At 48.2% G+C, this 144179-nt stretch overlaps 1 protein-coding gene and 1 long non-coding RNA gene across 2 annotated transcripts; both read right to left on the bottom strand.

The window, feature by feature from the left end:
- Positions 1-40344: 40344 nt before the first annotated feature.
- LOC142803451 (uncharacterized) lies at positions 40345-44495 on the bottom strand. The gene is made up of 3 exons (XR_012894126.1): positions 44452-44495; positions 41966-42006; positions 40345-40476 (listed from the first exon to the last, which is right to left on the bottom strand). It is a non-coding gene; the product is annotated as an uncharacterized LOC142803451 (long non-coding RNA).
- A 7920-nt stretch (positions 44496-52415) lies between these two features.
- On the bottom strand, positions 52416-132015 carry LOC119176186 (DAZ interacting zinc finger protein 1). Its single transcript, XM_075888186.1, has 17 exons — positions 131884-132015; positions 128384-128513; positions 121605-121702; positions 119448-119519; positions 115503-115712; positions 112880-113110; positions 111647-111943; positions 93106-93312; positions 91216-91312; positions 88728-88788; positions 86834-86984; positions 84604-84681; positions 59585-59705; positions 57052-57124; positions 56061-56270; positions 54281-54527; positions 52416-52487 (listed from the first exon to the last, which is right to left on the bottom strand). The coding sequence occupies exons 1-17, from the start codon at positions 132013-132015 to the stop codon at positions 52416-52418; spliced, it is 2487 nt and encodes an 828-aa protein (XP_075744301.1).
- Between the last annotated feature and the right edge of the window lie 12164 nt (positions 132016-144179).

The following is a 144179-nucleotide window of genomic DNA, read 5'->3' as shown; positions in this document are numbered from 1 at the left end:
GTGTCTTGGACGCCGCCGACGAGTACCTGCTGCTGGTGGCGCAGGTCGGTGTTCGCTGCCGGCTACCCATGATGCAGTCGTCATCGTCGCTGCTGCCAGGCAATGACGTAACACATTTTAAAAGTCTACAGTCAAAACATGGCATTCTTCGGGCAACGTATCACCACGTGATTTACAGCTTCAACACATCCTGTGTACGGAAGATTGGACGATTAAGAGTGCACAAGTGCTTTATTCAGACGACATAGGTCGTCGATTCAAATAGTATAGATTTATTTTATTCTTCTATGTAACTATCCTTACCCCTATATGTGCATATACATCAATTACAGTCATCTAGAATACCTCACGCAGCAACGTGAAGTGCACTCGCAAAATTTGGATATGTCCAGGCTACAAGCGTACTACACACCGGGCCTCTATATTGTAACCCGACCATCTTTTATCTCCGAATACCTTAACACGTTCTATAAAACACCGCTTTAAAGTATATACAACACAGACTTTACGAAACACATACTAAACGCATATACACAGTAAGAACTGTACCTAAAATAACAGTCTTTATCGCAATACAAATCAGAAAGCCTTATGGTTTGGTGATTCGACACACGTACGCCATGCTAGCAGCAACAGAAATCATTATCTGTACCTAAAATAACAGTCTTTATCGCAATACAAATCAGAAAGCCTTATAGTTTGGTGATTCGACACACATACGCCATGCTAGCAGCAACAGAAATCATTATCATTTGATTGAGTGATATGAAAATATCGTCGGCTTTAGTAACTCAACGAGTGCTATGCTGTGTTAGAGCGTACCCGCATCGTTTACCGCAAGACGAGGCAGTGCGCGCTGATGGTGTTCTAAGTAATTCTTACTTGTGTCCTTGTCTTTTCAGGCAGTTTAATTACGTTTAATGACCGGGATCAAAAAGTTTTGCAGGAGTCGTTTAAGGTTACGGTATTACTGCATGAGCATTAAAGAAGAAAAAAAGAATTTTTGCGCATTAGTAAAGCAGAATTCCGTAATTTCAAACCTGCCCCTCCTACCGCTAGACGGCTCTTTGTAAGCGAGCAAACGCACGAAAACTAAATGTGGATAGAGGCGGCACCTTGAGATCCCCACCAAACATCGAGATGACATAGATTTCAAAAGCGTTTACTGGGTCCCACGTAGTTCGTTATCGGTGAAAATGAAGTACTTTGTCATCCGTGGAGACCATAGGCCTGATGTACCACGTTTCGTTGAATTTAATCCCACCAATGTCGAGAAATTACGAAAAATAAATGTTGAAATAGTGACGTCACGTGCGGAGATGTCGGCGCGAAATTTAAGATTGAAAGTTGAACCTTCATTTTCTCCTCCAATAATGAGCAAATGACGACAAAAACTACGACATCAGAGTTACCAGGGTAAAGCTTAGCAGGGTAAACCAAGTCATTCTTTCTCTTCAGTCTCCTGTTAAAGGTGCTCAGAAGTTAGGCTGTTAAACACGATTCCTACTACGTGAGATGGGTTTTGCGTGTTAGGGCTGTTCCATGCGCTAGCCACACAGCGGCGACGCACGTGCCGGCACACCTGCCGCCCCCAAGCGGAGGGTGAAAGATCGTCGCCAATTGGCAGGGGTCCCGGCACGTGCGTTGCGGCTGTGCGGCTAGCACGTGGAATGGCCCTTACGCGTGTTGTTAAAGACTCCTGTCCCGATGCCGCACCTGGAGATGAGAGGCTTGATCAGATCGCGCGACGTGGCGATCGAAGAAGGCTGACGAGAGCGTACTGCGCATGCCAGGAAGCGGCGGGGCCTGTGCTGTCCGCTGCTGCAGCTGCTGAGAAGAGCTGGCGTAGCGCTGAAGCGGCCGCTGCTCACAGGTCCCTCGCCCTTACTTGGAGAGGCCGCCGAGCTGGCCGGTGTCTCACACCTACTGCGGACAAAGTTGCAGCAAATGCAGAAGTAGTAAACTGAAGCGGAAATGTCTAGCTATCAAGAGCATTCAGTCAGTCGATCTGGCCTGCCTTTGCTTTGACGTTTCAGCGGGGAACAACACAGGCTGTAGTTGCACAGCCTGTGGTCTAGCTAAATCTGCTGAGTGACCATTAATTGAGCCAGTCGTTCGCTCGAAGCGCACAACAGACGGCTCAGCCGGTGCGCTATTCACGGCCGGGCATAGCAATCAAGCTCTGTCGAAACAACCGCCAAAGAGCCTCTGAGGCATAAAGAGGTCGAAATTTAGTGGCGGCATTGTAGTTTTGGACAAGTCTACAGCAAACGCTAGCGGTGTTACACGGCGAGTAATAGCAATGAAGAACAGGGGATCAAAGCAGCAGTTCAAGCCCCTTTAAAGGCCGACTAGCATTCTCATACATCATGCTCATAAATACCAAATGACGTGACTACCACTGCAGGCCTGCTGGTAAGAGCATAGGGCGGACAGTCCAAAGGATGCAGCTTCGATCCCTGCCAGGTCAATGTTGTCTTTTCTTGCGATTGACTTTCTTCACATATATATTGCAATTTCGCAATACACTTCAAACAGGACAAATAACCTCCCCAATGCCATCCTTGGCATCAGTATCCACAGGCTTTCATTATTTTGTGTAAAACAAAGAAATGAGCCCTCAAAATTTTCTACCTTATTCAGAGAGCGAGAGCCACTCATGCTACCAACAGGAACACATGAAAACATCCCAATGACCACTCACTTGAAGGCAAAGCCCTCCTTAGGAGTGTCCGTGTTCGGAATGCTTGACGGCGGTATGGCCACCTTGGAGCTACCTGCAAAAGAGACAGACGACCGCAGAAACAATTGGGGCTGTCTCAGACTCAAACATAGCAAGCGTCATTTCACATACTGTGCTCTGCATTTATTTACGTGGCCGTGCAAGTGTAACAGTAACATGGCAGCATCCCAGAGCCGCGGGCTTAATTTCTTTTCATGTTATCCCATCGTTATCATCCTTGGTGCAGAGAGGAGGATCCTGTGCTGTCGTGTGTGCTCCTTTTTCGTGCTTTGCCGTTACGTTCGCGCATCATAAGAGCTACTGGCACTGTATACATCGGGGTGTCCGTCTAAAAGGTATTAACGGCGATTTTTCCATAACATGTTTTTGAAAATGCGCACGTTTTGCTCATCTTTTCTTTTAAGCACATACCTTTTAATTGTATCTTCCTGTATATATCTTCCCTTTCTGTTTACTTCAATATTGAGCTTTTAACAGACTTTGAACTTTACCTAGACGATGTACAGGATGGCGGGGGTCCAAAGTTCCCAGGCCCCGCCGCGCCAAAGGAATACGTGCATGGGAACTTTTGACGAGCCCCGTAGATTTATTATTCATTAGGTTCACAACCATGTGGCATATTTCTTTTGTTTTGATATATATAAACTTTCCGCAAATGAGCATCCTATATCTTCAATTATGATTCCTTTTAATGTTTCATGAACACAGAGGTGCCTCTGTGTTCATAAAAAAAGAAGAGTAAGCCTAGTTAGAGCTGTACATACTGAATTGTGGGAAATCGTTATAAATTCACATTGACGTGATCGCAGCGGTGCGAAACAGCACGGGAGAGCAGAAAGAGATAAGGGGTAAAACAACCTATGAGCGCCAAGTGGGAGAGCTTAAACAGCTGCAAGCACATTTCTGAATATTCAAGTGAGGCACACATTGCCTCACAAGTGCAGTCTGTGCAGTTGGCGTGACCAAACATAAGAAAAAGAAAAGAAAAAGAAAAGCGTAAATGAGTGCGGACCTCGAAGGTACGTCGTTCGCATTGGTATTTACATGTGCCGTTTTCCCGATAACTCTCTCTATCGCTAGCTTGTTGGCGATCAGCATTTCCTGAAGCAGCAATATAATTTTATATCGAGTTTATGGAAGTGACTTATCACTTTAGGTCACCACAATACACCGTTGCCTTGATATGAACGCACAGTAGTCATTGCTGCCTGTAGCAACGGAGGTGCTGCGTTACTAGGCCTGTCAGTGAAAGTCCGACATGGAGGTTGGGAGGGAGAATCTTGTTGTGTGACAGAAAGAAGTACGCCTTTTACAGGCACGCGTCCCGATGCCGCACCTGGAGATGAGAAGCTTGATCAGATCGCGCGACGTGGCGATCGAAGAAGGCTGACGGGGTGTCCGTCTAAAAGGAATTAACGGCGATTTTTCCATAACATCGATCTGATTGTTTTTTTTTATCAACTCTCGGCTCTGACTCGTTCTTTGGGCCACAGCAGGTGTGCGCTGGCGCGCCAAATAGGACCACTTCTAAATTGTCCGTGCTTTCATGGGGCAGTTCGGGGCGCCGGTACTCCGGCCCTTGGAATGAGCCCGGTACTCGGCCCTTGGAATGAGCCCGGTACTCGGCCCTTGGAATTAGCCCGGCAATCGCCTCGCTAATTAACGGGACCTTCTACAGGTGACAGGGCCTTCTACAGGTGTTCGTCCCAGACAGGCCAGGGTCCCGATAGTGACTGCTGCAGAACCTGTCAATTCATCATCCACATGTCAACGTGGAAAGTTGTATTCTGGATAATCTGGCCGCATCATATCTACCGTTCCCAGCATTCCTGTCGTCGTCCTGCGCCTGCGTGGATCTTCAGTCTAGGCATCAAAAGCAGTGACAGGAGGCACGCCCGCGTCAAAGCAGTGGTGGTTACGGATGCGAACACTCGTCTAATTGCTGTTCCTGCCTTCTACAGGGGTTCATCCTAGACAGGCCAGGGTCCCGATAGTGACTGCTGAACACCTGTCATTTCATCATCCACATGTCAACATGGAACGTTGTATTCTGGATAATCTGGCCGCATCATATCTACCGTTCCCAGCATTCCTGTCGTCGTCCTGCGCCTGCGTGGATCTTCAGTCTAGGCATCAAAAGCAGTGACAGGAGGCACGCCCGCGTCAAAGCAGTGGTGGTTGCGGATGCGAACACTCGTCTAATTGCTGTTCCTGCCTTCTACAGGGGTTCATCCTAGACAGGCCAGGGTCCCGATAGTGACTGCTGCAGCACCTGTCATTTCATCATCCACGTGTTAACGTGGAACGTTGTATTCTGGATAATCTGGCCGCATCATATCTACCATTCCCAGCATTCCTGTCGTCGTCCTGCGCCTGCCTGGATCTTCAGTCTAGGCATCAAAAGCAGTGACAGGAAGCACGCCCGCGTCAAAGCAGTGGTGGTTGCGAATGCAAACACTCGTCTAATTGCTGTGCCTGCCTTCTACAGGTGTTCGTCCTAGACAGGCCAGGGTCCCGATAGTGACTGCAGCAGCACCTGTCATTTCATCATCCACGTGTCAACGTGTAACGTTGTATTCTGGATAATCTGGCCGCATCATATCTACCGTTCCCAGCATTCCTGTCGTCGTCCTGCGCCTGCGTGGATCTTCAGTCTAGGCATCAAAAGCAGTGACAGGAGACACGCCCGCGTCAAAGCAGTGGTGGTTGCGGATGCGAACACTCGTCTAATTGCTGTTCCTGCCTTCTACAGGGGTTCATCCTAAACAGGCCAGGGTCTCGATAGTGACTGCTGCAGCACCTCTCATTTCATCATCCACGTGTTAACGTGGAACGTTGCATCCTGGATAATCAGGCCGCATCATATCTACCGTTCCCAGCATTCCTGTCGTCGTCCTGCGCCTGCGTGGATCTTCAGTCTAGGCATCAAAAACAGTGACAGGAGGCACGCCCGCGTCAAAGCAGTGGTGGTTGCGGATGCGAACACTCGTCTAATTGCTGTTCCTGCCTTCTACAGGGGTTCTTCCTAGACAGGCCAGGGTCCCGATAGTGACTGCTGCAGCACCTGTCATTTCATCATCCACGTGTCAACGTGGAACGTTGTATTCTGGATAATCTGGCCGCATCATATCTACCGTTCCCAGCATTCCTGTCGTCGTCCTGCGCCTGCGTGGATCTTCAGTGTAGGCATCAAAATCAGTGACAGGGGGCACGCCCGCTTCAAAGCAGTGGTGGTTGCGGATGCGAACACTCGTCTAATTGCTGTTCCTGCCTTCTACAGGGGTTCATCCTAGACAGGCCAGGGTCCCGATAGTGACTGGTGCAGAACCTGTCAATTCATCATCCACGTGTCAACGTGGAAAGTAGTTATCTGGATAATCTGGCCACATCATATCTACCAATCCCAGCATTCCTGTCGTCGTCCTGCGCCTGCGTGGATCTTCAGTGTAGGCATCAAAAGCAGTGACAGGAGGCACGCCCGCGTCAAAGCAGTGGTGGTTGCGGATGTGAACACTCGTCTAATTGCTGATCCTGCCTTCTACAGGGGTTCATCCTAGACAGGCCAGGGTCTCGATAGTGACTGCTGCAGCACCTGTCATTTCATCATCCACATGTCAACATGGAACGTTGTATTCTGGATAATCTGGCCGCATCATATCTACCGTTCCCAGCATTCCTGTCGTCGTCCTGCGCCTGCGTGGATCTTCAGTGTAGGCATCAAAAGCAGTGACAAGGGGCACGCCCGCGTCAAAGCAGTGGTGGTTGCGGATGCGAATACTCGTCTAATTGCTGTTCCTTCCTTCTACAGGGGGTCATCCTAGACAAGCCAGGGTCCCGATAGTGACTGCTGCAGAACCTGTCAATTCATCATTCACGTGTCAACGTGGAATGTTGCATCCTGGATAATCTGGCCGCATCATATCTACCATTCCCAGCATTCCTGTCGTCGTCCTGCGCCTGCGTGGATCTTCAGTCTATGCATCAAAAGCAGTGACAGGAGGCACGCCTGCGTCAAAGCAGTGGTGGTTGCGGATGCGAACACTCGTCTAATTGCTGTTCCTGCCTTCTACAGGTGTTCGTCCTTGACAGGCCAGGGTCCCGATAGTGACTGCTGCAGCACCTGTCAATTCATCATCCACGTGTTAATATGGAACGTTGTATTCTGGATAATCTGGCCGCATCATATCTACCGTTCCCAGCATTCCTGTCGTCGTCCTGCGCCTGCGTGGATCTTCAGTGTAGGCATCAAAAGCAGTGACAGGGGGCACGCCCGCGTCAAAGCAGTGGTGGTTGCGGATGCGAACACTCGTCTAATTGCTGTTCCTGCCTTCTACAGGGGTTCATCCTAGACAGGCCAGGGTCTCGATAGTGACTGCTGCAGCACCTGTCATTTCATCATCCACATGTCAACATGGAACGTTGTATTCTGGATAATCTGGCCGCATCATATCTACCGTTCCCAGCATTCCTGTCGTCGTCCTGCGCCTGCGTGGATCTTCAGTGTAGGCATCAAAAGCAGTGACAGAGGCACGCCCGCGTCAAAGCAGTGGTGGTTGCGGATGCGAACACTCGTCTAATTGCTGTTCCTGCCTTCTACAGGGGTTCATCCTAGACAGGCCAGGATCCCGATAGTGACTGCTGCAGAACCTGTCAATTCATCATCCACGTGTCAACGTGGAAAGTTATCTGGATAATCTGGCTACATCATATCTACCATTCCCAGCATTCCTGTCGTCGTCCTGCGCCTGCGTGGATCTTCAGTCTAGGCATCAAACGCAGTGACAGAAGGCACGCCCGCGTCAAAGCATTGGTAGTTGCGGATGCGAACACTCGTCTAATTGCTGTTCCTGCCTTCTACAGGGGTTCGTCCTAGACAGGCCAGGGTCCCGATAGTGACTGCTGCAGCACCTGTTATTTCATCATGAACGTTGTATTCTGGATAATCTGGCCGCATCATATCTACCATTCCCCGCATTCTTGTCGTCGTCCTGCGCCTGCGTGGATCTTCAGTCTAGGCATCAAAAGAAGTGACAGGAGGCACGCCCGTGTCAAAGCAGTGGTGGTTGCGGATGCGAACACTCGTCTAATTGCTGTTCCTGCCTTCTACAGGTGTTCGTCCTTGGCAGGCCAGGGTCCCGATAGTGACTGCTGCAGCACCTGTCATTTCATCATCCACGTGTTAATGTGGAACGTTGTATTCTGGATAATCTGGCCGCATCATATCTACCGTTCCCAGCATTCCTGTCGTCGTCTTGCGCCTGCGTGGATCTTCAGTCTAGGCATCAAAAGCAGTGACAGGAGGCACGCCCGCGTCAAAGCAGTGGTGGTTGCGGATGCGAACACTCGTCTAATTGCTGTTCCTGCCTTCTACAGGGGTTCATCCAAGACAGGCCAGGGTCCCGATAGTGACTGCTGCAGCACCTGTCATTTCATCATCCACGTGTCAACGTGGAACGTTGCATCATGGATAATTTGGCCGCATCATATCTACCGTTCCCTGCATTCCTGTCGTCGTCCTGCGCCTGCGTGGATCTTCAGTCTAGGCATCAAAAGCAGCGACAGGAGGCACGCCCGCGTCAAAGCAGTGGTGGTTGCGGATGCGAACACTCGTCTAATTGCTGCTCCTGCCTTCTACAGGGGTTCGTCCTAGACAAGCCAGGGTCCCGATAGTGACTGCTGCAGCACCTGTCATTTCATCATCCACGTGTCAACGTGGAACGTTGTATTCTGGATAATCTGGCCGCATCATATCGACCGTTCCCAGCATTCCTGTCGTCGTCCTGCGCCTGCGTGGATCTTCAGTCTAGGCATCAAAAGCAGTGACAGGAGGCACGCCTGCGTCAAAGCAGTGGTGGTTGCGGATGCGAACACTCGTCTAATTGCTGTTCCTGCCTTCTACAGGGGTTCGTCCTAGACAGGCCAGGGTCCCGATAGTGACTGCTGCAGAACCTGTCAATTCATCATCCACGTGTCAACGTGGAAAGTTGTATTCTGGATAATCTGGCCACATCATATCTACCATTCCCAGCATTCCTGTCGTCGTCCTGCGCCTGCGTGGATCTTCAGTCTAGGTATCAAAAGCAGTGACAGGAGGCACGCCCGCGTTAAAGCAGTGGTGGTTGCGGATGCGAACACTCGTCTAATTGCTGTTTCTGCCTTCTACAGGTGTTCATCCTAGACAGGCCAGGGTCCCGATAGTAACTGCGGCAGAACCTGTCAATTCATCATCCACGTGTCAACGTGGAAAGTTTTATTCTGGATAATTTGGCCACATCATATCTACCATTCCCAGAATTCCTGTCGTCGTCCTGCGCATGCGTGGATCTTCAGTCTAGGCATCAAAAGCAGTGACAGGAGGCACGCCCACGTCAAAGCAGTGGTGGTTGCGGATGCGAACACTCGTCTAATTGCTGTTCCTGCCGTCTGCAGGGGTTCATTCTAGACAGGCCAGGGTCCCGATAGTGACTGCTGCAGAACCTGTCAATTCATCATTCACATGTCAACGTGGAAAGTTGTATTCTGGATAATCTGGCCACATCATATCTACCATTCCCAGCATTCCTGTCGTCGTCCTGCGCCTGCGTGGATCTTCAGTCTAGGCATCAAAGGCAGTGACAGGAGGCACGCCCGCGTCAAAGCAGTGGTTGTTGCGGATGCGAACACTCGTCTAATTGCTGTTCCTGCCTTCTACAGGTGTTCGTCCTTGACAGGCCAGGGTCCCGATAGTGACTGCTGCAGCACCTGTCATTTCATCATCCACGTGTTAATGTGGAACGTTGTATTCTGGATAATCTGGCCGCATCATAACTACCGTTCCCAGCATTCCTGTCGTCGTCTTGCGCCTGCGTGGATCTTCAGTCTAGGCATCAAAAGCAGTGACAGGAGGCACGCCCGCGTCAAAGCAGTGGTGGTTGCGGATGCGAACACTCGTCTAATTGCTGTTCCTGCCTTCTACAGGGGTTCATCCTAGACAGGCCAGGGTCCCGATAGTGACTGCTGCAGCACCTGTCATTTCGTCATCCACGTGTCAACGTGGAACGTTGCATCCTGGATAATCTGGCCGCATCATATCTACCGTTCCCTGCATTCCTGTCGTCGTCCTGCGCCTGCGTGGATCTTCAGTCTAGGCATCAAAAGCAGCGACAGGAGGCACGCCCGCGTCAAAGCAGTGGTGGTTGCGGATGCGAACACTCGTCTAATTGCTGTTCCTGCCTTCTACAGGGGTTCGTCCTAGACAGGCCAGGGTACCGATAGTGACTGCTACAGCACCTGTCATATCATTATCCACGTGTCAACGTGGAACGTTGTATTCTGGATAATCTGGCCGCATCATATCTACCATTCTCAGCATTCCTGTCGTCGTCCTGCGCCTGCGTGGATCTTCAGTCTAGGCATCAAAAGCAGTGACAGGAGGCACGCCCGCGTCAAAGCAGTGGTGGTTGCGGATGCGAACACTCGTCTAATTGCTGTTCCTGCCTTCTACAGGGGTTCATCCTAGACAGGCCAGGGTCCCGATAGTGACTGCTGCAGCACCTGTCATTTCGTCATCCACGTGTCAACGTGGAACGTTGCATCCTGGATAATCTGGCCGCATCATATCTACCATTCCCAGCATTCCTGTCGTCGTCCTGCGCCTGCGTGGATCTTCAGTCTAGGCATCAAAAGCAGTGACAGGAGGCACGCCCGCGTCAAAGCAGTGGTGGTTGCGGATGCGAACACTCGTCTAATTGCTGTTCCTGCCTTCTACAGGGGTTCGTCCTAGACAGGCCAGGGTACCGATAGTGACTGCTACAGCACCTGACATATCATTATCCACGTGTCAACGTGGAACGTTGTATTCTGGATAATCTGGCCGCATCATATCTACCATTCTCAGCATTCCTGTCGTCGTCCTGCGCCTGCGTGGATCTTCAGTCTAGGCATCAAAAGCAGTGACAGGAGGCACGCCCGCGTCAAAGCAGTGGTGGTTGCGGATGCGAACACTCGTCTAATTGCTGTTCCTGCCTTCTACAGGGGTTCGTCCTAGACAGGCCAGGTCCCGATAGTGACTGCTGCAGAACCTGTCAATTCATCATCCACGTGTCAACGTGGAAAGTTGTATTCTGGATAATCTGGCCGCATCATATCTACCATTCTCAGCATTCCTGTCGTCGTCCTGCGCCTGCGTGGATCTTCAGTCTAGGCATCAAAAGCAGTGACAGGAGGCACGCCCGCGTCAAAGCAGTGGTGGTTGCGGATGCGAACACTCGTCTAATTGCTGTTCCTGCCTTCTACAGGTGTTCGTCCCAGACAGGCCAGGGTCCCGATAGTGACTGCTGAAGAACCTGTCAATTCATCATCCACGTGTCAACGTGGAAAGTTGTATTCTGGATAATCTGGCCACATCATATCTACCATTCCCAGCATTCCTGTCGTCGTCCTGCGCCTGCGTGGATCTTCAGTCTAGGGATCAAAAGCAGTGACAGGAGGCACGCCCGCGTCAAAGCAGTGGTGGTTGCGGATGCGAACACTCGTCTAATTGCTGTTCCTGCCTTTTACAGGTGTTCATCCCACACAGGCCAGGGTCCCAATAGTGACTGCTGCAGAACCTGTCGATTCATCATCCACGTGTCAACGTGGAAAGTTGTATTCTGGATAATCTGGCCACATCATATCTACCATTCCCAGCATTCCTGTCGTCGTCCTGCGCCTGCGTGAATCTTCAGTCTAGGCATCAAAACCAGTGACAGGAGGCACACCCGCGTCAAAGCAGTGGTGGTTGCGGATGCGAACACTCGTCTAATTGCTGTTCCTGCCTTCTACAGGGGTTCGTCCTAGACAGGCCAGGGTCCCGATAGTGACTGCTGCAGCACCTGTCATTTCATTATCCACGTGTCAACGTGGAACGTTGTATTCTGGATAATCTGGCCGCATCATATCTACCATTCCCAGCATTCCTGTCGTCGTCCTGCGCCTGCGTGGATCTTCAGTCTAGGCATCAAAAGCAGTGACAGGAGGCACGCCCGCGTCAAAGCAGTGGTGGTTGCGGATGCGAACACTCGTCTAATTGCTGTTCCTGCCGTCTGCAGGGGTTCATCCTAGACAGGCCAGGGTCCCGATAGTGACTGCTGCAGCACCTGTCATTTCATCATCCACGTGTCAACGTGGAACGTTGTATTCTGGATAATCTGGCCGCATCATATCGACCGTTCCCAGCATTCCTGTCGTCGTCCTGCGCCTGCGTGGATCTTCAGTCTAGGCATCAAAAGCAGTGACAGGAGGCACGCCTGCGTCAAAGCAGTGGTGGTTGCGGATGCGAACACTCGTCTAATTGCTGTTCCTGCCTTCTACAGGGGTTCGTCCTAGACAGGCCAGGGTCTCGATAGTGACTGCTGCAGAACCTGTCAATTCATCATCCACGTGTCAACGTGGAAAGTTGTATTTTGGATAATCTGGCCACATCATATCTACCATTCCCAGCATTCCTGTCGTCGTCCTGCGCCTGCGTGGATCTTCAGTCTAGGTATCAAAAGCAGTGACAGGAGGCACGCCCGCGTTAAAGCAGTGGTGGTTGCGGATGCGAACACTCGTCTAATTGCTGTTTCTGCCTTCTACAGGTGTTCATCCCAGACAGGCCAGGGTCCCGATAGTAACTGCGGCAGAACCTGTCAATTCATCATCCACGTGTCAACGTGGAAAGTTTTATTCTGGATAATTTGGCCACATCATATCTACCATTCCCAGAATTGCTGTCGTCGTCCTGCGCATGCGTGGATCTTCAGTCTAGGCATCAAAAGCAGTGACAGGAGGCACGCCCGCGTCAAAGCAGTGGTGGTTGCGGATGCGAACACTCGTCTAATTGCTGTTCCTGCCGTCTGCAGGGGTTCATTCTAGACAGGCCAGGGTCCCGATAGTGACTGCTGCAGAACCTGTCAATTCATCATCCACATGTCAACGTGGAAAGTTGTATTCTGGATAATCTGGCCACATCATATCTACCATTCCCAGCATTCCTGTCGTCGTCCTGCGCCTGCGTGGATCTTCAGTCTAGGCATCAAAGGCAGTGACAGGAGGCACGCCCGCGTCAAAGCAGTGGTGGTTGCGGATGCGAACACTCGTCTAATTGCTGTTCCTGCCTTCTACAGGTGTTCGTCCTTGACAGGCCAGGGTCCCGATAGTGACTGCTGCAGCACCTGTCATTTCATCATCCACGTGTTAATGTGGAACGTTGTATTCTGGATAATCTGGCCGCATCATATCTACCGTTCCCAGCATTCCTGTCGTCGTCTTGCGCCTGCGTGGATCTTCAGTCTAGGCATCAAAAGCAGTGACAGGAGGCACGCCCGCGTCAAAGCAGTGGTGGTTGCGGATGCGAACACTCGTCTAATTGCTGTTCCTGCCTTCTACAGGGGTTCATCCTAGACAGGCCAGGGTCCCGATAGTGACTGCTGCAGCACCTGTCATTTCGTCATCCACGTGTCAACGTGGAACGTTGCATCCTGGATAATCTGGCCGCATCATATCTACCGTTCCCTGCATTCCTGTCGTCGTCCTGCGCCTGCGTGGATCTTCAGTCTAGGCATCAAAAGCAGCGACAGGAGGCACGCCCGCGTCAAAGCAGTGGTGGTTGCGGATGCGAACACTCGTCTAATTGCTGTTCCTGCCTTTTACAGGGGTTCGTCCTAGACAGGCCAGGGTCCCGATAGTGACTGCTACAGCACCTGTCATTTCATTATCCACGTGTCAACGTGGAACGTTGTATTCTGGATAATCTGGCCGCATCATATCTACCATTCCCAGCATTCCTGTCGTCGTCCTGCGCCTGCGTGGATCTTCAGTCTAGGCATCAAAAGCAGTGACAGGAGGCACGCCCGCGTCAAAGCAGTGGTGGTTGCGGATGCGAACACTCGTCTAATTGCTGTTCCTGCCTTCTACAGGGGTTCGTCCTAGACAGGCCAGGTCCCGGTAGTGACTGCTGCAGAACCTGTCAATTCATCATCCACGTGTCAACGTGGAAAGTTGTATTCTGGATAATCTGGCCGCATCATATCTACCATTCCCAGCATTCCTGTCGTCGTCCTGCGCCTGCGTGGATCTTCAGTCTAGGCATCAAAAGCAGTGACAGGAGGCACGCCCGCGTCAAAGCAGTGGTGGTTGCGGATGCGAACACTCGTCTAATTGCTGTTCCTGCCTTCTACAGGTGTTCGTCCCAGACAGGCCAGGGTCCCGACAGTGACTGCTGAAGAACCTGTCAATTCATCATCCACGTGTCAACGTGGAAAGTTGTATTCTGGATAATCTGGCCACATCATATCTACCATTCCCAGCATTCCTGTCGTCGTCCTGCGCCTGCGTGGATCTTCAGTCTAGGGATCAAAAGCAGTGACAGGAGGCACGCCCGCGTCAAAGCAGTGGTGGTTGCGGATGCGAACACTCGTCTAATTGCTGTTCCTGCCTTCTACAGGTGTTCATCCCACACAGGCCAGGGTCCCGATAGTGACTGCTGCAGAACCTTTCGATTCATCATCCACGTGTCAACGTGGAAAGTTGTATTCTGGATAATCTGGCCACATCATATCTATCATTCCCAGCATTCCTGTCGTCGTCCTGCGCCTGCGTGAATCTTCAGTCTAGGCATCAAAAGCAGTGACAGGAGGCACACCCGCGTCAAAGCAGTGGTGGTTGCGGATGCGAACACTCGTCTAATTGCTGTTCCTGCCTTCTACAGGGGTTCGTCCTAGACAGGCCAGGGTCCCGATAGTGACTGCTGCAGCACCTGTCATTTCATTATCCACGTGTCAACGTGGAACGTTGTATTCTGGATAATCTGGCCGCATCATATCTACCATTCCCAGCATTCCTGTCGTCGTCCTGCGCCTGCGTGGATCTTCAGTCTAGGCATCAAAAGCAGTGACAGGAGGCACGCCCGCGTCAAAGCAGTGGTGGTTGCGGATGCGAACACTCGTCTAATTGCTGTTCCTGCCTTCTACAGGGGTTCGTCCTAGACAGGCCAGGTCCCGATAGTGACTGCTGCAGAACCTGTCAATTCATCATCCACGTGTGAACGTGGAAAGTTGTATTCTGATAATCTGGCCACATCATATCTACCAATCCCAGCATTCCTGTCGTCGTCCTGCGCCTGCGTGGATCTTCAGTCTAGGCATCAAAAGCAGTGACAGGAGGCACGCCCGCGTCAAAGCAGTGGTGGTTGCGGATGCGAACACTCGTCTAATTGCTGTTCCTGCCGTCTGCAGGGGTTCATCCTAGACAGGCCAGGGTCCCGATAGCGAATGCTGCAGAACCTGTCAATTCATCATCCACGTGTCAACGTGGAAAGTTGTATTCTGGATAATCTGGCCACATCATATCTACCATTCCCAGCATTCCTGTCGTCGTCCTGCGCCTGCGTGGATCTTCAGTCTAGGGATCAAAAGCAGTGACAAGAGGCACGCCCGCGTCAAAGCAGTGGTGGTTGCGGATGCGAACACTCGTCTAATTGCTGTTCCTGCCTTCTACAGGTGTTCATCCCAGACAGGCCAGGGTCCCGATAGTGACTGCTGCAGAACCTGTCAATTCATCATCCACATGTCAACTTGGAAAGTTGTATTCTGGATAATCTGGCCACATAATATCTACCATTCCCAGCATTCCTGTCGTCGTCCTGCGCATGCGTGGATCTTCAGTCTAGGCATCAAAAGCAGTGACAGGGGGCACGCCCGCGTCAAAGCAGTGGTGGTTGCGGATGCGAACACTCGTCTAATTGCTGTTCCTGCCATCTGCAGGGGTTCATCCTAGACAGGCCAGGGTCCCGATAGTGACTGCTGCAGAACCTGTCAATTCATCATCCACGTGTCAACGTGGAAAGTTGTATTCTGGATCATCTGGCCACATCATATCTACCATTCCCAGCATTCATGTCGTCGTCTTGCGCCTGCGTGGATCTTCAGTCTAGGAATCAAAAGCAGTGACAGGAGGCACGCCCGCGTCAAAGCAGTGGTGGTTGCGGATGCGAACACTCGTCTAATTGCTGTTCCTGCCTTCTACAGGGGTTCATCCTAGACAGGCCAGGGTCCCGATAGTGACTGCTGCAGCACCTGTCATTTCATCATCCACGTGTCAACGTGGAACGTTGCATCCTGGATAATTTGGCCGCATCATATCTACCGTTCCCTGCATTCCTGTCGTCGTCCTGCGCCTGCGTGGATCTTCAGTCTAGGCATCAAAAGCAGCGACAGGAGGCACGCCCGCGTCAAAGCAGTGGTGGTTGCGGATGCGAACACTCGTCTAATTGCTGCTCCTGCCTTCTACAGGGGTTCGTCCTAGACAAGCCAGGGACCCGATAGTGACTGCTGCAGCACCTGTCATTTCATCATCCACGTGTCAACGTGGAACGTTGCATCCTGGATAATCTGGCCACATCATATCTACCATTCTCAGCATTCCTCTCGTCGTCCTGCGCCTGCGTGGATCTTCAGTCTAGGTATCGAAAGCAGTGACAGGAGGCACGCCCGCGTTAAAGCAGTGGTGGTTGCGGATGCGAACACTCGTCTAATTGCTGTTTCTGCTTTCTACAGGTGTTCATCCCAGACAGGCCAGGGTCCCGATAGTGACTGCGGCAGAACCTGTCAATTCATCATCCACGTGTCAACGTGGAAAGTTTTATTCTGGATAATTTGGCCACATCATATCTACCATTCCCAGAATTCCTGTCGTCGTCCTGCGCATGCGTGGATCTTCAGTCTAGGCATCAAAAGCAGTGACAGGAGGCACGCCCGCGTCAAAGCAGTGGTGGTTGCGGATGCGAACACTCGTCTAATTGCTGTTCCTGCCGTCTGCAGGGGTTCATTCTAGACAGGCCAGGGTCCCGATAGTGACTGCTGCAGAACCTGTCAATTCATCATCCACATGTCAACGTGGAAAGTTGTATTCTGGATAATCTGGCCACATCATATCTACCATTCCCAGCATTCCTGTCGTCGTCCTGCGCCTGCGTGGATCTTCAGTCTAGGCATCAAAGGCAGTGACAGGAGGCACGCCCGCGTCAAAGCAGTGGTGGTTGCGGATGCGAACACTCGTCTAATTGCTGTTCCTGCCTTCTACAGGTGTTCGTCCTTGACAGGCCAGGGTCCCGATAGTGACTGCTGCAGCACCTGTCATTTCATCATCCACGTGTTAATGTGGAACGTTGTATTCTGGATAATCTGGCCGCATCATATCTACCGTTCCCAGCATTCCTGTCGTCGTCTTGCGCCTGCGTGGATCTTCAGTCTAGGCATCAAAAGCAGTGACAGGAGGCACGCCCGCGTCAAAGCAGTGGTGGTTGCGGATGCGAACACTCGTCTAATTGCTGTTCCTGCCTTCTACAGGGGTTCATCATAGACAGGCCAGGGTCCCGATAGTGACTACTGCAGCACCTGTCATTTCGTCATCCACGTGTCAACGTGGAACGTTGCATCCTGGATAATCTGGCCGCATCATATCTACCGTTCCCTGCATTCCTGTCGTCGTCCTGCGCCTGCGTGGATCTTCAGTCTAGGCATCAATAGCAGCGACAGGAGGCACGCCCGCGTCAAAGCAGTGGTGGTTGCGGATGCGAACACTCGTCTAATTGCTGTTCCTGCCTTCTACAGGGGTTCGTCCTAGACAGGCCAGGGTCCCGATAGTGACTGCTACAGCACCTGTCATTTCATTATCCACGTGTCAACGTGGAACGTTGTATTCTGGATAATCTGGCCGCATCATATCTACCATTCCCAGCATTCCTGTCGTCGTCCTGCGCCTGCGTGGATCTTCAGTCTAGGCATCAAAAGCAGTGACAGGAGGCACGCCCGCGTCAAAGCAGTGGTGGTTGCGGATGCGAACACTCGTCTATTGCTGTTCCTGCCTTCTACAGGGGTTCGTCCTAGACAGGCCAGGTCCCGATAGTGACTGCTGCAGAACCTGTCAATTCATCATCCACGTGTCAACGTGGAAAGTTGTATTCTGGATAATCTGGCCGCATCATATCTACCATTCCCAGCATTCCTGTCGTCGTCCTGCGCCTGCGTGGATCTTCAGTCTAGGCATCAAAAGCAGTGACAGGAGGCACGCCCGCGTCAAAGCAGTGGTGGTTGCGGATGCGAACACTCGTCTAATTGCTGTTCCTGCCTTCTACAGGTGTTCGTCCCAGACAGGCCAGGGTCCCGATAGTGACTGCTGAAGAACCTGTCAATTCATCATCCACGTGTCAACGTGGAAAGTTGTATTCTGGATAATCTGGCCACATCATATCTACCATTCCCAGCATTCCTGTCGTCGTCCTGCGCCTGCGTGGATCTTCAGTCTAGGGATCAAAAGCAGTGACAGGAGGCACGCCCGCGTCAAAGCAGTGGTGGTTGCGGATGCGAACACTCGTCTAATTGCTGTTCCTGCCTTCTACAGGTGTTCATCCCACACAGGCCAGGGTCCCGATAGTGACTGCTGCAGAACCTGTCGATTCATCATCCACGTGTCAACGTGGAAAGTTGTATTCTGGATAATCTGGCCACATCATATCTACCATTCCCAGCATTCCTGTCGTCGTCCTGCGCCTGCGTGAATCTTCAATCTAGGCATCAAAAGCAGTGACAGGAGGCACACCCGCGTCAAAGCAGTGGTGGTTGCGGATGCGAACACTCGTCTAATTGCTGTTCCTACCTTCTACAGGGGTTCGTCCTAGACAGGCCAGGGTCCCGATAGTGACTGCTGCAGCACCTGTCATTTCATTATCCACGTGTCAACGTGGAACGTTGTATTCTGGATAATCTGGCCGCATCATATCTACCATTCCCAGCATTCCTGTCGTAGTCCTGCGCCTGCGTGGATCTTCAGTCTAGGCATCAAAAGCAGTGACAGGAGGCACGCCCGCGTCAAAGCAGTGGTGGTTGCGGATGCGAACACTCGTCTAATTGCTGTTCCTGCCTTCTACAGGGGTTCGTCCTAGACAGGCCAGGTCCCGATAGTGACTGCTGCAGAACCTGTCAATTCATCATCCACGTGTCAACGTGGAAAGTTGTATTCTGATAATCTGGCCACATCATATCTACCATTCCCAGCATTCCTGTCGTCGTCCTGCGCCTGCGTGGATCTTCAGTCTAGGCATCAAAAGCAGTGACAGGAGGCACGCCCGCGTCAAAGCAGTGGTGGTTGCGGATGCGAACACTCGTCTAATTGCTGTTCCTGCCGTCTGCAGGGGTTCATCCTAGACAGGCCAGGGTCCCGATAGTGACTGCTGCAGAACCTGTCAATTCATCATCCACGTGTCAACGTGGAAAGTTGTATTCTGGATAATCTGGCCACATCATATCTACCATTCCCAGCATTCCTGTCGTCGTCCTGCGCCTGCGTGGATCTTCAGTCTAGGGATCAAAAGCAGTGACAAGAGGCACGCCCGCGTCAAAGCAGTGGTGGTTGCGGATGCGAACACTCGTCTAATTGCTGTTCCTGCCTTCTACAGGTGTTCATCCCAGACAGGCCAGGGTCCCGATAGTGACTGCTGCAGAACCTGTCAATTCATCATCCACATGTCAACGTGGAAAGTTGTATTCTGGATAATCTGGCCACATCATATCTACCATTCCCAGCATTCCTGTCGTCGTCCTGCGCATGCGTGGATCTTCAGTCTAGGCATCAAAAGCAGTGACAGGGGGCACGCCCGCGTCAAAGCAGTGGTGGTTGCGGATGCGAACACTCGTCTAATTGCTGTTCCTGCCATCTGCAGGGGCCCCGCCGCGGTGGTCTAGTGGCTAAGGTACTCGGCTGCTGACCCGCAGGTCGCGGGTTCGATTCCCGGCTGCGGCGGCTGCATTTCCGATGTAGGCGGAAATGTTGTAGGCCCGTGTACTCAGATTTGGGTGCACGTTAAAGAACCCCAGGTGGTCAAAATTTCCGGAGCCCTCCACTACGGCGTCTCTCATAATCATATGGTGGTTTTGGGACGTTAAACCCCACAAATCAAATCAATCATCTGCAGGGGTTCATCCTAGACAGGCCAGGGTCCCGATAGTGACTGCTGCAGAACCTGTCAATTCATCATCCACGTGTCAACGAGGAAAGTTGTATTCTGGATCATCTGGCCACATCATATCTACCATTCCCAGCATTCCTGTCGTCGTCCTGCGCCTGCGTGTATCTTAAGTCTAGGCATCAAAAGCAGTGACAGGAGGCACGCCCGCGTCAAAGCAGTGGTGGTTGCGGATGCGAACACTCGTCTAATTGCTGTTCCTGCCTTCTGCAGGGGTTCGTCCAAGACAGGCCAGGGTCCCGATAGTGACTGCTGCAGCACCTGTCATTTCATCATCCACGTGTCAACGTGGAACGTTGTATTCTGGATAATCTGGCCGCATCATATCTACCGTTGCCAGCATTTCTGTCGTCGTCTTGCGCCTGCGTGGATCTTCAGTCTAGGCATCAAAAGCAGTGACAGGAGGCACGCCCGCGTCAAAGCAGTGGTGGTTGCGGATGCGAACACTCGTCTAATTGCTGTTCCTGCCTTCTACAGGTGTTCGTCCCAGACAGGCCAGGGTCCCGATAGTGACTGCTGCAGAACCTGTCAATTCATAATCCACGTGTTAACGTGGAAAGTTGTATTCTGGATAATCTGGCCACATCACATCTACCATTCCCAGCATTCCTGTCGTCGTCCTGCGCCTGCGTGGATCTTCAGTCTAGGGATCAAAAGCAGTGACAGGAGGCACGCCCGCGTCAAAGCAGTGGTGGTTGCGGATGCGAACACTCGTCTAATTGCTGTTCCTGCCTTCTACAGGTGTTCATCCCACACAGGCCAGGGTCCCGATAGTGACTGCTGCAGAACCTGTCGATTCATCATCCACGTGTCAACGTGGAAAGTTGTATTCTGGATAATCTGGCCACATCATATCTACCATTCCCAGCATTCCTGTCGTCGTCCTGCGCCTGCGTGGATCTTCAGTCTAGGCATCAAAAGCAGTGACAGGAGGCACACCCGCGTCAGAGCAGTGGTGGTTGCGGATGCGAACACTCGTCTAATTGCTGTTCCTGCCTTCTACAGGGGTTCGTCCTAGACAGGCCAGGGTCCCGATAGTGACTGCTGCAGCACCTGTCATTTTATTATCCACGTGTCAACGTGGAACGTTGTATTCTGGATAATCTGGCCGCATCATATCTACCATTCCCAGCATTCCTGTCGTCGTCCTGCGCCTGCGTGGATCTTCAGTCTAGGCATCAAAAGCAGTGACAGGAGGCACGCCCGCGTCAAAGCAGTGGTGGTTGCGGATGCGAACACTCGTCTAATTGCTGTTCCTGCCTTCTACAGGGGTTCGTCCTAGACAGGCCAGGGTCCCGATAGTGACTGCTGCAGAACCTGTCAATTCATCATCCACGTGTCAACGTGGAAAGTTGTATTCTGGATAATCTGGCCACATCATATCTACCATTCCCAGCATTCCTGTCGTCGTCCTGCGGCTGCGTGGATCTTCAGTCTAGGTATCAAAAGCAGTGACAGGAGGCACGCCCGCGTCAAAGCAGTGGTGGTTGCGGATGCGAACACTCGTCTAATTGCTGTTCCTGCCATCTGCAGGGGTTCATCCTAGACAGGCCAGGGTCCCGATAGTGACTGCTGCAGAACCTGTCAATTCATCATCCACGTGTCAACGTGGAAAGTTGTATTCTGGATCACCTGGCCACATCATATCTACCATTCCCAGCATTCCTGTCGTCGTCCTGCGCCTGCGTGTATCTTAAGTCCAGGCATCAAAAGCAGTGACAGGAGGCACGCCCGCGTCAAAGCAGTGGTGGTTGCGGGTGCGAACACTCGTCTAATTGCTGTTCCTGCCTTCTGCAGGGGTTCGTCCAAGACAGGCCAGGGTCCCGATAGTGAGTGCTGCAGCACCTGTCATTTCATCATCCACGTGTCAACGTGGAACGTTGTATTCTGGATAAGCTGGCCGCATCATATCTACCGTTCCCAGCATTTCTGTCGTCGTCTTGCGCCTGCATGGATCTTCAGTCTAGGCATCAAAAGCAGTGACAGGAGGCACGCCCGCGTCAAAGCAGTGGTGGTTGCGGATGCGAACACTCGTCTAATTGCTGTTCCTGCCTTCTACAGGTGTTCGTCCCAGACAGGCCAGGGTCCCGATACTGACTGCTGCAGAACCTGTCAATTCATCATCCACGTGTCAACGTGGAAAGTTGTATTCTGGATAATCTGGCCACATCATATCTACCATTCCCAGCATTCCTGTCGTCGTCCTGCGCCTGCGTGGATCTTCAGTCTAGGGATCAAAAGCAGTGACAGGAGGCACGCCCGCGTCAAAGCAGTGGTGGTTGCGGATGCGAACACTCGTCTAATTGCTGTTCCTGCCTTCTACAGGTGTTCATCCCACACAGGCCAGGGTCCCGATAGTGACTGCTGCAGAACCTGTCGATTCATCATCCACGTGTCAACGTGGAAAGTTGTATTCTGGATAATCTGGCCACAACATATCTACCATTCCCAGCATTCCTGTCGTCGTCCTGCGCCTGCGTGAATCTTCAGTCTAGGCATCAAAAGCAGTGACAGGAGGCACACCCGCGTCAAAGCAGTGGTGGTTGCGGATGCGAACACTCGTCTAATTGCTGTTCCTGCCTTCTACAGGGGTTCGTCCTAGACAGGCCAGGGTCCCGATAGTGACTGCTGCAGCACCTGTCATTTCATTATCCACGTGTCAACGTGGAACGTTGTATTCTGGATAATCTGGCCGCATCATATCTACCATTCCCAGCATTCCTGTCGTCGTCCTGCACCTGCGTGGATCTTCAGTCTAGGCATCAAAAGCAGTGACAGGAGGCACGCCCGCGTCAAAGCAGTGGTGGTTGCGGATGCGAACACTCGTCTAATTGCTGTTCCTGCCTTCTACAGGGGTTCGTCCTAGACAGGCCAGGGTCCCGATAGTGACTGCTGCAGAACCTGTCAATTCATCATCCACGTGTCAACGTGGAAAGTTGTATTCTGGATAATCTGGCCACATCATATCTACCATTCCCAGCATTCCTGTCGTCGTCCTGCGCCTGCGTGGATCTTCAGTCTAGGGATCAAAAGCAGTGACAAGAGGCACGCCCGCGTCAAAGCAGTGGTGGTTGCGGATGCGAACACTCGTCTAATTGCTGTTCCTGCCTTCTACAGGTGTTCATCCCAGACAGGCCAGGGTCCCGATAGTGACTGCTGCAGAACCTGTCAATTCATCATCCACATGTCAACGTGGAAAGTTGTATTCTGGATAATCTGGCCACATCCTATCTACCATTCCCAGCATTCCTGTCGTCATCCTGCGCATGCGTGGATCTTCAGTCTAGGCATCAAAAGCAGTGACAGGGGGCACGCCCGCGTCTAAGCAGTGGTGGTTGCGGATGCGAACACTCGTCTAATTGCTGTTCCTGCCATCTGCAGGGGCCCCGCCGCGGTGGTCTAGTGGCTAAGGTACTCGGCTGCTGACCCGCAGGTCGCGGGTTCGATTCCCGGCTGCGGCGGCTGCATTTCCGATGGAGGCGGAAATGTTGTAGGCCCGTGTACTCAGATTTGGGTGCACGTTAAAGAACCCCAGGTGGTCAAAATTTCCGGAGCCCTCCACTACGGCGTCTCTCATAATCATATGGTGGTTTTGGGACGTTAAACCCCACAAATCAAATGAATCATCTGCAGGGGTTCATCCTAGACAGGCCAGGGTCCCGATAGTGACTGCTGCAGAACCTGTCAATTCATCATCCACGTGTCAACGTGGAAAGTTGTATTCTGGATCATCTGGCCACATCATATCTACCATTCCCAGCATTCCTGTCGTCGTCCTGCGCCTGCGTGTACCTTAAGTCTAGGCATCAAAAGCAGTGACAGGAGGCACGCCCGCGTCAAAGCAGTGGTGGTTGCGGATGCGAACACTCGTCTAATTGCTGTTCCTGCCTTCTGCAGGGGTTCGTCCAAGACAGGCCAGGGTCCCGATAGTGACTGCTGCAGCACCTGTCATTTCATCATCCACGTGTCAACGTGGAACGTTGTATTCTGGATAATCTGGCCGCATCATATCTACCGTTGCCAGCATTTCTGTCGTCGTCTTGCGCCTGCGTGGATCTTCAGTCTAGGCATCAAAAGCAGTGACAGGAGGCACGCCCGCGTCAAAGCAGTGGTGGTTGCGGATGCGAACACTCGTCTAATTGCTGTTCCTGCCTTCTACAGGTGTTCGTCCCAGACAGGCCAGGGTCCCGATAGTGACTGCTGCAGAACCTGTCAATTCATAATCCACGTGTCAACGTGGAAAGTTGTATTCTGGATAATCTGGCCACATCACATCTACCATTCCCAGCATTCCTGTCGTCGTCCTGCGCCTGCGTGGATCTTCAGTCTAGGGATCAAAAGCAGTGACAGGAGGCACGCCCGCGTCAAAGCAGTGGTGGTTGCGGATGCGAACACTCGTCTAATTGCTGTTCCTGCCTTCTACAGGTGTTCATCCCACACAGGCCAGGGTCCCGATAGTGACTGCTGCAGAACCTGTCGATTCATCATCCACGTGTCAACGTGGAAAGTTGTATTCTGGATAATCTGGCCACATCATATCTACCATTCCCAGCATTCCTGTCGTCGTCCTGCGCCTGCGTGGATCTTCAGTCTAGGCATCAAAAGCAGTGACAGGAGGCACACCCGCGTCAGAGCAGTGGTGGTTGCGGATGCGAACACTCGTCTAATTGCTGTTCCTGCCTTCTACAGGGGTTCGTCCTAGACAGGCCAGGGTCCCGATAGTGACTGCTGCAGCACCTGTCATTTCATTATCCACGTGTCAACGTGGAACGTTGTATTCTGGATAATCTGGCCGCATCATATCTACCATTCCCAGCATTCCTGTCGTCGTCCTGCGCCTGCGTGGATCTTCAGTCTAGGCATCAAAAGCAGTGACAGGAGGCACGCCCGCGTCAAAGCAGTGGTGGTTGCGGATGCGAACACTCGTCTAATTGCTGTTCCTGCCTTCTACAGGGGTTCGTCCTAGACAGGCCAGGGTCCCGATAGTGACTGCTGCAGAACCTGTCAATTCATCATCCACGTGTCAACGTGGAAAGTTGTATTCTGGATAATCTGGCCACATCATATCTACCATTCCCAGCATTCCTGTCGTCGTCCTGCGGCTGCGTGGATCTTCAGTCTAGGTATCAAAAGCAGTGACAGGAGGCACGCCCGCGTCAAAGCAGTGGTGGTTGCGGATGCGAACACTCGTCTAATTGCTGTTCCTGCCATCTGCAGGGGTTCATCCTAGACAGGCCAGGGTCCCGATAGTGACTGCTGCAGAACCTGTCAATTCATCATCCACGTGTCAACGTGGAAAGTTGTATTCTGGATCACCTGGCCACATCATATCTACCATTCCCAGCATTCCTGTCGTCGTCCTGCGCCTGCGTGTATCTTAATTCTAGGCATCAAAAGCAGTGACAGGAGGCACGCCCGCGTCAAAGCAGTGGTGGTTGCGGGTGCGAACACTCGTCTAATTGCTGTTCCTGCCTTCTGCAGGGGTTCGTCCAAGACAGGCCAGGGTCCCGATAGTGAGTGCTGCAGCACCTGTCATTTCATCATCCACGTGTCAACGTGGAACGTTGTATTCTGGATAATCTGGCCGCATCATATCTACCGTTCCCAGCATTTCTGTCGTCGTCTTGCGCCTGCATGGATCTTCAGTCTAGGCATCAAAAGCAGTGACAGGAGGCACGCCCGCGTCAAAGCAGTGGTGGTTGCGGATGCGAACACTCGTCTAATTGCTGTTCCTGCCTTCTACAGGTGTTCGTCCCAGACAGGCCAGGGTCCCGATAGTGACTGCTGCAGAACCTGTCAATTCATCATCCACGTGTCAACGTGGAAAGTTGTATTCTGGATAATCTGGCCACATCATATCTACCATTCCCAGCATTCCTGTCGTCGTCCTGCGCCTGAGTGGATCTTCAGTCTAGGGATCAAAAGCAGTGACAGGAGGCACGCCCGCGTCAAAGCAGTGGTGGTTGCGGATGCGAACACTCGTCTAATTGCTGTTCCTGCCTTCTATAGGTGTTCATCCCACACAGGCCAGGGTCCCGATAGTGACTGCTGCAGAACCTGTCGATTCATCATCCACGTGTCAACGTGGAAAGTTGTATTCTGGATAATCTGGCCACAACATATCTACCATTCCCAGCATTCCTGTCGTCGTCCTGCGCCTGCGTGAATCTTCAGTCTAGGCATCAAAAGCAGTGACAGGAGGCACACCCGCGTCAAAGCAGTGGTGGTTGCGGATGCGAACACTCGTCTAATTGCTGTTCCTGCCTTCTACAGGTGTTCGTCCCAGACAGGCCAGGGTCCCGATAGTGACTGCTGAAAAACCTGTCAATTCATCATCCACGTGTCAACGTGGAAAGTTGTATTCTGGATAATCTGGCCACATCATATCTACCATTCCCAGCATTCCTGTCGTCGTCCTGCGCCTGAGTGGATCTTCAGTCTAGGGATCAAAAGCAGTGACAGGAGGCACGCCCGCGTCAAAGCAGTGGTGGTTGCGGATGCGAACACTCGTCTAATTGCTGTTCCTGCCTTCTACAGGTGTTCATCCCACACAGGCCAGGGTCCCGAAAGTGACTGCTGCAGAACCTGTCGATTCATCATCCACGTGTCAACGTGGAAAGTTGTATTCTGGATAATCTGGCCACAACATATCTACCATTCCCAGCATTCCTGTCGTCGTCCTGCGCCTGCGTGAATCTTCAGTCTAGGCATCAAAAGCAGTGACAGGAGGCACACCCGCGTCAAAGCAGTGGTGGTTGCGGATGCGAACACTCGTCTAATTGCTGTTCCTGCCTTCTACAGGGGTTCGTCCTAGACAGGCCAGGGTCCCGATAGTGACTGCTGCAGCACCTGTCATTTCATTATCCACGTGTCAACGTGGAACGTTGTATTCTAGATAATCTGGCCGCATCATATCTACCATTCCCAGCATTCCTGTCGTTGTCCTGCACCTGCGTGGATCTTCAGTCTAGGCATCAAAAGCAGTGACAGGAGGCACGCCCGCGTCAAAGCAGTGGTGGTTGCGGATGCGAACACTCGTCTAATTGCTGTTCCTGCCTTCTACAGGGGTTCGTCCTAGACAGGCCAGGGTCCCGATAGTGACTGCTGCAGCACCTGTCATTTCATTATCCACGTGTCAACGTGGAACGTTGTATTCTGGATAATCTGGCCGCATCATATCTACCATTCCCAGCATTCCTGTCGTCGTCCTGCACCTGCGTGGATCTTCAGTCTAGGCATCAAAAGCAGTGACAGGAGGCACGCCCGCGTCAAAGCAGTGGTGGTTGCGGATGCGAACACTCGTCTAATTGCTGTTCCTGCCTTCTACAGGGGTTCGTCCTAGACAGTCCAGGTCTCGATAGTGACTGCTGCAGAACCTGTCAATTCATCATCCACGAGTCAACGTGGAAAGTTTTATTCTGATAATCTGGCCACATCATATCTACCATTCCCAGCATTCCTGTCGTCGTCCTGCGCCTGCGTGGATCTTCAGTCTAGGCATCAAAAGCAGTGACAGGAGGCACGCTCGCGTCAAAGCAGTGGTGGTTGCGGATGCGAACACTCGTCTAATTGCTGTTCCTGCCTTCTACAAGGGTTCATCCTAGACAGGCCAGGGTCCCGATAGTGACTGCTGCAGAACCTGTCAATTCATCATCCACGTGTCAACGTGGAAAGTTGTATTCTGGATAATCTGGCCGCATCATATCTACCATTCCCAGCATTTCTGTCGTCGTCCTGCGCCTGCGTGGATCTTCAGTCTAGGCATCAAAAGCAGTGACAGGAGGCACGCCCGCGTCAGAGCAGTGGTGGTTGCGGATGCGAACACTCGTCTAATTGCTGTTCCTGCCTTCTACAGGGGTTCGTCCTAGACACGCCAGGTCCCGATAGTGACTGCTGCAGAACCTGTCAATTCATCATCCACGTGTCAACGTGGAAAGTTGTATTCTGGATAATCTGGCCACATCATATCTACCATTCCCAGCATTCCTGTCGTCGTCCTGCGCCTGCGTGGATCTTCAGTCAAGGCATCAAAAGCAGTGACAGGAGGCACGCCTGCGTCAAAGCAGTGGTGGTTGCGGATGCGAACACTCGTATAATTGCTGTTTCTGCCTTCTACAGGTGTTCATCCCAGACAGGCCAGGGTCCCGATAGTGACTGCTGCAGAACCTGTCAATTCATCATCCACGTGTCAACGTGGAAAGTTTTATTCTGGATAATCTGGCCACATCATATCTACCATTCCCAGAATTCCTGTCGTCGTCCTGCGCCTGCGTGGATCTTCAGTCTAGGCATCAAAAGCAGTGACAGGAGGCACGCCCGCGTCAAAGCAGTGGTGGTTGCGGATGCGAACACTCGTCTAATTACTGTTCCTGCCTTCTACAGGTGTTCATCCCACCCAGGCCAGGGTCCCGATAGTGACTGCTGCAGAACCTGTCGATTCATCATCCACGTGTCAACGTGGAAAGTTGTATTCTGGATAATCTGGCCACAACATATCTACCATTCCCAGCATTCCTGTCGTCGTCCTGCGCCTGCGTGAATCTTCAGTCTAGGCATCAAAAGCAGTGACAGGAGGCACACCCGCGTCAAAGCAGTGGTGGTTGCGGATGCGAACACTCGTCTAATTGCTGTTCCTGCCTTCTACAGGGGTTCGTCCTAGACAGGCCAGGGTCCCGATAGTGACTGCTGCAGCACCTGTCATTTCATTATCCACGTGTCAACGTGGAACGTTGTATTCTGGATAATCTGGCCGCATCATATCTACCATTCCCAGCATTCCTGTCGTCGTCCTGCACCTGCGTGGATCTTCAGTCTAGGCATCAAAAGCAGTGACAAGAGGCACGCCCGCGTCAAAGCAGTGGTGGTTGCGGATGCGAACACTCGTCTAATTGCTGTTCCTGCCTTCTACAGGTGTTCATCCCAGACAGGCCAGGGTCCCGATAGTGACTGCTGCAGAACCTGTCAATTCATCATCCACATGTCAACGTGGAAAGTTGTATTCTGGATAATCTGGCCACATCATATCTACCATTCCCAGCATTCCTGTCGTCGTCCTGCGCATGCGTGGATCTTCAGTCTAGGCATCAAAAGCAGTGACAGGGGGCACGCCCGCGTCTAAGCAGTGGTGGTTGCGGATGCGAACACTCGTCTAATTGCTGTTCCTGCCATCTGCAGGGGCCCCGCCGCGGTGGTCTAGTGGCTAAGGTACTCGGCTGCTGACCCGCAGGTCGCGGGTTCGATTCCCGGCTGCGGCGGCTGCATTTCCGATGGAGGCGGAAATGTTGTAGGCCCGTGTACTCAGATTTGGGTGCACGTTAAAGAACCCCAGGTGGTCAAAATTTCCGGAGCCCTCCACTACGGCGTCTCTCATAATCATATGGTGGTTTTGGGACGTTAAACCCCACAAATCAAATGAATCATCTGCAGGGGTTCATCCTAGACAGGCCAGGGTCCCGATAGTGACTGCTGCAGAACCTGTCAATTCATCATCCACGTGTCAACGTGGAAAGTTGTATTCTGGATCATCTGGCCACATCATATCTACCATTCCCAGCATTCCTGTCGTCGTCCTGCGCCTGCGTGTACCTTAAGTCTAGGCATCAAAAGCAGTGACAGGAGGCACGCCCGCGTCAAAGCAGTGGTGGTTGCGGATGCGAACACTCGTCTAATTGCTGTTCCTGCCTTCTGCAGGGGTTCGTCCAAGACAGGCCAGGGTCCCGATAGTGACTGCTGCAGCACCTGTCATTTCATCATCCACGTGTCAACGTGGAACGTTGTATTCTGGATAATCTGGCCGCATCATATCTACCGTTGCCAGCATTTCTGTCGTCGTCTTGCGCCTGCGTGGATCTTCAGTCTAGGCATCAAAAGCAGTGACAGGAGGCACGCCCGCGTCAAAGCAGTGGTGGTTGCGGATGCGAACACTCGTCTAATTGCTGTTCCTGCCTTCTACAGGTGTTCGTCCCAGACAGGCCAGGGTCCCGATAGTGACTGCTGCAGAACCTGTCAATTCATAATCCACGTGTCAACGTGGAAAGTTGTATTCTGGATAATCTGGCCACATCACATCTACCATTCCCAGCATTCCTGTCGTCGTCCTGCGCCTGCGTGGATCTTCAGTCTAGGGATCAAAAGCAGTGACAGGAGGCACGCCCGCGTCAAAGCAGTGGTGGTTGCGGATGCGAACACTCGTCTAATTGCTGTTCCTGCCTTCTACAGGTGTTCATCCCACACAGGCCAGGGTCCCGATAGTAACTGCTGCAGAACCTGTCGATTCATCATCCACGTGTCAACGTGGAAAGTTGTATTCTGGATAATCTGGCCACATCATATCTACCATTCCCAGCATTCCTGTCGTCGTCCTGCGCCTGCGTGGATCTTCAGTCTAGGCATCAAAAGCAGTGACAGGAGGCACACCCGCGTCAGAGCAGTGGTGGTTGCGGATGCGAACACTCGTCTAATTGCTGTTCCTGCCTTCTACAGGGGTTCGTCCTAGACAGGCCAGGGTCCCGATAGTGACTGCTGCAGCACCTGTCATTTCATTATCCACGTGTCAACGTGGAACGTTGTATTCTGGATAATCTGGCCGCATCATATCTACCATTCCCAGCATTCCTGTCGTCGTCCTGCGCCTGCGTGGATCTTCAGTCTAGGCATCAAAAGCAGTGACAGGAGGCACGCCCGCGTCAAAGCAGTGGTGGTTGCGGATGCGAACACTCGTCTAATTGCTGTTCCTGCCTTCTACAGGGGTTCGTCCTAGACAGGCCAGGGTCCCGATAGTGACTGCTGCAGAACCTGTCAATTCATCATCCACGTGTCAACGTGGAAAGTTGTATTCTGGATAATCTGGCCACATCATATCTACCATTCCCAGCATTCCTGTCGTCGTCCTGCGGCTGCGTGGATCTTCAGTCTAGGTATCAAAAGCAGTGACAGGAGGCACGCCCGCGTCAAAGCAGTGGTGGTTGCGGATGCGAACACTCGTCTAATTGCTGTTCCTGCCATCTGCAGGGGTTCATCCTAGACAGGCCAGGGTCCCGATAGTGACTGCTGCAGAACCTGTCAATTCATCATCCACGTGTCAACGTGGAAAGTTGTATTCTGGATCACCTGGCCACATCATATCTACCATTCCCAGCATTCCTGTCGTCGTCCTGCGCCTGCGTGTATCTTAATTCTAGGCATCAAAAGCAGTGACAGGAGGCACGCCCGCGTCAAAGCAGTGGTGGTTGCGGGTGCGAACACTCGTCTAATTGCTGTTCTTGCCTTCTGCAGGGGTTCGTCCAAGACAGGCCAGGGTCCCGATAGTGAGTGCTGCAGCACCTGTCATTTCATCATCCACGTGTCAACGTGGAACGTTGTATTCTGGATAATCTGGCCGCATCATATCTACCGTTCCCAGCATTTCTGTCGTCGTCTTGCGCCTGCATGGATCTTCAGTCTAGGCATCAAAAGCAGTGACAGGAGGCACGCCCGCGTCAAAGCAGTGGTGGTTGCGGATGCGAACACTCGTCTAATTGCTGTTCCTGCCTTCTACAGGTGTTCGTCCCAGACAGGCCAGGGTCCCGATAGTGACTGCTGCAGAACCTGTCAATTCATCATCCACGTGTCAACGTGGAAAGTTGTATTCTGGATAATCTGGCCACATCATATCTACCATTCCCAGCATTCCTGTCGTCGTCCTGCGCCTGAGTGGATCTTCAGTCTAGGGATCAAAAGCAGTGACAGGAGGCACGCCCGCGTCAAAGCAGTGGTGGTTGCGGATGCGAACACTCGTCTAATTGCTGTTCCTGCCTTCTATAGGTGTTCATCCCACACAGGCCAGGGTCCCGATAGTGACTGCTGCAGAACCTGTCGATTCATCATCCACGTGTCAACGTGGAAAGTTGTATTCTGGATAATCTGGCCACAACATATCTACCATTCCCAGCATTCCTGTCGTCGTCCTGCGCCTGCGTGAATCTTCAGTCTAGGCATCAAAAGCAGTGACAGGAGGCACACCCGCGTCAAAGCAGTGGTGGTTGCGGATGCGAACACTCGTCTAATTGCTGTTCCTGCCTTCTACAGGTGTTCGTCCCAGACAGGCCAGGGTCCCGATAGTGACTGCTGAAAAACCTGTCAATTCATCATCCACGTGTCAACGTGGAAAGTTGTATTCTGGATAATCTGGCCACATCATATCTACCATTCCCAGCATTCCTGTCGTCGTCCTGCGCCTGAGTGGATCTTCAGTCTAGGGATCAAAAGCAGTGACAGGAGGCACGCCCGCGTCAAAGCAGTGGTGGTTGCGGATGCGAACACTCGTCTAATTGCTGTTCCTGCCTTCTACAGGTGTTCATCCCACACAGGCCAGGGTCCCGATAGTGACTGCTGCAGAACCTGTCGATTCATCATCCACGTGTCAACGTGGAAAGTTGTATTCTGGATAATCTGGCCACAACATATCTACCATTCCCAGCATTCCTGTCGTCGTCCTGCGCCTGCGTGAATCTTCAGTCTAGGCATCAAAAGCAGTGACAGGAGGCACACCCGCGTCAAAGCAGTGGTGGTTGCGGATGCGAACACTCGTCTAATTGCTGTTCCTGCCTTCTACAGGGGTTCGTCCTAGACAGGCCAGGGTCCCGATAGTGACTGCTGCAGCACCTGTCATTTCATTATCCACGTGTCAACGTGGAACGTTGTATTCTAGATAATCTGGCCGCATCATATCTACCATTCCCAGCATTCCTGTCGTTGTCCTGCACCTGCGTGGATCTTCAGTCTAGGCATCAAAAGCAGTGACAGGAGGCACGCCCGCGTCAAAGCAGTGGTGGTTGCGGATGCGAACACTCGTCTAATTGCTGTTCCTGCCTTCTACAGGGGTTCGTCCTAGACAGGCCAGGGTCCCGATAGTGACTGCTGCAGCACCTGTCATTTCATTATCCACGTGTCAACGTGGAACGTTGTATTCTGGATAATCTGGCCGCATCATATCTACCATTCCCAGCATTCCTGTCGTCGTCCTGCACCTGCGTGGATCTTCAGTCTAGGCATCAAAAGCAGTGACAGGAGGCACGCCCGCGTCAAAGCAGTGGTGGTTGCGGATGCGAACACTCGTCTAATTGCTGTTCCTGCCTTCTACAGGGGTTCGTCCTAGACAGTCCAGGTCTCGATAGTTACTGCTGCAGAACCTGTCAATTCATCATCCACGAGTCAACGTGGAAAGTTGTATTCTGATAATCTGGCCACATCATATCTACCATTCCCAGCATTCCTGTCGTCGTCCTGCGCCTGCGTGGATCTTCAGTCTAGGCATCAAAAGCAGTGACAGGAGGCACGCTCGCGTCAAAGCAGTGGTGGTTGCGGATGCGAACACTCGTCTAATTGCTGTTCCTGCCTTCTACAAGGGTTCATCCTAGACAGGCCAGGGTCCCGATAGTGACTGCTGCAGAACCTGTCAATTCATCATCCACGTGTCAACGTGGAAAGTTGTATTCTGGATAATCTGGCCGCATCATATCTACCATTCCCAGCATTTCTGTCGTCGTCCTGCGCCTGCGTGGATCTTCAGTCTAGGCATCAAATGCAGTGACAGGAGGCACGCCCGCGTCAGAGCAGTGGTGGTTGCGGATGCGAACACTCGTCTAATTGCTGTTCCTGCCTTCTACAGGGGTTCGTCCTAGACACGCCAGGTCCCGATAGTGACTGCTGCAGAACCTGTCAATTCATCATCCACGTGTCAACGTGGAAAGTTGTATTCTGGATAATCTGGCCACATCATATCTACCATTCCCAGCATTCCTGTCGTCGTCCTGCGCCTGCGTGGATCTTCAGTCAAGGCATCAAAAGCAGTGACAGGAGGCACGCCTGCGTCAAAGCAGTGGTGGTTGCGGATGCGAACACTCGTATAATTGCTGTTTCTGCCTTCTACAGGTGTTCATCCCAGACAGGCCAGGGTCCCGATAGTGACTGCTGCAGAACCTGTCAATTCATCATCCACGTGTCAACGTGGAAAGTTTTATTCTGGATAATCTGGCCACATCATATCTACCATTCCCAGAATTCCTGTCGTCGTCCTGCGCCTGCGTGGATCTTCAGTCTAGGCATCAAAAGCAGTGACAGGAGGCACGCCCGCGTCAAAGCAGTGGTGGTTGCGGATGCGAACACTCGTCTAATTACTGTTCCTGCCTTCTACAGGTGTTCATCCCACCCAGGCCAGGGTCCCGATAGTGACTGCTGCAGAACCTGTCGATTCATCATCCACGTGTCAACGTGGAAAGTTGTATTCTGGATAATCTGGCCACATCATATCTACCATTCCCAGCATTCCTGTCGTCGTCCTGCGCCTGCGTGAATCTTCAGTCTAGGCATCAAAAGCAGTGACAGGAGGCACACCCGCGTCAAAGCAGTGGTGGTTGCGGATGCGAACACTCGTCTAATTGCTGTTCCTGCCTTCTACAGGGGTTCGTCCTAGACAGGCCAGGGTCCCGATAGTGACCTCTGCAGCACCTGTCAATTCATTATCCACGTGTCAACGTGGAACGTTGTATTCTGGATAATCTGGCCGCATCATATCTACCATTCCCAGCATTCCTGTCGTCGTCCTGCTCCTGCGTGGATCTTCAGTCTAGGCATCAAAAGCAGTGACAGGAGGCACGCCCGCGTCAAAGCAGTGGTGGTTGCGGATGCGAACACTCGTCTAATTGCTGTTCCTGCCTTCTACAGGGGTTCGTCCTAGACAGGCCAGGTCCCGATAGTGACTGCTGCAGAACCTGTCAATTCATCATCCACGAGTCAACGTGGAAAATTGTATTCTGATAATCTGGCCACATCATATCTACCATTCCCAGCATTCCTGTCGTCGTCCTGCGCCTGCGTGGATCTTCAGTCTAGGCATCAAAAGCAGTGACAGGAGGCACGCTCGCGTCAAAGCAGTGGTGGTTGCGGATGCGAACACTCGTCTAATTGCTGTTCCTGCCTTCTACAAGGGTTCATCCTAGACAGGCCAGGGTCCCGATAGTGACTGCTGCAGAACCTGTCAATTCATCATCCACGTGCCAACGTGGAAAGTTGCATTCTGGATAATCTGGCCACATCATATCTACCACTCCCAGCATTCCTGTCGTCGTCCTGCGCATGCGTGGATCTTCAGTCTAGGCATCAAAAGCAGTGACAGGAGGCACGCCCACGTCAAAGCAGTGGTGGTTGCGGATGCGAACACTCGTCTAATTGCTGTTCCTGCCATCTGCAGGGATTCATCCTAGACAGGCCAGGGTCCCGATAGTGACTGCTGCAGAACCTGTCAATTCATCATCCACGTGTCAACGTGGAAAGTTGTATTCTGGATCATCTGGCCACATCATATCTACCATTCCCAGCATTCCTGTCGTCGTCCTGCGCCTGCGTGTATCTTAAGTCTAGGCATCAAAAGCAGTGACAGGAGGCACGCCCGCGTCAAAGCAGTGGTGGTTGCGGATGCGAACACTCGTCTAATTGCTGTTCCTGCCTTCTGCAGGGGTTCGTCCAAGACAGGCCAGGGTCCCGATAGTGACTGCTGCAGAGCCTGTCAATTCATCATCCACGTGTCAACGTGGAAAGTTGTATTCTGGATAATCTGGCCACATCATATCTACCATTCCCAGCATTCCTGTCGTCGTCCTGCGCCTGCGTGGATCTTCAGTCTAGGGATCAAAAGCAGTGACAGGAGGCACGCCCGCGTCAAAGCAGTGGTGGTTGCGGATGCGAACACTCGTCTAATTGCTGTTCCTGCCTTCTACAGGTCAGTTGGCTTTACGCAACCCTTGGTATTGAGCTCTGTCTTATACCGCAACCACTGTTGCTGCTGCTGCTGCTCTTTGTATTATTCGCACGCTCGTGTGTTCACTTGTGTTCTTGAATAAGTTTCCTGCTTGTGGTATCACGATGCCTACGAATGCCGAACTAGTTAAGAGAATCGAGGACCTTGAGGCAAAATTTCACAGCCGCTTGACAAAGCTCGTGGACAGAATTGTGGGTGACGTTATGACGAAGCTTGGAGAGACGGGATTTGATCTCGGTGCTCTAAATTCCGAGGTTAAAGGTATGAATGCTGGCCTGGAAATGCTTAACGACATTGTAGAGACTGTCTGTACTCAACAACAAGAGCTTTGTTCTACTACCATGGCTTTGAAAAATGAGAACGAGACTTTAAAGAAGAAGGTGGCGGACCTGGAGCAGTGCACTCGGATGAACAACGTCGAGATCAAGGGCGTTCGTTCTTCCCAAGTGTAGACTGTGTTGCCATAGTGCAGTCGATTGGTAACAAAATCGACTGTCCTGTATCAGGCACTCATCTTGACGTTGTTCACAGAGTGCCAGCTAAGTCTGGACAACAGAATATCGTGGCCCGTTTCTGTTCACGAGAGCAAAAGAATGAGTTTGTTAGGAAGGCACGTAAAGCTCGCCTGAATACACGTGCTCTTGGTTTTTCTGGAGAGGGAACCTATGCTGTCTTTGTTAATGATCACCTCTCGCCGGATACCAAGAAGCTTTTTGCTAAAGCACTTGTTCTCAAAAAAGAGAAACAGTGTACGTTTCTTTGGACTGATAACTGTCAGATAAAAGCAAGGAAATCTACTGACACCAGGGTATTTCGCATGAAAGCGGAGATCGACCTGTCTATTATCTCCTAGTTATATCACACATTAGCAATTGTAGCGTCTATCCAATTGCAGGATGGCGTATATTTCACCGTCTGAACTCTCATCACGGATGTCTCAACCATGTAGGGCGTTAATTCACTTTAACGTTCGAAGTATAAGAAAATACTATGATAATTTTACCTCATTGCTGTCGGCCATTGGTCACCAGTTCTCTATCATCTGCATTAGTGAAACGTGGCTATGTGAATATGACAGGGACCTGTTTAAGTTTCTTTCCTATTCTTCTGAATACTGTCACCGAATCGACGCTGCACATGGTGGAGCAGCTATTTTTATATCTTCATGCTTTCACTATCATAGGCGACTGGACTTGGCACTAAGTATTCCTGGTTGCGAATCCGTGTGGATCGAACTTCATGAACCACATTTTTCGCAAGATAGTAAGAATTTAGTTGTTTCCTGCATATATCGCTCTCCGTCGTCATCTGTCGTGGAGTTCTGCCTAGCTTTAGGAGAGGCGTTGAAAACTCTGTCATTAAAAGGGAAACGGTTGATTATTTTAGGAGATATGAATATCAATCTTCTTGATGACTCCAACGCAAATGTTTCTGAATACATTTCCTGCTTCCAGAGTAGTGGGTATGGCTACGAGTGCCTCATAACTGCACCAACTCGTGTTCCACTTCATGGCAATGGCACTATTATAGGTCACATTTTGTCTAACCTTATTAGTCCTACTGAAGCAGGTGTCATCGAGGTGCCTGTCACAGATCATTATCCTATTTGTGCAAGCATACGCATCTCCAATAATAATAAATTAAGTCGATGCTTCAAGAATATCTTAAATACTGCATCATTCATTAACATCATAGAGAAATGTGATTGGTCGGCAGTTAAGAAATGCAATAATGCTAGAATAGCCTAGCAACAATTTTCCTCTATCATTTCAAATGCAGTCACGGGCGCTTCAACATTAGTAGTAAGCAGAAAAAAGTACCTTGTCCTAATTAATCCGTGGTTGACACCTAACCTGTTAAAATGTGTGCGGAAAAAGGAGAACTTATACAAAAAGACGAAAAAGTGCCCTTTCAATGTTCACCTTCAAAAGCACTATAAAGAATATTCAAACACATCAGGAAAGTTACTTAAAGCCGCTAAATTAATGTATTTCGAAGATAAAATAAAGTGAACCGGACATGACGTTAAGCAGTAGTGGAAAACTGTAAACAATTTTCTTGGCAGGACTACGGTACATTCAGATATAACCTTCATTCACTCAGAAAAACGTGTGATCGATAACCCATCTGATATCGCGAACTCTTTCAATGACTCATTCGGCATTGATATTCCTCAGTCGACAGCATCCCTCGAACACACTTGTTCACGATTACCACATTCATTCTTCCTTTATCCGACGTCACCCGGGGAAGTGTTCACCGTTATCAATAGTATTAGGAATACAAGCGCTGGTCTCAATAAGTTCTTTGCTGCCGACATGAAACTGATAGCTCATTTAATCTGTGAAGCATCATGTCATATTATAAATCTTGTATTTGGAACTGGGTTCTTCCCTACATCTCTGAAAAAAAGCAAAAATTATTCCCGTTTTTAAAAAAGGCGACAAGCGTTTATTCTCCAATTACCGGCCTATAGCAATTATTTCATTCTTCAGTAAGGTCATAGAAAAGCTTTTTGCGGGACGTTTACGGTGTTATCTAGTCAAGTTTCACATTCTTTCTAACAGACAGTTCGGTTTAGGCCCGGTTACTCAACTGAACTCGCCATGATATCGCTAACAGAGGAAATTAGGTATGCTTTGACAGCGGTAGTGTAGTTGGAGGCGTTTTTCTTGACCTTTCAAAAGCATTTGATTCTATTTCGCACATTTTATTTCAGAAACTAGAATCAATTTGTGTATCTGGCGTCCCACTAGAACTAATTCGTAACTATCTGCGTGATCGAGAACAGGTGGTATATGTGTCCGCTACTTTTTCCAACCCTAAAACCATAAACATCGGTATTCCACAGGGTTTCATTTTGCGCCCGCTTTCATTTTTAATTTATATAAACTATCTCCCTCAATGTCTAGCACATTCGTCCTGTATACTCTATGCGGACAATACCACTATATTAACTACAGATAAACACGTTGACTCGATGTCGTTTAAACTAAATACCGACCTGATAAATATTGTTAAGTGGTTCAATAAGAATAAATTAAACATAAATGCTAAAAAGTCAAACTTCGTTGTATTTCCGTCACCTCATCGTAGTATACCTAGGAACCCCTCTGTCTTCGTAAGCAATGCTCAAATTCATTCTACCTCTAGTACAATGTTTCTCGGGGTCAAATTAGATGAACATTTAAAGTTTAATTCACATGTTTTAGAGCTTACGCGGAAAGCCGCATATGCCATTCGAATATTTCTAAAAGGTCGCCCGTTCTTTCGTTTTGAAATACTGTTGTCACTTTACTACGCTTTCTTTCACAGCAACATAATCTATTGCATTTCATCAGGGGGAAATATGTATGCCACTCATTTATCAGCCATCCAACATCTTCAAAACCAAGCATTGAGAATAATAACGTTCAGTGGCTTCATGTCCAATGCATCATCCTTACTCTGTTCGCATGGAACTTTATCAGTTCAGAAGCTGGCTGAATATTTTCTCGACATTCTTATTTACAAATATGGGAATGGAAAACTTTCGATTCCTTTACTACACTCAAGTCAGTTTCCTCAGGCGTCATCGACTCGTTTTGCAAAGGCTAATAAATTCTTTTTACCCAAACCTAGGATTAATTATGGCAAGTTTACCGCAAAATTTTCATCTGTTTCCCTGTGGAATTCTTTACCTTTGGAGATCAGAAATATATCCCTCGAAATGTTTAAAAAAGGCTTGCGTTCGAACTTATTAAAACTTTAATGCACAATATTATATGTATTGAATGTTATTGCATCTTTCTGTTAGTTTTTGTGCTCATCGGTACACCTTCTATAACTTATGTTCGCTATTTCTTGTTTATCTGTACATTTTGTATATCTTAATTTTTCTTACCTCACCGTAATAATGCTTGATATTATACAGAGTGAATTTTATTGCATTTCCGTGCTAGTTTTGCATGCTTAGCTATACATTTTTTATAACTTACGTTCGCTATTTTGTGCTTATCTGTACATTTTGTATACCTTAAATTTTCTTTCCTTACCACTCTTTACTATTGCGTTGTATCTCTCATGTATGATTTTATAGGAGGTCTCACTCACAGTCTCGCGACTTTGAGACCTCCTTCTGTATTTGTACATAACACATGCACTTGTATCACTTGTATTTCAATTCTGAATAAATTAATAAAATATACATGCATGCATGCATGCATGCATGTATAATAATATACATACATACATGCATGCATACATACATGCATACATACATACATGCATACATACATACATACATACGCACCCACGCATGCACGAACGCACGCCGAACTAGTCAGAAGTGAGGGTGAATCGGTTTAAAGCTAGTCCACTGGTTAAAATCTCACTAAACAAACCAATGCACGCGGGGTCCTTTTTTTTCAATGCATGGCGGCGTCATGCAATAGCATGTTTTGTTTGTTTGTTTGTTTGTTTGTTTGTTTGTTTGTTTGTTTGTTTGTTTGTTTGTTTGTTTGTTTGTTTGTTTGTTTGTTTGTTTGTTTGTTTGTTTGTTACTGTCGTGGGTGCATCCAGTTAGGCGAGCGTTAGTTTCCGAGTGCTGTGGGGCCCTTTAGGCAGCCAACAGGCAGGCGAGGACGGAGAACTCTTGTAGCAAGGCAGCCCGAGTATGTACCTTGGGGCATTACATTATTCAGCCCCTCATAGGGGGCTTCTTGGTTGTCATCGGACTTCATAATCACTGCAGGAATTGCTCAAACATTGCCGTATGAGGCACAGGATTAGGTTCAAAAAGCGTGATCAAAAAACAACGGTCAATTTTAATGGCGGTCGCACGAGAAAAAATTTGTCTCTTCTAGCTGACTTCCTCCAAGCTCCCGTCATCATCCGCGCAATCCCTGAACAGGCGTGGCCATCCTTTTTTCTCTGCGCCTGCGCGAAAAGGGGAAAAAAGAGAAAAGAATCTATAGAAGAAAAGAAGACTATAGCGAACTAGAACGATTGGTGTTGACTATAGTGCACTAGTGGTGAACTAGAATTGATTGATACGTGGGTTTTAACGTCCCAAAACCACCATATCATTATGAGAGTCGCCGTAGTGGAGTGCTCTGGAAATTTCGACCACCTGGGGTTCTTTAACGTGCACCCAAATCTGAGCACACGGGCCTACAGCATTTCCAACTCCATCAGAAATGCAGCCGACGCAGCTGGGATTCGATCCCGCGACCTGCGGGTCAGCAGCCGATGTAGTGAACTCTAACTTCTTGTTCACTACAGTGGTGACCAAAATGTGCTCGTATACAGACAAGCCTTTTTGCAGTGATAAACCTGAGAGGGAGATGGAAACGTACATATATTAGGAATCCGTAGGTATTGATGTGATTTCAAGTTAGGCAACTACATTGAAACAACGAGCTGGGTGAATTGGTACTTAAACATACTTCTGGTAATGAAACGTTCGAAGCAAAGCCACATTCCTATGAATCTGTGCAAAGGGGAGTGCAATTTTTACTGATGTAATCAAATGACACCCTATGTGACATGCGCGTGCTATGGGATCATTTTAAAGCAATGGCGTTAAAGAGCTCGTTTCGCAGAAATGCCGGCGTCGGCGGCGGTATCATGTGTTGTGAGCGAAAAATCATCATCTTGTGCGGGACCGAAAAATTGAGAAAGATGCAAATGAAGTAAATATTAAAATATTCTGGGCGGGGATCGAGCCCACGTTGTTTTCGTGGCAAGCGGATGTTATACCACAGAGCCACACGTCAGCTCGGAAACACACTATGCAGTGAATGTAACTTGCAGGCTTTACAAACGGATGCCTTTTGTACACATGCTACACTCGGCCGTCAGAACATGTGACTATATATCATGACTTCGTGGTTTAAAGCGGGCCACCAATATGAACACACGTTACTGCGCCTTTTCCCTTAAGGCCATGTTGTGCGTGCATAGCAAGCTCGAAACATTTCACACGCACAATCGCGCGCGGTTTGAAACATGCTACCCATTACACATAACGCAGCCGTATGCGAAAGCTTGACTGACCTACGCAATTTTCAACTCGGTACGCAGCAGGGACAGAATGTCGCTATTGCGTTCAACTCTTAAAGGCGTAGTTCTAGAATCCCCCCAACTTTTTCGTGCTTAATAACCACACGTGTGAAAGAAACGAAAATAGTAGTCGGTGAACTTATGCGCATAGTCCTTTCCTCATAGTCCGAGTCGCATAGCCCACACAGCAAAAAAATATGTTAGGCGACTACTCTGACGCCTGCTTCCGAGATGCTAACGTCTTGAATAACATTATTTGGTAGCTGCAGGCGGTAACTTGATTTGCCAACACCTCCATTTCTACTCCTCTGTCGGCGACACACGTTAGCGCGAGAGCATTCCAGACAGGTAGCCATTCCGATACCTGTTGACGATGCTCCAGTTCGTGGTGTGCCAACAACGTTCCTGAAAAAAGCAGAGCAACACACCAGAGCCTTTTATACCTGAAGACATATGCAATCGCTAAAATTCACCATCATCCCTGCCCTACTAAATCGAACGCTTCAAAGCGATCCTAGAAAAAACGACTCTAGGTAAAAGCAACTATTAGAATAAATCAGCCTCCTCTGTCTTGTACAAACCTGCTCGTGGCCTAATATGTCCCCTACGTATACGTGCACGCAGTGAAACAGTCTATTGTAGCTAACCGCACCGCATCAAGTATGAGCATGATATTACTCGTGCTTTTTAAAGGCAAAGCTCCTTCAGGCATTGGCTGAGCATCCCGTCGTAATCGTATGTAGCCACTTCTCGTTAGTTCTTGAACCAGCCATATAGAGGGCGGTACTTGTACATATAACAAAATGCACGTACGCTGAAAAATGCAAATAATACGTTACTTAGCATATCCATTAGCGCTACAGCATATCCATGGAGTGAAGGATGATCAGAGGGGCGAAACGTCTGTCAGTCCGTCCGTACTTCCGTCCATCTGTCCATCCGTCCGCACGTCCATCGGCTCACACGTGCGTCCGTCTATTCGTACATTCGTCCATTTGTGTGTCCGTCCTCTCGTGCGTTTATCTGTGCGTCCACCTGTGCCTCTGTCCATCCGTCCGTGCGTCCGTCCCTGTGTTCGTCCCTGCGTCTATTCTTACATCCGTCCATGCATCCGTCCGAGTGTCCATCCTGCGTTCGCCCATGCGTCCGTCCCTGCGTTCATCCGTGCACCTGTCAGTCCGTCCGTGCGTCAAACAGCCAGACAGACGACGGATGTACGTGGCCAGCGGATGATGCACGGTTTTCAAATAAAAAGTATGATACACGCAAAGCCTCAGCGGTTCGCGCTCGAAGACCGAACTTCGATGTGCGAGCGCGCGAGAGAATGACGTCACACAAAAACGTTAGCGATCACGTCTTCATCGGTGGCGTGGCGTAGTGAAATAAAAGCCGTTCTGGCACGCGCACGCATTCAGAAGGTCAGTGGATGGACAAGGCTGCAGAGCAGCGTGCGCGCAAGGCGGCGGCGGCGGCTCGCACTCGAACACGCAACCCCGATATGCGAGCGCGCGAGGCAGAAGCGTGCCGTGAAACTGCGCGGCGGCGCCGACAAGATCCTAGCGTACGAGAACGGGAGGACGAAGCGGCGTGCGGACCCAGCTTCGCCCCGCTCTCCATCATTCACCGCGTGGATATGCTATGGCGCGTCTAAACAGCGTAATTGTTGCCGATAACATGTTCCTGGCCCTGAATCTGCAACAGCAGTAAACTGCAGAACACAATTGTGGTGGAATACTTGAGGCACTTTAATGCAACGCGATATAAAAGTGCCCGCGTTTTCTTGATTAGCTGGGCCGGCACAGACTTGCTTTGCTGCAAGGCACTTTGCTAATCAGCACTTTCTTAGAATTCAATTAACCGATTAACATACACCTAAGTCGTTACACATTGCATCTCAGTAGCACTTCGTTACTCGATCTCTACTTCGTTACTCGATCTCTAAAGTGTTTAGATGGTCGTGTTTGTTTCGTGTGCGTTACATGCGTTTGTATTTCCTACGGGCAGTTTCAACTATAGAACTGCATCATTCTAGTACTACAACTGACTCTTCAATACAACGGTTTTTACGCATCATTTTCCTTGACTACCCTGAATTTCCGAAGCCTATCAACCAGATGTATCTCGTTAATTGACTGCGTGATCTTTTCTATATCAGTTCTCAACTCGAACACTCTCTGTATGCCAATGTTGATGTATAGTGCGCTTGTCCGTGCGGTCTACCACGTAGTACACTTAAATCATGTGTCACCAACTGACCCAATCGTCCACTTTGATTGTGCAGAACAATCATCACGAATCTATCATCACAAGTGCGCTTTATACGGCGTTATTCCATAAGCCATCATGCACTAACAACAAGAGATATCAAGAGTTAGTATGACGCACCAATTACAAGCATGTGGGGTGCAGCGCAATTAATGCGGCTGATGTAGAGCGCGTAGCCAGTTCCCGACCCGTCAACTAAGGAAGCTGATCGGTTCCGCGAAGGCGAACGCGGAAGACCCGAGCGCGGAGGTTCGGGCTTGTACTCGGGCAGTAGCCTGAGGCCGCAATAAAGCGTCTCTTCACCGGACTACGGCTCTTCCTTCGCGCTGCCACCGTGCACTCGAGTCATCGAGGGAACCATTCCGAACCTCAAACATCTTCCCTCTTTAGCTAGTGTTGAAGCTAGTTGAGGAGAAGGAAATTAACTTCAAGATTCAGCATTAAAATGTGGTTGTCCAAACAATCGTTTTGACAGTGCGTTCTAGGCACGTTTTCGAGTGAGCAACCGTCCCGGCGTTCCTAGACTTTTCTTTGTTTAGTTTAAAGTTTTCTTGTCGTTTAGGGCAAGAGGTAAAATCTGCTCACGTGGCAAGTCTTTGGTCGCCAGCGTTGAAAACTGAAGCCTCGACTTTCTCCTGAAAAGGATGTAAAGAAACAAACAATATCTCACTTTATTGTCATACCTGCCACGGCAGGGCTCACCATAAGTTTAGAACCTCTGTTATATGGCGTATATAATAAATAACAATACATATTATACTTCTATCAATGCAACGTTCATGCAGGGGAGCGAGCAAGAAACCAGCTTGAGAGCCATGTCACCCACGCTTGTGCTATTATACATCAGGCGTAGGAGGCAGTTGCAATAGAACATATACAAGAATTGATTACTATAATCGTTATAACAAATATGAAATAGGCATATAAGCAGGCTACATAGTACTTAGCGCGCATGCATATACGTAATTGGGGTAATACGTATATACAAAGAAAGTGGGCACCAATAAAACTTGGAGAAAGGTTTCAATAAAAGTTCTTTGTGCTCATAGAAAAGTAAAGTGCTATTGAGCTCTTCTATGAATGTCTTGCACCCTGTTTCTTTGCAATAACTTAAACATTTGGCACATTGTTGCAAGACCTATGGATCCCGGCCATGTGCTGTTCCGGCGGACGCGCAGAAGTATTTCTGCCCGAAGGACTGCCGTGAATCAATGCAGCAGCGTTCAGGATCCTCTCCTCTGAAAATATGCTGAGGCCGGCGGCGTCAGTCGACTGCCATTATATGACGAAAAAGCAGAGTTCAGTTATTTTTCTACGATACCGCTTACGGATCCTGCGACTATGTAAAGTTTTAATGAAGTTAATGGCTAGATTTGAGTTTTAATGGCATTTTTTGTCCCATTCATAAATTCACCGGAGACCAACTTCTTATTTATTACATTTATATTGTGATCAAAGGGCGCCTCTAATATATTGCACGTTATTTTTTCTTAATTTTTAGAGCACTACTAGCCCTAAGAAAGCTGTAGGCAAGAGTAGGTGGCCATACGAAATTAAAGGAATACGTATAGACGCGTCCACCGTTAAAGGGAACAGCTGCATGCACAGCGTGTTTAAGTTTATCTACTTTACAGATGAATAGTGGCTTTTATTTGCATAAAACTGGAAGTGGAGGAAAGTTCTGACTCTTCTTGACAGATTAGTGACGCGAATGAAAATTGTTCCCTTATCCACTCGCTGTGAGAGGGAGAGCAATATTGATAGAGTTCATTTGAGTGTTCTCTTTAACAGTGAAGCGTACAATAAATACTACGCAAAGCAATAACGGCACATATGCTACGCACTGGGAGTACTTTTGTACAGCAATAATGCCAACATTTACAACAATAACAACAATAGTACACAACTAAACTTCAGTACTATTTCATATATGCTACAAATACTTATGATAAACAGGATAAAAGAAAATATTGCTATATGACATTTATTGTTAAAAGAACAAGAACGTCATGGCATATCCACGACGTGAATGATGATGAGTGGGCAAAGCAGTGAGATCGTCCTGTGTTACCTTAAATCACCCGTGACATGAACCACTAATGCATGTACATGAGTGACAAAGTGGTGTACAGTTAGTTATACGCAATGTTTATTGGCCGTAAATAGTACGTTGTATTGAACTGTGAATTTCGTTTCGCCTTCGTTGTTACTGCTTTGTAGTATCGGACCCGGCCTGACATTGGCACAGACAGGGTCTGCGAACGTTCCCCTGGTGCCTGTTGCTCCTTTCCAGTCATACGAAATGCATCGTACAGTTTATATTTGACGCATACGAATGAACATTGACGAAAAAAATCAATATATCCTCACTCATACATACAACCAATGAACGTTAAGGGCCCGAAGGGAATATTCTGCAGTCATGTGTTACACGACGTTGATTGGGAGCTCATTTCCTTACATTGCTGCTCACGGGAAACATGTATTATGAAATGTTGGACAGCAATAGTATCGAAGTTTTTTAATAGCGAAGCTGTTACTCTATAGTCGACATGTCCGGAGTGTTTCGTATTGTAGGGATGGGGTTATGCTTGGTAGGAACATGCTCGCTGTGTCGTGGTGAGAGAGGCGAGGGTGGAAGTTGTCGAGGTGTGGTTCTTTGAAGGACAGTAGGAGAGAAAGACTTTATTGGGGAGTGAGTTTGGGTCTTTTACGGACCCTCGGTCACAGCACGATCATCACACACCGAGTGTTTGTCCAGACCACGCAGAGCCAGTGGCCTGGCTCTGTGTGGTGTTAAGAATTGCTGTTCTGGAATCCCTAAGTACGTAAGTGACGTTGGTTTTGGCGATCACTACGCTATAGTGGCTTCCTCAGCTTCCTCCAAGGTACAGGAGGGTCGAAGGAGTGGGTGAGGGGAGGGAGCTGCAGGATGATAAGCTACAACTACAGAACTGTCTAGACCACACGCGGTGTCTACCTAGCGCGCACAACCACTGAAGTGCCATATCCCTTAAGAAGAATTGCTGCACACGCTGCGTGGCGGGATTTGTGGTATTCTGGGTGGACGTTTGTCGCCAACGAGCCCTCGAAAAAATGGGCGCGCCAGCGACCAAGCGCCAGAGAGGCGCCTCAAGGTCAACGATAAAGAAAAAAACAAGCATCCAAAGACTCCCGGGGCGCGCCGTCTCTCTCCCACCTCGGAAGCGTAGTTTCGCTGACCAACCTGCTCACATCGACGGCTGAGCAAGCCCTGGAAGTTTCTCGAAGGAAAGGGGCATAATGATGCAGTGTTGCGTCACATGTCGCGGACGGCCCTCGAAACATCTCGCTCTTTTCCCCGGCCTTGGCTGTGCATTGCGTCGACGAAACGATTAGAATTTTCCGGAATCTGGTGGTGGTTGTGGTTGTAAGGAAGACGAAAAAGGCACCTAATTTCTGTCTGCCAGAGCGGCGACACGGCGCAGTGCCTTATAGGGGTGGGGGGGAAGGAGCGATAAAAAGAATAGAAGGAAATAGATGAAGATATAGAGAGGCAAGCGACGGAAAAAGAAGGAGATGGGAAAGTGGGGATCTGGTCGAAGCATTCCAAGGGCGGGGCACTACAATGCGAGAGCTGCACGGCGTCAGGAGACCGCGGAGGGCGAACCAGTCGGCGGGAGCTACGCTGGGTTCGAAGATCACGAGGGCACGATCATCCTGCTTGAAATCGAATCTTTCTAGAATCTAGCACGGAATGTATTTAAGCAAGCAGCGGAGAAGGGAGATGAGGAGAAGAAGAAAGTTTGCGCCCGTGTGCATAGGCAGGAGATGAAAGTTTTGCGCAAGTGTGCGTAGGGTCTTTCCGCGGTATCGTATCGGCGAAGGCTTGGTCCTTAATGACAAGGCAGGTGATGAAGAGGGTTTCTACCTGAAGGGTGAATGCTGGTGCTACCAGCAGAAGAATAGTTAGAGACTACCGCCAGAGAGCGAAGACGCATTCTGTAATCACAACGCGTGGGAAGCCGACGTGTTACCGGCGAGGAAGTTTAGTGCTTGGAGAGCGGCCAGTTGAAGACGCGAGGTTTCCTGGAAGTGAGACTTCGAGGGCAGCGGAACGACAACAGCGCTGGACTTTGAGTGAATGATTTTTGTTGAGACTCACACCGCGCTGGAATTAAACACACAAATAAAAGACACACTGAAGCACAGGTAGGACACACTGAATGATTTTTGGAAGAGGAGTATCATTCAGACTTTGTTCTAAGGACTTTGGACTGAATAAGTTTTCGAACTCTTTAGTCTTTAAGTGTCTTGGTTGTTCGATACAGGTGATTGCATTGTAGCGCGTATTGTTTTTTGAGTCCATTGTTTCAAGTGTAGCTGATCGTACTGTGTAGCACGTTGTTTAATTGTTGACATATCATATTCAACTATTGTCGAGTGTGCATATTTATGTATTGTTTGCTCTGCCATATTCGAGAATATAATTTTGTTTTCTTTATCAACTCTCGGCTTTGACTCGTTCTTTGGGCCACAGCCGGTGTGCCCAAATAGGACCACTTCTAAATTGTCCGTGCTTTCATGGGGCAGTTCAGGGTGCCGGTACTCCGGCCCTCGGAATTAGCCCGGCAATCGCCTCCCTAATTAACGGGACCTGTGACAACATTCTTGGGGAGAAGTTTGACAATAAGTGCGGCCCACGTATCACGAAGGAGCGAGGCTAATTTTCTTGTATGTGCAGGTATACGAATGCCAAGTGAATCTCGTAATATTGTTCTTTTCGAACGTGAAACGAAGTTGTCACAGAGAACAGCCCCTGCTTCAAGCTCTATGAGTTTCCTAATTCTTTTGCCAAGATTTTTCAATAATCGACACACCTCGAAGGGGCGTTCCCCCTTAGAATGGGGGATCAAAACCCCATCCAGCAACCGGGACCGGGCCGACCACATCATAGTGCGTCTGACGCAAGTTCTCACCCCGGCCCAAGCGTGGCCCACGTTGACAATTCTGATGACTCCTCCGTGGAAGATATGGCTTCGGACAGCGACTACGTGGTCGTACCAAGCCGACGTCTGAAGAGGAAAATCAGCCGGACATCGCCCACTAGCCGGCAAGCACAGACAAATGCGAGTAGCATGCGGTCGTACACCATTCCGTATGTGCCGACATCGAAGACAGACATCTTGAACTCTCTAAATAGGCAGAGCCTGACAGAGGACTTTGAGCTCATCGCTCCAGGGAAAGTCGTAGAAATACGCATAAATACCCGAAAGAAGATACTGTCCGTGGAGGTCACTACGAAGGCCTTATTGGACACGCTGAAAGCGATTGTTCGATTAGGAAATATTCCGGTTCACGCATTCTCCGCGTACGACGAAGAAACGACAACAGGAGTTATATACGATGTGGATGAGGAGATGACAGACTCAAGTCTCGAGAAACTGCTGTCATCGTCGGCTCCCGTGCTTGGCTTCCACCGCTTTGGACAAACGCGATGTGTTAAAGTAGTGTTTCAGTCGAAGACGTTACCCACACATGTAAAAGTTGAGTACGTGAGGCACTCGGTACGTCCTTACGTAACAAAACCTCTGCAATGTCATAAATGCATGAAATTTGGGCACGTTAGTGCAGTTTGCAAGGGTGCAGTAACCTGCAAGCATTGCGGTGGCCCTCATGATGGTGATAACTGCAATGCTGTGGCCAAATGCCCAAACTGCTCAGGCGTCCACGACGCAACATCAAAGGAATGTCCCAAAATGAGGAATGAAATTAGTATCCTGATGAAGATGGTTCGAGACCACTCCACTCACAGAGAAGCTGCAAGGGCTGTACGGCGCCGTAAACATCGTTCGCGACATCGACGCAAGCGAAGCAGCAGTGCTCATAGCTTATCAAATTGGACCCACAAAACCGTGCCCTCACCACCTCCTAGCCTACTTTTGTCGGCCAGAAAGGAGGATACAGATGCTCAAATGCCAATACAGTCCACGCAAGTACAATGTAACCAGTCATTGGCTCTCCCCACGTCGGAGACTCAGTGGCCTTCACTACCGTCAAGAGCTACGGTAGCGCCATCATCACATAGTGCTCCTACCCCCAATGAAGAAAACAAGAAGATGGACAACACAGAAATCAAGGCTACGCTTAAAAAATTGATGGGTTCGATGCGTAAGAATCTCAGCAGCCTAAACACTCCCGCTGCTAAGGCGGCTGTGCAGCTACTTGAAGTTTTGGAGCCTCTTCTACTGGTTCTTCAGTAAGTGAACATGGAACTGATGTTCGAAGAACGCATGCGCCAGTCGCTTGTTATGCAATGGAATGCTCGTGGCCTACGTGGCCGTCTGTCAAAATTCAGACAATGAGTTTTTAAATATCAATTTCCTGTTATCGTTATATATGAACCGAATATGGTTTCACCTTTTCGTATATCTGGATATATCTAGATTTGGTCACGCTGTGATCAACGTACGAGTAAATTCTCGTTTGTATACGCCGTGATTTGACGTTCTTGAGACATGAAGTCGCATCGCATACCAGCAATGATTACGTGAGCCTGACTATAACACATAAAAAGCGAACATTCTCCGTAATAGGAGGATACATACACCCAAGTGCACAGATGGACTGCTTCCACCTGGGGACCATTCTTCAAGCAGCACAAAGGCCACGCATTGTGATCGGCGATTTTAATGCACATCATCCTCTCTGGGGTAGTACTACAACGAATTATCGCGCAAAGGATTTAGCCAATTTTATATACAACTATAGACTAAGCGTACTCAACGACAAATCACCTACATTTGTTCGTGGCACGTCCTACAGCAGCTGCCTCGACCTCTGTTTCGTTTCCAGAAACCTTCTGTCTTCCACATGTTGGTGCACAGATTTGGACACATGCGGCAGTGACCACCTTCCAACCTATGTTCAGTTCAGGCGGTTTCGCCGCACGCACACACGCTACATCCGTCAAACCGACTGCACACTGTTCAAGGCATCTGTCAAGTCTGGCTGTGAGCACACGTCTGATCCATCCGAGGTAGAAAACATCATTGCTTCTTCACTGCGTGACACAACCAGACAGGTTAACCTACCGATGCAGAGATCAGCAGTTCACTCCCAATACGAGGCCCTTCGTGCAATCCGTCACCATGCTGAGCGCCGATACAAATGAACGAAGTCACCTTCAGACCTTTCGCCTGTCGTCTAGCTCAACGACATGTTCTTCGGCATCTTGACAAGATTGACAGGCAACGTTGGAGAACTTTCTGTGGATCTCTGGACCCCAGGCAACCTCTATCTAAGATCTGGCGGATGGTACGAAGTTTGCAGACAACTCCCCAACAACGTCAACCATTTCAAGCTGTTGCTCTACATCAGGGACGGACAGAAGTTGAGATAGCCAGTGACTACTGTAACCTCATCGTGGACACCACTGGTGGTCTTCCCACTAATGAGCTTCTTACTACCATTAGGCTTCCATCGTCTGACGCGCGCCTTGATGTACGTTTTACAATACATGAGCTTGACGCTGCGATTTCTGCCTCCCGCCGATCATCGACACCAGGACCTGACAGAATTACGTACGCTGCACTCAACCATCTTGATACAGAAGCACGACGTATCCTGTTATCTCATTATAACACCTCATGGGAGTCAGGAGAAGTCCCAGCTAATTGGAAATGCAGTCGCATTATTACATTGCTTAAGCCGGGGAAGTGTCCTTATGCACTTTTCTCCTACAGACCAATCGCGTTAGCCAGCTGCGTCGGAAAAGTGATGGAAATAATGGTACTGGCACGATTAGAGTGCCTTCTAGAGAGCAACAACTCCTTTCCTGCACCTATGAACAGCTTCAGAAGAGGCCGATCTGCCATTGATGGTGTGGTCGACTTGATCACCAGCGTTGAAGAGGATAGAAGCCGACGCAGACTAGTGGCGGCGGTCTTCTTAGACATTAAGGGTGCCTACAATAATGTGCTGCTTCATGCGATCCTTGACGCACTAGAGGATTTCGACATCGGTGGACGACTGTACGCTTGGATTTTTAGCTACCTTAGGGACCGCACCATTTACATGACAAGTAACGGAGACACCGATCGATATAAGGTTCATCGTGGTGTACCCCAAGGAGGAGTTCTCAGCCCGATCCTATTCAATGTCACAATGATCGGCCTAGCAGCAGAACTTCCCAGCACGGTGAAGATCACTGCATACGCTGATGACATATGCATATGGGCATCCGGAACTACTCGTCCGCAATTGCGAGCTCGACTACAGCATGCAGTGACGATCACATACAAATATCTACGACGTCAGAGGCTCACTCTTTCAATCGACAAATCCGCAGTGCTTGCGTTCACGCGCAAGCATATGTCGCAACACCCGATATTTATTAATGAGACAGCGATACCTGCTGTAACGCACCACAAGTTCCTTGGGGTTGTCGTACACAGAGATCTATCGTGGACGAGGCATGTCGCAGTACTTAAATCTAAATTGAAGAGCTTTGCTCTCATTCTTCGCCACGTAGCAGGAGCAAAATGGGGCCCATCAGAATCATCGCTACTTCAATTGTACAATGCTCTATTTGTGAGATACGTTTGATACAGCATGCCCGTGCTTTCCAATATGAGACCTAGCTGTGTGAAGACACTAGAAAGTGTTCAAGCTCAATGCTTACGAAGATGCTTGGGTCTACCGCGCTGCACTTCAACAAATGGGACAATCCCAGAGGCTCGGGCTTGTCCCATTAGTGCATACATGCTCTGCGAGTCACTTAGAGTTCACCTCCGATTACTGAGCAGGCACAGACAGCACCCACTGTCAGTACTACCCGCCACTCACCCAGATTGCAGTTTCTGAAGAGTAATATCCCGGCATGAAAATATTATACCATCAAGGTTTTCTCCGCCAAATGCCCCTGCAGTGCCTCCATGGGTCCTGCCAAAACCACCTATCTCTTTTACGATACCTGGAATTACGAAGAAGTCGCTCATTTCTACTATTGGCTTCAGACAACTGACCCTATATCACATTTATACAACGTACAGTGATTCTCTGCACGTGTACACCGACGGATCCACCACGCTAAACACCTCCGCCGCAGCCTTTGTCATCCCAAACATGGATATCGCTCGACGATTCAAAGTGTACCATAAAACCACATCAACTGTCGCAGAGCTTGTCGCTATCCGAGAGGCAATAAGGTTTATTTCCGGAGAGCGACCTTGAGCCTGGTCGCATTTTCTGTGATGCCAAACCCGCTTTGCAAACAATTAATTGCATCATGAAGCAAGGTCCGTATTACAGCTTGGCAATAGAAATCACAGAACTTATTCAGGTTGCTTCAATAAATGGCCCTCTTATAACTTTCCAGTGGATTCCCGCTCATTGTGGCGTGATGTGAAACAAAGAGGCAGACTCTGAAGCTAAAAAATGCCTTAAGCAGTGTCCCTGAAGTACGCATTGCCTTTTCACGAGCTGACACGAACTTTCTGCTTCACTGCGTGATGCGCAGCTACACACTTCAGCACTGAACCAAACCGGAACGGCGACACCAGCGACTTCACAAATGGGACCCGGAAATGAGGTTCCGCATGCCTCCTAAATTGAAACGGCAACTCAAAAGTATGATCCACCGCATTCATCTTGGTGTAGTACGCACATATCATCGGTTGCAGTGACACCGGTCCTAATTGTGAACACTGTGATGTGCCAGAAACACTTGAGCACATATTTTGTGTCTGCCCAGCATACGCACGTGAACTACAAACACTGATTTCTTCTACTGAACTATATCGCAATAGGTTATTAACTGATGAGACCATGTTGGGCCCTTGGCCAGACACCAACAGTGCAACTGCGGTCACAAGAGCAGTTATTACCTTTTTAGAAACAACTGGACTATGTGCGCGACTATAAAATGTGTCTCAGCTAGAAATAACACTACATATTCACCTATCTATCTCACCATCGTCATCCATTAATCTTTCTTTTCCCCTTTCCCTTTCCCCAGTGTAGAGTAGCAGGCTAGAGAAAGCTATCGCTCAGGCCGACCTCTCTGCCTTTCTGTAAATAAACTTACCTCCTACCTCGAACGTGAAACACCGGATATTATTAGTACCTGATCGCTGCAACGTTTCCAAGGTGCAATACGAACAGTCGACCAAGCCATCTTCGTAATACTTACTTGCGTGTAGACACTGGTGCATGAGCCAGGTGTGTGAAACGCTAGAGGCGTGCGAACCCAGACTATAGGCATGTACATCGTAGAATAATTGACAGCGCAGCGAATTCGATACGGACAGAAGAAAAGAACATGGCACTGAAGATAGTGCAGTGTTTCTGGACTTCGTAAAACAAAAATACCCAGCGACGCGCAGTCATCTGTCTGCCGTTCAGCGCTTAGAGGAACCACTCGCAGAATCCTCACCCCGGACTTCTTGAGATGGGCACCTTCGCCGACGGTGTTTACGGCACCCATTGGAGGCCTTGTCGACCGGTTGAGCAGCTGCGACTCGATCGATTGCACCAGGTCGGTGATGCGCGTCTGCGGTAGAGACAACTTGGCCCTGCCAGCGGGAGGGTGCGTCTTGGACGCCGCTGACGAGTACCTGCTGCTGGTGGCACAGGTCGGTGTTCGCTGCCGGCCACCCACGATGCAGTCGTCATCGTCGCTGCTGTCAGGCAATGACGTAATACATTTAAAAAATCTACAGTGAAAGCCTGACATTCTTCGGGCAACGTATCATCCCGTGATTTACAGCTTCAACACATCCTGTGTGCAAAAAAAATTGGACGATTAAGTGTGCACAAGCGCTTTATCCAGACGCCATAAGTCGTCGATTCGAATGGTATACTATATTCCTTCTATTCTTCTATGTAACCATCCTTAACACTATATGTACATGTACATCAACTACATTCATCTACAACACCTAATGCAGCAACGTGAAGTGCACTCACGAAATTTGGACATGTCCAGGCTACAATCGTACTGCACACCGGGCCTCGATGTTGTGGCCCGATCATCTTTGATCTCCGAATACTTTACCATGTTCTCTAAAGCGCCGATTTAAAGTATACAGAACACAGAATTTACAGAACACATACAATACACACATACGCATTAAGAACTGTACCTAAAATAAGTCTTTACCGCAATTCAAAACAGAAAGCATTGCAACTTGGCGATTCGACACACGCACGCCATGCTAGCAGCAACGGAAATCATTATCATTTGGTTGAGTGATATGGAAATATTGTCGGCTTTAGTAACTCAACGCATGCTATGCTGTGTTAGAGCATATCCGCATTGTTTACCGCAAGACGAGACAATGCGCGCTGATGGTGTTCTATGTAGTTCTTACTTGTGTCCTAGTCTTTTCAGGCAGTTTAATTACGTTGAATGACCGCGATCAAAAAGTGTTGCAGGACCCGTTTAAGGTTACGGTATTACCGCATGAGCATTAAAGAAGAAAAAAAAATTTGCGTTTTAGTAAAGAAGAATTTCGTAATCCCAAACACGCCCCTCCTACCGCTAGACGGCTCTTGGTAAGCGAGCAAACGCCCGAAAACGAAATGTGGATAGAGACGCCACCTTGAGATCCCCACAAAACAACATGATGACATTGATTTCAAAAGCATCTTCTGGGTCCCACGTAGTTCGTGATCGGTGAAAATGAAGTACTTTGTCATCCGTGGAGACCATAGACCTGATGTACCACGTTCCGTTGAATATAATCCCACCAATGTCGAGAAATTACGCAAAATAAATTTTCAAATAGTGACGTCACGTGCGGAGATGTCGGCGCGAAATTTAAGAATGAAACTTGATCGTCAACTTTCTCCTCCAATAACGAACAAATGACGACGAAAACTACGACTTGAGAGTTACCAGGGTAAAGCTTAGCAGGGTAAACTAAGTCATTCTTTCTCTTTTGTCTCCTGTTAAAGGTGCTCTGAAGTTAAGCTGTTAAACGCGATTCCTACTGCCTGAGATAGGTTTCGCGTGTTAGGGCTGTTCCACGCGCTAGCCGCACAGCCGCAACGCACGCGCCGGCCTACCTGCCACCCCCAAGCGGGGGGGGGGGGGAGGGGTGAAAGAGCGTCGCCAATCGGCAGGGGTCCCGGCACGTTCGTTGCGGCCGTGCGGGTAGCGCGTAGAATGGCCCTTACGCCTGTTGTTCAAGACTCCTGTCCCGATGCCACACCTGGAGATGAGAGGCTTGATCAGATCGCGCGACGTGGCGATCGAAGAAGGCTGACGAGAGCGGACTGGGCGTGCCAGGAAGCGGCGGGGCCTGCGCTGTCCGCTGCTGCAGCTGCTGAGAGGAGCTGGCGTAGCGCTGAAGCGGCCGCTGCTCACGGGTCCCTCGCCCCTACTCGGAGAGGCCGCCGAGCTGGTCGGTGTCTCACACCTACTGCGGACAAAGTTGCAGCAAATGCAAAAGTAGGAAACTAAAGGGGAATGGTCTAGCTATGACGAGCATTGAGTCAGTCGATCTGGCCTGCCTTTGCTTTGACGTTTCAGCGGGCAACATTAACACAGGCTGTAATTGCACAGCCTGTGGTCTCGCTAAATCTGCTGAGTGACCATGAATTCAGCCAGTCGTTCGCTCGAAGCGCACAACAGACGGCCCAGCCGGTGCGCTATTCATGGCAGGGCATAGCAATCAAGCTCTGTCGAAACAACCACCAAAGAGCCTCTAAGGCATAAAGAGGTCGAAATTTAGCGGTGGCATTGTAGTTTTGGACAAGTCTACAGCAAACGCTAGTGGTGTTACACGGCGAGTGATAGCGATAAAGAACAGGTGATCGAAGCAGCCGTTCGAGCCCCTTTAAAGGCCGACTAGCACTCTCATACATCATGCTCATAAATACCAAATGACGTGACTACCACTGCAGGCCTGCTGGTAAGAGCATAGGGCGGACAGTCCAAAGGATGCAGCTTCGATCCCTGCCAGGTCTATGTTTCCTTTTTTTGCGATTGACTTTCTTCACATATATATTGCAATTTTACAATACACTTCAACAGTACAAACAACCTCCTCAACGCCATTCGTGGCATCAGTATCCACAGGCTTTCATTAATTCTGTGTAAAACAAAGAAATGAGCCCTAAACATTTTCTACTTTATTCAGAGAGCGATAGCCGCTCATGCTACCAACAGGAACACACAAAAACATCCCAATGGCCACTCACTTGAAGGCAAAGCCCTCCTTAGGAGTGTCCGTGTTCGGAATGTTTGACGGCGGTATGGCCACCTTGGAGCTACCTGCAAAAGAAACAGACGACCACAGAAGCACTCGGCGCTATCTCAGACTCAAACATAGCACGCGTCATTTGACATACTGTGCTCTGCATTTATTTACGTGCCCGTGCAAGTGTAACAATAACATGGCAGCGTCCCAGAACCGTGGGCTTAATTTCTCTTCATGTTATCCCATCGTTATCATCCTTGGTGCAGAGTGGAGGATCCTGTGCTGTCATGTGTGCTCCTTTTTCGTGCTTTGCCGTTACGTTCGCGCATCATAAGAGCTACTGGCACTGTATACATCGGGGTGTCCGTCTAAAAGGAATTAACGGCGATTTTTCCATAACATGTTTTTGAAAATGCGCACGTTTTGCTCATCTTTTCTTTTAAGCACATACCTTTTAATTGTATCTTCCTGTATATATCTTCCCTTTCTGTTTACTTCAATATTGAGCTTTTAACAGACTTTGAACTTTACCTAGACGATGTACAGGATGGCGGGGGTCCAAAGTTCCCAGGCCCCGCCGCGCCAAAGGAATACGTGCATGGGAACTTTGACGAGCCCCGTAGATTTATTATTCATCAGGTTCACAACCATGTGGAATATTTCTTTTGTTTTGAAATATATAAACCTTCCGCAAATGAGCATCCTATATCTTCAATTTTGATTGCTTTTAATAATTAGCCTGTGTTCATAAAAAAAGAAGAGTAAGCCTAGTTAGAGCTGTGCATACTGAATTGTGGGAAATTGTTATAAATTCACATTGACGTGATCGCAGCGGTGCGAAACAGCACGGGAGTGCAGAAAAAGAAAAAGGGTAAAACAACCTATGAGCGCCACGTGGGAGAGCTTAAACAGCTGCAAGCACTTTTCTGAATATTCACGTGAAGCACACATTGCCTCACCAATGCAGTCTGTCCAGTTGGCGTGACGAAACATAAGAAAGAGAAAAGAAAAAGAAACGCGTAAATAAGTGCGGGCCTGGAAAGTACGTTGTTCGCATTGGTATTTGCATGTGCCGTTTTCCCGATAACTATCTCTATCGCTAGCTTGTTGGCGATCAGCATTTCCTGAAGCAGCAATATAATTTTTTATCGAGTTTATGGAAGTGACTTATCACTTCAGGTCACCACAATTCACTGTTGCCTTGATATGAACGCACAGTGTTCATCGTTACCTGCAGCAACGGAAGTGCTGCACTGCTAGACATGTCAGTGAAAGTCCGACATGGAGGTTGGGAGAGATAATTGTGCTGTGCGACAGAAAGAAGTACGCCTTTTACGGGCACGCGTCGCTTGCACCCATTTTCCAGGTAGCGTGGGGCTCCTGAATTTTGATGCCGTGTAGCAGTTAAGACATTCTTGCTCATTATGGCCCACAGCCGGTAACATGGGAGCACCCGTATAGCCGCGATTTGCTTAAAAGAATCAGGGTCAAGTAAACTAGACGAGAAAGTGGATGGTGCTAATAAGGTAGATTTAATTCAGTTATTTAGGTTCTTTAGGTTAAGTATTGGGAGGGTGGGGAGCAGTTTTTAAGGGGATGTCTCGTACAAGCATTAAGCGGGCACCCTTTTACAGACGCTCATTGCCGTCGGGCCGTGGTCCGGGCACGTTTAACAAGGCGGCGTTGCGCCGTCAAGTCAGAGCAGCCGAACAGGGCTGCCTTTGAGTATTCCCGGGAAGGATTGCGTAGAATGATGAGGTTGGTAGTTTTCTGACATGCCAACATCGTGTGGAAAATGTCAGAAGAATCTTCTTCGCAGTGCGGGCACTTTGGTATCTGGGGTTTAACGTCTCAAAACCACCATATGGATATGAGAGACACCGTAGAGGTGGACTCCGGAAATTTTGATCACCGGGAGTTCTTTAATGTGACCTAAATTTGAGCACACGGCCCTACAACATTATCGCCTCCGTCGCGAAATTCAGCCGCCGCAGCCGGGATTTGATCCCACGACCTGCGGGTCAGCAGCCGAGTACCTTAACCACTATAGACCACCACGGCGGGGCCCAGTGCGAGCACTTCTCCGTGCAAGTGGGGAAGCGTTTATGGAATGCCGGGCACAATAAAGTTTCGGTGGAAAGGCGAAGAAAGGTTTGCTACATTTTTATTGAAATGGAAAATAAACGAAGTAGTTGTCACCATTACTTGGCGATGGCTACACGTTTCAACTTGATTGTTCCAAATGAAGAATAAAAAAATAAGAACTTGTCATGTTTTTTGGGGATGTAAAAACAGCGCTAAAACAAGACGAGTACTTAGTTCTTATTGCTTGTCTGTTTTTAAAACTGTTTTTTACCTCACAAGCTAGGGTTAAATGAATCTCGTTGCCAAGTTATAGGAGACCTACTAACATCACCTCATTATGCGAGCTTTCATTATCTTAAACACGTTGGAAACCATTTAACTCCATCAGGATTGGATTTCATAATGTACAAAACAGATAAGGTGCCCAGGCTACTGAACCGTATACTCACTCGGGCTGTTCACTTCGAAAGGCCAGCTGCCATCGGGCGTGCCCCGGGCCGCCTTCGGCGTCGACAGGTCCTCCGACAGTGGTCCATTACGATGACGTACGTCGAAGAACTTCTTGTTTTTCTGCGCAAGAATTCGTCACCCAAATGAGTATATCGTCAATATGCAGTCGTGAGATGGGACCGTATATGCCCGCACCACGCCCAGAAAAATGCGAGCTCACGACATTAATTTGATCTGCACAGTACAGCACGTACAGTCGTCCCCAATATAAGTTACATCTTGTTGTCAGCTCAAAATGAGGCCAACAGTGGGGGCAAAGCGGCGCCAGCACAATAAAGTGGTGAAGTGTACAGTGTTTCCCCTGCTAGTATTCTAAAGCATTTTAACGTTTACCAGTGTCCCTTTTAAGATTTTGGGTCCTTAGAAAATATTGCAACTGACATTGAGCGTAACTGTACACTCGTATAGCTTCAACAAAGAAAAACTAGAAAAAGTTTAGTCCACTGCAGAAGGCTATGTACTCAATGTACCCATGTATGACAGGCAGTTCGGTGCAGTGGTATGCATATACGGTTTTCATGAAATGAGAATCTCAGCAGCACCGAAAAGCGTCATTTCGACTAAAACCGGAGCACAGCAGGTAATATTTTTACACTATAATTCCGCCGCGACGTGTACGTAAACAAGCTTCGCTAGACAACAGCCCACAGAGATTATAAAAGCAAGAACATAGAAGAATTATCAATGTAACGCATCGGCCTTTAGCAGCTCTTCATTCCCAGGAAGTACGAGTCAGAAATCGACATGTCTCCTTTCATCTCTCCTTATCTTCTAGCAACAACTTCATTCCTACGTTAAGAACGATAGAATCATTTGTTCACTGGGGCTGCACGAACTTTGTCACTTTTCAGCAGTATCGCACGAGCGCTGAGCGTGGGATATGGTAGCATCTAATATTCTCGAAAGGTGACAATATCTGCGGATTATCCGAAAGCGTACAAAGTGCACTGAATCGTGAGTGCCGTCTGCTATGTTGGTTATTTCCTGCCGTGTTTAAGGAATCTTTGGGAAAACAGCACCGCGTAACGTGCATCGAAGAAATGGTCAAAGCCCCACCACAGTGGTCTAGTAGCTAAGGTACTCACTCGGCTACCGACCCGCAGGTCGCAGGATTGAATCCCGGCTGCAGCAGCTGCAATGACGATAGAGGCGGAAATGGAGGCCCGTGTGCTCAGATTTGGGTGCACGTGAAAAAAACCCAGGAGGTTGAAATTCCCGGATCCCTACACTACGGCGTTTTAATAATCACATGGTAGTTTTGGGACGTTAAACACCATGTGATATATCAATAAATGAAATGGTCAAGTGGATGCGCGTTATGCACAGCCATGCAAATGTCTGTGGCTCTGCGTTCCGCTGCGTTATCAGTCCCTGCGTGTTTTTATGAACGCCATTACATCCACCTAAAAAGCGTGCGCATCGAGGAGGCCGAGACACGCCTTCAGTGTACTTTATGTGCTTGCGCATCGTCGGCAGGTGTCCTTAACTTGAGACGCTAACATATCCTTAGCGTGGAGTATAGTTTTGTTTCATAGCAAGCGCTTTAGTGAATCTGTTGCGTTACGCGCGTGAGTGAACTTTTCGCGTATGCTTGTTTTTTGTTCAAGTCGCAGTTCTACCACTTTTAAAATTAGGCTGCTGTAATTTTGCCCTGAACATTTTTGTTTTTGCATGTGTGTTTTTTGGTATTATAACAACCGTCAACACACTGCCTGGTGTAAATGACCTTCATGTTTTCATTGCTGACGTCAACGTTCAAAATGTGTCAGTACCAAAAAACAACCCAGAAAAGTTTACAGGTATCAAAGGGCTGACTTTGCGCTCATAATTTCAGCATTTGAGTCCTATTTTCCAACTTTTGATGCGTTAGTTGATGAATTCACAAGTGACCAGTTGTGGAAGCTGTCCAAACACAAGCTACATGAGTTGATTGATTAATTGATTTGTGGGGTTTAACGTCCCAAAACCACCATATGATTATGAGAGACGACGTAGTGGAGGGCTCCGGAAATTTCGACCACCTGGGGTTCTTTAACGTGCACCAAAATCTGAGCACACGGGCCTACAACATTTTCGCCTCCATCGGAAATGCAGCTGCCACAGCCGGGAATCGAACCCGCGACCTGCGGGTCAGCAGCCGAGTACCTTAGCCACTAGACCACCGCGGCGGGGCAAGCTACATGAGTTGCGTGATGCTTTTGTCCCTACTCGTGTTATTTATTCTAGACGATCAAAAGACAAACCTCGGTTTGATTATCAGCTGCGCACATTACTGCGAAAAATCAGGCGAGTTTATTTGAAGTATAAGAAAAAGCAATTTCGGGATGCTTGGTTGAAGTCGAGACATTTAAAGGGCAGTTTTCAACGTTTAGCTGAGAAGACTGAGCATACTTACTTTGTAAATCTTGGCGAAAAGCTTGTTGGAAACCCCAAAAAACTCTGGAAGTTTGTTAGGTCTAACGTAAAGATAACACTTTCATTTCTCCCTTAAAGAACTCGAAAACCATAGTTGACGATGATAAAGATTAATTTAAACTATTTCGTCATTCTTTCTCATCAGTGTTTCGTCCAAAACTTTCTTGAATCGTTAACGTGGCCTGTCAGGCTGACATCAACCTAATTCCTTAGGCTGTATTTGGAGTAGATGGTTTGCATAAGTTATTACACAATATGAAGCCGTCCACTGCATGTGGTCCGGATGATGTTCCGGCAGCTATTCCTAATAAGTGTTCTGCGATATTGTGTTTCTATTTTCTCGTTTATTTCAAAATTGTTTATCTGAGGCTTCATTACCACACGATTGAAAGCTGGCACGTGTTGTACCGGTTCACAAAGGTGGATCGAGAAATGCCGCTGAGAACTACAGGCCGGTGTCTTTGACATGTATAACATGTAAACTAATGTAGCAAGTAATTTATACTTCGATTATGTCACATTAAGTAAAACACAACCTTCTAAGCTCTTGTCTGCATGATTTTTGGCAAGGTTTTTCATGCTCCGCCCAACTAGTTGCATTTTTTTACGATCTGGCTTCAGCGATAGATGAACACGCAAGTATTACACTGCATATCCCTCGATTTTAGAAAAGCATTTGATGTAGTTTCGCACGATCTTCTCATCTCAAAACTACAATAATACAAGTTACTTATAGTGTTGTCGCTTGGGTTGCCCAGTATCTTCGTGCAAGGCGGCAGTCTGTGGTGCTCAATTGTTTTTAATCTGCACATGCTCCAGTAACTTCGGTTGTTCCGCAGGGCTCAGTTCTGGGTTCCCTTTTGTTTCTGATTTTTATTAACGATATTTCAAATGACGTCAAATTTTCATTTAGAACGTTTGCGGATGCATGTGATTTATAGACTTAGACACAAAGAGAGTGATATTACTTTACTGCAGGCTGATTTAGAAAATATAAGATCATGGTGTGATAAATGGGAAATGTCCTTAAATCTTTAGAAGTGTGTTCACCTCACCTTTCTCAAGGAAACGCATATTTCAGTTTTGCACATATACGCTAAATAATATTACCTTGAAGAAAGCTGAATAATATAAATATCTAGGTATTTTATAACGTCTGATTATCAACTTAAGGTGGAATAAACACATTTGGCACGTCAAGAATAAAGCGATAAGTGCACTGGGTTTTATTCAGAGTAATTTCAGTCAGGTACCACAGAAATTGAAGGAGCAGCTGTATTTCACGTACGTTCGCAGCATGCTTGATTATAGTTGTGTTTGTTCGGATCCGCACACAGTTGATCTCACAAAGCAGCTTGAAAGGGTGCAAAATATCGCGATTTGGTTTGTATTCAACAGTTACAGAACAACAAGCATGACGGAAAGCAAACGCAAGTTATTATGGCAGGTTTGGCGAGATTGGCGAAAAAACCTTATACTGAAATTTTTTTCATGTTGTATACCGTCCTAAAACCGGCATTGAGCGAGAAAAGTATATTAAGTTACCCACTTACACCTCATCAAGACGCCACCCTGCAATGAAGGTTCACAAATTTTCTTTGAAGGGTGACGTGTTCAGGTATTCTTTTTTTTACGAGCCATTAGAGAATGGAATGCCCTATCGCCCGATGTTGTAAACATTTTGGATACCGATGTATTTTACCACGCCTTGTGAGTGTGTTTGCTTTGTATATTTTTGTATGTAACCCCCCTGCTGTAATGCCAATGGGGTGATGGAAGTATGCAATAAATAAACAAATAAGTAAATAAATAAATAAATTGTACCCGAGCATAGTGGCACCAGCTCTGTGCCAGCGAGAAAGAAGACGTTGACTTTCGTGTGTGGCTCCTGCTTGCCGGGTTCCTGCCTGTACCAGCTTGTTGTGGCTAACGCTTCTCGAATACTAACCTGTGTTTTTACGCAACCTTGCTCGTTGCATTTGGTGGAGGTGCGGGGTAACCTCCTGGAGCTCTGAAGCTGTAAGTTACCATCGCAGTCTGCGATGACCGAGCGCGTTGATCCCCCACAAGCTTCTTTCACGCTGGCACAGAGCTGGCGCCACTATGCTTCGGTACAAAATAAATAAATAAATAAATAAATAAAACATACACGCTCGTGAACCGCACGTGCGTATTGTGCGTGTATGTATATGTATATTGTGCGTATACATCATGTCCGTGCATCCGTAGCGTGCTTAGCGGGAGTGCCTACATCTGCTTTGAATATGAACTACTGGCAACATGAACAAGTTGGTGTTCGGAATCACACGATCTTATTCATTAAAAGGCTAATAACATGGATCAGCAAACGGAAAGAAAGGAGCACTCCTATTACAATCAAGACTACGATTCGCATGTGTGTATAGTTATATAGTGCAGCTTGCTGGTGTTTGCTGAATGATTGAGAAAATTATATTGGCTTTTGTTGGCTAAATTACGAGCAGTCTCGGCGAGTCTTGGATATTGTATGCTACAATGTTGTCATTGGGCAATCGGTAAGGCCATGTTCCGCTTCTTTGACTGTGTTATAGCTACTGTGCAACGCTTAGATTGCATGTGCGGCAGCAAGGCCACATAACGCCGCCGCATAATTTAGGGTTAGCTAATCTGCCCGTGGTACTTGGGTGAACTTCACATACGGCTCAGGCATCACATTGTATATCACTGTCTTTCATTCATCTGATCGTTCGTTTATCCGTTCATGCGCTCCTTGCTACGAGATTATATATATCGACGCTTCTTTAGATTCAGTGGGTTCCTCGCTTTGCGAGGAAATCGTAGCAGACAGGCAAACGAAACCATTCCAGGCACATTTGTTTCTTATATTTGTTTGTTTAAAGACAAAATTCACATCTGATTCGGCTTCGCAGTACATTAAATTTTGTAGATTACAAGTGAATCTGTTAACCGAGGCAGCATGACTCTGTAATGTAACCAGATCGAGCACAAAGGTTTCGCAACATGACTCGACACAGTACACTTTATATAGCTGGCCTCGTTAACAGTCGGAGCAGGGCTTCCCACATGCCATCGGGCTTGTCTTCAGTGTGAGGCCCAAGAGATGGCTTTAAGCTCTCTCATAGTAGAGTGCCAAGTACTTTAAATCATTAACCCCTTATTCTAACCCCCCACTACAAAATGCTCTAAATGGTAAATACTTTTTTTCTAAACACACCGACGTTCATAAGGTTGTACATCATGTTTCTGCGAATAAAGTTTGTTTTGTCATCATCGTTTAAAGAGTAGTGACGCGAAATTTCAAACTCGAGATGTGGAGTTCATTCGCTTGCTTGGTATACATACGTTTGTTCTGGCCAAGTACGAATCGCGTTCGTGAAGTAGAAGTTGTGCTATTTCGAGAGCAAAGAGCGTCCAAGCCTCATCGGCGCGTTCCCGGTCATGACACATCGACAGTATTTTGGCGTGTTCAGCGAGCTCCACGCCAGACAGTTCCCTAAAATTAACGAAAGGGTACTCTGGCACTGCAATCGTTCAGCAACCGTGGGGATGATGGGTAGTACACGGATTTACCCTAGTTTTCATACTTGCGGGTGGCGAATCGCACTTGCGGCTTCGTTTAATGCTGTGTTACAGTTGAAGGAAAGAACGAAGCCTTTACTTCGTGGGCTGATCTGCAATTGTAAAAGCCTAAAAGAATAAGGTGGTCATGTGCAACCGCTCAACATTTGCCGATTTTCGTTTTGTGAGAAAACATCTCCAAGCCACACGAACGCGTACGAAGCCATAAGTGAGAATATTTCGCTAAACATGTATTACCCATCATTCCAATGCTCGCTGAAGCGGCGTGCGTTGCAGCTTGCATAGACACTAGCGCCAAAGTTCCCTCTATAGTGTATATTTAGAAAATTCTGTGGGCCTCGCCTCAGGTGCCAAGTGACGCTAAGCGAGCAGTGATGACGTCGACAATTTTAGTGTTGTCATCAACGGTGTTAAGATGTGGTACCGTCTGGCGGCGACGTCTGGTAGCCTAGCAACGGCTTCATTTCCTTGGTTTCGCTTGCTCCCAGCAGCGCGTTCGTACGAATCCTGCGTTTTCGTTGTGCCGCTTCGGGTGATTTGTCATGGAGTCGTGTGTGCGAATGTGATTATTTCCAGTTACAGTCATCGCAAACAAGTAACCCGCACCCAGCGTTACCCGTAACTGCGCAGTGCCGCAGACCGGCGGCCGGCGCCGCCCGCAGGAGAGCTGTTCGAATTGCATGGGACGCTCCTCCGACAAACATGGCTGCCCTTCCGAAAGCAGTTGTCGACCGCCTTGAATCTATCAAACGGCCGCCGTGCGCTCTGTAGCTCATAAGCTCCGAACTGATGCTTCCATTTGCTTTAGACCCATGTCCTATGTCTTTAGCTTCGACGACACAGTAGCCCCACAGCGGTGGTTAGTGGCTAAGGTACTAGCCTGCTCACTCGCAGGTCGTGGGTTCGAATCCCAGCTCCGGCGGCTCCATTTCCGATGGAGGTGGCAGTGTTGTAGGCCCATGTGCTCAGATTTGGGTGCACGTTAAAGAACCCCAGGTGGTCGAAATTTCCGGAGCCCTCCACTACGGCGTCTCTCATAATCATATGGTGGTTTTGGGACGTTAAACCCCGCATGGCAATAAATTATTGACAACACAGTACTTGAATCGATTCGGCACAGTTTTTGAGAACTATACTTAAATAACTGATGTCAACTGAAGAACGTGTCACCACTTCGTCTGGCCACGATTTCAAATGGGGCGGCGCTGCTGGAGGTGACCGTTTGGCAGCGCTGAAAATTCGCGAGCATCGCAGCCATCTTGAACTGGGTTCGATACTGGTCTAACTAATCATTATTACACACATTTTCGACCCTCTGCTGGATTATTCGTAACGAATCGTTACTAGGAAATCGACAACTACGCGTTGATGAAAAAAAAAAACGTGACATGTGCTAAGTGGTGCCACTGCTTCTTTAACGTGTATGTCCTAACTGTTCTGTTGAAATGTTATTGATGTTTGCGAAAATTAATTTTTCTAAACATGATTGTTCTGAACACCACAAGGATAAGCTTGAGGCGCTTGCCGTATAGCCGTCTCTATTGTAATGTGTGAGCCACGATTGGCTCGTTGTCGCCAGAATGTCGAGGCAGCCAAGCGGAACATAAATGGCGTCATCTTCGAGGGCGTGCACGCAGTCGTTTGAAAAGCGAGCGTTCAAATACGGAATGCTGACAGGTGATTGATTAAATTCAATAGATGTCTCCCACAACGCCTGAAAGGGCAGACCAAGCCCGGTAATCTGCAGCGAGGCACCGTTCTGGCCCTGGATGACCGAGGTTGTTTCTTAAGTTGGTTAAAGGGCTCCCAAACCACCCAGAGATCGAAATTTAGTTATGGTGTTGCACTTGCGCACGAGTCTTCAACGCACACGTTGGGGAGAGAATTTCTCGAAAATGTACCGGAATACCGGAGTTACACGAGTTGAATAATCCAAAAGAGGTCCTCGCTCGCTTGTCTCTTTCTTTCACTTCGCTCGTCGGTTCCTCTACCCACCCCCTTCCCCTCACTCACCCAGTACTCCTGGTCATCAGGCAAGGAGGGACAGCGACTGGTGCGCCTACTCATGAGCAGACAAACAGGTTATTTTTCTCGCCGACATTACCTGACATGAGCGGTGACGTCACGTCCAACGTTAGTACACCGAAATGCCCAAAGAACACAAGGAATTCTCCTAGCGCGACAGCGTAAAAAGCTTATTCCGCAGGAATTCCAGTGCATGCCGGCCTCGTTAATTGTGAGCGAAAAACCAGTGTTGTCCGCGACCGAAAATCTCAAGTAGATGCAAATAAATAATACGACAAATTTGTTTCAAGTGGGAATGAAACACAGGTCCCCACCGTGGCAGCTTAAGCAGGCGTTCTGCCCAAAGCCACGTGACATCTTCAAACAACTTCCAAAAAAGAAAAGAAAGCTGTACAGCTGTCATGTAATCAGAGGGGACCACCTGAATGCGTGTAGTGTAGCATCACATACGCGTAGAATCACGGAAGGCGTCAAGACATGTGAGTTGTTCATTAATACAAAAGCATCAACAAAGTGAACAGCTGCGTCGGTTAAGTTGTTGCCCTACGAACGTGCAGTTCGTTTTCGCCCAGTTGTTAAAAGAGCTACAGCGTAAGGAGCATATTACCACTGTACCTGCAAAAGACATAAATTCTAGGATAGCTTTGAACGCCCAATGTTACTCGCACAGACGTTCCTCTCCGTGCGACATGCATGGTCGAGGTGTCCGTCGAGAGGCGATGCGAGCCTGTCGACTGAGAAGCCGATGAGAAGGGGCCCCGAATACGTTATGCGTTCTACTTTTGAAGCAAAGCTGAAGCGTCGTCTAACATTTTTCCAACATTATGTTGTGGTACGCCCGCGGCTCCTAGCGCTGCCGTGTTTGGCATTGTTGATCCTGACGGTATTCGAAAGACGATGCGCGCATTTACTTGAAATGTTAAAAAAAAGTTATTAGACGTAATCTAGGGGCCTTTTAACAATAAATATGCACCGGCTTTGCTATAATGACTATCCAAGCCTTTTGTTTGCTAATTCGCATTTCTGGCATGTGAATTTTAAAAGGCCGAAACAAATATTACAGTCATGCACAACCTTACTTCTTTCCTTGGTCTAACAAACACAAAATGCATAAGCCTGTAATGCTTTGGTTGTAAAGTCCAATTGTTTTTTTTATCACTTGCTAAATATAATGGATGTTAACAGCTAAAAAAGACATAAAAACTTTTTAAGCCAGAACAAGCCAGACTTGAAGCAATAAAAATGTGTCTTAGAGAAAGTGTCACTGAATCATTGCGGGGCATTAGGTGCCGCTATAAAATTGCGCTTAGTGCTAACATGGTTTGTCACATAGGAGCGACGTAGGACAACAACGAACATAAGCATACAGCAGGAGAGAATTAATGTGCACGTTTTTTCGCATAACCTTGTGCCTTACCATAGCGATGTCCCATAACCCTCACCCCACTGCGGTGTTCTAGTGGCTAAGGTACTCGGCTGCTGACCCGCTGGTCGCGGGGTCAAATCCTGGCTGTGGCGGCTGCATTTTAGGTGGAGGCGAAAATGCTGTAGGCCCGTGTGCTCAGATTTTACGCACGTTAAAGAACCCCAAGTGGTCGAAATTTTCGGAGCCCTCCACTACGGCGTCTCTCATAATCACATGGTCGTTTTGGGACGTTAGCCCCCACATATCAATCAATCATCCCGTAACCCACCATCAATTCACCCACCAATCTCTTTCAATGAGCTCGTTGAGGGAATCTTGGCCTTCCTTGGGACATTTTTATTTTATTTTATTTGTAGATACTGCAATCCCACATGAGGGATTATAGCAGGGTGGGAAGTACAATCATAAATATTCCTAGGTGAACAAGAACAAAAATACGGAAGCAAAGTACAGTTCTCGGAATTACAAAAAAGGGAAAAACTGATATACAAAATTCACGAATACATGATCAACCATGGCGACAAAATACAATTCAAAATGTACAGGATAATAAATATTCCAGAAACAGAGTCACATACGCAAGGATTGGAAAAAAACACGGGTGTTAATTCTACACAATTTCAAATATATACACATATATATATACATATACATACACACATATGCACACATATATATTATGCAGTTAAACACGAGGCAAACTTTTCAAGTGATGGCTGTAAAGCAACGTCATTAGTTAGGTTGTTCCATTCCCCAACTGTTCTCGGGAAAAATGAATACGTGAAGCAGTTATTGCGTGTTTGAAAGGGCGTAATGAAGAGGTTATGGCGATGCCTTGTCGGATACCCAGAGGAGAAAGACAATAATTTGCTAGTGTCTATCTTATAGTGCTTCTTAATTAGTTGATATAAAAATTTCAGACGAGAAATTCGGTTTCTTTCAGTTATTGGTGGAAGATTAGCTCTCGCTAGCAGTGCACTAACAGATGTGCGACCATAACTGTTGTATATAAAACGGGCTCCCTTTCTTTGTATTTTTTCAATCTTCTTTTTATTAGTCAACGTAAAAGGATCCCATATAACGACTGCATAATCTAGAATGGGTAGAACTGTTGATTTGTACGCCAGCAAGCGCACAGTGGGAGTGGAGTGCTTGAGAGCTCTCCTAAGAAATGAAAGTCTTGTGTTAGCACAAGCTGCAACATAATTGATATGTTTATTCCACGTCAAGTTGTTCGTAATGTAAACCCCTAGATACTTGTAATACTGCACCTCAGCAAGGTATATATTGTTACAGCAATATTGGAACAAGAGGGGCTCTTTTTTGTGTGAAATGCGCATAAATACGGTTTTTTCAAAGTTTATGGGCATCTGCCAAATGTCGCACCAAGATTTAACTTTTTGAAATGCGGCATTTAACTTTATTTGTTCATTAGAATTTCTTACCTCGGAGTAAATAACGCAGTCGTCTGCATAGAGTTTTATGTTAACGGGTATGTCATTCACAATGTCATTGATATATAAAAGAAAAAGAAGCGGTCCAAGTACCGAACCCTGGGGGACGCCAGATTCCACAGAAACCCTCTCAGATCATTTATCTTTAAATACAACATATTGCTGCCGGCTATGAAGGTAAGATAAAATCCATTTAGTTAACTGCTTGTTTTTGAGTATGTTGTCTAGTTTGAAAATTAATTTTTTGTGAAAAACCTTATCAAACGCCTTTGAAAAATCCATAAAGATTGCGTCAGTCTGCTCACCATTATTAATTGTCAATGCAAAATCGTAAACGGTCTGAACCAAAGTACAAGTAGAGTAGCCTCTTCTGAATCCATGTTGAGACTCGGATAGCACATTATGAGCAGTTAGAAATTCCGAAATATGATTATGAACTATATGCTCGAGCAACTTACAAACTGTTGACAATAGTGATATTGGCCTATAATTACTAATTTCATCTTTCTTACCCTTTTTATGAAGTGGTTTCACTTTGGCTGTCCTCCAATCGATTGGCAGCTGTCCTTCTTTCAACGATTTTGTAAAAAGAATGCAAAGATATTTGGCGACCCATTCAGCGTACCTTTTGAGAAAGGCATTGGGTATTTCGTCAGCACCACCAGATTTTTTTACATCAAGTTTCAAGAGCATGTTGAAAATTCCATTTTCACTTACGGTAATGTCAGGCATCGGCGGTAATGGTGACACAAAATTAGGCAGTTTGCCATCATCATTAGTAAAGCAGGACTGAAACTGCTTATTGAATGCATTTGCAATTTTTGTGGCATCAGTAATTTGGACACCATTAATGGTAAAAGCATCCACATCAGTATAAGATGGGGAAATTGCTTGCCAAAACTTCTGCGGCGAACTAGTAATGAAAATAGGTAATGAAACTGAAAAATATTTGTCTTTGTCAGCTGCAACTTGTGTTTTAACTTTGTGAGACAAATCTGAAATTTTGGATTCTAGGTTTACGCAGTCGCCTACAGATCGACGTTTTTTCTTTAACCTCTTTAATTTTCTCTGCAAATGTATAGTAGAACGACTTATCCAGGCATTCACACGTTTGTTCTTCTTGCGTATGAATGGCACAAATTGTTCAATACATTCATGTGCAAGTTTCGTAAGAGAAGCCTAAAGATTGTGAACATTCGCATCACTGCGAGAGAAATTATCTACATGAAACGAAAGCACGTCTATTATAGCTTCGTCATCGGCTCTGGAAAAGTTTCGAAAATACGAAGCTTCGTTAGCTTTGTCGACTTTAACATTGCTGAGGCTAAGGAAGACGGCCTGATGATCGGAAATTCCTGGCATGATTTGAGATGTGGCGTTCTCGAAAATGCTACCGCTTACGAAGAAAAGATCTAGTAGAGTCTTACTGCTATCCTGAATTCTTGTGAAGCCTTCAACAACTTGAGTAAGGTCAAAGGCAAAAGCAATATCAAGCATTGCCTCTCCTACCTTGTCATTACGAATTTTGGGGGACATTGTTAGCCAGTCAACATCAGGCCAATTGAAATCACCAGATAGGATTATCCGATCATCAGGTTTGACATGGTCACATAAATACTCCTTCAACACATCCATGGTAGAAGCATCAGAGTTAGGGGGTCTGTACATGGCACCAACAATATACCTAAGGCCGCCACTATAGGCTTTGCAGAATAAACACTCAATGTTGGCAACTTCAGGCATCAAGAATACGTTAAGCGCACTTTTGTAGATTATACAAACTCCACCACCCCTACTACCACGGTCTTTCCTGTAAACTCGGTATCCTGATGGAACAAATTCACTATCGTATATTTCATCACTGAGCCATGTCTCAGTCAGTATAACAATATCAGGATCGTTAGCAATAATTAGCCCCTCAAGCTCTGTGCTTTTATTGACTACGCTCCTACAATTGATGTTAAGAAGTTTCAAGAATCGATCATCATTTTGCCTTTGTCAAACCCGCCTATCACTTTTCAACTGAAAGCGGCATTTCTTGTCACTGTCCCAACCGTACATAACGCCGTTTACACTTAGCTTATCATAGATAAGCTTTACCTTGGCCCCTTTTTCCTTTTCGTCTTGAGCAGTTTTCCAAAGCATCCTTCGCTGCTCACGGACATGATGCGAAAAATCTTCCGCAATAGACAATAAAGTGCCTTTAAGTTTATGCGAAACTTTTAAAACTGACAGCTTTTCTCTATAATCCAGACACTTTATTACAATTGGACGATTTTTATTTTCCATACTGCGGCCTATCCTATGAATTCGCTCAATGCTGACCGCTTTAAGTCCCAGTTTTTCTTCTCCAATGTCCTTATTAAATTTCTTTTCCAATTCTTCATGTGTCTCATTCTTGGGTTCATAAAGACCATAGATGATTAGGTTATTTCGGCGACTCCTATTTTCTAAGTCATCTACTTTGCCCCTAAGTGCCACGAAGTTTCTATCAAGGTGGGACATTTGGTCTTCTAAGTCTTTAATCTTATCGCCCAATGTGGCAAGACTAGACAGCTGTTTCTCCATTGCCTCCATTCTGTCGCTTACTGATGACAATTTCTTTTCTATCTTCTCATGAGAAGAAAGATTGCATAGATGCCATGGTTTCCAATATTTTTTGTTGTCCAGCCAGTAACTCACGCAACGTATCACTTTGGGAGGGACCGGGGTTTGTTTCAATGTCGCCACAAAGTAATAAACTTTTTGCTAGGGTGAAAATATAAGTAACAACATTTAGTACAAAGTGTGGGCAAGGCAGCAGCAACAAATAAGGGTTGTCACTACGAAAACAATGCGATGGCCGGTTATCACCAACCTGAAGAACGAAGCAGAAGGGATTACTGAGCATCCCGCCGGTAGTGCTGCTGCCTGGCCCACTGGGGTGGCTCGCCGGTTCACGCCCTTTTGTAGCTTCCAAGATGGACATGTGATGTGACGTCACCGAAGATAGTCGCAATGGCCATCTTGCAGTGAGAAGACTTTTGATGCTGCTGATACCGTAGTCGGCAAGCGGCGATGGCTCCGGTCCATATCTGCGTAGCAGTTCGGCTTGCTTGATTCCAGGGAGGCAGCCGCGCTGTGATAGCCGAATTTCTTGAAGCACAGCCAAAACCTGAAGAACGAAGCAGAACGGATTACTGAGCATCCCGCCGGTAGTGCTGCTGCCTGGCCCACTGGGGTAGCTCGCCGGTTCACGCCCTTTTGTAGCTTCCAAGATGGACATGTGATGTGACGTCACCGAAGATGGTCGCAATGGCCATCTTGCGGTGAGAAGACTTTTGATGCTGCTGATACCGTAGTCGGCAAGCGGCGATGGCTCCGGTCCATATCTGCGTAGCAGTTCGGCTTGCTTGATTCCAGGGAGGCAGCCGCGCTGTGATAGCCAAATTTCTTGAAGCACAGCCAAAACCTGAAGAACGAAGCAGAAGGGATTACTGAGCATCCCGCCGGTAGTGCTGCTGCCTGGCCCACTGGGGTGGCTCGCCGGTTCACGCCCTTTTGTAGCTTCCAAGATGGACATGTGATGTGACGTCACCGAAGATGGTCGCAATGGCCATCTTGCGGTGAGAAGACTTTTGATGCTGCTGATACCGTAGTCGGCAAGCGGCAATGGCTCCGGTCCATATCTGCGTAGCAGTTCGGCTTGCTTGATTCCAGGGAGGCAGCCGCGCTGTGATAGCCGAATTTCTTGAAGCACAGCCAAAACCTGAAGAACGAAGCAGAACGGATTACTGAGCATCCCGCCGGTAGTGCTGCTGCCTGGCCCACTGGGGTGGCTCGCCGGTTCACGCCCTTTTGTAGCTTCCAAGATGGACATGTGATGTGACGTCACCGAAGATAGTCGCAATGGCCATCTTGCGGTGAGAAGACTTTTGATGCTGCTGATACCGTAGTCGGCAAGCGGCGATGGCTCCGGTCCATATCTGCGTAGCAGTTCGGCTTGCTTGATTCCAGGGAGGCAGCCGCGCTGTGATAGCCGAATTTCTTGAAGCACAGCCAAAACCTGAAGAACGAAGCAGAACGGATTACTGAGCATCCCGCCGGTAGTGCTGCTGCCTGGCCCACTGGGGTGGCTCGCCGGTTCACGCCCTTTTGTAGCTTCCAAGATGGACATGTGATGTGACGTCACCGAAGATAGTCGCAATGGCCATCTTGCGGTGAGAAGACTTTTGATGCTGCTGATACCGTAGTCGGCAAGCGGCGATGGCTCCGGTCCATATCTGCGTAGCAGTTCGGCTTGCTTGATTCCAGGGAGGCAGCCGCGCTGTGATAGCCGAATTTCTTGAAGCACAGCCAAAACCTGAAGAACGAAGCAGAACGGATTACTGAGCATCCCGCCGGTAGTACTGCTGCCTGGCCCACTGGGGTAGCTCGCCGGTTCACGCCCTTTTGTAGCTTCCAAGATGGACATGTGATGTGACGTCACCGAAGATGGTCGCAATGGCCATCTTGCGGTGAGAAGACTTTTGATGCTGCTGATACCGTAGTCGGCAAGCGGCGATGGCTCCGGTCCATATCTGCGTAGCAGTTCGGCTTGCTTGATTCCAGGGAGGCAGCCGCGCTGTGATAGCCGAATTTCTTGAAGCACAGCCAAAACCTGAAGAACGAAGCAGAAGGGATTACTGAGCATCCCGCCGGTAGTGCTGCTGCCTGGCCCACTGGGGTGGCTCGCCGGTTAACGCCCTTTTGTAGCTTCCAAGATGGACATGTGATGTGACGTCACCGAAGATGGTCGCAATGGCCATCTTGCGATGAGAAGACTTTTGATGCTGCTGATACCGTAGTCGGCAAGCGGCAATGGCTCCGGTCCATATCTGCGTAGCAGTTCGGCTTGCTTGATTCCAGGGAGGCAGCCGCGCTGTGATAGCCGAATTTCTTGAAGCACAGCCAAAACCTGAAGAACGAAGCAGAACGGATTACTGAGCATCCCGCCGGTAGTGCTGCTGCCTGGCCCACTGGGGTGGCTCGCCGGTTCACGCCCTTTTGTAGCTTCCAAGATGGACATGTGATGTGACGTCACCGAAGATGGTCGCAATGGCCATCTTGCGGTGAGAAGACTTTTGATGCTGCTGATACCGTAGTCGGCAAGCGGCGATGGCTCCGGTCCATATCTGCGTAGCAGTTCGGCTTGCTTGATTCCAGGGAGGCAGCCGCGCTGTGATAGCCGAATTTCTTGAAGCACAGCCAAAACCTGAAGAACGAAGCCGAACGGATTACTGAGCATCCCGCCGGTAGTGCTGCTGCCTGGCCCACTGGGGTAGCTCGCCGGTTCACGCCCTTTTGTAGCTTCCAAGATGGACATGTGATGTGACGTCACCGAAGATGGTCGCAATGGCCATCTTGCGGTGAGAAGACTTTTGATGCTGCTGATACCGTAGTCGGCAAGCGGCGATGGCTCCGGTCCATATCTGCGTAGCAGTTCGGCTTGCTTGATTCCAGGGAGGCAGCCGCACTGTGATAGCCGAATTTCTTGAAGCACAGCCAAAACCTGAAGAACGAAGCAGAAGGGATTACTGAGCATCCCGCCGGTAGTGCTGCTGCCTGGCCCACTGGGGTGGCTCGCCGGTTCACGCCCTTTTGTAGCTTCCAAGATGGACATGTGATGTGACGTCACCGAAGATGGTCGCAATGGCCATCTTGCGGTGAGAAGACTTTTGATGCTGCTGATACCGTAGTCGGCAAGCGGCGATGGCTCCGGTCCATATCTGCGTAGCAGTTCGGCTTGCTTGATTCCAGGGAGGCAGCCGCGCTGTGATAGCCGAATTTCTTGAAGCACAGCCAAAACCTGAAGAACGAAGCAGAAGGGATTACTGAGCATCCCGCCGGTAGTGCTGCTGCCTGGCCCACTGGGGTAGCTCGCCGGTTCACGCCCTTTTGTAGCTTCCAAGATGGACATGTGATGTGACGTCACCGAAGATGGTCGCAATGGCCATCTTGCGGTGAGAAGACTTTTGATGCTGCTGATAACGTAGTCGGCAAGCGGCGATGGCTCCGGTCCATATCTGCGTAGCAGTTCGGCTTGCTTGATTCCAGGGAGGCAGCCGCGCTGTGATAGCCGAGTTTCTTGAAGCACAGCCAAAACCTGAAGAACGAAGCAGAAGGGATTACTGAGCATCCCGCCGGTAGTGCTGCTGCCTGGCCCACGCGGTAGTGCTGCTGCCTGGCCCAATTTTCGGTCTAGGCGTGGATTGCTTGCCTTTTGCGTGTGCATTTAGTACATTTCACTGTTTTTGGAATAAAGGAATGAAGCCAAAACTTCAACATTTGTGCTAGACACAAGAACTAAAGTAAATATTTCTGGGGCCATCCAGAGGTGCTATGAGTGGTTTGGTAACGTGCGGTAATTTGTATTTATCGATGTTTGGCGTGTATATTGTGTACCGTTATTTAAGGCATGATACTGCTCGCGATAATACTCAGTATCATAAGCAGCAGCAGCAGCCTGACCACGCCAACTGCAGGACGAATGCCTCTCCCGTATTCTGCCGATCAACCCGGTCTTGTGCTTGATGTAGCGGAGCTATACCCGCAAACTTTTTAATCTCATCTGCCAACCTACTTTCCTGTGCCTCCTCACGCCTATGAAGCAGAAACCTGGTTTCTTTCTGCACACGGAAAAGAAACCTGGAAGCTTACAAAGAGGGCTCAACTTAAATTAAGAACGACGCTGCGAGCTATGGAAAGAAAAACTATAGCTGTAACCTTAAGAGACAGGAAGAGAGCAAAGTGGCTGCTTAAGGTGGGGCTAAGGATATCGTAGCTAGTATCAAGAAGAAAATAAATCACAGCATATTCACGCAGTGAATGATGACGAAGGGTCCGTGCTCCTGTCTATGCGTCCGTACATTTGTCCGTGTGTCAATCCATCCGACAAACGCACAGAAGCACGGACACATGGATGGACGCATGAACGCGAAGATAACCGGAAGCACGGACGAACAGATGAATAGAAGCACGGACGCACGAATGGACGCGTGGATGAACAAAAGCAAGGATGGATGGACGGATGCGTGGAGCATGGATGGATGGATGGACACGTAAATTAATGGAAGCACGAATACACAGACGGACAGAAGCACGGACGCACGGACGGACGGATGGACGCGTGGATGAACGGAAGCACGGACGGACAGAAGCACGGGCAGATGGACGCGTAAATGAATGGAATTACTGACGGACAGACGCATGGACGGACAGATAGACGGACGGACAGAAGCACAGACGAATGGATGGACAGACACGCGGATGAACGGAAGCACGGACGGACGGATGCGCAGATGAGCGGAAGCACGGACGGACCGACACATGGACGAACAGAAGTACGGATAGACAGGCAGACAGACGGACACAAGCACGGACGCACGTACGGGTGGACGAGAGCACGTAGGGATGGACGGACGTGTAGATGAACGGAAGGCCGAAAGGAAAGACAGACGGACGGATGGACAGACGCACGGATGGACAGATGGACGGGCGGACAGAAGCACGGACGGATGGATGAACAGACGCGCGGCCGAACGAAAGCACGGATTGGCGGACGCACGGACGGACGGATACGTGGACGAACGCAAGTACGGATGGACAGGCAGACGGACGGACACAAGCAAGGACGCACGTACGGATGTACGGAAGCACATAGGGATGGACGAAAGCACGGACGAATGGACGGAAGCAGACGCGGACAGACAAACGGATGGACAAAAGCACGGAGACACGGACGGGCGGACGGAAGCAAGAACGGATCTGTGGACGCGCGAACGGATGCACACACGGGTGGTTGGACAAACGGATAAGCGGACGTACGCTTCGCCCCACTCGTCTTCATTAACTCCGTAAATATGCTGTGAATAATACTAATGCCATCTATTCATATTATTCCCAAGGTCATATACAAACAATGCCTGCTATTTAGCAAGTCATAAACTAGAGGTGGCTACAGGCTACATACGCAGGAGGGAACGGCCCATGGCCTAAGAAGGTTCGCCCCCAAAAACCCGACGGCATCTTGCCACGTGGGCAACTCAAGTAAATGTGTCGCAGATTGGGGGGGGGGGGGGTATCGCGTTAATGTCGCGTAATTAGGTACAGTTTTGGAATATTTCGTCTTTATTGTTCTTATCTATTAGCCCCACCACGGTGGTCTAGTGGCTAGGGTCCTCGGCGGCAGAACCGAAGGTCGTGGGATCGAGTCCTGGTGGCGGCGGCTGCATTTTCGATGGAGGAGAAAATGTTGTAGGCCCGTTTGCTCAAATTTGGGTGCACCTTAAAGAACTCCTGGTGGTCGAAATTTCCGGAGCCCTCCACTACGGCGTCTCTCATAATCACCTGGTGTTTCTTTTTTTTTGGGGGGGGGGGGGGGGTGGAGGGTACTTAAAAACCTTACATATCAGTCAATCGATTCTTTTCTATTGAATGAAGGAGAAGCGTTGCCTTCAACAAGTAGCGCGACGCTGATGTTCGTTTGTGTCTTACTACCGGTTAAAGGTACAGTTGCTTCCATTGCATCAACTCGAGTCAAGCAAAGCATCAAGTCAAACGAAAGCCAAATAAAGACACCCTTGACTGAATTTCGAACGCACAATCCAGTGCGTGCATATACGCGGTGGCCAGTGAACGGTGGCGCAGCGCAAGCAGTCGGTTTTTTACTAGCAAATGCTACCTGCGTTGGCCTTGCGAGGAGACAAGGGGGAGGGGCGTGACAGTTCACACGAGACGCGAGCATGCATAGTGGGGGTGTGGATGGAGCTGCCGCCGACCCCGAAGCGCGACATCGTGCGAGTAAGAAATGCTTCGCATTAAAAATCGACATGGGCCAGGCAAGTAGCACATAGGCAGAAAATCGGTGGGTCATTGGGGTAGCTGACTATAGATTCCCAGAAAAGGCAAACACGTGAGGGGGAGACAAAATTAGGGAACTTATGCTTGTACCCTAAGTTCCAGAGGGCACAGCGCATGATACTTCTGAATGCCTTATTTCATGAAGCCTTGCCACCTTAGCTTTGTTTCTGTTTGTAATGCACTCACAATGGTTGTGGAAGTGAAATTTCTAAATGGTATGCATTGCGCACCCGGATAAAGAAGTGTCCTGTTCTGATTTTATAACTAAGCACGCGTGAACATCGGTATTGCGGTGGAGCAATTCACTACAAAATAATGCTCATATCATGTAGTGTGGACACTGATGGCTCTTGCCCCGAAATTCACGTCATCTGTGAAAAAATTGTACAGAAATGTAAACAAAGCCAGCCATTTTTATTGCTAACATCCTTCCTATTATAGTGGAATAATGTACAGCGTGCCGAAACATCTGCAAAAGGCGAATGAGCATGGAGAGATCACATTTGATTCGTGTGTTGTCGGTAACGACGCAATTTTTTCTTGCCAATCGACGTCCTCGGTTTTTTCTGCAAATGCTTTCTTGCCACTCCTGGTCATGCGCGTCCTTACAAGCCCTTACTCGTATTTCTGGGGGAGACATTCTATAGTGGCTAGCCTTTTCAACATCGAGGCGCTGTTTGCAGTTAAAAATCGGGCTGGTGGCTGCTTACTGATTATCAGAAGGGCAATACAAGGAAAATGATTTTTCGTGAATTAGTAAAGTAGGCTTTCACAATTCCGAAAACACCGTTCTTATCACGATGCGATACTTGGTATAGAGAAAACGCGTGAAAAGAAAATGCTGCTGGAGATGCCACCTCAAAATTCCCAAAGCAACCATTGTGACGTCAGAGATTTTCAAGGCGCCTATTAGGTCCTCTACCAATCATTAATAGGGAAGTAAATTGACATATGTGGCTGCTATAGACCTAGCGTGCGAAGTTCCAGACAACTTCATCAAGCCAATGTCGCGAAAATATGGAAAATACATTTTGGAATTTCTGACATCACAAGTGGAGTCCTGAGCACGACATTTAAAAAATAAACGTCAACCTTGATTTTCTGCGCTGCTAATACACTTATGAGAGCGGGAAATATGGCATTAGAGCTCTCAAAGTGCAGTTTATCAATCCTAACCAAGTTATTGTTTCCCTTTACTACGACCCAAGCTCTTCGATAGTCCGCCTTCTGCCCTTACAGTAGTGGCTGCCAATTATTTTAGCTGTCATAAAATGTGCGCCTTGTTGACCGTGTTCAAGTTGTTTATTGTTACATGATCGTGACTCTGGCCGTAATGTCTTATACATGTTTTGTGCGGACTGACCTTCTTCGCAATATGCATGAAGTGAGCCGTCAGTCAACGATACCTAGGAAAGCCCAAGGGAATGCTACTTTTTCATAGATTGATGTGGCTTAGGGTAGAAAGTTATTATAGTGCAATTATTTGAGAGGATATGGGTTGGTATTCCACTTACTGGCAGCATGTCATTGTCTCTTATTCTTTCAAATTATTTCCATGCACCTATAACATTATGACACCGACAGTTTGTCATTGTGGCAACCACAAAATATTTGAAGCGTGGAAACGTGAATGCGATGTACATGCTCTCGTTCACTTTAGTCCCTGTTGCCTTCTATATACCACAAGGTATTCGCAGACCTTTTGTATTGTCTAAAATTACAGGTGAACTGCCTTTCATCTTACAATAGAACCTTTAACTGATTATAAATTTATTTACATAGTACAGTTCCATGCGCATAAAAATTCAAAGGTATTTTAGGTTCTTTGATGCTGTGTCATGAAAGCGCATCTCGTTTACAGTTTTGATCGTCAGTATACACGACAGTGTGGATCATCGCTCACATGCATGGTCACGAACTGTTAAAATGGGTGAGGCTATATGTATTTGCATAGAGTTGATTCTTTCTTGGCCTTTTCAATAAATTTACTTTGATGCTGTTGCCATGCCACACAATTCTATGAAAAAAATCTCCGCATGTGCCCCACATTTCACAAATGAGTTCAATGTGCCCATGTCTGTCAAGTGTATATTATGTAACTTTTCTGTTGCAAACAAGTCACCATTGTTTGCCTCGGTGAATTTTAGGGGTGAAGCTACTTATGATATTGGGCAATCTCGCGTCCTTCTGGCGGACAGACGGGCAGACGGACGGACGGACGGACGGACGAAGGCCACTTCGCCCCACTCATCATCATTCACTGCGTAGCCATGCTGTGACTTTTATTTTTATTTTGCAGCCGTGTATATCTGTATATTTATTAAAAATCCACCCCCTGGACATGCATGCGCGCACAGATAGATGAAGTGCTATCATAATCATTAGCTGTGCACAGTGGCCCCAAAACGAGTAGCCATAGAGCACTTGCGCTTGCGTGACGAGTGACATCGATGTAGAATGATGTATATTTCTCACAATAGAGCTTGTTTTATCAAATGCGTCAGTCCAAATATCCCTCGTTCGCATGTGATCTGTCATGCGGCATTGACTGCAGAGTTGAGCATTCTACGTTTTTAGATACTGTTATTCTAATCCATAGCGAACGAGTAGCAGCCACAACAACAGCGGAGCAGAAAGAAGAGAACGACATGGCCGTACTGACTGACACTCGCCGTCCAGCTTTTACGAATAAACTTTTTCTACAGACCCCGTAACAGTGTATTTGCTGTCGTGCATCAATTCAAAGCGTTTGATTCTCAGGTGCATCACAGTAGAGCAATCTTTCAGTATCTATTTCATAGGACGTTATGTAAAGATAACACAAGTGAGTAAGGTTGGAAACACTACACCCTTCAAATTTGCATGATGTGCGCGCTTCCTTGAGGGTGCCGACATATCCACCTTTTGCTATAGGTCCCGCTTTCAAGCACCCGAAAATGTAAAGGGTGTTCGACTGGAGACAAGCTGAGCTACACTCTCATAGAAGAAATTGCTTAGTGTGTACATTCACACAGTCTCACGTCTGATTTTAATCAAGAATGCGCTGAGCAGAGAGAAGTGCGAAAGAAATAGTAAACTTGAAGGGGTTTTACCTGTACAATGATGCACATGCGGACAAAGACGGCATCTTGGCATTTTGCATCTACTAATGTTTTTAGCTGAACAGTAAGCAGGGTTCATGAAATTTTTTTGTTTTTCTTTTTTGTCCGATATTATAGGTTTGTTTTTTAAAAGGGCGAGTCGATTGTTGAAATATATTAAGACGATATGCGTGTGCGGTACTAATAAAATTTTCTTTTTTATTAGAAAGGCCATCAAGTATGGAATATTATCTTGTAAGGAATATAACATCGTTCAAGTGACAACTGCCGCCTCTCACGGGGTGGCACGGACATTTAGTGGCACAATTTTCAATGACTCGGCCACGTAGATCCGGGTTAATTAGAGCAATGACCTACGTTTTGTTTATTTTAAGGGCATTGGTTGATTGCGGGTTATTGTCACACACTTGCAACTTCAAGAAACGCCACAAGAATTGTCTAGCGGGGTCAACTTGCACGATCTTCGTGAGCAATTCAAATCAGCTCTGCGAGAGTTGCCATGCATACGGCAAAATTGTGTATCCAGAATGTCGGTCATGACGTACCCTGAACGAAAAAAAGTAGCATCGTCTGCTGAAACTACAAGTCTGCGTTCATATTGCATCATTTCGGTAAAAATAAAGTTTTATAGTTTACACAGCTCTGTGGCACTCACTGCTCACGCGTACAACCTCACGAACGTCGTTTTCAAAAAGTTATGTAAGAACCAGTGACGGCGCTGACCTGAAATCTGCACCAAACTATAAATACTTTGTGGATGCATTGCGTCCTAGTAGACCCATAGTGTGACTTGACGCTATCTCACATGCTAGAAAAGTGCTTTTTTCACGTAGTCATTCATCCAAATAAGCGCCTCATCGTTGAAGAATTTTTTTGTGTGTGTAAAAACCTAAGGCATATTTTAAAGATTGTGAAATCCACTAAGCAAAAACGGCTTTTTGTGTGGTCGCGAAGGCTGAGCTCCTTTGTCAGTTGGAACTTTTTACGATTGAAGGCCGAAGTGGTGAGGTAATATTCATTGTACGAAAAGCAGAGTTCTTGCACACGGCAGGGAATTGACTATCCCAAATTCTCTTGCGCACCTCGACTGATCACAGCGATGTTGTCGGCCAGTTTCACCTTCCTTTGATGTACGGGCGTTGGCTGATTGCTTGCAGAACAAGTTTCTTCTCATTCAGCCACTAAACATTGGTAATTCCACTTTGCAAGGTCATGATATGTGCGCTGAAATGAGCCCAACATGTCCTACACGTTTGTCCTGAATAAAAGTCATTTTGATCATAAGGTTTTATTCTTTAGACTTGCTGTTCAACCGTGCTGTTCAAGGACTTGAACACTTTTTTTATATTTTTTATTCATTTGAAACCCCGCAGCGCCCGAAGGCGTCTTAGTAGGAGGATTATGTGAATAAATGAAGCACATCTTCGTTTTCACATATAGTAGAACTTTGTTCACGCATAAATACATCTTAGTTCATATTACAGCATTGAATAAAATAAATCTTCGTTCCCAATATGTACTTGCTTTTCACTTAGCTTACTGCACTCTTTAATGATTTTAGGAAAAAACGAAATTGCCCACATGTTCTTTTTAGCTGGTTATCACAGGAGTTTGCAGCTATGATCAAAATATTTTGAAGAGTAATGAGGTTTGTGTAGGTATATTTCTGTGTTAATTCCGATTTAATAGATTTAATTAAATAAAGAAATTTTAATCTCTGTCTATGATGGTGGTCAGAAAGACACTCCCACCCTATAGCTCATCCTTTATGGCAGTGCAGCTCTCCCTCCTTCCATACCGTTTCAAGACGAGCCTGGAAGCACGATATTGCATTTCTTCAAAAGTAGCAACGAATATTACATCGGCGGGGTCCCACACGACACCACCGTATTCTAAGATAGGTATGGTAGAAGCAGTGCATATAACAAGCTTTAAGTTCACGTGCGAATATCGCAGGTTTCTTTGAATGAAATTTAAGCCCATGAGCTCTGGCTATGAGAGTGTCCACCTGGGGCCTCTACGACCATTCGGGTGGTAGTCCAGAATTGTTATGAGACGAGGTGTGTCGCAGCGCTTACCCTCGCCAGAAGCCGCCGCTCGGAGTTCAGCCTTTTGCTGCAGTCTCGAAAGATGCGGTCCGTCACCGAAGCTTTGCCCTGCACGAGTTTATAGACAATTTAGTGGAAGCTGTTCTCCACCCGAAGCAGCAAAACCATAACCACAACATTTCGCCATCCGCCGCTCCATTGATCTTCATATCACTATACATCGAAAGTAGGATTAAATCTCAGTTTGGTGTACGAGTGTTTTAATCAGGAATGAATATCTCTAACAAGCTGGCCGACATTTCAATAGGTGCACACATCTTTGTCAAAAAATACCGTAGCATGATGATGCACCTTTGGCGAAGAAGGGTCCATGTATCAAAATGTCGGCCAGTAACACAATGGGCAAAGTTTTAAAAAAAAGGAGGGGAGGGATTCTGCACTAATGGAATAACTTAGAGTTTTGAAGCGACATATTATTGATGCATCACTGCCATCTGTTTATTTTAGTGTCAGATCACAAGTCTAGTATCTGTTTTCGTTTAGTTGATGTAGCTGTTTTTAGGAAGGTGAAAAGGATGCGGCTTGTTTATCTGGTGTAGTTTGTTTCAGAAAAAAGTACATGTATAACGATCATATTGTGTTTCTGAAAAATACTTTGTATTTAGGTTTTATTCTTTGCGGACAGTTAGAATTGAGGTAAATGTTATGTAATTAAGTATTCGATTTCCAATTGAATTCTTTATTCTGAATGCCCTATTTTAGAACAGTACCTAGGTGTTCACCGATCATTCTTACCATTCTTACCGCTCAGACTATTTCTATATTTTTGTACTTTCAGCAGCGAAGGTGTTTAACAAATTGTTCCTTGTTCCCTCTGCACCAAAAAAAACTATCTTTATCATAAATTGGTATGTGCCAAAATTGGGTTAATACCACGTCACGTAACTTGCACTAAAAAGAAGAAAGGCTGTTAGAACAACGGCTGCGAAGCGATGGCGGTGAGTCGAAAAACCCGAATACGTACGACGACAAAATACTAGGTAAAGGCAACGGCTGCAGCGAGAGAAAGCTCCGAAGCGATGAAAAGTCTGAGCCAACGACGACGGGACCATGTCGCGTCTGTGACTCTCTGTGGTTTACCTCGAACGTTTCTGCGGTGAGAATCACCGTAGGAGCGACCTACTATTACCAAACTTAAGCCGAGTAATGACCTGTAGAAGCAAGCTAAAAACAACCTGCATCACCCTGCTAAGATCTAGAAACAATCTACAAGCAACTAGATCAGTATTCAAAATGGTCAGATCAAGCTGAACATTCAAAGGGGCTTTTTGTCACAGTCTCCTTTGTATGAATTTTAGACTTGCCGAACCTAAAATAAACATTCTACTAAATAATGAAAGTCCTGTAATTTCATAGCTGATTTTCTGCATTGGTATAGCAACCTTCCGTTTGTTATGTTTTTCTCCTGTCAATATGCATTTGCCTTTCTAGTGCTGTCCCTTCCTCATAGTATATACGCATGTCTCCCTTCGTAACGAAGTCTTGCTTTTAAACTACACGTTCTAGGCACTCTGGCTTAGCTTCAAATAGAAAACCATTTCCCTTCGAGTTATGAAAAAAACTATTCTTTCTTCGTTTCCTATTCATACTATTGGTAGTTACTCAAATCTGAGCCATTCTCATCACTTTTATATTCTATTATCCAATGATTGTTTCCAGCATGCTTGACTTTGTGCTTGACACTCTCTGTTGCCCCATCTCTAGAAATCTCGGCCGCATACTTGCTTTTGAGTCTGTTAATTCATTTTCTTTGCTGCTTGCCCATGCCATTCCTAAACAAATACCTGCGTCGTTATAAAGAATCAGAACAACTTATACCGCTGTGTACTCTACGGCGGCACAGCTGTATACGCAGCTGTCCCTCCAAAGTTGGCACGCGACTCTCACGCCTGACAAAAGTCAAAGCAATTTAATGACCTAACACTGCTATCTTTCATACTCTTTAGTCTATGTCCGTACCAAACTTCGCTGTGGGCCTCTCTGATCTCTAATCAAACCGAAGCCACATCACCCAGTTATATTGTAGTTATAATTATTCATGTGGTTCGCTACCTGTGTGCACACAGTGCAACGCTCGATTTCAGTAACTACTACACAATAAGGGTCAATACCTCGTCGGCAGTTGGAAAAGATTTCCTCGTCTGACACGCTTCAAATTACCACATGTATTCGTTGTCTTTGCACAATATAAAACACGCACCAAGTCGTTGATTCCGATGCCGGACAGTTTGGTTCGCGTGAGGTCCATGATCTCCTCTTTGAGTGCGTCGATGAGGTTCGGTGTGCTGTGCACAGCCGACTTCATCCGCTCCGAGCGCCCCTCGGTGTTGGTCGCTTGTCGCGTCACATGCCTGCAAGTGCACAAATTACAATGCCACGACGCGTCTGAAACAGGTGGCATCACAATGTCCTGTCGGCTATTTGGTGGGTGGACCGTACTTTAAGTACATCATCTCGAGCAGGACACCGCGAGGCTTTTGTTCTTGCGGGCAGCCGGGAAAACATCTTTCAAGGTGAGATGAGGGTGTCGAGCGCACCACTTGTCAAAGCTACACTCTATAGACATGGTGACGGATAGATGCGATTTTGTGCACCTAGCAAGAGTTACTAAGTTTAATGTTTACCCCCAATAAACGTGGCAACACTTGCTATAGGTACGCAAAATCGCATCTATCCTTACCAGATTTAACGAGTATGAACACAATACAGTGTTAGCTTTTTGGTGTGCAAGTGGACGGTGGCAGGTTCAAGTTTTCGTAAAATGGCTGCCCACAGGACTCCCCCTCTCTGCTCTTTCAAACTCTTGGCCCTGCCACTGCAGATATGAAGCTTCCTATGCGTACCAATTTTATTTTTAAACGCATATAGCCGATATTGCACAGTGAGACAAATTATTTGGGGGTTGCTGCCAGCGCCGCCTCGCCATTTTACCTTCTCCCATATTGCAGAATAAGGTGCGACTAAGTTCTGACCACTGCTGCTGTCACTATTTAGCTCCTCACAAAAGTCAGAGACAACCCTTCTGGCGCTAAGTGTTCATTGCACTATGTTCAAGTCAGCCCAGTATAACGTAAATTTCACTATACTTAGTTCTTGAAACCTCAAGCAGTGTTGCGACTTTGAAAAATGGTTATTTTCGGTAATACGCAACGCTTAATATATTTACACACAATTCCCGGTGGTCTCCCGTATTTGCACACAAACTTTCTTTTAATAGCTTTGTAAACTAAATGCCAAAAGGCTTTATAAAATTGGAATGACAGAATGTCATAATGAATCCGGAAGGTTGTTTGACATCAAAAGAAGTATTACAGAAAGCAATGCAATAATCATAATGGTGCATGCACCATACAAGGCGATTATGGCGAAGGTATGCCGGGCCTCTAACGTTCCTATTTTTGCCTCATTTTCTGTTTGATTGTTTGTTTCACTAAGTTTGTGCGTGTTCTTCGTTTACGGTTGTTTTTTTTGTTTGCGCAATCAAGTTACCAGAAGTAATTTGGTGAAGTACGCATGATGGTAGCAAACAGCTAGCCAACGCGAGGCTCTGTACACCCCGTTAACCACAGTTTTCGAGACTTGCTGATTCTATGCTAAATGCATGCGGCACATTTCGTTGTACGTTTGTAAAGTAATCTTATTTATTTTTTAATAAATTCAGATAAGATCAAGGTTTCTTGAGCAAGCATTACAATGCAATAACTAAAGAAAGCGACGAAACAGGTAACGAACACATCATGTAAAGTTTGTGCAAGAAAGGCTGATCACGTCTAACTGGATCATTGTCAAGTTTTGCTTAAGCAAACTTAGAGCGCTAACAGACAAACATAGGCGACTGATTATTTTTAGTAACGCCAATTTTTGTTGTATTTCAACATCCCAAGTATATTTATCAAGAGAAAAATTCGCAGTCACCAGAAATGATCAATCGCGCAGAAAACACCTCCAATAATTTAGTGAGAAGCGGGTTTTGCTAGTAAAAAATATGTTTCACACCTAACATTCGGGTTTATTGCCTTGATCGCGATTCAATGTTAGCTCTAGGAATATTAGATGATCATTTCCTGATGAGCAACAATTAAAATAACGCTTACCTCATCTCACCCTGCTCTTTTATTGGGCCACTCTGGGCAACCTTTGGATGAATTCTAGAATCTGAAATTAATCAATAAAAACCCAAAACAACATCGACTTTGATGTTCCCAATGCTGGTAAAATTTATTAAAAGCAAAATAATCGTAAAAAGCCGTAATTTAACGCATACACCTAATAAAAACCACAAAAACGTTTCAGCCAACACAAACTACTTTTTGTTCACGATGAAGATGATGGAAAAGTTATTCTACAGTGTATATTCTCGATCAAGCTTTTGGCTAAACCAAAATAAAAATTATCAATCGCAGGCATGCAGTAGTGTAAAGGCTGATTATGCGAACCCACTTTTCAGTGTTACATATAAGCTATACTGGAAAAGAAACGAAAAACACCTACAGTCGGAGCCATTTTAGAAGTCCACAGCATTTTCTCCTACACAAGCGTGGAGACTAATGCCACAAGACGTACGACTATAATGAGCAAATCTCTAGAGAACATAGCAGTGTGCGCGAGTGGGACTTTATATTTAGCCACTGAGGCGATCGGCAGCCTCGCTTCGGGCCTCCGGGGGGGGGGGGGGGGGGGGCCTCTCCGAATGAATCGAAACTTGCATGTGACTACAGTGAGTGCGAAATTTTTTCGGGAACTCGAGATATTTTGACGAGCACTTAAATCTCTCGAAATAATGGATTCGGCGTCATTACACTGTGGAAATCACTATAATATTTCTTTTTGATGAGCACAATACAATGCTATGCATAATGACGTTTGTCATGGCGTGCAAACGTTGTTGCGAGGTTGGCCAAGCAATGACCACGACACATTGCCCCACTTTCAATAGTGTGAAACCACTACTAAGTCGAGGTACGAACCGTGATGCATTTGTTGCGTGAATTTCAGCGCTTGCTGCTTCGTGCATTGACTACTGCACGCGGTGGATTTTTGTCGGTCGGTTCATGTTGAGTGCAATGCGTCTTCTCTGGTATACGCGTTGTTGACCTTGGTGGTCATTTTTTGTATGTATTTGATCGTTTCTCCTGGTAGCCATTGGTTGTAACGACATGGAAACTAAGTAAGCGGCTGCAGTGATGACCGGTGCCCCTCAGTCGTGCTATTGGTGCACGCATATTCCCGAAAGCTTCTCTCAACAAACAGCATGCTCTGGGCGTTATTTTCTAGTCTGTGCTTTCTCTCAGGCGTATTTCTTTCTACAGGGACTAAGATATTGTTCCTTCAACAAATAATTTGTACAACCACTGAAAAGGAAGAAAGATCATTGACGTCCTTTAATTTTTTGACAGTGCTCTCTGAACCTCAAGTTTGAATACAACGTTTGTTCAGAAAAGTCATGTTCTTACTAGTCTATTTCAGGGAAGACGTCCCACTTGCGACACATAACTTTCTCTCGGCAATTACGAATTCGCAAGGGTTACGCAAGACGTTAAGTTCACAACGTGTCGATAGGTTGACGGTCATTGCATGATGGTGAAGTAGCGGTGTGTTGAATGAAGTGCACTTGCACCCATTCCTATTGAATCAAAGGAACATGAAGCAACACTGACTAATAAACATTATTCATATACTTCATATAATGCGGGTTTTCATATAAAAACCCACAGGGTCCCTAATGCATCCGCCTCTGTCTACTGAAACGCACAATACAGCTTCTTTTATAAAGTGCATGTGTTGAGCCATGTATAAATGGGCATTACATTTTTCATCTTTCCAACAATAACACATTTCTGACGTTTTCTTTTCTGTTCTCTTTGTTTCGTAGCTTCTAGATCGAGTACGAAGACGATTCTGCATCTTGTCTTTGCGCACTTCCGCTGACACTTCCGAAACACCGTGTTTGCGAAACGTGCGCCACGAGATGTATAACTACAAATATTTACGCGCGAAACGCGCGTAAATATTTGTAGCTACTTGTACATCTTCATTATGAACTGGTGAAGTAGTGATGCCATCGTAGTGCCGGTCAAATATGTTAAATCCTTAAATCTCACGTTCCTTCTTAAATTGTTCGGTACTTTTCAAATGAAGTTATGCAATCGACCTTTTACGTGTTGGCAGCCTACGTATTCGCAGTGGCGCTGGTGCAACGCGCACTACGGTTCTTTTATTATTTTTTGCGTCACAGTGCAGTGACAGGAGCGAAGCAAACAAAACATGGCGGCACATGCTCATAGTTTATTTCGTATTTAAAAAAAGACCATTTATCAGGTTTGTTGGGTTTTATGGCGCAAAAGCAGCGATGGCTGTGATGCGCCAGGCTCTAAATGGGGATACAAGCCTTCCAGATTGTCTATCGGTGCCCGAGGCACAACTTCGGTGGTCGCATATCCCCAGTTTCCGATTTCAGTGATCTCCCCTGGAAGTGCTCTCGAGACCCAGGAAACGTCGACTGCCCACTCGAGCGAAATTTCATCATCAAATCATGCACGTTGACACTAGGTGACATAAAACTGAAGACAACATACAGACTACCTTTTCGTGGCAGAGTAAGCGACGGCGGCTGCCTGAGAGACTTCCCATTGTAGAACATTCGTTGCCGAGGAGCTGGAACGGGCATAGACAGCGTGCTCTGAAACAATGTAGAGCTTTTATAGCGACGTCATAGAAAATACAGGCAGTATGCTTGCGTGTCAAAATCTGCGCCACACTGCACAAGCTCTCTACTTAAAGTCACTAGCGCTAACGAGTTCGCTTCCACTGGTGCGTAGCAACCAAGAATAACGTAATACTTCCTCCTTTCCAATCACAGTGTTCCTAATCAATTTGACTGAAATTATTCGAACATGAACGCCACAATCTTCATTTTTTTCTCTCAGCGAATGTATTGGTTCACGCCACCACCCTTCCCCCTCCGAAACTTTTCGGCATACACATATTCTGGTTATGCGCAACCTCTGCAATCAACCCACTCTTTGCAAAGTGGTGGTGCTGTATAATGACGTCATCTTATGACCACAACAGGCGATGATAATTTTTGGCAGCATGCAAGTTGTGTTCAGCTAACGCTCAACAAGTTCGAAGAAAATTAACTGCAATATTTTCTATTCTGCCTGCTCCTCGTACTTCGCTTCAGGCGAAAATGTTTGGGCCGCCAATGCATGCGCTGCTTGGCACGCAACGCCACAAAGAACTGAAAAGACACCTCGTCAAGTGGAGCACGCACACTAAATATTGTGTTTCCGAGCCGAAAGAAACTGAAATTTTTTGCATAGTGGCCGATAAGTGCCCACTCCGCAAAAGGCAAATGATGACGCCCCGGTTTATTCGCCCCCGGTTTTCCACTTTCCCTATACATATTATGGCTTAGCGAAAAGTATAGAAATTTTGGTTCGGTCCTCAAGTAAAACAAGTGTAACCTCTTCTAGCTCAGGCTGAACGAAATAGAACAAGAATGGAACTGTCTTGCGTAAAATTATACAGTACTACGTCTGATCCTTTGAACAATGGCACCACTAGGCCTTTTCTGCTAGAGGTGTTTAGATGGCATTTCTGCAAGCCACGGGCACACATTGCAATCGATAGATATCACTGTACGCATGTACTCCTTGTGTCAAAACAGGTCATTTGTGACTACTTCCTGCTTGACACTTCAAAACGAGACAATTATTAAGCCATCAGAAAATGAAGGCTTTCTTTGGCTTCACTATCGGCTAGGGCTAACAAAGAAACGGTCGATTTACCATAGTTTTGGTTCATTACCAACATAAACCATTTGTGAGCGTGACTAGACCTGTGCAAGTTCCTCGTTCTTTTGGAGCTCATTCGTTGGCGTTCCTTTGATCTGACCTCTTCCTGGCGCTTTTTACATGGTAAACTTTGCGGGACTCTTACATTTATTAACATGCACTCTTAGCCATAGCGCCTCACTGAGGAGACTTCGATGCATTATTGCTATATCTAAGCAGCTACAAAAATCACAAACGTTATAGATTGTCTACCGTATACTTAGACAGCAGTAGACACATAGAGGTAATTTTATTTGCCAGGTGGTCCCTGCACTATTGTCTATTTGGAGCCGTTGCCATATTCTCAGAGCCCTTCCTCTCCCCTGAAGGAGTGGGCGCCTATGCAACAGTGTGTCTAGCAGCAGTACTGATTTGAATTGGCTCCCATGAACCCCAACAAGTGCGTTTTGTGAATATTTATCGCGGGTTCTCGAGAATAACACGAACCTATCATGCAAAAATTGTTAGGGATAGCAAATCCAAGACACAGGCGATTCAAGCCGTACCATTAGTGAAGGTGGCCTCACAATGGCAAACAGAACTGAGAGACGCCAAGCTCGGCGAATTCTGGTCCAATATTCAAGAAGCCTCTAGATTTGCACGTCTGTCCACTTGTCGACTTTCCCACGTGTCTTACCTGGGGGAAGCGCAGTGGAGACACCTTGAGTGCATCGGAGTAAGGCCTAGACAAGCGCATGGGTGAGCTGGATCCATCGGCCAGCCTGCCGATTCCCGTGGCACTCGGCTCCGGTGCCTCCCGGTGAAGTAGTGAGTGAAGGAGGTGGGCGCGTCCACTGAAGGGATCCTCCATCTGGGACAGCTTCCTCTCAAGGCAGGTGCTCGTCTGCGCGCATGCCGTTGATGTCAGTGTCATAATATGTGCTGCGCGGACGCGAAACAGAAACTAAAAAAAAACGACAATAGTGTGCCGTGCGGTGGCGAAGAGGATGTGATGTGTGCGTGTATGTGCCGTGCGGTGCCTACGAGGAAGACGACAGCTCGTGAGGCGCGGGCTCGAGGGTGCGTGACCCGTGCCTTCGGCAGTGCGCGAGGTACGTCGTTCGAGGCAGGACTACCTCGTTGGGCGTCTGGCCCATAGGTACGACCCAGGCCACGTCGCGACACTCGTACCAGCCGAGTGGACAGCTCAGCCTCCGCTAGACGACCGGTCTAGGAGAGCTGGCGCCAGGTTCCTGAACCTGTCCTTGTCCCGCTGGTCGTGGAGAGCTGGCACCGGGTGCCTGAACCTGCCCTTGCGCCGCTGTTCCAGGAGGGCTGGCGTGGTTTTCCGAGGCGGACTGCAGGTGCTCAAGGGCACAACTCCCTGCCGCCGGAACACGTGTGTCGTCGGCTCCAGTTCGTCGACAGTGGCGCTGAGCCACTGGAGTTCGACGCGGCGACCCTGCGTCTCCCGACTTCGTCACTGCAGGTGACGACGCCGCACAACGTCGACTTCGCCACTGAATGGTGCCGACGGGGCATCAACGACGGCCCAGGCTACTACCCCGACGACCTGAACTGTAGGCCGAACGTTCTACTTATTCATTTAGTTTAGCCACGTGTTTTTTTGTTAGGAACTTCGTAATGTGTGGGTTGTCCATGTGTGAAGGGTACAATAGAAGTTGGACGTGTGTTTGTGCACTGGCGTGCTGTCTGATTCTTTCTGGAGCGGTCCTGCCCCAATAACATCACAAACTGGCGAGCCTGCCAGGATCCGCTCGTTAAACCAGTGAAAGAGGACAGTTTCGCTCGAGGCAGACACACGTTCAGACTGCACCATGGACTTGGAAAAACTCGCCGCTATAGGGCTCCAACTAGGGTTCTCGGGTTCAGAGCTAAACAAGTGGATTGAGGCCCAACAGGCTAAGCTAAGGAATGAGAGAGCTGCAGAGCGAGAGGCAGCCAAAGAAGCTGACGAGAGACAGCGTGAAATTCTGCAGCTTAAGCTAAAGCTTCAGGAAGGAGCTCAGAATATGCCTGTAGCAGCTAATGACGCTTTGACTGCGCCCAGCACCTCCTCACCCCTCAATCCGCAGAAGTTACTGCCTGTATTTGACGAGAAACGCGATGATCTGCACGCGTATCTGCAGCGATTCGAGCGCGTAGCCACAGGACAGGATTGGCCGCAAGAAAAATGGGGTCTCGCTGTTAGCCTGTGCCTAACGGGTGACGCGTTAACCGTGATAGGCCGAATGACTGCCGCTGATTCGCTGGACTACCAAAAAGTAAAGAAAGCTCTACTGCAGAGATTTCAGTTTACGGCTGAAGGCTACCAAGATAAGTTTCGGAAAGCACGAGCAGCAGATGGTGAAACTGGACGACAGTTAGCAGCAAGAATTACCAGTTATTTCGACCATTGGATAGACATGGCAAACGTATCCCAAACCTATGAAGGTCTAAGGGATCACGTAATCTCTGAGCAATTCTTGCGTTGTTGCCATCCAAAGCTGGTTGTTTTCTTAAAAGAGCGAGAGTGCAAGTCACTAGATGAACTCGCTAATTTGACGGATCGCTTCCTTGAGGCGCAGAATTTGACTAATATAGGAAAAGGTCCTGACCCCGCGAAAGAGTCCAGTGGAAAGCCTACCGAAGCGTCGCGGAAACCGCAACTCAAGTGTATCCTGTGTCATCGTTTCGGACATTTGGCTCCTGACTGCCGCAATCCACCTAAGCAGATGCTGAAATGCAAGTTGTGCGGTAAAACGGGACATGTCACAGAAACTTGCCGAAACCAGCATGGGGACAACAAACCGAGTTCTTCGTGCGCATTTAGCGAACCTGACTCTGCCCGGGCTGGTGCTAGAAAAACAGCCAAGCGTCCAGGAGGGAAGATTCCTTGCTCGAGTCACCACGACGACAAGAACGTGCAGGGTACAATACGTTTCCTGGCCGACGGGATGCCAGTGGTCGAAGGTCTGCTGCTAGGAAGAGAGGTTCGAGTCTTACGCGATACGGGATGCAACACGGCAATCGTCCGACGGGAGCTCGTTCCTGATGTGTGCCTGACAGGCAAGAAAATCAGTGTCGTTCTCCTAGACAGGTCAACTAGCCATCTCCCGGAAGCTATTGTACAAGTCAACACGCCGTACTTCACAGGGATGCTGAAAGTGGCTTGTATGGATCAACCCCTCTATGACCTTGTGCTGGGAAATCTTCCAGGCGTCAGAGGACCATACGATCCAGATTCTGACTGGAAGCAGGCGACTCATACCCAGGTGGATGAGTTACCTGCGCAAGCACACCCGACCAAGTCACCTGTCACCTCAAGATCTGCTTCTTCAAGCGTGGCAAAAACCAAAGCCAATCAACAAGGTCAAGAAAATATCAGGCCTTTGTACGTGTCAACAACGCTGTTACCTGACGTTACCAGAGCCCAACTCGTCGAGGAACAGCGAAATGACCCGACACTCAAAGCTGTCTTTGCTAAAGTGAATAAAGAGTTCAAATCGGGAAAGGGCCACTGTTACGATTTCATCGAAGATAAAGGATTGCTTTATCGACGCTACCGCCTTGCCACTGGCAGGACGTTTAAACAGCTGGTCACTCCGAAAGCGTTCCGGGTAGGCATACTGGACATTGCTCATGGCAGTATCATGGCGGGACACCAAGGCATCAAAAGAACTACTGATCGTGTCCTAGAAGAATTTTATTGGCCTGACCTGAACGGAGACGTAAAGCGCTTTGTCAAGTCTTGCGACAAGTGCCAGAGAACTACCCCTAAAGGAAAAGTTGGAGTCGCACCACTAGGCAACATGCCTCTTATCCGGACACCTTTTGAAAGGGTCGCGGTTGATTTAATCGGCCCATTTTCACCAAGATCGGACCGTGGGAACCGATATGTTCTGACACTTATCGATTTTGCGACTCGCTACCCTGACGCTGTAGCATTGTCCGCAATCGATGCAGTTCACATTGCGGAAGCACTCATCGAGATTTTTTCCCGCATCGGCTTGCCAAAGGAAATCGTCACCGACCAAGGGGCAAGTTTTACCTCAGAATTATTGAACGAGGTTAGCAGGCTTCTCTCCGTGAAGATGCTAAAGACAACCCCATATCATGCGATGGCGAACGGTCTCGTGGAGAAATTTAATGGCACCCTGAAGACAATGCTAAAGAGAATGTGCCAAGAGAGACCTCGATCTTGGGACAGGTACCTAGCTCCGCTACTCTTTGCATATAGGGAAGTTCCACAGACAAGCCTCGGGTTCTCTCCGTTTCAGCTCATTTACGGCCGCCACGTCCGAGGACCGCTAACCGTGCTGAGAGAACTGTGGACAAATGAGGGGCTAGACGCAGAAACGCGGACGACTTACACCTACGTCTTTGATTTGCGTAATCGCCTAGAGGAGACTTGCAAGATAGCCCATGAACAGCTGGAGAAGGCTCGTGTGAAGCAGAAAACCTATTATGACAGGAAAAGTCGCCCTAGAAAATTATGCCCAGGCAACAAGGTTTTAATTCTGCTCCCGACTGACTCCAACAAGCTGTTAATGCAGTGGAAAGGGCCGTTCCAAGTCATCGAACGGAAAAATGATGTCGACTACGTCATCGATGTGTTTGGGAAAAACAAGATTTTTCATATCAACATGCTCAAAAAATACGAAGAGCGCGAAGTGACGGAACCACAACAGGTGTCAGTTGTTGCAGAGCTCCACGAAAATCTCCCCGAAGAAGAAGACGAAGTCAAACAAATGCCCACATTGAGCTTGTATCGCACGCAGTTCAGCACGGATGTCAAGCTATCACCACACCTCACTGCTGAACAAGTTCAGAATGTGCAAGCACTTTTTCAAGAGTATGCGGACATTTTTTCTGACTTACCAGGGAAAACAGCACTCGTGGAGTGTTCGCTACGTCTGACCTCCAATAAGCCTGTGCATGTTCCGCAGTACCCCATCCCCCTTGCCTTGCAAGAAAGAGTAGAAAAGGAAGTGCAAGAGATGCTGAAACTCGGTATTATTGAGCGGTCTCAGTCGCCGTACCACGCTCCCATTGTCGTGGTGAAGAAACCGGACAACACGATTAGGTTGTGCATAGACTTCAGAGAATTGAACAAGATTATGGTCCCCGACTGCGAGCCAATACCACGCATCGATGTAGTTCTTGCACTTGTTGGACAAAAGCAGTTTTTCTCCAAATTTGATTTCACGAAAGGATACTGGCAAGTACCGATGGATCCAAACAGTCGTGAAAAAACTGCTTTCTCCAGCATGTCTGGGCTCTATCACTTCCTCTACATGCCTTTTGGCATTAAAACGGCGCCATCAGTATTCGCGCGCCTTATGAGATCAGTACTGGGTGGTGTCGACAACGTTCACCATTATTTCGACGATGTCATCATTGCGACCGATACTTGGCAAGAGCACATCGACACCCTCAGACAAGTTTTTGAACGAATTAACCAAGCTCACCTCACCATAAAACCAAGTAAATGTGAGATAGGAGAGCGAAGCATATCCTTCTTGGGACATCGAATCGGGGAGACTACAGTTGAACCGCTTCTCAAAACGCTGGACAAGATTCTTGCCGCAAAACGACCTACAACCAAGAAATCAGTGCAGTCGTTTCTTGGCTTGATCGGCTATTACAGGAAGTTTATACCTAACTACGCCGAACTGACCAAGCCGCTGACGGACCTTACAAGAAAGGGACAAAGCCACACTGTTTCATGAGGCGCACATCAAGAGGAAGCATTTACGGCCCTCAAGAAGAAGCTCGGTGATGCTCCCATCCTCCTTGCTCCCGACCTCTCGAAGGAGTTCGTTCTTCGTACGGATGCCTCCAATACAAGCCTGGGCGCAGTATTGCTCCAGATGGGAAAGGGCCAGGTGCTGCATCCAGTTGCTTACGCAAGTCGTAATTTATTGCCCCGAGAAACCCACTATTCAACAATAGAACGGGAATGCCTTGCACTTGTTTGGGCAGTGCAAAAATTTCATATTTACCTCTATGGCAAACCTTTTGTCATTCAGTCAGACCACCAACCATTACAGTATTTAAATTCCGCCAAACACGTGAACAACAGAGTGTTGAGGTGGAGTCTCCTTATGCAGGAGTACTCATTCACAGTTCATTACATCAAAGGTTGTGACAATGTTGGAGCCGACTACTTGAGTCGCGCATAACTGCCATTCAGGTAGCAACGTGGTTCTTAATACTACTAGCCCTCAGTCGTGAATAGTTGACTCCTAGTTGCGACATAGCAACCCTACTTGTACGGTAGTTTTCCAACCGAACTGTAAGCAGCCTTCTGTGAACATTCTGCTACTATGTACATGCGACCCCTAAGGCAATGCAGTGCAGTGCAGGGACCGTGCCGTGACCGTGCAGTGCAGTGACCATTCGTTCGCCCCGCGCCCTTGTAGTAGAATAGTTGCAAACAACTTTCTCGGAAAAGGGGGTGATGTCATAATATGTGCTGCGCGGACGCGAAACAGAAACTAAAAAAAACGACAATAGTGTGCCGTGCGGTGGCGAAGAGGATGTGATGTGTGCGTGTATGTGCCGTGCGGTGCCTACGAGGAAGACGACAGCTCGTGAGGCGCGGGCTCGAGGGTGCGTGACCCGTGCCTTCGGCAGTGCGCGAGGTACGTCGTTCGAGGCAGGACTACCTCGTTGGGCGTCTGGCCCATAGGTACGACCCAGGCCACGTCGCGACACTCGTACCAGCCGAGTGGACAGCTCAGCCTCCGCTAGACGACCGGTCTAGGAGAGCTGGCGCCAGGTTCCTGAACCTGTCCTTGTCCCGCTGGTCGTGGAGAGCTGGCGCCGGGTGCCTGAACCTGCCCTTGCGCCGCTGTTCCAGGAGGGCTGGCGTGGGTTTCCGAGGCGGACTGCAGGTGCTCAAGGGCACAACTCCCTGCCGCCGGAACACGTGTGTCGTCGGCCCCAGTTCGTCGACAGTGGCGCTGAGCCACTGGAGTTCGACGCGGCGACCCTGCGTCTCCCGACTTCGTCACTGCAGGTGACGACGCCGCACAACGTCGACTTCGCCACTGAATGGTGCCGACGGGGCATCAACGACGGCCCAGGCTACTACCCCGACGACCTGAACTGTAGGCCGAACGTTCTACTTATTCATTTAGTTTAGCCGCGTGTTTTTTTTGTTAGGAACTTCGTAATGTGTGGGTTGTCCATGTGTGAAGGGTACAATAGAAGTTGGACGTGTGTTTGTGCACTGGCGTGCTGTCTGATTCTTTCTGGAGCGGTCCTGCCCCAATAACATCACAGTCAGTCTATCACAGACCCTAAATACTTCAGCCACGTTAGTCTCTATTTTATTTATTTGTAAATTGTGCCAATCCCAAAGCCATCAGAGCAGGAGGGCTTATACAGTAGCTGGATACACAATAGCACAAATTGTTATAGAATGCCAGTAACAAGTAATTACAAAGAAAAGTTGCAAATTAGGAGCAATTAGTAGGATGTAAATGTAAAGAGAACAGTCTTGCAAGAGTGGTTGCTTTCTTTTCTTATGGTCAATGGAGTAATAAGATTTCTGGAGCAGAACGTATACAAGGTGTATTCAGTGGGTGTGAGTGTATGGTGATGTCTGGTAGGGCATGTTGGTAGCCTTGTTATGAAATACGACACATCAATTGTTACCCTTGAGTACATGAATTTCAGTCCAGCTATTTTTTCTCGGCGCTCAAGAATATCTGCCCAGCAGTAAGAAATTAACCTGATTGCCTTTTGCAGTGAAAGCTCTTTCGAAATCACAAGAAATGCCGATTCTGGCGCCATAGTTGTCCGCCGCCGTCACTGGTGTACTAACCACTATGGCGCGAAATAGGAAAAATATAATAAATACAAAATATTGAAAACAGAGTGGCAATCGAACCCAGACCTCATGCGAGATAACCTAGTACTACACCTGTGAGCTATACCGGTGATTTAAACTTTGTTGCAAACTGACCCTATGCAGCCTTCATGTCGAATAAGGAATCTTGTCGAAATGTGTAATAAAACGTTATAGTACAGGAAAGCCACAACCAGATGTCGCAAAATTCGAATTGCGTAGCGGGTGCGTTGTTGAATCCTCCAACTCATTACAAAAGCCTCAGGCATAATTCTTCACCGTCGTCAGCCACAGCATCAACAATGTGGACATAATTCCTTACAGGTGTGCTGCGGATACCCCGCTTTCCCGAAGAATGACGAAGGGTGGCACGGTGAATGCCTCACTACTGCACAAAAATTGCAGTGGGTACCCTGCAAGTGTGATTGCAGGTGTAACCCAAAAAGTGTCAAAGAATGTCCTAAAAAAGGCCGCTCCTCTAGGTTTCACTGGGACTGCGCTGCGCGTTCGACGCAGGCTTGGGGGTTTCTAAATGCGAAGCAATTCTTTGCGAACTGCAAACACTTTGAGCCTCTATCTACGTATCTACTTATATTGCATGTTTACTACTCTATCTATTATTGTTCTTGACTCGTGTGTTGTCATTGCTGCTAGCAGCGTCCAGGGCTACTATCGTCGTCAGCACAAGCGCTACATATCATCTTACCGCTTCTGGTGCTGACAATAGCAATGTTGCTGAAGGCATCATTGCGTAACTGTAAACAACTTTTCATATGAAACATATATACGACTGTGCAACATATTGTTGCGCATGCCTGGGAAGAAAACGAAGGTGGGTGAACAGGCTGGCTGCCCGAAGCTGGATGAAGAAAAAAGACGTCGACACTGCGATCATCCACCTGTTGGCCGCTCCGGCGCTTCTCTTCACGACCAAAATAAACGGCCCCCTTCAACCGTATACGTCCTGGTCCTCCTTGTGCGTAACAGATTGGTGGAGGTGCTGGGTAATACTAACCCAACGACGGGAGCTTCGTTTCCAGGACTTCGCCGCTGCCACCGCCTTGCCGGACTCCCACCTGCGCCGGTCGTAATGGCCCAAGATCAGTCATCTAACGCTTCAAGGCCAACTACAGTGGGTTCCGTGCCCAACTACTGAGCCCCACCAACCTTCAGAGGAAAATCGGGAGAAGATGTCGACACGTGGCTCGTCCAGTACAAGCGAGTCAGCAAGTCCAACTGCTGGGATGCCACCGCTCAGCTCAGTAATGTGGTCTTTTGCCTTACGCATACTGCGCTCGTGTGGTACGACAACCACGAGGACACACTGACGCCTTGGACGTTTTTGTTGCGGAGCTGAAAGCGTGTTTCGGTGACTCGAGCATCAAAAGGAAGCGGGCTGAGCAGACATTGTCTCAACGTGCGCTGCTTCCAGGTGAGACATGTACCACGTATATAGAGGATGTGCTGAAGCTCTGCAAGGTGGTCAATGATCAGATGTCAGAAGAAGACAAAGTAGGACATTTGCTGAAAGGCATAGCCGAAGATGTCTATTATTTTCTCATCGGAAAAGAGCACCTGAGCTCGGTGTCCAACGTGATTCGGCATTGCCGAACTTTCGAACAGCTGAAAATTCGCGGCATTGCTCCAAAGTTCGCCCGGCTCACAAATGTTACAATGGTTGCCAGCATCAACACGAGCTCCTGCCCAGACCTGTCCTCGACGATTTGACAGATCGTTCGCGAAGAACTTTTTCGCTATAGAGAACAGACACATTCAGCAGTTGATCACCGTTCTATAAACGACCAACATTCGGCATATGTGCCACGGGAGGCTGTGCCTGCGCCGCCGCCTTCTACGACCCCTTGGCAATCGATGGTCAGTGCAGCACCTGTTGAGTACAGCGCACCCCCCCCCAACCAAGGAGAGCACCATGCTTGCCAGCTCCTCGCCATGAACGGCGCCCTCAGCGTCTGCCTTCTTCGCGATGCCCGGTCTATTCATGTGATATACGGGACGAACAAACCCACTACGCCAGGGAAGACGATGTTCGATTCATTGACGAACAGAGTTCCGACCTCTCATGGTTTGCTACTCCTGTGGTGTCCCAGGACATATTTCGCGATTTTGCAACCGTCGACGTGTAACCCCACGGTATGGCCACCCATCATACTTTGCACGGCCTTCCGAACGACTTCGCGACGACCCGCGAACAACGTACTATGGCCCACCACAACACTCCACACGATCGTCTGAAAGACCGCACGACGACCCTAGGGCAACACACCTGCTGCCTCGCGAAGACTACTGGACACGCAGCGTCTGGAACAATTCCCCTACATCTGACAGGAGCTTGACGCCTCCACCGTCTCTTGTTCACCGTTCTTCTTCACCACGGCGTCGCAACACGTCTCCATTGCCACAGGAAAACTAGCAAGCGCGGCCGATGGAGGTGAGGTCGCCGGAGACGTGGTAACATGAGAAATATGTCCTGTGTTGATGCTCAAGAACAAAGTAAGTGTTTTTGTTGACGATGTGCCTGTGATGGCTTTGGTGGATACGGGGGCAACCATTTCTGTCATGAGTTTGTGTTTTAAAGATACCTCGGGGCGGAAGGTTTTATTTAAGTGGAATCAAGCTTCAAAGTTTTGCGGATAAAGTGGTGAGGCACTGCATCCTGTTGGTGTGTGTCAAGCTGATGTGTTTTTCGGAGGCCGCCTTATTCCAACGGAGTTCGTGATTATTCCGCAGGTGACACGTGATGTTATTTTGGGTATGTACTTTTTGAGGGGGTGTGGCGCGACTGCCGACTGCCGCACAGAGACAATATTCTTGAGTGATCACGTTCCTCCAGCACTCATGGAAAACCCTGTGGATGGTGAGATGGCATTGTGTGTCAGTGGCGACACTATCATACCACCGTTATCAACCGTTCGTGTACCTGTTGGTTGCAGTGACAGCTATTCCGACAACTTTGGTGCCAACGTAGAACCACTGTACACCAACTGCATGAAAAGGAACGTGTTGATCCCACATTGTGTGATGTCGATCAGACGTGGACGTGCTGGTTTATGGACTGTCAATTGCTCCACAGAACCCGTGATGTTACCAGATGGTATAAAGTTAGCTGTCGTCAGTGGACAACACGAGGCCTTACTGGTGACTGAGCTTAGAGATGCGCCGGAAGAGCATCGTAGTCACAGTTTTCAAACGGCTCTTCTGTCAATGGTGAATAAGTCGCTGAGCACAAGTGAACGCCGAACATTGGTCAATGTACTTTCGAAGCACGTCTCTGCATTCGACATTGCGCAGAAAGACAAAGCGCCCTTCATCCCTGCTTCTCGGACATGTCACACTATCAACACGGGTTTGGCCAATCCGATTATACAAAAGCCATACCATGTTTCGCCATCCGAGTGGCGGATTAATAATGAGCAGGTGAACGAAATGATTCAAAACGGAATCATTCAAGAGTGAGTCGGCAAGTCCATGGGCAGCTCCAGTAATTCTCGTTAAAAATAAAGACGGATCGTGGAGATTTTGCATCGATTATCACCGATTTAATGCTGTAACAAAAAAATACGTGTACCCACTTCCACGTATTGATGATGCCATACACTGTATACATTCGGCCTCTTACTTCTTCTCTGTAGTCTTAAGATCAGGCTACTGACAAATTCCCATGCATTCTGAAGATAAATAAAAGACAGCCTTTGTAACCCCTGACGGCCTTTTCGCATTCAACGTGATGCCATTTGGACTGTGCAATGTACCGGCGACGTTCGACCGATTTATGGACACTGTTCTTTGGGGCTTGAAGAGGAGCATTTGCATGTGCTATCTCAACGACATCGCCATCTTTGGCCGCACCTACAGCGAACACAATTCCTCCTTGTGCGTAACAATATGTCTCCGCATACAGCCTTTGCACATATCTTTAGCGTCGATACATAACCTTTCCATCAATAAAAAACTACAACATAGCCGCCTCCTTTCCGCATGCTTCGCACGACAACAATTACAAAGGCACATAGGGTCTACCGAATTTTCGTTGTTGCACTAGTTACCTAAATAAGCAGAACCAACTTGCTAAGTCAGCCACTATTTCTCTGTAGTGTCCCATTAAGGTCCGTATTCTGAATTCAGTCTCTTTAGGCCATAATCATGTAAGCCTTTTGTTGTAAACTCAGCAGCTTACGAAGAACACATTGTAGCATTACCTTGAGCTGGGCTGAACCCCCTTCATTTGCAAAATCCAGGCAGGAAAGCGTCTTGTAATCCAGTAAACAGAAACTATACAAAAGTGATACTACAGATGTAGGCTCATCTTCAATTGAGGTCATATCTCTCTCTCTCTCTCTCTCTCTCTCTCTCTCTCTCGAGCAGGCGTTTCTTGAGTTCGCCACATCGCAAAAAAGTACACCGCAAAAAAACAGGGTATGCTATAGCGAAAGAGTGCACGCCAGAGATAGAAACGTTGTTAGATATTGAGCTGTGCAGACTTTTTCTAAGTTCCCCGCGTCAAAGTATGATCAAGTCCACCCACCAAAAAAAATGTGTTCGTAATCAAGTCACATTCAGGAGGTTTTTAAATGCAGAGCATTTCTTATTCACACTAGGTCGCGCATCCGGTGTCGGTGGCACTATCCACAACCCCCCTGTGCGAGCTCGCGTCTCGGGTCTCGTGCCAACTGTCACTCACCCCTCTCTCGACTGGCAACGCCGATGCAGGCAGCGTCTGCTAGTAAAACCGACTGCTTGCGTTGCATGACCGTCCAAGGCACTAGATCGCGCGTTCGGAATTCAGACGAGGGCGTCTTACTTGGCTTTCGCTTGGCCTGAGGCTTTGCTTGAGTCGAGTAGATGCGAGGGAAGCAGCAGTACCTTCAACCACTTCTTCGTGTCTTCAACCAGTATTGGGCACAACCCTATAACAGCGTCCCATGACTGCTTGAAGGCAACGCTTCTCCTTCATTCAAGAAATAGGAATAATAAAAACAAAATAACAATTAGGCATTCACAAACCGTATTCATATTGTAAGACAGTAGCAGCGTTGGAGTCTCGACAGCGTTTATTAGGCCGAATCGCCTGATCAACCCTTCGAACGAAGACGACGTTTTTTCGCGATGATGATTATAAACAGATGAAGAAGATGAAGGTCAAACGTTGTCAATATTGTGCTTACACTAATTTCCCCCTCGCGCGGAAGCGGCCAATTAGGCCGCTGTTTATGACGGTGGTGTACGGCGCACGAATGGTTTTAGGCGCGACACGTGAACAACCTCCGTACCACGAAAACGGCCGTCGGGAGGCGTGACAACAGGGGTTACTCGATAGTTAACAGGAGACGTCTGCTCGACTATAGTGTAGGGGCCGATGAAACGTGAGTGAAACTTATCACACAGGCCGGGAACCCGCGTTGGGGTCCACAACAGTACTCCGTCTCCAGTATTGAAGTGAACTACGCGGTGGACGCCATCGTAGCGAGTCTTCCGCTCTTGTTGGCTTGCCTGTGTATTGAGGTGGGCGCGTCGGCGACAATCGGCCAGGCGAGAGATTAAGTGCTCCCTCGATGACGATGACGAGTTCACAGGGACGTCAAAAAAGGAGATGTCGAGCGGAGATGTTGGTTGATGGCCATAGACGAGAAAGAATGGGGAATAGCCCATGGTGCGCTGCGTAGCGGTATTGTACGCAAAAGTCACGAATGGCAGGATGGTATCCCAGTTGGTGTGGTCGGCCGTGAAGATATGGTCGGAACTTCTTGATGGCCCAGACAACGACGAGACACTCCTGCTCGGTGATGGTGTAGTTTTTCTCTGCTGCTGTAAGGGTGCGACTTGCGTATGCGATCACACATTCGTCATAACGCTCTGTTCGTTGCAGAAGTACAGTGCCGAGACCGTGTCCGCTGGCATCAGTATGGAGGAGAGCGGGTGCGGCGTTATCGAAATGACAAAGCACTGGCTCAGACGTGAGGGCACGTTTCAAAGTGTCAAAAGCCATTTGGCATTCGTCCGACCATACGTATGACGCTCCCGAAGAAAGGACTTGGTGAAGTGGCGCAGCAATGGTGGCGAAGTCTCGTATAAAGCGCCGGAAGTACGACGCAAGGCCAAGAAAGCTTCGGAGCTCTTTGACGCGTTCAGGCACCGGGAAGTGAAGAACGGCGGTAATCTTGTCGGGATCTGGCCGGATTCCATCTTTGCAGACGAGATGTCCAAGTACTTTAATACTTTTGCTAGCAAAGTGGCACTTCTTGGTGTTGAGCTGAAAGCCAGCAGCTGCGAGACACGTCAGAACTTCATCCAGGCGCTGCAAGTGCTCTTCGAATTTTGAAGAAAATATGACGATGTCGTCAAGGTAACATAGGCATGTTTTCCACTTAAGGCCCCGCAATACAGTGTCTATCAGTCGTTCAAACGTTGCTGGCGCATTGCAGAGGCCGAAAGGCATGACGTTAAGTTCGTAAAGCCCATCGGGTGTGGCAAAGGCAGTTTTTTCCTTGTCATCCTCGTGCATTGAAATGTGCCAATAACTGGAACGCAGGTCAAGGCTCGAAAAATATTCCGCTCCTTGCAAGGAATCTAAGGCATCATCAATGCGAGGCTAGAGATATACGTCTTTTCTGGTTACTTTGTTTAATGCGCGGTAATCAACGCAGAATCGCACCGAACCGTCTTTTTTTTTTCTTACGAGAACGACAGGTGACGACCAAGGGCTTGAGGAGGGGCGGATGATGTTTTGCTTGAGCATATCAGCAACGTACTTGTCGATGATCTCGCGTTCGCAGGAAGAAACACGGTATGGTCGACGACGGACAATAGAAGTTCCGTCGGTGTGTATGCGATGAGCCACCGCAGAAGTCTGGCTTAGAGCAGTGGAATGTACGTCGAAATAATATTTATGCTTAGACAACAACGCCAGTAGTTCGTCTGCTTGCGGGGGAGTGAGATCCGTGCTGATGGTACTGACGAGAGCCGTAGTGGATGGAGCATCTGTTAGTATTGAACGTGATTCCACCAGACTGGTATCCGAAGCCACTACAGAGATAGGTTGTGTGTCCACGCTGGAAACTACAACAGTGCCCTTTGTCAGCAGAATCGGCTCATTGGTGATATTCAGTACTGCGAGAAATGCGGCGCCGTTGGAGAAGCGGACAAGACTCGATGAAAGTGCAATCTCTCTGGATAGACAACGGGCTGATGGACTGACTAGGACGTCACCGTGGTCAATGGAGTCAGACATAACCGTGATAACGTGCTCGTGGTTAGGTGGCACAAGGAAGTCATTGGCTGTTCGTAGCCGGTCACGTGATAATTTTGGGGAAATATCATCCGTCTCTCGCATATGTATGAGTCGTTGTCGACAAGAGATGGAGGCAGCAGCATCATAAAAAAAGTCCCATCCTAAAATAAGCATAACAGCACAAGAATCCAGCACGGCAAACTGAATATGATGCCGGATGCCATCAATGAAAACTCTAACGGTGCGCTGTGCTGATGGCCGTATATGCGAGTCATTTGCGCTACGTAAGAAAGTGCCAGTATAAAGTGTGATAACCTTACGTAGACGAGTACACGAATCCGCATGAATAACAGAAATAGCAGCCCCCGTGTCCACCAATGCCTGAACTGGTACCCCTTCCGCATACACTAATAACAAGTTGGCTGGGCCCTCTGGACGTATTGGTGTTTGTTCGAGCGATGCAGCTTTCCCTCCAAAAACTGCACCACCTAGTTTTCCGAGTGGTAGTCAGAAGTAGGTACAGCCGGTCTCAGAGGAGATGTTGAGCGTCGTCGAGGTGAAGGGGACCGGTGGCGTCCGGGATAGCAGGGGTGAGGTGCGGTGAGTGGAGAAGTCGGAGAGAAGGAACGTGTCGTAGGGCGTTGCTGGTACTGGTTCGGGGATGGCTCCGAATCCCATTCGTAAACATCGTAGCCACGGCGTTCGTCCTGTTGGCGCTTGCGGCAAAATCGTGAAATATGGCCCCAAATGCCACAATAGTAACATATTGGGCGAGGCGAGCGCCAGGGGGCGCAGTGTGCTGGAGCTGTCACAGGCGTTGGTACTGGCGCTATACCAGGCGAATGTGGTGCAAATGCTGCTACGTTGGACGGCGCAGGAACAGGATGCGCGTGCTGAACTAAGGTAGGTGGCATGGCAGCGACTTGTGCATACGTCATAAGTGGCGTTGGTGGCGCCATAGTGTTCGATGGGAGAGCGCCAGCCATGGATGAGAGCTCCTCTTTGATGATGTCGCGCAGACCAGCAGATTGAGAGTGAGACCGAGGGGCGGGTGCACATGGCAACCCTTGCGCTTGAAGCTCCTCGCGAATCAGAGTGCGAATCAGCGCGCGCAAATCCGCATCCGATGAAGGCCGGCTGTCACTAGCATCTGGGTAGCCTGGGTGCAATCGAATGGCTTGGAGTTCATCAAGAGGCTGACATGTCGTGATGACGTCCTCAACGGTTGTGGGGTTTTTAACAGCCAGAGCGTTAAACGCGACATGTCCTATCCCTTTGATGACGTGGCGAACACGATCAGCTTCTGTCATCGCCGAGTTCACGCGGTGGCAAAGGGCAAGGACGTCTTCAATGTACGAAGTGTACGTCTCCCCGGGAAGTTGGGCACGGCCACCGAGCTTTCGTTTCGACTCTTCAGAATGGATGTTCGGTTTTCCAAAAATTGGACTTGTTGAGCAAAAGTAGGCCAATCCGGGAAGCTGCTCTCGTGGTTAAAAAACCACGTTTTCGCGACATCGGACAGATAGAAGGCGACGTGACGAAGTTTTTGAGGCTCATCCCATCGGTTATGAACACTGGTCATGTCGTATTATTTTAGCCATACCTCGACGTCATCGCGTGTAAGACCACAGAAGATGGGTGGGTCGCGCTGCCGGGCGTTGACGATCCACGCAGGAATGGTTTGTTGGACAGGGATGCTGGATGTTCCGGGCAGCGGTTCTTGAGCCAAGGCAGAGGACGGAGAAAGCAAGCGGCGACCCGAACGAAGCTCCAGGAGAACGTGACGTCGGAGATGACTTGGGGATCAAAGCACTTCCACCACTCTGTAAGACAGTAGCAGCGTTGGAGTCTCGACGGTGTTTTTTAGGCCAAATCGCCTGATCAACCCTTCGAACGAAGACGACGTTTTTCGGGATGATGATTATATACAGATGAAGAAGATGAAGGTCAAACGTTGTCAATATTGTGCTTACAATATACACAATATTAAGGTGATACCCCCACTACTCTGCAACGAGTTTACTTAAGTTCCCCCGTTTCATAGCCCATTCGCGCGTCACCGTTTATAGGGCAAACGGCTGTGGCGGTCCCCTAGCTTTTGTTCCTCTGGATTATTTGTCTGCTTGCTTACTAAAGCGATGCCTCATCAAACGTGCAAAGTTATCGTCGGCAGCGCCAACACGATAAATGCGAAAAGCATAATCACCCCGCCGCGGTGGTCTAGTGGCTAAGATACTCGGCAAGTCGCGGGATCAAATCCCGGCTGCGGCGGCTGCATTTCCGATGGAGTCGGAAATGTTGTAGGCCCGTGTGCTCATATTTGGGTGCACGTTAAAGAACTGCAGGTGGTCAAAATTTCCGGAGCCCTTCACTACGGCGTCTCTCATAATAATAGCGTGGTTTTGGGACGTTAAACCCTATAAATCAATGAACAAAAGCGAAAAGCATATTATTTTGATGACGTCACACTATGACGTCATATTGACATCACGGGTCACGAGCATTCGGGATGTTATGACGACATATCTATAACGTCACATCATATTAGATTGTCACTTGGTCAAATGTGGGCCAATCATGGAGGCCGTGCAAAACCAGATGAAGGACAGAAAGCTTGCAACACCTCCGATCCCGTAAGCATTGCTGAACTGGTTTCGGAGCGTATAGCTTTCAGGTGGGATCAATTCAGTAGACTGAGAAGGAAAATAAGAAGATGGCTTCCGCTTTTCAGTTCTCTTAGGCATATGCATAAAGGACCTGGAGACTTGTCTGCTGACTTGTTCGTTTGTTCGGTTACACCACCATAATTTGCAGAGGTGTCATTAGCTAGGCAAATTAAACCGCTCACTTCTTACCTAAAACACTGCCAACAACAGGTATGCATTAATCATCACGTCTGAAAGTTCAAGACATTAGGAGCCGGATTTCCGCAGGGCAGCATTCTAGGACACCCTTCATTCTCTCTTTATATAAATGATGTTGTCAGAATTGATAAGCCCGCAAGATTTATAATATATCCAGATGACACTACCTACCATTTTCCGCGACGAATGCTACTGATGCAATAAAGAATGTCAATCGCACATTATCGATGCTCTGGCAATTCTCTTAATAGAAATATTATTAAAACAAATGCTGTCTTCTTTTGACCCACAAACCGTAAAATAGAAGCCCGAACTGGATTATGCCATAAAACTTCACCAATAGGGATCGTGCCTTCTGTAAAGAGTCTCGGTGTTTTGTTTGAGGAACACGTGTCTAAGAATAAGCCCAGTGAACTAATCGCGTATAAAATTTCACGGGTGTGCGGTATCCTCAACAAATGCAAATACTGTTTGTCTAAAGACACTATTAAGCTTGGTACTTATAACAGTCTATTTGCATCGTGCATCAAGTACTGCTACTTAATGGGGGGTACGACGGTGCTGACGAACATTTAGAATCTTGACGTAATCCAGAAGAAATCAATTCGTGCCATTATTTGCGCGTCAAAATGTCACACTGAACTATTATTTGTTGACCTTAACTTAAAAAATTGCTTCCAGCACTATAACACTGGTATCGTCAAAAAGAACAACATCCCATGCAACCTTTCTTGTCAAACGGAAAATAAAAAAAGCTACGCATGACTCGTCTCATCAAGAAATGGGAACTTCCACGCGCGCGAACGTACTAAGGCAAACAGATGTTAAGCGCTTTCTCTCGTCCATTCTTCCTCTTGGGCCTCGACTGTTTCTCTTTGCACTGGTATTTTCGACGGAACCAAGATTACCTGACCGGCTAAACAGTATGGATCTATTAGCCCAGTGCCCCGCCGCGGTGGTCTAGTAGCTAAGATACTCGGCTGCTGACCCGCAGGTCGCGGGTTCAAATCCCGGCTGCGGCGGCTGCATTTCCGATGGAGGCCGAAATGTCGAGGCCCGTGTGCTCAGATTTGGGTGCGCGTTAAAGAACCCCAGGTGGTCTAAATTTCCGGAGCCCTCTACTACGGCGTCTCTCATAATCATATAGTGGTTTTGGGACGTTAAACCCCACATATCTATCAATCAAACCCCACAAATCAATCAATCTATTAGCCAAGTGTCAGGGTCTTCTTGCATTGAGAACCAAGATCACATTCAGCCGAGAACGTACCTTGGTGAGCGCCACGACGTCCTTAGCGAGCGCGTCCATGCGCTGCAGAAAAAGGCGTTCCTGCTGCGCTAGAAGGCGACCAACTTCATCCTTCTGCTGGATCAGCTGCTGCGACAGGCTGACCAGCGCCGCCTGTCCCTCGGAGAAGGATCCGGGAGGCTCGGCTGACAGCTCCCAGGGACTCGCCTCGCCGGCAGCAGCACCTGCCGAGCTCATCTTGCGGTCACCCACCGCCAGGCTGTCGCACTTGCGCTGAAGCTCGTCCAGCCGACAGAGCAGTTCGTCGCGAAAGAGGAGCTGCCGACGATGAGAGAATATGAATCGTATACCATACGGCAGTAATTTTCGCTGTTGGTGAAGTGCTTACATCCACGCTGCAGACTTTAATAGATTGTACAGATTGGACAGACTTCAATAGGCTTGGCTAATATTCATCTATAAATATTTACACGCCATATGATAGAAAACTCGGGAAGACCACGTGAAATGCTGTTCATGCGCCACCACCGTAATAGCAGCCAGATGAATAAATACATGGTGGTCAATTACCGGCTTATGTGACTTAAAGTAACACACTCACATGCACGTGGGCACCACAGAAACACTTTGATAAAAAAAGCGCTGTTATAAAAGTAAAATTGGTTTGCTGCGCTTGTGTCTGGAAGTAAGAGGGGCCGTTCTCTTTGTCTTTCCCTGTCGTTTTAACATCAATGGTCAGTACGCCAGAAGCTTCACTCTTAATGCGTACCTTCCAGATGTGTTCGCGTATCAGAGTGTATCAGCGTAGATGTGGCTGTGTCCCTCTTATTCCTCAAGGCAACTCAATTTGTCGAAGCGCGAACTAGCGCAGCCTCGAGATCTCCCCAATGCTATCGCATCTTTCAACGCGTCCGCTCCTGGCCTGCATGTATGCAGCGAGCATTCGCATACACAGCGATGTGATGTGCGCACTGGTTGCGGTTAATAATGAAAGAGTCACCCGAGAAGATCGCTCTGGCTTGTATCGATTTCCCACATTTCATCCAAGCCTCTTGGGAGGCCAAGCACTCTATACGCTGTGCGTTTTCCGACATATCAGATCCCATACGTAGTGATTGCGCTAACTGCAACGCTACTACATTTCACACGCTTCGGCGCGACCGCGGGGCCAGGTTTTTTTCGAACTACTGCACATTTTCCCTCTTACGAATGTGCACATCAGCGTAGTGATGCTTTCCCTGTAACTTCGCTCACTTTGTCCTCGGCGTGGTCGGGCCCATCTTCTTTCCGCAGCAGGATATTCCGGAGTTCGTGCAAGCCCCGGTTCAACTCAGTTGCCGTTGGCAGCGCCGTGCCAGTGGCCATTCGCTGCCACTGCGCCAGCAGGGCGTCCTCTGTGGGTGCGGGCTTCTCCGGGTGTCGCCGCACCACGTGCGCTTGCAGGTACGCTAGGCTAACGAACACCTTGCGGCAGTAGGGGCAGGGCTGCGGCGACACGATGCACCGTTGAAAACACTTGAACGTGCCCTAGCGCAGTTGGAACGTATCTACGAATCTAAAAAAAAATGTGTACTTTAGGTAATCAAACAGTTTACTTGTGGTTAGTCGACTGCGTTAAATTGTCAAATATCTAGTGCAATACCGAAGAGGACGAACAAAAATGGCTGCAAATCGACGACGTCAATGCTGATGATGGAGCGAAGAGGGGCCGTTCTCTTTGTCTGTCCCTGTCGCTTTAACATGAATGATCAGCATGCCAGAAGCTTCACCCTTAATGCGTAATTTCCACAATGTGTTCTTGTGCATGAGTGTATCAGCGTAGATGTGACTGTGTGTCATCCACTGTGATGACTGTGTCGCATCTATTGACGAAATGATAAGAGACCAAAAAAAATTTCACTTTGAAACACCATTTGCGCGCTATAGACAGTATTGCGCACAGATTTTTCGCACCTGCGCTTCGAATAGAGATGGTGGCGAGCCCCGACGACAACGATCGGACATCGTCAGTTCCTAATTTACTGCTTAGGCCATCCAAGCGCTCGAGCTCCACTGCTCAAACGTGAACTCGAAAATTAAGTATTTATTTCACCGTACACTTTTAGGCGCAAAAACCACATACGAGGTTGCGAAGACACTGGTGAATGTCAGTATAAGCTTGAGCTGCATAAGGCGTATTTTTCGTCTCTTCATCTTTTTCTCGGGTACGCGCATTTTTTTTTATATCTGTGTACAATTCTTACGATCAAAGCTGCGTCATTGAAAAAACATTTCGGTTTCCGAAAGCTTTTGCTGGTTTCAGCTCTTCCTTGTCAATGCGAGGAATTCACAGAGTTTTTTTTTAATGAAGCTGTTCATTCAGTTTTTGAGGCTGTACCTCCTTTCAACGCCACAAAAACTGCACACAAGAGTGAAGCGGCTGAGCTGCGATAAGTCATGTGGCTCTGTGTTATAATACACAGCGTCCATTGCACCTGACGCAATGTTGATCTTGTATAATTCTAAAAAATACTCTCTCCCACATAGATAATTCAGCATAGGCGTGAACTTCAGCTCGGAACCAATAATGACATTCCTAAGTGCTTTAAAACGAGTAAAAGGCAGACATGCTCTCACAGGCAGACGTCCTCACCCTTTGTCTCCAACGTGTGGGAATAGGAGGCCAAGAAAAACATTATTGAAACACACGGAGCAAGTAACAAAGAAAACGCAGGAGGAAAACACGCACAATGCTTAACCTGCGCTGTATGTTTCGCTAAACTAAACCAACATATCTACGTTCGTTCTGTCATAAGCATTTGTCAGCCTAGTGGCTAAGCTGATGTTACGGCCATGATTTCCGAGCTTGCCGGCGTCTGTCTCTTTTTTTTTTGGGGGGGGGGGGGGCGCCGAGTACAGTGTTGACTACGGTCACCACGTCGAGCCAATTATGAAAGACTCGGATCGAACTCACCACATTTCTCTTTTCACTTTCGATAAGCATTTCTAGGCACAGGCACGGGCGATGTCACGATTGACATTCATTGTACACCTATGACCTGTTCTCAAGTTCCGCCAAGGTCGAGTTTTAAGCCAATCAGAGTGATAGCCTTGAGTCAACGAATTAGCGCTCTCAAGGTGGCGGATTGAGGCATGGTCACGACTTCCACAGCTCGGTGAGCTTGGCAGTAAAATGAAGGAGAAGCGTAGTGATACACACCAACAGCAGAGTGCGAGCACCAAATATATGCTTTCCGCAACCTGCACGAAAACTGGACAACCCACGCACTGGCGTACTCACTGAGCAGCTGTGGACGAGCATCATAGGACGATTGCATCTGCGCCAATTGATTGATTGATTGATTGATTGATTGATTGATTGATTGATTGATTGATTGATATGAGGGGTTTAACGTCCCAAATGTGAGACGCCGTTTTTGAGGGCTCCAAAAATTTTAACCACCTGGGGTTCTTTAGCGTGCACCCAAATATGAGCACACGGGCCTACAGCATTTTCGCCTCCATCGAAAATGCAGCCGACGCATCTGGAATTCAATCTCGCGACCTTCGGTTCAGCAGCCGAGTATCTTAGCCACTAGACCACCACGGCGGGGCGCATCTGAGCTGATTCAACGGCTCATTCACAAGGAGGCGCTGGCCGAGAAGACTGCACCTGCCTGTGAAGGTTCATGATAAAAACAAGGTTTCTGCTTGCGTATTAGCTCAAAAATGGGCGTCAAATGCGTTCCCATGTACTGTTTCTTCCATTTGCCCACGTCACGCGCTTACTCATAAGGAAGTAAATGAGTTGGTGCTGTACACACTATTACGTGACAACGAATAGTCAAACAGCTACTGAACAGCATCAGACAGGGGAGAGTGAATGAAGGTACACAACTGCTCCCGTGGATGCGAAGCGGTCAGAGCGCAGCATCTCCAGCTGCTGGTTCTCGATGATGCGGCGTCGCTTGCGGTTCTCGCGCTGAAGTTCCCGAATGGCCTCCTGGTCGCAGATGCGGAACTTGCGCTCTTCTTCCAGCGTCTGCATTGCCTCCGCCAACCGTTCCTCGGTGTCGGTTAGCGACTGGAGAAGAATATCCTGCGAGAACTGTCGGTGAAAATACTCTTGTAATACACCCTGCATAATATACAAGAAACCGACTCTCTAAATGTCCCCGGAGTTCTGAAAACAAGCGTTGAGACCCTGGTGTCACCCATTCTTCCGACTCTTCGATGGTTCCAATGTAGGAAATGTTTCAAGACAAAGGCCCTCAATTCTGCCTCCACCACCAAAAGTGGCCGTCAGTGTCGGCACGAAGTGATATAAAAATCATCATCATTCGAAGACATCGTCATGTAACTTCATGATGACGTCAAATATCGCGAATATTTGGGGCATTTTGTATGTGAACATTTTGTATGTTTCTCTATCTGCTTTCGACGCCCGCTTATTTACCTATTATTAAGTAACCAACAATACCAGGTCCCGGGGCAGTTTTCGAACAGTGGGAACTCTAATCGTAACAACCTCTCTTGTATATTATACGTTTAGGTGAGAAAATAACCTTGAACTTGAGTCAATCTACAATCAATGTAAAGCGCGGTATTTCACCAGTCGTTCTAGTAACGCAAAGCCGACTAGCTTTTGTCCGTCTGGCAAGCCTAAGATGCCGCCAGGGTCCAAGGACTTCGATTCGTCACTTGAGGCACTGCCATCATATTAGATGGAGGGTGGGATGGGACAGGTGTTAATTCACTCTTCCTTCCACCTCGCCTGAAGGAAACTGCTCGACTTTCAATAAAGTTTATTCATTCATTCAACCGTATAAACTACAATTATCCACCAGATGTGTACGCACTAAACTACGTCATGCGTGTGTGCACCACGTGTACTAATCCTGCTGTAGATTTGTGAGGTCAGCCTGAAGCTCTTACGATGTTCTTGTTCTTTTTGTTCTTGTGATGACGTAGACTTGCTGAGTACGCTTACTTGGTGTACTGCACATGCAGCTTCACCATTAGGAAAGAGAAAGACTAGATTGGAGCGATCGCTGCCCGCGCTGCTATTAGCCATTGTGGTAGAAAAACCTATACCCAGCACCTCCTCTAATTCAAACAAGGGCGTTTTAACGGCAGCCGTCGCGACAAGTGGACACGTGGGAAAATAGCCACGGCGGGCAGCGATCGCTCCATCGTAGTTTTTCTCTTCTCTTTTGGTCAAGCCGCATGTCCACTACCTTCCCTGCATTGGTTTATCACGTAAACATTTGACTTCACCGCTAGGGGGGGGGGGGGGGGGGGCATCTGTGTTTTTTTTAAGATAAAAGTGCATTTTGATGTTTCAAATGAAACAGCTGTCAGTTTGCGCCCATTGTGTCTATCTTTTTCGGATCTGTTCATGAGTTGTGCATAAAACAATCATAAATCGGTATGAGCTCACCCAATTGTCAGTACTGTTGCTTATAAGTGCTCACGGGGTTGACCTCGGCTGTCATCGTCAAATATGGCTGCTCTCTGATTTTCTTTTTATTGCGATAGCAAGTATAAAGACACTCCCGGCTGCATTTTGACGCCGGTGCTGGCGTCACCATCATTCACCGTATATGTATAAGTATATATGCATAAGAAAACAAAAGAAAGAAAAATCATCCAGAAAAAGACTCCGGCGCACGGAATCGAACGTCCGACGTCTGAATTCTGATTGCGAGGCATTAGCCACTGAGCCACGAAGGGGCACCTCCCTGAACGTTTAAATGGCAAGCTATTTATAACTACCACTTATCCCTGGCAATGGGCATCTCGTGGGGAACTATTGCGTTTTAAGCATTGGCGGCGATTTGGCGCAATGAGCACACACGCGCGTCGCCACATCGTCACGACGCGGCGGGGCACGCTTTGATCTCCCACGCGTACTTTGCTCCGCGGAGAGGAGACGCTCACGCGTGCGCTCACCTGTCTCGCAGTGGCGACAATCTTACGCCTTGGGCTTTCACCGGAACTATTTTGTTGTAATTACCGGGCGCACAAAGGTCACTGCACTTGCTGCACAGTCTCTGTTTGCGAAAAGGGCACGCTTTTAAGGCACAGCGAAGTAAGAACTGAGATGCCTACTCGCGTTCATCTGTACCTGTCAGTAAGTTTTGTGCGTCATTTGCGCGTGAGAAACGCGGGGCACGTTTAGATCGGCTTGCCATTATTGACGAGACCCTTCGAATTTTCGCTATCGCATTCATTGCTTCGGCTTTGCGGCAAACTGCGACTTTTTTCTGTCTTCTTGAAGACAGTCATGCGGAGCTCCAAATTCATATCGTAGGTCTTACCCTTACGACAAAGACAAATCAGTGCGAAAGGACCATTATAAATGTGAAGAAATGAATACACAAACACTTAGATCAGGTCAGTGGAGTATAGGTATCGACGCAAGAAAGCTAAATAGGCGAATAGCAGTCGATTGACTTGCTAACAGCCGTGAACAGAATACTGGCAAATACTGGAGAGAGAACAAGTTGAATCTGACAGGCCATGCGACAGTTTCCACATGCTTTAAGCCGCAATGTTCTCTCACTGAATACTTACCACCGGCTGGTCTACCGTTGTCAATCAGGTACGTTCATCGCTTATTCGTGGTTTGCGATTTCAAAAAAAACTGTCCTTACCACCCTTTCCTTATCACCTATTTTATATCTCAGTATCAACAAGACTAGCCTTAATTTTTCAGCCGTCTACTTGTGTAAAGCGTTACGATAACGCGTTTCCTTGAGACACCATGCACAGAACGCGCGCAACTCCGTTCAAATGTGACAGACAACATTCATTATCACAGTTCAGTTAACAGCCCACACGAAACTATTCAGTTGCTTCCCGTTTTCATTCTGTGCAGATAATTAATCGTCGAGGTGCCGAGTGTGCCGTATAATAACGATATAAATATTTGTAAAGAGCTGTGGGCCTTAAGGAACCCACGTGAAACACGGTATTCGATCCGTTCGTGTTTAAACTAATGTTGTCCAAGATTCAAATTTTTCAACGCGACAAAACGTTTATGCTACATGCATGTGCGTGCTGTACATGCTAAGCGTCATGTGAAAATGTACAGTGTTAGGTACTGTAGAGCAAGTGTTATCAATACGGCATTACAGTGCCTGGAAAAAAAAGGGTTGCATCTGGGTGTTTTGACGAAATACATTAATGTAATGCTTGGTTTTTAGTGTCGTGAGCATCGTGTGAGACTCTTGTTTCTCTTTAAAGCCTACATGGTCGACCAAAACCTTCTGGTTTTTCGAATATGCAGAGAAGGTATTTTACAAAATAGAGATCAATATTCTTATTCAAGATAGGTGTTATATTTGATGCGTATAATATCGGAGGAGAACATTACTTAAGTGTGAATTAACTGCAAGAATAGTTAATGAAAACCTCGTTTGATGAATAATTCTGAGTAGCCGCGGTTGTTGCGGAATCCTGGCAGAGCACATCTCATGCATGTTTTTCTTTCCACGCGCGCTCCGAGACTGGCTTCAGAAGCGCACGAAAAACAAAGTTAACTGGAACCACAACCAGCATAACCAAAACAAAAATATTTAGGGCGACTTCAACCACATATATGCGTTCGTGCGAGCGCTTCAAATGTGCGGGTATATATGCGCATACAAAACTTCAAAAAAATTTCTTGAGGGGGATGTCTCCACCTACCCTCCCCAGGTTGTGCCAGTGCAAGGAATATACCTGGTTATACGAACAACTACGTGCGAGCCTAACTACACACAAGTAATGATAGTAATGATAGTCGCCTCCAGAATTTTCTTCGACGAAGATAAAGTTGAGCCCCATATGGGCTACTTACCATGAGGTATTCAATGCAGAGCTGCGCAAGCTTGAACAACTTGACAAAGTTTGGGTCCACTGACGTTCCTTCCTGCACGAGAAGGTTGATCGAGTGAGATATGAGTTGCAGGACATTTAGTGCGCTCGAAGTCAACATATTGTCTTGGGAGTTGCAAAACCATGTTGCATCATGGTGTAGGAGGGGGAAGTCCTGGTAAGGCTTCGGAGCCCTTCCACACCCCCGTGCCGATACCCATGAAACAACGCTTAAAAACCCAGCTGCTTCTCTGATATTGCGCACATCTGGATAATTCGAAAAGGGAACTTTATTTCAGGCTAACTTAACAGTGCGTTTTTTGATGACGTTCGGCAGCTTGGGAACTCTTCGACTGTCTAAATTCGTACATATTGCGCTCCGGATATCCGTACTGCGTCGGGGACATCATCGCGGGAGCTTAATTAAATGCGGCAAAGTGGCGCTGTTGATTAACACGTAAAGATGACTGCGCGCATTATCTCCATGGCTGAATTGTAGTACATAGCGACCCATATATAGTTTTGTGATGTAATGTGCATCGAAACTGTGGACACTAAATCAATATTATTTTCCGGACACAGGAACGTAGGTGATTTAACAGCTGCACATTTGGAGACAAGTAACCCATTTAAAATAAGTATTCTGTGAAGCAAGGTAGCCTGCCACTTTCCCCCATTCTCCAAGCATTCGAATTCAGAAACTATACCAATCGTTGCCTAGAAAACTTTTTATACATTATGAAACCGATTACAGGCTTTTTACAGGTTCTCGTGTGCTTACCAGTTTCGTAACGTAAACGTACCACCTTACCCAGCCTTTAATTCAGACTTCTCAGCCCTTCAGCTCATCACTCGAGAACTGAAGAAAGGAAAATCCTGAAGCCCTAGTTGATTGTGGCTCACACTTCAAAGCGCCACAGTACACATTGGTCTCATTGACCGGTTTACAGCGACCGACTTACTGCTTCGCAATGATAAACGTGTTCTCACATGTCAAAATCAAGCAGCAAGTCTGCGCACAGATACACGGGCAATGTCAAAAAGTACCCAGTTAGCAGCGCCTGCACTGTGCGTACTGTGCACTTCGCCAGCTACACACGACGCAAAACAAAAGTCGCCTTAACCGCAACGGCAAGAAAACTCCCTTATAACACGAACCCTGATGTCCTTAATCGAAGGAAACTCGCAGGACCTCGCACGGTGAGCAGTGTCATCACCGGAGGAGGAACGCTTAAGCTATGTCCGGAGCGATAGTAAAGGCCGTAAAAAGAAACCCCTCCCACTTTTCCAGTCCAGTCATGGTCCAGGAAACGTTCTTATCAAAGCTATTTATTCTACCTCGACCTTTTTCTTGATTGCTTCTGTGCATCCGAACTAATTTGAGTCGCCAGCAGACGATGCTCAAACCATCCTCCAGTAGTGGCCTGCTCCTGGCTCCTGAATGGCTACCAGCGTGAGTCGTGGCTTTGTCTTTTAGCACACTACAAGTTCTACAGATTCTATTCAGCACATTACAGCGTGCTACGCGAGCACAAGGCGGTAAGCCAAGGCAGGCGCGTTAACTGTGCAGCATAATGATACTAAAAACAGCCAATGGACATGCCCTTCCTTCCATGCGACATACTTTGTCAAGAGAAGAGATTGGTCTTTATCTGTCTTGAAAACGCAACAATAAACTGCGTGCACTGTTTTTTTTATTCACACGTTCACAGGAGCTTACGCTATAGCTGAGCAGGGCAGGCGTAACACGAATGGGCACCGTTTTATAAGTGAGTTTGAGAAAGTGCCTACGTACCAGAGAAAAGGGCTGCGGGACCCGTTTCAATGACTTCGTATAAACAGAAAACAAAGACAATAGATCAATGGCTTGCTTCTTTGCTTCCCAATGGAGCCAAAAAAGTATGGTGGATGTTATTTGCGGACTTTAACTGCAATTCACTTATTGTGCGGTATTTAGTATAAAGTAACACGAACACGTCCACTACGAGCAGTGTATGACTCGTTAATCGTGAGGTGCTCGTGCTACGACGGGGAACGCAGTCACGCTGAGCATTCGCACGCTGCTGTGCACTCATTCGACGACTGTGTCGTTACACATATGGCAGTCTGATCGAGAAAGATGCGATCGATCGTCGTTTACCAGCTCGTGGTCGATGTCGCAGAAGGTGAGGTGGGTGACATTCTTCTGCAGCGCGTTCACATCCACCTCGCGAGCCACCTGGTCCACGTCCACAGCCGCTGCATGAGGCGCGTAATGTTAAACAGGTTTGCCAACAAGAGTTGTATTACACTGCACAGGTAGCAGCACCACCTCACGTGGCGACTCGCAGCCCGCGAAGACTAGCCGTGACATGGCGCGAGCGAAGAAGTGCACGACTCGAGAAGAAGTTACTCAAATGGTAGCTCGTCGCAGTGCCACACAGGATAGAATGCAGTGACTGCGGGCAGACCCGGATTACCGCGACGAAGTCACATAACAGTAGGGTCAGAAAGGCAAGCAAGGGCGAGTAGGGGGAAAGAAGGAGAGCAGGGCACCAGCTACGCTGATCTCCTAATTTTCGCACCAATATTGCCTAGCGGCCCTAATTAATTGTTATTATTATTATTATTAATATTATTATTATTATTGTTGTTGTTGTTGTTGTTGTTGTTGTTGTTGTTGTTGTTGTTGTTGTTGTTGTTGTTGTTGTGTTTGTTAATATTATTATAGTGAATAAGAAAGACGTTGATACCATCGGCTCAACTATCAACACAACAAAAGGCACGAGATCGGTGATCGAGCTCCGTCATCTGGGTCCGCCTGCGTTCCTTTCGAGCTACCACCCGCTTGCTCAGTTCCTTCAAAAAACCCCCTTTACATTTGGTGGATCGTGCTGGGTAACTACATCACCTACACCCTGGAACTCCGATCCCGCACGCTGCCATCGACCATGCAAGTTGACGCTGCCCAACAAACAAAACCTCTCGCGGCCGCTACACTCCACGGCCCGGTTCACTAGTGAGACTCCCCAATCTCTTCGGGCGCCGAAGACCAGGACGTCGAGGACTGGCTGTTATCCTACGAAAAAGTCAGCGGACCAAACAGGTGGGAAGAGGCGGCCAAGTTGAGCGCCGTCAACTTTTGCTTGGCTAATGTGGCCAAGCTGTGGTACACAAACCACGAATCCGAGTTCGGGAACTGGGCCGCTTTCAAGCAGGCAATATCCTCGGTTTTCGGTCACCCGGCCGTGCGGAAGTTGCGCGCCGAACAACGCCTGCGTACACGGGCACAAGAACCTGGCGAAATGTTTACTGCTTATATCGAAGACATACCGGATCTCTGCAGGCGCGTCGATGCCGCAATGAGCGAAAGTGCCAAGATCCAGCACACAATGGAAGGTGTCGATGACGACGTATTTCAAATGCTCCTTGCGAAGTCTCCTGGTACGGTGTCTGAAGTTCGAACTCTGTGCCAGAGTTACGACGAATTGCGATGGCAACGAGCTCTCACCCGTCGTCCATTTCAGCCTAACCAATCACTCGCTGCACTGGGCGTCATGCCTGACCACTCCTGCCTTCTAGCACAAATGAAAGACTTTGTGCGTGAGGAGGTCGCAGCTTTCGCTTCTGCTGTTTTGTCAGCGCCAAGAGCTCCCGCAGCCGCAATAAGAGCAACCACCGACCCCGTTAGCTCCCATGATCCGACATGTGCTTCAGGACCAGATTGCCGAGGCTATGCCAGTGCCCTTTCAGCAGCAAATTGTCGCCGCGCCTCTTACTTATGCTGACGCAGTAAAGAGGCAGCAGCCACACCAGCCCTCGCCGTTCAATGGACTGCCGCATGTCACCGCTCCTACTCAGTCTTCCGTCGTATGGGCTCCTCCACTCGCTACCACAGCCTCGACTCAGCCGTATGTCGCGTGGGCAGCGCCCCTCGCTGCAAATGCCTGGCGAACGCGTGATAACCGGTCGATCTGTTTCGCATGCGGCAGCCCTGGCTATATCTCCCGATACTGCCGTCGTCACGTGCGTGGCTACACAGACGCCCGATTACGGAGCAACTACATAGACCGACCCCCTTTTGGTTATGAAAGTTCTGATCATCAGTCAAGCACGTCTTCCCGTGACTATCCAGCAACTTCGTCTCGTCGTTCACCTTCACCCGATCGTCGCTCCTTTCCAGCCATGCGTCCAAGACCAGCCCCTCAAAATGAGGGAAACTAGCCGTTGCAGTTCAGGAGGCAAAAAATGCGCTGTCGAAACGTTCAAGTCCTCGCACTTTGCCGTCAAATATCGTCGAAGTTTTTGTAGACGGCACCCATGCATACGCTCTTGTGGATACCGGTGCCGCTGTGTCTGTTATAGACGCCAAACTTTGCAGCAAGCTCCGAAAGGGGACCACGCCGCTTGATATGATGTCCTTACGTGCAGAAAATGGAGAACCTGTTCGACCTATAGCCGCCTACACTGCCCTACTCACAATTGCGGAGGACCACTACATTGTTCAGTTTATCGTCCTTTCCTCCTGCTCGCATGGCATAATACTTGGCAGGGATTTCCTATCGCGTAATCACGCCGTTATAGATTGTGCCCGTTCCGAACTCAAACTGCTTCCGTTTTTCGACCAGCCCTACGACCACACGAATTGAGCCGCGCACAAGCTCGTTGTCAAAGAAGATACTGACATTCCATTGACAACAGCTGTTTTGCTCCCTGTGGTCTCCGACGGCATGCGTGATGAAGTAGTATTTTTAGAGCAATCAAGCCTCTTTCTAAGTCAGAAACCACTTTTGCTCCCTTATTTAGCCCTCTCAATTCATAATGGAGCCAGTGCTATCTGACGGCACGCGTGATGAAGTAGTATTTTTAGAGCAATCAAGCCTCTTTCTAAGTCAGAAACCACTTTTGCTCCCTTATTTAGCCCTCTCAATTCATAATGGAGCCAGTGCTATCTGCCTTACGAATCACTTTCCGCTTACCATCAAACTGTTTAAAGGTGAATCATTTGAATGTATACAGCCCATTGATAACGGACAAATTTTTACCGCCGCCGTGAGTGCTATTAACCACTCTGACATACAGGCTTCGAAAGTGTTCGATTCGGCGATCATAGACGAACTGTCACCATCTGAACGATCTGAACTCCTCCAACTGCTGTACCAGTACCGCGAATTTTCGATGTTGTTCAACCTTCACTTGGCCGCGCTTCTACCACTCTACATCACATCGATACAACGACAATACCGTGTTTCTGCGGCGGAACGCCAATATATTACCGAACAGGTGGACGATATGCTGCAACGCGGCGTCATTCAACCTTCACAAAGTTCATGGGCCTCACCTGTAGTGCTCGTTAAAAAAAGGATGGTTCTGTTCGCTTCTGCGTGGATTACTGGCGCCTAAATAAGATCACTCGAAAAGACGTGTATCCTTTACCCAGGATTGACGATGCCCTTGAAACTTTACAAGGTGCCCAGTTTTTTTTTATCATTAGATTTGCGCTCAAGGTACTGTCAGGTCCCCCTTGCAGATGCCGATCGACATAAAACAGCCTTCGTGACACCCGACGGTCTTTTTAATGTCATGCCCTTCGGCCTCTGCAATGCGCCTGCCACCTTCGAGCGCATGATGGACTCGGTTCTTCGGGGTTTGAAGTGGCAAATATGTCTCTGATATCTCGACGATATTGTCGTCTTTGTGCCAGACTTTGCGACACATCTCGAGCGCCTGAAACACGTCCTCACGTGCCTGAAGAATGCTCAGCTCCAACTCAACCTCAAAAAGTGCCACTCCACTGCTCGGCAACATACGATTCTCGGGCATTTCGTATCAAAGGACGGTATACTTCCAGACCCGGCTAAATTACGTGCTGTCGCCGACTTCCCCAACCAACGACCATGAAGCAGTTACGGAGCTTCGTGCGGTTATGCTCCTACTTTCGCCGGTTCGTGCGCAACCTCACCTCAATCATTGCGCCTTTGACCGAACTTCTAGGCAGGGTCACTGATCTTTCGTCATGGTCTTCTGAGTGGAACCAAGCCTTCTGTACCCTTCGTCGTCTCCTCACTTCACCACCAATACTGCGTCACCACGATCCTACAGCGGCAACTGAGGTCCACACTGACGCCAGTGGTCTCGGCCTCGGTGCGGTTCTCGCGCAACGCAAGTCTGGATTCACCGAGTATGTCATCGCTTGCGCCAGCAGAACTCTCACCAAGGCTGAATAGAACTACAGCGTCACCGAGAAGGAATGCTTGGCGATCGTTTGGGCACTTGTCAAGTTCCGCCCATACCTTTATGGTCATGCTTTTGATGTAGTAACGGACCACTACGCATTATGCTGGTTGTCTTCGCTCAAGGATCTATCGGGTCGTCTTGCCCGTTGGGCTCTCCCACTTCAAGAATATGACATCCACGTTGTATATCGTTCCGGTCACAAGCACACCAATGCTGATGCACTATCGCGATCTCCCCTATCCCCGGACATTGTAACTGTTTCCTCGGACAACACGTTATCAGCCCTTGACGAGGACACCATCTCTTCTGCACAACGCAATGACCCATGGATTGCTTCGCTTCTCGACTTGTTATCCGAGGCACCGACACATACAACCACTCGAACCCTGCGCCGCCAGGCTCCACACTTCAGTACTTGGGACGGACTTTTGTACCGGCGCAACTACTCAGCAGATGGTAGGAAATGACTACTAGTCATTCCCCGAACTATGCACTCTACTATCTGCGCGTCGTTGCATTCCCACCCGCAGTGTGCTCACGCCGGTGTTTTCAAGACCTACGAGCGCCTACGAAAAAGGTATTACTGACATGAAATATTTACCTTCGTCCGCCAGCTCATTCGCGGCTGCCGCGAATGTCAGCGGCGGAAACACCCGCCACATCCTGCAACATGTTCATTGTAGCCACTTCCATGCCCAGACCGCCCATTCGACCGTGTATAGGAATTGACCTCTGCGGACCACTACCATTGACAACGGCACGCAACCGATGGGCTATCGTGGCTGTGTATCATCTTACACGGTACGCTGTAACTGCTGCTCTCCCCACAGCTGCAGCACAAGACGTAAGCAACTTTTATACTGAATCGTTTTGTGCTCCGTCATGGTCCTCCTCGAGAACTCCGCAGTGACCGAGGGCGTGTTTTCCTCTCCTATGTATTCCAAGCAGTTCTTCAACAGCGGCATATTGTACACCGGAAGAGTACAGCCTACCACTTACAGACGAAAGGTTTGACTGATCGGTTTAATCGTACTCTGGGGGACATGCTTGTGACGCATGTCGCTTCTCATCGAACAAACTGGGACCTCGTTCTTCCATTTATGACGTACGCGTATAACACCGCTACAAAAGTCACTACCGGGTTTCCCCCATTTTTTTCTCCTGAATGGTCGCCAAAAATTGCACACTATCGACACTTTACTGCCATACTCGCCAGATCCCTTTGAATGCACGCCTGTCTCGGCAGCCGCTCGTTCCGCAGAAGAGTACCGCAAGCTAGCCAAGAGGCTGACTACAGCCGACCAAAAGCGCCAGAAGGAGACCCGCGACGACGACCATTGTTCTGCACCAACTCTCGTTCCTGGAGCACTTGTATGGCTGCATGTACCTGGTGCATCACCCAAGCTACTCTATAATTACCACAGTCCCTACCGCGTGGTCGAGCGTACCTCACCCGTGAACTACGCCACTGAACCCTTCACGCCACCGAGCGACCGTCATCGGCGTGGACGTGATATTGTTCACGTAAACCGTCTCAAACCCTACTTCGACCCGTTTGTCTCCATGTGTTAGATTGCCAGGATAGCTTCAACTTTTTCGCCGGGGGTAATTATAGTGAATAAGAACGACGTTGATACCATCAGCTCAACTATCAATCAACACAAGAAAAAAGCACGAGATCGGCGATCGAGCTCCGTCATCTGGGTCCGCCTGCGTTCCTTTCGAGCTACCACCCGCTTGCTCAGTTCCTTCAATAAAGCCTATTTACATTATTATTAATATTACCTTATATCAGCTTTATTTCATGTCTGCTTTCTTTTTTCTTTTCATGTGCCGCTACGCTGAAGCCTTTTAGCTATTGAAAGTTGGCCAAGCTGCCTTAATGCAGCTCTTACTGCCACTGCATTGAATGTACGACACCTGAAAGCGGAGACTGAATTCAGTTGCGAACTCAACGTGTGCGTACTCAAGTGCTATGTTTATTAGATGGCTCGATCACTATGATCCTGCAACGTGGCTTAACCAACGCTTCATTTGCCGACGACGCTTAAGAATGAGCTGGTCGTCAAGGCGCGAATTTACTGCTCCGTAAACGTGGTAATGCACCATCCGATGAGCTGTACACCGAATTGCAGTGTTGGTGTACTTGGTGACAATGCAACTTCACCGTGTCACGGCAACTCAGCGGCAGTGCACCATAATATCAGAAGGCGAAAAAGAAAAGGTGTAATTCTTGGGCAATATCAAACCCTGAGGTGCGGAACTGCACTCAAGAGAGGACTGAGCAAGCAAAACAATGAGAAGCACGCACGCTAGTTACCAAAAACATTTAGTGATCCCTAACAGATAGACACATATACACGCAACATGGATGCCGCAAGTGGCGTGCAAAATCCTTGACATGTACAGTTATAAGATGACATGATAGTGAAACGCTGTCTAAGGCACATAGTCACATCACGCTATGTGAAACGCTTTTCTGGCGACATATCTGGTATCCCTACTACCTCATCTATGTAAGGGCATCGCTTTATTCACCAACTAACTCACTTAAAAGTAACTGGTCGTACTTGTCATTCTTTCACTTCCTTAGTAAATCGCTCTCTGAATGTCCACCCTCTAGCGCTTCGCGCTGCTCATTTTTAATTAAGAAGAATAGCCTACTCGCGCCCATCGCCACTTTTAATCGGTACAACAACGCACCGATCTTTCTCCAGTCGATCTTCTGGCAGCGGCTGTGGAACTGGAAGCCGTGCAGCGACACCACTGGCTGCACTGAGCCTTCAGCGTCAGACGCGGCCGGCTCCGGACACTGCTGCTGCATGCTGGTGTCCTGCAGTAGTCGGGCGGGTCGAAACCGTGAGGTTGCACATTTAGCCTGGTCGATTCGGCACTCGAATAGTAAAAGATCGAAAGGACAAAGCATAGAGAGGGAAAGACGGCAAAGCCGTTTTTGAAATCCGTTTTTCTATATACTTCATTCCCTTTGCATTGATTCGACATAAGCACATACCGGGAGTCGTTAACCGGAGAACATGCACAACCCGCTCGCCGAGGTCAAAGAAGCAGCACATCAAGTTGGGTGAGTTGGCATGACCGCATCCTGATAGCCGGTGTCAAAAAGTCTGCTTATTTACATGTGCAGAACCTTGGCCTAGTTGGTTTTGGTTAGTGTTGCATTGGTTACCAAAAAAAAGTAACTAAATATGTACTCATTACTCGGACAAAAAAGAAACGCGTTACCATTACCGTAACGAAAAAAAGGATAAACGTTACCTCTACTCTTACTACACAATCATAAACATTGGTCAATGTGTATTTGTTACAGGAAGTAAAAATAAGAATTTCTCGTATTCCAAACTCATGTTTCACATCAAACTTTGAAACCTAAAAAGAATTACAATCGAAATGTCCATTCAAAGAGTATTATTTGTACAAATGTACCGGACCTTAGCAATGTTATGGTGGCTTAAAGCTGCTTGTTACGTGTGATGGCTTGTGACTCACTGGCACATGGTGAAGCCATTTTTCTCAATGGGACGATATACACAATATCGTATTCAATCATTAGTGCTAGCCACAAGGAAAGCATTACTGCCCCGCCGTGGTGGTCTAAGGTACTCGGCTGCTGACCCGCAGGTCGCGGAATCGAATCCCGGCTGTGGCGGCTGCATTTCTGATGGAGGCGGTAATGTTGTAGGCCCGTGTGCTCATATTTGGGTGCACGTTAAAGAACCTCAGGTGGTCGAAATTTCCGGAGCCCTCCACTACGGCGTCTCTCATAGTCATATGGTGATTTTGGGACGTTAAACTGAACATATCAATCAAGGAAAGCATTACTGAACTATAATGAAATTTGCGGTATCGGCTTTTTTCGAGTCCTTACAGCACCATCTCGTGGAGATTGTCGAAATCGAAACTGGTGGTCCTTGGCCTCGGAAATTGCCCGCTGCGCGCGAGCAGGCAGCCGCGGAGGCCGGCATTGGCGCTTTTTTTTTTGGTGTGGGGAAGGAATACGCACGTATGTGACACCAGACCCACTCCTGCCGTCTCGTTTAGCCACCAAATCTTATGGCGTGTGCCTCATTCACGGCGACGCGCATGCGCTGTTGACCTACACAGAAAAGGGCTATTCTGACGACGCGTTGAAGAAAGGCTTTAGGGCTAAGTCACCGAAAAAAAAATATTGTGAGCGCGACAAGCGAATGACTCTTCATTCTCTTTAGATATCATCATCACCTATACATCTTCATCATCTGTAAATATCATCACCATTGTGATTCAGCTCCAGCCTGGCTGAATAAACCAGTTCCACGCAAGTGGTGGAGGTGCGGGGTTCCTCACAATATATGTGCACAAACATTTCTCGTTCACATTATCCTGCATAATTACCACAAAAACTTGCCAGCTGTCATGTGAGTGAGTTCAAGAACAGCCACGCCTGCTCAAGAGTTCAATAACCAAAAATGCAGGTGCCAATAAAACAAAGTTGATAAGTCTTATCAATTTGGTAGCAACCATTTTGCCGCAATTATAATAAAACACCCATGTTAAGACAGTTTTCAGAAATAGTTTTCTTCGCTCTACAAGTTTTAAGCAATGTTCCTTCACTCTTCGTCGTGCATATGTTTTATACTCAAGATGTCTTCTTCGTAACGCTAATATTTGTGTTACATCATAATGAACTTTCGAGAACTACTGTCGTTGAAATTAGTTCCTCCATGTTGAATACATTGAATATTTTTGCTTCGTAAATCATGCAGTAAAAAGAAAAGTGAGTTGCTTTTCAGGCTAGTGGGTGCTATATGCATGAAGTATCGAATACCGAGTCAAATTTCGAATGTCAATTTTCGGATTTGTGTCGATCTGTCGTGGAATTACCGGCTATCGGCTGTGGCCTAGCCAAGGAGCGGCACATCGGGCCCATCCCCCCCCCCCTCTGAAGTGTTTTTTTCGCTATGGCATATTTGTCTCCCCAGCCCCAAATTCAGCTCAAAGAGGTGCCCCCCTCAAAGGTGTCTCCCCGGCCTCCACAAATTCAGCTCGAAGAGGTGCACCCCCCCCCCCCAAAAAAAATGTTCTGCCTAAGCTCCTAAGCTCTTGCTTTGCGATAACCATGGTTAGGATACCAGCAGTGGTTATGTCTGCCGTGTAGCTGCCTGTAACTGTTGTCAGCCATTGTGTTTGAGTGAAAGTGGTATTGATGTAGTTTAGTTGAAACAGAGGGTAGCGAGAAGCCCAGCCAAATAAAGTGGGAGGAAAATAACAACTTTTTTTTTTCCTTGCAAGGAAAAAAATGTGACGTTTTGCGCCTCACTAGCATTCTATTAAGAGGTTTTATTCCCCGCCATAGGGTCACGTCTATTGTCCATGATGTACGAAACTTTGTTTAGACAGGTCCCATCGGTAGTGCAGCTAAAGTTACCCGCTGTCTCCTACATAGGCTAGGATTCCACAAAAGCCGCTTACAAGTGTTGGTGCGCTAAGTCTACGATGCCGAACTTGGCCAATTGGATGTGCGCCGGTCACGCTGTGCTCAGCGAGTCGACTCCCTATTCACTCGAACTTGCAGACGTCAGTTTTTTGTTGCCGCAGGCTCTCCAAGAAGTTCTTTGCTTTTCCTACGTACGAAGCGTACGACCCGCGGGTCGCGGGATCGTATCCCAGCTGCCCCGGCTGCATTTTCGATAGAGGTGAAATTGCTGTAGGCGCATGTGCTCAGATTTGGGTGCACGTTAAAACACACCAGGTGGTCTGAATTTCCGGAGCCCTCCACTACGGCGTCTCTCATAATCATATGGTGCTTTTGGGACATCAAACCCCACATATCAATCAATCATCAATCAATCAAGCGAGTATGATTTCCTCACGGCCCCGTCCATCCCAGGCACTGCCTTGACAATGCTACACCAGTCATGATCGTGGCCATGCCTGTCCACGCAACATTACCAGCGACGCAATAATGCGACTGCGAGACGACCACGAAGCCACACTTTTCTTTTATGGTGGTGAACAAGCGAAGCACGAGGAGTTAGGTACCGCCGCGTCACGGCACCGACCGAACACATTCGCAAAGCGCGGCTTCAAACGATCTTGCGGCGTGTATACCTATATCACCGCGGCGATTCGTGTTCTAGGAGCACGAAAGAATGACCTCCGCGTGAAAGCTTAGCATGCTGAAACTGCAGATAATCGCCACTTACCGTGGCCGGCGAGGCCAGCGCAGCGCTGACGGAATCTTCGGGCACGCGAGCGGGACCATTGCAGCCGTTGCCATGGTGACGCGTCGCTCGCACCGAACGGAAGGCGTGCACCCGAGCGCCGCCACCGGACATCGATTTCTCGGCCCCTCAGTACAGGCAGCGCGGAATATTAAATGGGACGGGACGAAGAAATGCTGTAATCTTTACTCGTGGATGTAGATTTCGAGATGGTTATTTCACCTAGCCCTTATTAAACGAATCAAATCGTAATAGTCAGTTTCTCGTTGTTGACATGCACCATGAACACTGAGCGCCATTGCTTGTTCCTTTCTTTTGTGGCTCTCACCCACTAAGGGGGGTTGGCCAAGAAGCCGGTGGTTTATGCAAGTCAATACCTTTAGATTTTCTAGACTAGGGGAATATGATTACTGTGTTTTGACTGTGAAATTAATTTGGCGCAATATCCATGCTGAGGGCTGTAGCAGGCATAAGAAGAAAAAGAAGTTAGTGGTCTGCGGTTTTTCTTTATTTTGAACGGATCTATCACCTGTAAGGCACTTACACTACTCTACTACAAATAGGAGGGTCGTTCGAATTTCTGTATTATAATAATATAGGTGAATTTTCCCAAACACAATACGAAAAAATGAAAGCAACCCTATTGATCGTATTTAATTATATTTAATGCTTCACGTCTTGTCACGCTTCTATTTCATTTGAAACTCAAGAAAAGTTACCAGTGACCAAACTGTTTGTTCATTGGGATGATAACATTATGGGCAGTTTTAATGGTTGTGAATTGAACAGACTTTTTCAAAAACATAAAGAATAGAAGCACGCAAAGATAAAGTCAAGAATATAGCGAATTTCTCACAGCCGCAGTAAATCCAAAATGAATTTCGAAAACACAAAAAATAAAATACTATTAGTCGCTTTAATGACGCTTTTTTTTCTCTCTTTTTCTCCTTCAGAAGCCCAATCACACCTCAGATGATAGGAAAGATCTACTAACTACAAGCCATGAAAAAAAATGAGTAAGTTAAGAGTACCTTAAAGAACTCCCCGTTAAAAGACGAGAAATTAGTTTCTTTCTCGCCTTCCTGCATTCGTCATCTCTATCTCGTAATCTCTTCTTTCTCCATAAAACACATGAACAATCTCAGAATAGGCATTGAGAAATTACGAGGATTTCGCGTTTTGTGGGCACCCGCGGTCCTCTCCACTTGAGCAGTCAAGAACGCGTAAAACGTAGTGAAGTATGTTCATTGCTTGCCTAAACAATCGTGCGAAACAAGACAGAACTGGCGTACCACTTATGAAAAAACAAGATACCACGCATCCGGTTGTACCAGTGAGCTTTGACGATCAGACGTGTTCTTTCTCCATGCAAGGCTTCGTAGAATGACCCCTAAGTATCACAAGCCAGAATTGTTTTCGTTTTAGCCGTCTTGTGTCAAAAAAAGTCTGTGCGGTAACCGAATAGGATGGCACGAAAGATAGGTTCTTATTGGCACAAACTCTCATATAAGCATGTTGCACGTTCCCTACTAGCCCGTGTGCTCAGATTTGGGTGCACGTTAAAGAACCCCAGGTGGTCTAAATTTCCGGAGCCCTCCACTACGGCGTCTCTCATAATCATATAGTGGTTTTGGGACGTTAAACCCCACATATCAATCAACGTTCCCTACTATAAGCTTACTCAAACGAAGACAAACCGGATGAAGATGTACCCTTGTCCGCACGGCACTAATGGCGACACTGTGACTACTCAATGCGCGTCAGCACAGCTCCTGACACGACCTGGGGTTTTTACAACGCCATACGAAATACAATTGAAGGACATTGCAACAGGCAAATTGAACGCTTCCAGCGGAAAAGACGGGAGTGTATCACTCTTTCACGGGTGGGATACAGCATGGCAAACTGGAAAAAGAACTGAAAGAAATTTTTTCCTTTGCATTAGAAACAAAATTCAAGTATCCGCAATCGACCTCACTATGCACCCTGACCTGCATTATGGCCGGATACAGCCAAAAGGGTAATGCGAGCCCTAGGTGACGGCACATAGGACGCACCGGTCGTATACACAGACGTGGCCCAGCATCCACAGTAACGGGCCATGTGTATGGCTATAGTACACAATAAAGGCTCTGTAAGGGTTTTGACTACGCTTAACACTGTGGACGGCAGTGTGACGGAAGAGACTACTATCAATCGTGTCATACATGCTTCAAAAATAATGGCGTCAGATGACCCAGTCACCATGGTCTCTGATTCGCGAACCACCTGCGCGACCATAGCGAAAGGACTGGTCACACCTTACACGCGCCTATATTGACATCATTACTTCCCAGATTATTACACACGGCGCGTATCATCTGAACACCTGGACACGCCTCCCTACATGCCAATGAATGCGCTTACGTGGTAGCTCTGGAGCTCAAAAATGTGAGCTTCATCGGAAAAGCTGTCCAAACCAGACGATGCACTAGCAGACACGTTACACTGCTTTTAAACGCTGTATCATTAGAGACAAAGGCGTATGCACTTTCCCGCTACCACACAAATAACTCAACTGAGAGAAAGCTGTCACGTGGCGGCAGCTTCAGATTAAATCATTACCCTGAATTTTCGTATACTACACGCCATACGTCCCTTGTCATACTGCCCTACGGCGGAGCGAAGCCCAGTGTATCGCTGCACCTGCAAATTTACCCACCCACCGGGCTGACCCCCTAATCACTCCCCCTCGCACTCCTTCTGGGAGACTGCGCTGACGAGCTCAGAGCCACAAGAGCCACATCGGCTGATGCAGGCGACACGTGCAGCCCTGAACGAAGGGCTAAACCCTACAAGAAAAAGGTGTTCTTGTGCAAATAAATGTATCTCTCTGTCCAGTTGGTTAATCGCAGTCCATTAAAGTTAGTACACTGACGACGCTGCAAGATCGATTAAGAACAGTTCAGGAACGGAATATAGCTATGCGAGTTAGTTTTTACACCTACTAACCACGTAGAGAATCTCACTAACTTGCATTTTCTGGATATCCTCACTTGATAAGGGGCTAGTGCTTTTATGGGCAAACCCCCTCTACGCAGTGTACGCAGTGGGTGGTATCGCCCGCGTCGTCAGCGTAGTAACCAGTTGCGTTGCTTTGCATGTCATTAAAAACAGTGTCACAGCATATCCATGGAGTTAATGATTATGATAATGGGGCGAAGCGTTCGTCATCGCGTCCATGCGTCCGTTTGTCCACTTCACTCCACTCGTTATCATTCCCCTCATGGATATTCTGCATTTTTTTTTTCAAGTGCGAATTCACTTTATAAGTGACCCTGAATCCGCCATCCGTGGTGCGCCTCCTCCTCTCCCCTTACAACGGCGCGAGGAGCCTGTAGCAACGGCGCAGCGACGTCACACACCACGTGATTGCGCGCGCTCCGCCCTCCGCTCCGTGGCTGCGCGCGCCACCACGGCTTGCTCGAGGTCGGCAGGTCGTCATAGGTATGGATCCATCGCAGGCATCAACCTCGACTGCGATACCTCCAACAGCGAGTACAACGCAATCGAATGGGAGCATTGCACGCATCGTTGAAGATGTCGCGCTGGTTGAAGACAAGGCAGTGTGGCGAAGAGCCCGTGATGCCGAGTGCAAGCGGGCGAAGTGGGCCGCAGGCATAAGCGTCCTTATAGTGCGAATTCACTCTTACATGTACGCGTAAACTCACCAAGATTTCCCGAGAGGGTTTAATGGTTCCTGGGAATCGCGATGTGATCACACGGGGGAGCTTACGTTAACTTACTGGCGAATGCCAACGGATTTTAACTTTACTCCCCCTCATAGCATCACCCCGTGCATTTGCACTTAACCATATTCACCCTCGAGGAAATGCTTGGAAGTTTTTATGACAAGTAAACGCACTTGTCACAAAAAATTGCCATTCGTGTAGGGGTGAGCATGCTGAATTGCTAAGAGTGGACAGTAAAATTAACTGGTGCCGCTTTACTGAGAAAAAAATGCCCCCACCTCCCCGAAGGAAATTGTGAAGAAATGCATTGCGTAGCATTCATAACGGCGTTTTGCACATCAGAACCCACACAAGAGAAAAATAACAGTGCCGTTCACTGCACGTGACTTTTTTTTTTTTTTGTCGCGAGAAACGCGGTATGCGTTTCAAGCTTTAGTAGCTAACATGCACGTGCACGGCTCAAAAATAGTATGAAGTGAGCAAAACAAATAGCGTTCTCGGCTCGGCGTTGGCGTTTCACAGCGGCGTCTCGAGCACACATATCCTGACATCCTTGAGAGGCACCCAGCCAGCGAACGGTCAAGAGTGAGGCACAAGCTGACAGGAAAGTGGGGTGCAGAGAGGAGAGAGAGTGAATGGCGAGAGAAGGGGCAGTGAAGCACTGCACCTAACCTCTCCTACACTCTCTCGCACCACATGCTCCAATTGCTAGGGGCGAGGATAAGCGCGCGCGCCCGTGCGCTGATCAGAGGGAGCTGCGCTGCTGGCACTAGCCCATTCTAAGTCTGCTGACGTTGGCCGTTAGGGGCACGCAGAAAACGGACGCGCGCACGCATCCCTGTGTATCGCTGCTGCAATCCGCTCGCTCACGCGGGCAAGGAGACGCGGGCAGGGAGACGCGGGCATCACGTTCCATTTTAACTGATCCCAACCTATTATCGCGTTTTTTCTCCGCTAGGCACTGTGTTCTGGCGCTGCAGTCACACGGGAAAACTCGACTGCACTGTGTCTATAGAATGTGGTCCCGGATCATCTTAATAAATGCGAAGCATTTTTTGGCGAACTTCGGCGACCTTGAGCGTATTTATCTATTTATCTAGCCGCCTGAGAATTTTAGCTCTCCTGGCCGTTAAGATAATGGTATCGATACCAAACTTGGCATGGCATAACATGACTGTATGAAGAACATATTTGACTAGCCATAACATGAAAATCATGACACCGATGTCATAATGTCGTGATTTACATTTCATGGTCCTGCAGATCTTGCAGTGGTTTCGTTCGCATGCATGTTGCAAAACTGGTATGGTATGACATAACAGCATGGCGAACGCAAGCGACCGACCCTAACATGAAAGTCATGGCATGTGTGTCATGTAACAACATGACTGCATGCCACGCTCATGATGCGCTCGCGGCCGTTTTGCTGGCGTCACATATACTAAATTTGGTATTACAGTACGTGATTGGCTGACGAAGATATGTGACTGGTGCGAACATGATAATCATGATATGCGTGTCATGTAACAACATGGCTACATGCAACGCTCATAATGTGCTGGCGGCCGTCTCGCTAGCTTCACATGTACCAAACTCGGTATTACGCGACGCGAGCGGACGACATAGGTAAATGACACATCCAAACAGGATAATCACGACGTACGTGCCATGTAACAACATGACAACATGCCACACTGCTAATGCGCTTGCGCCTGTTTCGCTAGCTTCACATATGCCAAATGTGGTATTACGTGACGCCAATGGATGACGAAGGTATGCGGCTGGTGCAAACATAATAATCATGAGATGCGTGACATGTGAGAACATGACTACATACCACCGTGAGGTGCCACTATATTTCGACATGACACGGTGTGCGTGCTCGCCGACGTTCATTTCGTCGCGTAACGCTGGCGTCGCCACGCCAGGCGCCGGTCCTGCCATATACTGGCAGGTGCGCGCCGCGTTACTTTGACGCATGCGCGTTTCAGCGCGTCCGGCGTCCCTCCGTCACGAAAGAGGGAAACGCTGTGTTGTCTGGGTAACGCATCGGCGCGAAATGCAGCATGTCGCATTTCGCGCAGGTTTCTGTCGGGCCACACTGACGGACGCTTCGCGCCTCGTGTCTGAGTGCTCGCGTTTTGCTACCGTACCATCGCTGGGCCCAGCGTGCGCGCACGTGATCGCTATATTGGAGTAATTTGGGCCCTTCATGATGCGCTTGTGGCCGTTTTGCTAGACCCACATATAACAAAATTTGGTGTTAGGTGACGTCAATAGATGACGATATATATGACTGGTGCAAACATGATTATCCTGACAAGCGTGTCATGTAAGAACATCACAACATATCACGCTCATAGCATGCTCGCGGCCGTTTCGCTAGCTCCACATTTACTAAATTCTGTATCACGTGACGTGAATAGCTGTCGAAGGTGAACGACACATACAAACATGATAATCATGACACGTAAGTCATGTACAGCATTATTTAGCTCCACCTCATAACGTTGTGCTGCTTTTAAAGTGACATATCAACACTTCTATGTATGCTTCGCATATGATCGATTCCCACTGTACGTGGGATCTGCGAATTTTTCTGCTGTGGTGCCGAAATCGCAGTTGGCCAACCAACGCAGCGCTTGTACGAATCAGACAGTAGTCTCGTCTGGTTCTTGAACTCTTCGATGGAATTGGGCGCGCACATAGGCAGTGTCTTCGGGTGGTGCAAAGTATGCATTCTGAATGCCCAAGGCCCACTAGTACACGTAGGGTCTCTAGACGAAACTTGTTTCATCTAGGAACCTTAGGTACACGTTGAACGTTGCGCCGTCTCCACAATCCTGGACACCATCAAGCAGCGTCTGCTCGTCGGCAGCCTTGTAGTATTGTTACAGATGTGATGGGTTCATTTACACTGAAAAATGTCAGCGCTCTACCGTCACTGCCGAATCACCCTCGCTCCAAAGCGTCCAATCTCTTCTTCCTCGCTCATTCAGTCCGCGTTACATTTTCCTCCTTGCCAGACGTAGCTCACCGAGCGAGTAGAAGCGATCGGTTGTTGTAGGGCTTCAATCGGGCAATCTGCACAATTTGCGTCTTGCGTGAACGCCGGTTCTAAGCTGTCACTTTCGCAACAGCGTAAAAGTGATGTCACTTAGGCACTGAGTTCTGACGAATGGTCCGGAGTACTTAGAAAGAAACTTCTGGCAAAGTCTCTTCTTTCGAACGGGCGTCCACAGCCAGGCCAAATCACCTGTAGTGAAAGTCACGGGCGGGTGTTTTGCGTCGTAACGGTCTTTCGCGCGAGCGTGGGCGGAAAGAGTTCGGAGCCAAGCAAGTCAACGAGCTTCTTCGGCGCGAAACAAAGTCTGCGCGACACTGGCGTTTTCGTTCGTCAAAAGAGGAAGTATGGGGTCAAGGAAACTTTGGGGATGACGAGCATAGAGAAGAAAGAAAGGCGTATAACCTGTAACTTCGTGTTTCGCGGTATTAAAGGCGTATGTAACAAAAGGTAATACGGCATCCCAGTTCTTGTGATCCGCTGCGACATACATTGAAAGCATGTTGATGATGGTACGATTGGTGTGCTCAGTGAGACCGTTGGTCTGAAGGTGGTATGGCGTGGAATGGCGATACTGACACGTACCCACAAAGCCGTAGCAACTCTTCGACGACGTCAGCGGTAAACTGCCGGCCGCGATAACTTATCACCACACGAGGGGCCCCGTGACGGAGTATAATCGAGTGCAGAAGAAACCATGACACATCAGTTGATGTGGCTGAAGCAACCGCCAACGTTTCAGTATACCACGTCAGGTAATCCACGCACACAATAATCCAGCGGAAGCCGGTGTTAGACTTGGGGAAAGGGCCCAGTAAATCTATGCCGACTTTTTCGAATGGTGATGTCGGTGGCTTAACCGGCTGCAGTGGGCCGGCCAGTGGTGTGGCAGGTTATTTGTGGCGTTGGCAGACATCACAACTTGCGACGTAGTGCTTGGTGGTCTTCCAGAGTCGATGCCAGTAAAACCATTGTAGGATACGGTGAATCGTTCGGGCAAATCCAAGGTGCCCAGACATGATGTCATCGTGCATGGCTTGAAATACCGCAAGACGCAGGCATTCTGGCACGACGAGGAGTAGTGTGGAACCATGGCTGGAGTAATTTTTGCGATATAGTAGGGCGTCATGAATCACGAATGGCGTGGCGCGTTTAGAGCTACGAGCCACATCAATCATTGGCTTCAGCGAAGGGTCACGCTGTTGCTCGTGACAGAAGACGTCCAAATTTGGGAAGTTGGATGAGATTGCGGCCAGGTAGTTGTCGAAATCATCATCATCAGCATCCACAGTCGGAGATGGAAGACTAGATAAGCAGTCGGCATCTGCGTGACATCGACCACTAATGTAGATCCCAGAAAAGTTATATTCTTGAAGCCGTAAGGCCCAACGAGCCAACCGACCAGTTGGGTCACATAGTCCAACGAGCCAACAAAGAGAATGATGATCTGTGACAATCTTTAACTGCCAGCTGTACAAATAAGGTCTGAACTTTCAGACGGCGAAAACAACCACAGGACAATCCAGTTTGGTGACCGTATAATTGCCCTTATGCTTAGTCAAAGTACGACTTGCATACGCCATGACGTGCTGACGGTTGTCGTGATACTGAACTAGCACGGCACCAACACTGATACCACTAGCATCCGTATGCAGTTCTGTGAGTGCCTCCGTGTCAAAATGGCGCAAGAGGGGCCCGGAAGTAAGCAAATACTTCAGCTGTTCGAAAGCAGCCTCACACTCAACGGTTTATCGGAATGGAACGTTTTTGCGGAGCAACTCTGTCAGGGGATGAGCAAGCTGGGCGAAGTCTGATAAACCGACCAAAATAAGAACACAGGCCCACGAAGCCACGGAGATCCTTCACAGACGTTGGTTGCTTTAAGTCTCGGACAGCACTGAGTTTTTGCGGGTCTGGCCGTATACCGTCCCTGTCGACTAGATATCCAAGCACAAGGGCTTGACGCTCACCAAAATGATTCTTCTTTGCGTTCAAAACGAGGCCAGCTTGTTTGACGCAATCTACAACAACGCTGATTGATTTATTTGTGGGGTTTAACGTCCCCAAACCACCATTTGATTATGAGAGACGCCGTACTGGAGGGCTCCGGAAATTTTGACCATCTGGTGTTCTTTAACGTGCACCCAAATCTGAGTACACGGGCCTACCACATTTCCGCCTCCACCGGAAATGCAGCCGCCGCAGCCGGAAATCGAACCCGCGACCTGCGGGTCAGCAGCTGAGTAGCTTAGCCACTAGACCACCGCGGCGGGGCAATCTACAACAACGCTAAGCCGATGGTTGTGCTCATGGAATGTCTTGCCGAAAATATTTAAATCCTCGAGATAACAAATACATATCTCCCATTTGAGACAACGAAGGATGGAGTCCATGAATCGCTCGAAGGTAGCTGGGGCATTACATAAGCCAAACGGCATAACGTTGAATTCAAATAACCCATCAGGCGTGACAAAAACAGTCTTCTGTTTGTCAGACGGATGCATTGATATTTGCCAGTATTCAGACCTTAGGTCGACGGACGAAAAGTATGTGGCCGAGTGCAGACAATCAACAGCATCGTCGATGCGTGGTAGCGGATACACATCTTTCTTTGTGACGGCGTTGAGACGGCGGTAGTTCACACAAAATCGCCAAGAGTTGTTCTTTCTTTTTTACCAATATAACAGGAGCTTCCCAGGGACTGCTTGACTCTTGAATAACGCCTTTCTGCAGCAAGTCGTTGACCTGATCGGCGATCACTTGCCTCTCTGACGGGGATACACGATAGGGTTTCTGGCGTATCGGTGTAGCATCTCCCGTGTTGATGCGGTGGTGCATACAGGATTCGGACAACATGGAACAACGCTTGTTTTGAGCGAAATCAGAGACTCCCGCGTACCGTGTAAGCACCTCCTCGAGGACATTCTGCTCGGAAGAAGGCAAAGACTTATTGATCATACGTTTCATCTCGGCTGAGGAGTTTGGCGCAGTCTGACTGATGACAGGAGACACTGAGACCATTCCGACGTCAATTGGAGACCATGCCTCCATCGCCAGCAACCCTGATCATGCATCATTCAAGACTGCCATCTCTAACTTTTAACCAATCCTCTCTGTAACGCCGCAAATGGCATTGAGAGTATTTAAATAAATAAATAAATAAATAAATAAATAAATTGTGGCCTGCTCCTCGAGGGTTCCCAGTTTGAACCCGGCTGGTAGAACAACGGGCTCTGAGGCTGCGTTGAGCGCCCACAAGCAAGCATGTCCGTCGATGGCTGTAAGGACAGACCGTGGGACCAGCACATTCTTCTTGATGGCGTTTCCATGATCAGGCTCCACCAGTCCGGTGCAGGGTTCTGAGCGAACATGAGAAGAGCATACGGGTACAAACACTGCTGTCCGACCAGGGATCGTCACATCTTCAGACAACGAAAGCGCATTGATGGGCAGAGTCGGAAAATTGTCAACTATTGCAGCGGGCAACGTACTTTGTCGAAGAATTTCTCCAGTTCCACAGTCAAGCGTAGCGCCGCATTCATGAAGGAGGTCTATCCCTAAAATGACGTCATGAGTTGCGCGAGCCAGTACAGTGAATTCAACTCGGATATTTTGTCCACCAATCACGAGTACAATTGAACAAATACCAACAGGGCAATACGCTTCGCCTCCAACTCCACGAAAAGTTTCTTTACGATTCTACGCGAACATAACTTTGTGACACAAGAAACGATGTTTGAAACGAAGACTCATAACCGAAACAGCAGCACCAGTGTCTACAAGAGCAAGAGTATCTACATCGTTTATACACACACGCACTTTGTTCATCAACATCACAGCAGAAGGACGAATTGTCGAAACTGACCGTTCCATGACCGCACCTCCATCGGTCGCACCAGTTAGTTTCCCAGCTGATGTTGGGAAGGTGACCGACGACGTGGAGACGGCGACCGGTGGGACCGTGTCAGAAGCGGCGTCAGGCTTCGCTCGGAGGTGGGGGACTCGCTGCGAAATACGTTAGGCCATTGCTGTCGGGGACGGTGGTCGGCCAGATGAGAGGTCCAGGTTTCGTGCATACGAGGCGGGTACGTCGAAAATTGTGGCGGCAAAGGCGTTTTGTACATACGAGCCGGATACGTGGAAAAACGTGGTGGTGCAGGCGGCCGTCTGGGACAGAAGCGCGAAATATGCCCTGGGAGACCGCATGTGTAGCGAACGGGGACTTGTCGGCTTACATCAGCTGGAGCAGAGGTGGCAGAAGTAGGCGGAGACGGGTGGAGCTGCGCAGGAACATTTTCTGATCACGCATAGTAATATTCTGGTAGAGGCCTGGTTGACGACGATCGGAGGTTCACAGCGGCACGTCGAGATGATGACATACGGTGGTGGCCGTGACACGTCGGGAAAAACGGAAGCCGCGGGGTGAAATCTGCAGTTTCTGTGCATGGTCGGTTTTCGACGTGGCGCTCTCGCATCCAGTAGGGAGGTGGCTCGAGCACGCGGCAAACGAGCATTGGTGGTGAACGTCACCTGCTTGAAGTCGTACGAGCTCTTCTCGAACTACCCGACATACGAGGAAGGGAATGTCTTCGCAGGTGGCGACGTCCATACTTGCAACAGTGGGAACATTGTCCAAGCGCCCGAACTTGGGTAAAGTTCTTCTGGTCTTCAACGCCTCGAATGCGCGACACTGCTGCCTGAAAATAGAAGGAGTGTTCAAGTTTTATTTTGTTATCAAAAAATTGTACACGTCCTCGGCGGTGCCTTTTAACAAATGACTGACTTTGTCTTCGTCAGACATATTTGCGTTGGCAATCCCGCAAAGCGTCAATATTTCTTCAATTTAAGTTGTGCACGTTTCGCCGCGCAACTGAGCCCTACGTGACAGCGTTTGCTCAGCTTTCCTTTTCATGGAACTTGTGTCCCCAAAGCAGGCCTTCTGTTCCTTAACAAATATATCCCAACTGGGGAGGACATGTTCATGGTTCTCAAACCAAAGCAAGGCTGTCCCGGCAAGGAAGAATACTACGTTCACTAGCTTAGCCGACGCGCCCCATTCGTAGTAGCGGCTCACTCTGTCGAAGTGTTTCAGCCAAGTGTCCACGTCTTCGTCAGTTTTACCTGAGAATATTCGTGGCTCAGGTGCCCAGTAGTCTGGTTGTCGAGGTCGACGGCCACCTTGTGCCGTGTCGGTGGCACTGGTGGATGCAGCAGCGTAGTACGTCAATGGGATTGCTGTGTCGTCGTTCATGCTGATGTTGTCCGGGGGTAGGCCAGCTACACGTTTGCTTCTTCGAAGAACTTCTGCTGCGGCGTCCAGGATGGTAAGTTACCCAGCACCTCCACCAAAGCTGTTACGGATGTAATGGGTTTATTTACACTGAAAAATGTTAGTGCTCTACCGTCACTGCCAAATCACCCTCACTCCAGAGCGTCCGATCTCTTCTTCTTCCTCGCTCTTTCAGTCCGCGTTACAGTATGCA

The sequence above is a fragment of the Rhipicephalus microplus genome, chromosome 3 (genome assembly GCF_043290135.1).
Source record: "Rhipicephalus microplus isolate Deutch F79 chromosome 3, USDA_Rmic, whole genome shotgun sequence".
NCBI lineage: Eukaryota > Metazoa > Arthropoda > Arachnida > Ixodida > Ixodidae > Rhipicephalus > Rhipicephalus microplus.
This window is presented reverse-complemented; position numbering and strand designations above follow the sequence as displayed.

Coding starts and splice junctions, on each gene's coding strand:
- LOC119176186 (XM_075888186.1), bottom strand. CDS start 132,015: ATGTCCGGTGGCGGCGCTCGGGTGCACGCCTTCCGTTCGGTGCGAGCG. Junction 128,514..131,883: donor CGCTGGCCTCGCCGGCCACG/GTAAGTGGCGAT, acceptor CGACTACTGCAG/GACACCAGCATGCAGCAGCA. Junction 57,125..59,584: donor TTTCGAAGTGAACAGCCCGA/GTGAGTATACGG, acceptor TTTCTTTTGCAG/GTAGCTCCAAGGTGGCCATA.